The sequence below is a fragment of the Phocoena sinus genome, chromosome 1, assembly GCF_008692025.1.
Source record: "Phocoena sinus isolate mPhoSin1 chromosome 1, mPhoSin1.pri, whole genome shotgun sequence".
Lineage (NCBI taxonomy): Eukaryota > Metazoa > Chordata > Mammalia > Artiodactyla > Phocoenidae > Phocoena > Phocoena sinus.
In genome coordinates this window covers 138452735-138596913 of record NC_045763.1, presented here as the reverse complement: position 1 = coordinate 138596913, position 144179 = coordinate 138452735, and the positions used below count along the sequence as shown (strand labels likewise).

Below are 144179 nucleotides of genomic sequence, written 5' to 3'. Positions count from 1 at the left end.
TTTGCAAAAGACACATCTGGTAAAGGATTGTTTTCCAAAATATACAAAGAACTCTAAAACTCAAGGATAAGAAAACAAACAATTTAATTAAAAAATGGGGGCTTCCCTGGTGGTGCAGTGGTTAAGAATCCGCCTGCCAGTGCAGGGGACATGGGTTCAAGCCCTGGTCCTGGAAGATCCCACGTGCCGCGGAGCAACTAAGTCCGTGCGCCACAACTACTGAGCCTGCCCTCTAGAGCCCGCGAGCCACTACTACTGAGCCCGTGTGCCATAACTACTGAAGCCCACGAGCCTAGAGCCTGTACTCCACAAAAAGATGCTTACATCATATATCATCAGAGAAAGGTAAATTAAATACATCTATTAGAATCACCAAAATCTGGAACACTGAGAACACAAAAATTGCTGGCAGGGATGTGGAGCAACAAGAACTCTAATTCACTGCTGGTGGAAATGCCAAATGGTATAGCCGCTTTGGGAAACAGTCCATGGTTTCTTACAAAATTAAATGTACTCTTACCATATGATTCAGAAATCTTGCTCCTTGGTGTTTATCCAAAGGAGTCGAAAACTTATGTCCACCCAAAAATATGCACATGGATGTTTATAGCAGCTTTATTCATAATTGCCAAAACTTGCAACCAAGGTGTCCTTTGGTAGATGAGTGGATAAATTAACCGTGGTACTTCCGGACAATGGAATATTACTCAGCGCTAAAAAGAAGTGAGTTACCAGGCTATGAAGACATGGAGGAAGCTTAAAGTCGCATTATTTAGTAAAAGAAGTCAACTGAAAAAGCTACACACTTGGAATTATATAGTATGACTCCAACTATATGACATCCTGGAAAAGGCAAAACTATGAAAGCAATAAAAAGATCAGTGGTTGCCAGGGGTTGGAGGTGGGAGAGGAGAAATGAATAGGCAGAACGCAGAGGATTTTTAAGGCAGAGAAAATACTTTGTATGATACAGTAATGACGGATCCGTGTCATTATACATTTGTCCAAACCTATAGAAGGCGCAAAACCAAGGGTGAACTCTAATGTAAACTATGGACTTAGGGTGATTTATGATGTGTCAATGTAGGTTCATCAGTTGTAACAAACGTACTGCTCTGGTGAGGGATGTTGATGATGGGGGAGGCTATGCATAGGGGGTGTATGGGGAATATCTGTATTTTCCTCTCAATTTTGCTGTGAACCTAAAACTGCTCTAGAAAAAGAAAGTCTTTTTAAAAAAGTAAGTCAAGCCACTGAGATTCTCACTCAATGGTATTTAAATGCAGCCACTTGGAAAGCATTTGTTAGCTATTAGAGGAAGAAGCAGATGGGGCCAGATGAGTCATGTGAAAGGTGACTTTTCTATAAGAAGGCACTTGAGCTTCTGCTCCTGTAGTGTCTAGACCACATTAAGTTCAAACCCACTCTCTCACCATTTTTCTAGGAGGCCCAAGCCTATTATGGTTCCATCCCTTGGATATCCCTAGGAGTCTCCTTAGAAGCTCTGTACTAATCCTGTTTTACCTGAGCTAGCTTGAATGAGTTTCTGTTGTTTATTATCATAAAAACCAAACTGCAATGACGTGCATTCACATACTTGAAAACACCCATGCATCTCCTTGAGAGATCCCTCTTAAGCAAAACACCCCCAATTCAATCAGTTAATCTTCATCCCTTGTGTCTACTCCCTCTCTTGGTCCTTCCTCTCTGGACCATACAGTTGTAGCCTTTAAAAATGGACTATCATGAAGGCTGGAACTGGCAGCTACTTATATGGAGCAATTCGAAGGGAAAAAGTAGGTCCGCTAGCCTCCAAAGTTCTTCTTTAGCCCCTAGCAAGACTCTTCCCCAGAGCCTTAAAATTGGTTCTGTTTACAAGAGGGTCTTTAAAGGGGCTACAGTATAACTTGCTGAGAGTGAAGCCCTGTGCCAATGAGTAGGAGTAGGTCCTTTGAAGAAAAGCAGTGAAAATCAAGGGTGGGGAGAAGGGCCAGAGAGCAGTTTTTCCTAAGCCTGCTTTGGCTTGAAGGTATTTCAAAGGAGAAATCCTGGTGGAAGACTGTGTCCCCCAAACTCTGGGGAAGGAACAAGTGTGCAAACTGGCAGGTGACTGGTTTGCAGCAGTAGAGAGAAACTGTGGTCTCTTCCCCCTTGTGGTTGTTATGTTCAGGTCAGTACTAACTTTAGCCCTGCAGTCCTCAAATGGGGACAGTCCACTAGTGGATTAAATCCTCCTTAAATGACTGAGAAGCTTTCAGCCAGAGATCAGAAGTAAGAAAAGGAAATTATTTCATCTATTCTCTGCCTGGTGTGTGATGATTTCTGAGGAAGCCGGTTCTCCAGTGTTTTGCATAATAATACAACTTTCTATTCATGTAGCATTGATCTACCAGGAGCTTGAAGTCCTCCATGAGCATTTTATCAGCTACTCTCACGGGGGTACCTGGGAAGGGGGAGGAAGCAGGACCCTGGAAGGAGAGGGTGGGGGGGAAGCAAACCCAAGGACTTTTTCATTGTATAAATGGGCTCACAGTATTGCCCCTCTACTGGCTTCATGCTGGCTGGGTGTCCAGCACACTTAATAATTACGTACTACTGTGTAATTATCCTCATTCCATCACTTCTTTGCCTCATTTCAACGTGGGGTAAATATCCTCATTCTTGATCGGGGAAACCGACGCACAGAGAAGCCGTGCAGGATGATTGAGTTCTCATGCCAGGCCATTGACAATTCTGGAGCAAATGTTATCAGATGTTCAGCTCCTGACCTGTCTCTCCACCTTCTTCCTGCCTGTAGTGAGCAGGGGACGGTTCCAGAGCTGAGGTGGGCTGGTTTGTCCTGAAACAAGTCTGAGGAGAAAAGGCAAGTACCACTCGAGCTGGGAAGGCATGATCCCAAGGTGGTTGGCTGACCTTCAGACACGTGGTCCTTAGACCCACATCCAACACTGTTCTCATCAGATCAGGCTGCCTCTGTGGGGCTCGAACATTTCGAAAAAGATCTGAAGGGTGTTTCAAATGGTGCCGGGACATAAATAGCTATTGCAGAAGAATGTTGCCTCAGTGATAGGGTGACTGAATCAGCACCACGTTGAATTAGCAGCAATCTGGCTTTCAGGGTAATAGAGTGATGGTAAACGAACATTATTACATTTTTACCCTGTGAATGAGTCCTTAGGAAAAAGATAAATAGCTTCCAGGTGTCTTGCCACAAGATTTAAACAACCGAGTCACTCGAACTTGACGGGGGAACAAGTGGTAGCATAGAATCTCCTCATGATTCGGCGGCTGCCAACTTGGACTGTCCCCAGTTCCAACTTTAGCATCTCTCTTTAGTCACTCTGCCATACAGTCAGTTCCCTTCTGTAGATGCACAATAGGAGGAAATTCTAATGAAGGAGACGAGACAAAGCTGACATTGTCCCGTCTGACCAAACATCCCCCGAGACAACAGGCCACCCATGCCAGGAAAGGCAGTTCCTGAGAGGAGCCACCTGGGGATATTCTGTGTCAGGGCCTTGAATCATTGGTCATCCCTGAGCAGGCCTGATTGATGTGCCGCCTCCTCTGGTTGCCAAGGAAGCAAGGTAATCCCTCAAGAATGTCCAATCAGTGACTTCCCTGGCTGTCCAGTGATTAAGACTTTGACTTCTAGCGCAGGGGGTGCAGGTTCAATCCCTGGTCAAGGAGCTAAGATCCCACATGCCTTGCGGCCATAAAAACCAAAAAACATAACACAGAAGCAATATTGTAACAAATTCAATAAAGACTTTAAAAAAATGGTCCACATCAAAAAAAAAAAAATCTTTGAAAAAAAAAAAGGAAAGAGTGTCCGATCAGGTGGCTCAGCCCAGACTCTGTTGTGAGGGCAAGAGGTGGGACAGAATGGAGGGAGTATTGTCCTGGAAGTCTTGTCTCTATGTTAGCTAGACTTTAGCCTAACAGATGACATTAGGTGGGTTGGAACTCTCTGGGTCTTAGTTTTCTCATCTGTGGGGTTAATGACCTAGAACGGCTGGGCAGGAATTAGAGGACAAACTCACTTAAAAGCATGGACTATATGGCCTATTTCATTAGCATAAAGACATCCAGAGTGCATTTGTGTTGACTGATAAAACTGAGAGTCTACGAACTTATGGTTACTGGGTGGGGAGGGACAGATTGGGAGTTTGGAATTGACATGTACACACTTCTATATTTAAAACAGATAACCAACAAGAACCTACTGTATACCACAGGGAACTCTGCTCAATATTCTGTAATAACCTAAATGGGAAAAGAATTTGAAAAAGAATAGATAACATGTATATGTATCTTTGCAGTACACCTGAAACTAACACAACGTTGTTAATCGACTATACTCCAATATAAAATAAAAATTAAAAAAAACTGAGAATCTACATTTATTTACTGATGGTGGATTTCCAGGGGGCCATCAGTCCACAGAGAAGTTCCCAAAGAGATGAGTTTGGTGAAAGAACAGGATACTCCAAGGAAAAACTGTTACCTCTTGTGACTGAATTTTAAAAAATATACCTAGAAAACCTTTGGAAGCAATTAAGCCTAATATATAAAGAATGTTTTGCCAGTGGGCTTTGATTATAAAGAAAGAAAAATCCTCTGTAAAGTCAGTGGTCTGAAACTACTGTTGATGTCAAGATGGTAGTGTTACCATGACAAGTGCCAGAGAAGGGTGTTGGTCTTCACAGAGCTTAAAAATAGAAAATTTGGTAAGTGTCACTATGTCTTCTTTGTTGTCCAGGAAAGAGGGCAGGCCATTCTAGCTGACTGGTCCCAGTTCTTTAGACAGAGTGGAAAGGGGACAATTCATGAAGCTCGCTCTTATCGCCCAAGAAAAAGAGCCATTAAACATATTCCACATCCTCTGTTGTTATTCTACTTTCAGCAAACAATTGCGTGATCTGTAATTTGTTTATTAATCACTCTTAATGAGCACCTACTATATGCCTGGCCCTGCTTACTACATACATTTCATGTGCATTCTCATACATGGCTCCTCACAGCAACCTTTTAAGGTAAGTATTGAGAACCCCATTTTTAGACAAAGAAGCAGACTAAGGGTGGTTAAGTCACTTCCTCCGAGTTACTCATCAGCAGTGGTAGAGCTGTGATTTAATACTGCTTGGACTAACTTTCAATGCCTTCTTTCTTTCCTGCATGCTGCTGCCTATTGGAAGGAAACTCCGTGATGCTTCTGGTTTTCTAATCTTGTACCAGAGTTGTCTCCCTGGCTGGAAATGAAGGAGTGGCCACAGTTGGTGAGACTCAAGCCTCCCAAACTGGTTATTTGTGGGTGAACTTGTTATTGTGTTTGAATGGATAGGATGGAACCAGATCAGACCTTGAACTGCAGTATTCTCATGAAGATGGTGTCTCTGTGGCCCTGACAAAAATAGGCTGTCAGTTCTTCCCCTTATATTTTGGCACTGATACCCTCTGGAAGGACTTGTGAAGACGCAAAACATTCTCTGTGTGGCATCCTTAAATGGGAAGCATACCGAAATTTACTTTTTCTCCTCAGGAAAGCTCCAAATTAAATGGATACAAGTAGCTTGGTATTATTGCTTTTGTTTTCACAGCTGCTGAAATAGCTCTGGCTTTCCGGGTTTGATTCATGATAACTTTGGTTGAAATTACATGTGTCTAAAGATAGGACATTCAGGTCAGAGCTCCTGAATGGATATTGTCCTTTGTTTAAATGGGATCTGCTCATTTTAGCTCAAAGTAGTCCTTGACCCACAAATGAATATGAAAAGCCCATAGAAGTCCCTCAATATGGATAATTTTATCTGTATGGTCTCAGCAATTCATATATATGGTGTTTGCGTTTAAGAGGGTATTTCAGCAATGAACATGAGGCATGTCTGACCCCCTTTTCATTGGGAAGGTTCATAGGTGCCTATATTGCATATTTGTACTGACACACAGCAATGAATTGCTTCAATGGTGGGTGATCAGAAAGGTGAGGGTGGTGGGAGGTGGCAGCAGACAGGGGTCTAAAAACCACTCTGTAAGATGGCCTGGGGGGTTTTAGCTCAGGGAAGAATTCTGAAGGAGGCAAGCTGTCTTCAGATACTCAGGGGACTCACTTCCCTGGGCAGAAAGAAGTAGGCTTCCCCTCTTTTACCTTAGGGGGCAGAACTTGGACTAAAAGAAGGTAGATGAAGGAAGACAGTCATGTGGGGAAAATCTTTAAATCAGGATGCGTGGGGAGTTTACTATAAGGAACAATGCTTGGGCATTAAAGTTGTTTGGAATGATGGAGGGGGATACCTCCATACCTAATGATGTGCTCCCTATCACTGGGATGCATTCAAACCAGGGAAGCTATGGCTTGGATTCCAGCATTGGGTGAGAGGTTATACCCAATGACCTTAAGTTCCATTCCAATTCTAATTCACAGTTCGACTGAGACACTGATGTCAGTTACTCTTACGTGAATCACATATGAGAAATCATTTAACAGTGTACGTTGGAGAAGAGTGTATTTATGCACTAAAACTTCACTATTTTAAAATAATTGAAGGGGAAAGCCAGTTTGGTTGGTGAAGTTGATTATGAAATGCTTGTAAATAATAAAAGGCTATTTTACGACTTTCAGGTCCATGGATGTGTGGAATTATGTCTACCGAAGTTGCCTGATAAAGGTCCTGCTTTAATGCATAGAGAATGATTTGTAATCAACGTATCGGAGCACGAGACTTGCTGGCCTCTTCTTAGATGAGAATCAAATCATTTGTAATTCAGAATGTTTGGAAACAGTTGGTCTCTTAAGTAAATAAAGAGGCCCCTCAGATTTTCATTTCAAGTATTTATTTGCTGTCAGCTTTGCCTTTTTTTCTGTTGATAGTGCAAAGGGAAGCTTATATCAAAACGTCACAATTAAAAAACAAACAAAAAGTGCACTATGAATAAATGAGGTTTTTTGCTATATTTTTGCCAGACGAATTCTGTTTGTTAGGTTGGATAATAGATTGCTCAAAACTCATGGAAGGAAACTTTCTGAGGAGCTACTGATATCTAGAGGGTGTGGCAAAAATTGGATTTAACATTTTTTTAATTCACTCATCAAACTTTAATGTTCAAAAGATCACATATTATATGATTCTATTTACACGAAATGTCCAGAAATAGGCAAATACATAGAAACAGAAAGTAGATGAGTAGTGATTGGGGATGGAGTGTGGACTTTGAGGGGAGGAACAGAGTGACTTCTGATGGATATGGGGTTCCTTTTTGAGGGGATGAAAATGTTCTAAAATCCGTTGTGGTGATGGTCACACAACTCTGTGAATACCACTGAAAACCACTGAATTTTATACTTTACATAGGTGAATTGTATGGTATGTGAATTATATCTCAAAAATTATGGAGCTGTGTTATGAGTCAGAAACTGCTCTGGGCACTAGAAATAGAATGTTAAAAAGACTAAGTCCCTGCCCTCAGAGAGCTTATTACATTCCAAAGGGAGAATCAGGTAATAAATGTGTGAGCAAACCTGTAAAAACATAACTTTAGGAAGAGATAGCATGCTGAAGAAAACTAAAGCAGGATAAGGAAATAGAGAGTGATATGTGTGCATGCATCTGTGTATATGTGTTTGTGTGTGTGTGTCTGAGTGTATATAGCTATAGCATACCTGTCTGTATGTGTGCATGTGTGTATGCATGTGTATATGTGCACATTGTGTATATGTGTGTGTCTGTGTGTGCACACATGTTCTCTATTTTAGATAGGGTGAATAGGGAGGACCTCTCTGGATCCTCCGAGAATGAGCCGTCCAGGTGACTGGAGTAAGTACACCTCAGGCAGTGCACACCCTAAGGCAGGAATATTTTTGGCCTGTGCAGCCAAGAAGCGGAACAGGGCACTTGTGGGAAATAAAGTTGGAGAGGTTGGCAGGAGTCGGGTCATGCAGGGTAATAACCCTGATGATAATATCTGTGAATTATTTTAAGAGCTCAGTCTTAGCATTGATAATCACTACTAACTTTGCAAGCCTTTTTTGTAGTCCATAAAGTCCTTCTCACAACCATTATCTTGTCTTATGCTCACAACAAAAGAAGTTGCAATTAGTCTTCTCAGTCTAGAGATAAGGAAAATGTGAGAAATTGTCCACAATTCTTCCTGCTCCACGAGACTGTGACGCCACTTCAGAACATGACCCATGTCTGGGAATTCCTGTTTTCTCAGGCCCTACGTCAGCACTTGGTGCAAGACATAAGCCCAGTGAATGTTTATGGAATTGACTTCTCTGAGGTCACAAAGTGAGTGGACAACCAAGCCAAGACTGAAGTTCTGGTCATCTCATTCCACACCCTATTCTGTTTGCGCTGACTCATGCGACCATGTTACTTTTCCCATCGAATCACAGAATGATGAGGGTGACAGAGTCCTCAGGGGTTATCTTCCCCATAAGTTGATGTTTACATGTTCTGAGGCCTGTGGGAGTTTCGCAGTAGTTTCACAGGACTCTGCTAAAAGGGGTTGATCAGCCTCTCTTATAATCACACAATCCCACTTTAACTGAGGAGAAAGTTTTGATCAGTATATTCTATTAGGTGAATTTAGCATAATTAATTTTTATCCCTGACTTTTACAGTTTAGTAATTTTCATCCCTGCCTTACCATCCAGCCAGGCGCCCTCTTAGCAAATCCTACAGTCTCTCATCTCTTAGCTACATAACAAGGTGATGAAGGACATGAGTTCAAACACTGAATCGAGTTCAAATCCTAGCCTTGCTCTTAATAGATGTATGACATTTGACAATTAGTCATTCTGAGCTCCAGTTTCTCCATCAGTAAAATGGAGATAATGATATTATTGATCTCATAGGACCGTTTTGAAAGTTAAAGGTGCTCAGATCAGCACCTAGAACAGAGTAAACCTTCAGTAAACGTTAGCTATTGTTAGCTAGTATGCTTATCCACTTGCACCTCCCCCCCCCCCCCAGTACCACTCACCGTAGAGTTGTGGCTAAGGAGGCAAGACATGAGATAATTGCTTGTCAGTGCTTCTCAGTACGCAGAATTTAGGATGCTACCATGGAGGGACAATTAGGTGGTTCCAGTCCACTCAGCATGTGCACAGATGGAAACTAGGTTGATTAACTCCTGAGCATTCTACAGGGGGTTTAAGGGAGGGTGTGATTACTGAGTCTACCCAAGTACAATCTTCCATATGAATCTCTGCGGCTGTTATTAAACTCTCCAATTGGAGGCTATTTTTACCAGGTGATGATTGGGAGTTGGGGATTCAGGAGAACAGCATGGGCGGGGATAAAAAGCCATTGATAAAAAGAGCCATTTGCTTCCCTTCTCTTTTCCTCTTTTAGATTCTGGAAGGAGCTGCTCTTTCTGGTGTCCGCTGCTGTTTTGTCTCCTGTTCGAAGACTGTCTCTGTTGCCAGGTAACTGCTGGCTCCTGCAAAGGCTTCTGGGGGAGCGGCCAGCGCTTGGCTGCCCGATGGCTGGGTGACTGAGAGGGAGCTGTCAAGGCTGACAGGAAAGGAAAACCAGGGCTGCTGAGACGGTCTCTAGGCTTACGGAAGAAGGGGAGGCCTGAAAAACACGGAGATAACAAGGAAATCCTCAGCACCTCCTTTTTGCATGCATATTCATCTCTGGCACAAATAAAAAGCTAGTAAATATAAAATACTTTGGAAAAGGAATAAACAATTTGACTTATTCTTTCCTTTCTCCTTTAAAAATAAGTCCCCCCAAATTCCAGAAAACGTGTGTGTATGGATGTGACTGTTGGTGCTATCATACCCCCCGTCCAAAGCACATCAGTCCTCCATCTCAGTACTCAGGTCCGCTGTCCCAGTGACTCTTACCGTCAGCGTTAGGGGGAAGATGAATTGTCGTCCCAGACTCTGCAGAGCTCCTTGGAAAGCCATGTCTCAGAGTCTTTTCCTCTCACATATTAAGCACTGATTCTCTTCCTAAATGAGTAATAACTTACACCAGAAAAAGAGTAGAAAGTGAAGCAGAATAGCAGCTGACTGTCCCCAGCGTATTTCACTGTTCATCGGTAAGCCGAGCACACGTGTGAGGGAATAATCCATTTTCACATGGGCAGTGGCCATGAATGTCAGCTAGAAGGGACCTGGGAAATGATCCAGATGATTCCTTATTTCAGGGATGAGGAGAGAGCAGAGGTTAGGTGCTTATCGAGTTCAGGGATGAGACTCCAGATGAAACCTTCCATGAAAGAGAGAGGATGTCCATTTAGCTCTCTATCTTCCACATTTTTCAATGTCCCTTATCATTAACCTTCAGCCTCTTTCCCCACAGACTGCTTCTGAGACTATCTACCTGGCCCTCCAAGGCATGTTACAGCCTCTTCATTCTGACCCTGCCACCTAAATGGACCTGCCATCCATCTCTGAACAGTTTCCCAGACTTATACTTGGTTTCAAGGTCCTTTATTAGTTTTCTCTTGGTGAGTGATTGCATCATCTCTCTCTGTCAAGAAATGTTTCACTGACTCCAGCTAAAACAATTTGGTCTTGATTTCTTTATCGCTTCCATTTCCTGATTCCATATTTTATATTAATTATTTTTAATGTTTCAAACAGGATCAACCATAAAAAGGGTGCTCAGTAGTTGTGGCGCACGGGCTCAGGTGCTCTGCGGCATGTGGGATCCTCCCAGACCAGGAATCGAGCCCACGTCCCCCGCATCGGCAGGCGGATTCTTAACCACTGTGCCACCAGGGTAGTCCCAATATGTATTTTTTCTTAAGGCATATAAAAATAGTATAGGCTGCTATTTATTGAGCACTTACTATATGTCAAAGTATGATCCTAAAGTAGATGCTTTACATATGTCATGAAATATCAACAATACAATGAGGAAAGTATCATTAACTCCATCTAACACAAGTGGAAACAAAGTCTCAGAGACCTTGCTTAAGGTCATGCAGAAGGTGGGCTTTTTCCAACTCTGTAGCTTGTGGTCTTAAGTTGCCTCCATTAATAAGATAGTTTTGGCTTGATTGTCATCTTAGATAGATGTGAATACAATGTAATGAATTGGCATTTTACAAGCCATGAGCAAACCAACTGTTAGTTATCTGTTGCTGTATAACAATACCTGCAAACGTAGTTGGTTACAAAAGCCTTTATTATCTCACAATTTCTGTGAGTCAGGACTCTGGGCACAGCTTAGCTGGGTTCTCTGGCTCAGGGTCTCCACAGGCTGCATTCAGGGCTTCATCTGGGCTGCAGTCATCTCTAGGCTCGACTAGGGAAGAATCTGCTTCTGAGCTCACTCATGTGGTCATTGGCAGGACTGAGTTCTTCACTGGCTGCTGAACTGGCCTCTGTAGTGGGTGGAATGGTGGCCGCCAAAGATATCAGGTCTTAATCTCTGGAATATGTGCATGTTACCTTAAAATTAAAAAAAAATTAATTGTGGTAAAATACATGACATAAAATTTACCATATGGTAAAGTTTTTTAATGAATGAGATTAAGACTTTTGAGATGAGGAAATTTTCCTGGACTATCTGGGTGGGCCCTAAATGCCATCAGAAGTATCATTATAAGAGAGACGCAGAGGGATATTAGACACAGGAAAGGAGGGGGCAATGTGACCACGGAGACAGGAGTGATGCAGCCACAAGTCAAGGGATGCTGGCAGCCACCAGAAGCTGGAAGAACTAAGGGACAGATTCTCCCCTAGAGCCTCCAGAGGAAGCACAGCTACGCCGACCCCTTGATTACAGCCCAGTGAAACTGATTTCAGGCTTCTGGCCTCCAGAATGGAGTGAATACATTTCTGTCGTATTTAGCCACCAAGTTTGTGGTCATTTGTTACAGCAGCCATAGGAACTGATATAAGCGCCTCAGTCTCTTGCCACACGGACCTCTCTGTAGGGCATCTCACAAAATGATAGTTTGTTTCATCAGACTGAGTAAGCAGGAAGAACCAGAGAGAGAGCATTAGCAAGATGAAAGTCACAGTTGTAGAACCTAATCTCAGCTGTACCTCCCATTACTTTTGCTCTATTCTATAAGTTAGAAGCAAGTCGCTAGGTTCAGACCACACTGCAGGGGAGGGGATTACACAAGGGCATGAATACCAGGAGGCAGGCATCACTGGGCACCATCTTAGAAGCTTCCTACACAACAACCTACAATATTTGGTGTGAGATAAGGGGAAACCAGAAAGTATCTCAAATCGCAGATGGGTCCCTGTTGAGGTTTTTCTGTCTCTGGTTTCCTTCATTTGCCAAAGCAGGATTTACCTGGAGGGCTTTTGTTGGGAATGACCTTATTTCCTATAGGATCCATTCTGATTCATTACAGTTTGCGGGAAAAGTCCAAGCATATAATCTCTACCCCTCCTTTTTACACCGACCTTAAATCTCACATCTTTCATGTAAACTATCATGATCAAGTGGAAGTTTTATATAGATTCCCAATACCCTAAACATAATAAACACATGACCTTTATCTTTTCTGAAAGAGGGAAAATCCAAGACACCCACAGAGAGATTCCATCTAGGGCTGATATATATGATTTATTTATAACTATTGAAGTGCTTTTGTTGCTGGGTTTATACTGAAGGGAATAGATTTGTTGCATTAAGCTCTGGTCATATTGAAAGGGACCTTCCACAAAATAGGGAGTTGATGGAGCTGCTCTTCAGATCCCGCCCCTCTCCTCGTTCATCTGTTCTGTATTAGCGCCCTGCTGGTCCCCCAGGGTACTGTTGTCCATGACATAGCTTCACGTCTCTTACTGACTTGTAGTGCTGTGTCCCAGGATTTTTTGGGTGCTTTGCAGACCAACTAAATCCTAACCACCTGAAGAGTTTGATAAAAACGCCTATATCTACACCCAACCCAGTTCTGCTAAATCTACAAAATCTGATGTGGGACCCAGAAACCTATATTTTAAAGAAGCTTCCCAGGTGATTCTTAGGCACAATAAAGATGAGAATGCTAACATAAACAAAATTCCTTGCTCAAGCAGTTTTCCTAACTATTTATGAATGCTACATCTGCTGTATGATATTCATGTTTTTGCAGTCACCTTTTAAAGTATTTGGAAATACTTAACCCAGTATTTCCTAATAAGTGGTAATTTTACCACTGGTGGTAGGCATGATGATTTGGGGATGCTACATATGTGACCATTTAAAGTGTAACAGTGGTATTTGTTATCTTTAGAGTATTTATGGCCAATTTTCTAGGTTTTACTTCTTGGTAGTGATATAGAGTTTCTTTCCTTCATGAGATTATTTCTGTGAGAAAAAAAAGGAGTTGGTTTAAAAAAACCACGTTAAATAAATAATAGAACAGACGGTATCCAGACCTGGCAGAAACAATGACCAACCTAATCAAATGGTTGAAGTTTGGGAAACCCTCTCCTTACCCAAAGGAAGGCTCTCTGTGGATTTCAGGCATCACAGTGGGAAGTGGAAGAGGCATTTGGGGTCAGAAAGGGCCTTTGTAGGTCACTGCCCATACTTTTGTGTGGGGTGGGCCATGGTGATCTGCATCAGTCATGAAGCGAATCAGAATGAGTAGATGAGCTTCGCTTTCAGATGTGTCTCTTGTGAATAAAGAGAGCCAGAGCAATGAATAATTGCAAACTGGTGCAATAAAGCTGTGTAGAGCCATAAACTTCTTCAACATCAAAACTGGTTCTTGGCAAAATGCAGTGGAGATGAAGCCCCTCCCATGCCCCCCCCCAAGGTCCTTTCTTTGTCATTGTCAAAGCACCCACTGCTCCCTCCTTCCTTCTCTCCCACCCGGCCCCATCCATTTTGGCTCTCAAGGGTTTTCATTGTTTTCAGAGTTGTATATGACCCACAATATTCCAAACCATTGGTCTTCAAATTCTGTTGGATTGACACATTCTACCACAAAAATTAACTAATTAACAAAAAACCCTTTCTTTTTCTTTTTTTTAACAATAAAGCAGTGACTTTACTTACAGATAATTACAATACTCTCTAAACAATGTAATACAATATATGTTAAAACGATTTGATGTTTTTGAAAATTTGATTTGTCATATACATTCAATAAGTGTTTTTTTTCTTTTTGAATTTCGCTACCCATTTGAGGTCTTAGGACTCTGTTGCCCTTATGGTAGCCACTAGCCACATGGAGCTATTGAACACTTGACTTGGGGCTAGTCTGAACTGAGATGTGTTGTCAGCGCAAAATATACACTGAATTTCAACAACTTGGTGTAACAGAAGAGAATGTAAAATATACTATTAATAATTTAAAAATATTGAGTATATGTTGAAATGATAGTATTTTGGCTATATTTTGTTAAAATATACCATACAAATTAATCTCACTTCTTTTTTTTTAACCTGTTTTAATGTGGCTACTAGAAAATTTGAAATTACATATGTGGCTCATATTAGCATAATAGTGGTTCACATATTTCTATAGACAACATTGCCTTAGAAAATACCAAGTTCAACTTGCAATAAATCCTGACCTTTTATGGACTTGACACTAAGTAATCATAGGCTCTGAACCTCCTAACATCCTCTGAGTGCTGACAATACAAAATAAGCCTTTGTTTCCTAACTTGGATATTTAGGTCTATTCCCTTACCTCCTTAGTTAATATTAGTAGATTCTATTACAGAGAGATCATCTTGGTCAAGCCTAATTCTTACAAAACCATACCTTGTAATGAGATAATATTAAAATGCATGAAAAATTATTTGGATCAACCACAAAGTCAAAGAAGGATGTAGGAGTATCACGTTATTGAAAATATATTTGTAACAAGCCCAAGATTCCTTCAGTTATTTTTCCTGTGGCTTATTGATGAGAATCTTCCGATCTTTTTAACTGGCAATATCACCTCTTCTCAGGTGGGATGTTTGGGCCTCATAAAGCTCTTTTCTGCTGCATGTATCATAAATCAGGCATTAAAAATTATAATGATCATCATTATGATTGAATAGCTTCCAGTCAAATCAATACCTATCTATGAATGTAGAGAATCAGATTATATTGTGACTGACCTGTTTTTTGTTTACCTAAATCTGAAGCCAAAATAAATAATTTGGTATTCAGGCTGTGTCTTTTGTTCTAGTCACGCCATTAAACAGAATACTATTGGCTTTATGCATCTCTGTTCGTCTGTTGATGCTGTGACTGTATATACTCCTAATTTTATTGGACAGTGTAGATGAACACCTGGTACTGGAGGTAGATCTGACTTCATTACTCTCCGCCTTACCTTGAACCCTGGCTGACCCTTGACATCATCCTTAGCAATATCTGCTTTGCTTCCTTAATCTTCAAGCTGTCTCCAGCCTCCTGGTGCTGCATTGTGGCCTCAGCTTAGAGAAATGCGGAAGACTCACTCCAATGCATTGTCCCAGTCCTGTCCTGGCCCAAGCTTGCACCTGGGCCCAAATCCCAGTCCTAGCTTAGCTCCTATCTGCTGGCTATATTTGTCCTATCCTGCCAATATTCTTTACGCATTTGATACCTGAGGTCCTGTGTCAGCTAACAAGTTTAGGTAGTCAACAAAACCAATGAAAAAATAGCAAATGGATATTAAAATTCAGCATCATAACTCTACAGCCTTTAATGAATTCCCCCAGGTAATTAATTTCCTAGAATATTGAGCATGGCATATCATTTCTTACCCAACACATTTGGGACTCTCTGAAACACAGGACAAATAATCTTGCCACAAATTTGTATTGAGATTTAATTAACAGAAAGCACTATATAGCACATGGATCAGACACTATGAGGAGTCACTGCTTATAACCACAGCATTTAGATACTGAGCGTCCTCTGTTGTTAAATCCTTTTATAGAGCAGACTGTTGGAACCATGAGATGTACTTGCTTCGGAGTTCAGCTTTCCTGTAAGTCCCATATATTGGATATTTTAAATTCCCAGAGTGACCTTTCAGCTTGGTTATATTAAGCTGTTGATGGCTTCACTTTGTGATTTCTGGGAAGCCACAGTAACACTTGGCTGTCTAGCCAGGACTCTACCTGAGGCATGCAGCACAGGAAATCATCTTTGGAGTTGCCAGGGTAAGGAAACCTTGATTCTTTTTGCTATGGCTGCCATCTTGCTTTTGTCGTCAAAGGCTTTGGTCCAAGGATGTCTACTCAAGCAGCCTTTCTTTATTTCTCTTGTAGCACATCCATATTTGTCAATCTAACCAACATATAACATTGTTTCTAATAATAAAATTATTTCTAGCCCAGGTGCTTCACAATGAACATTATCACTTGCATGTTCTCTGCCATCTTGGTAAGTCTGAGAATACTTTTGCTGAAGCCATATCTTCTCCTGAGAGATTTTGGCCAAAGGATTTAAATTCCATTGTTGACATTTTAACATTAGCCATCAGAAGAAAGAATTTGGAATGAGTGGTATGAGTCCTTCCTAGACTCTTAAAATTCCACCACCTAGTTGTTGCCTTATTGTTTATTAATTCAAAAAATAGTTATTTAGGGCCTGCCACTGGACAGGTTCTGACTGAGGCATGGGGAATGTAGCATCCTACAAGAAAACTCAGAGCACTAGGACAGCCTAAGTACTGCTATAGGGTTGAGTGTGTTTATGTGTGTGTGTGTGTGTGTGTGTGTGTGTGTGTGAAAGAGAGAAGAGAGAGAGCATGAACTACAACAGACTTTTACTTCTAATTTCATAGGGGTTAGGAGTTGTAGAGCCAGCAAATATTACTCTGGAATAAGATTTATCTGGATTTCTTTGCTTACCTTACAGCAAAATTTCCCAAATGTCTTCAAAGATGGAATCATATTTTTAGCATTTGATGAAGTAATTTAACTGATTTGTTGTTTGGCTAGTTTCATGTGTAATTAGTGCTTTCATGGAATAAAAAATTCCACCAATAAAAAAAAAAAAGATGGAATCATAGTTTTCACAAAACACCAGTTAACATCCTGGGAGTATAGCTGGGGAAAACATCCACGTCAGTCACAAATGTCGATTCTTCCTAAATTAGTCTTCCGGAGCTAGCCCTTTTCATTCCACTGCTGGTAATCTAGTCCCATCCCTTATCTGCTCACAACGAGGCCATTGCAATAATTTTCCAACTCATCTTCCAGACTTCAGTGTCTCCCAATGCAGTACATCCTCTGTACTGTACTAATATTGGCAGCCTTTTATTGAGCAATCTACTTTAGTTGGAAGCGAGGCTCAGAGAGATTAGGTACCACAAACAAGGTGACGTAGGCAACAAGTGGCAGAGATAAGAATTCTTTCTCTTAAACTGTGATCTGTAGAGCCCTGGGAGTCTAAAGACATTCTCAAGTAACTTTCAGAGGATTTAGAAATTATATGTTTTCCTTTAAATGGCAATCTGTTAATCATGAGAATATGCTAGACCACCCGAGTGACTGTCTCATAACTGAGGACTGGGACACAGTTTCAGTATGCCTGTGTTTGTGCTCATTGTAATGCTGAGAACAAGGAGTGCTACTTTAACTGGGATGGATTTGGGGGAAAAAAAGCAGATTGAGGGGTATTTTTTCAGCAGTAATTTCAAGAGTCTCCATCTGGAAGAAAACTTTTCCATCTTTTCTAGTTCTAAGGTAATGGTTTAACTATAGTTGGTGGTTTACCCTCTTTCTTTGAGGTAGGTTGGGCACAGATGGGTGACACAAGGCTTGGGGAATAAGCAAAAGGGAATGATTTTATAGTATCTGGTAAACAAGAAATAGGTTGGAACCCAACTACCAATCAGTCAACCAAGGAAAAACAAATTGGAGAAATTAAAAATACTAGTGTGGCGCTATGTCTCTTAGATGAAGGATTATTGGGTTAGCTCCTATCTAGATCTCCAGAGGCTACAGGTGTCTCTGAGCGTGTGGGAAGGAGCTGCCAGTTTGCAAGAGGATTAGTGCCTGTGATGGGGAATGAAAGGACAATTAAGGATCCTTGAGAATTTTTCAAAACAAGTCATGGGTGAGGACAGGAAGATAGAATGCAAGACAGAGAAATTCTTCAGAAAACCTTCCCTGGTGGATTTTCCTGCAGCAGAGGGAAATGAAGGTTTCTCTAACCCCTTTGTCTTTTAGTGCAATGCAGTGATTTTCTTTCTTTCTTTTTTTTAAAAACATCTTTATTGTATTATAATTGCTTTATAATGGTGTGCTAGTTTCTGCTTTATAACAAAGTGAATCAGTTATACATATACATATGTTCCCATATCTCTTCCCTCTTGTGTCTCCCTCCCTCCCGCCCTCCCTATTCCACCCCTCTAGGTGGTCACAAAGCACCGAGCTGATCTCCCTGTGCTATGTGGCTGCTTCCCACTAGCTATCTATTTTACATTTGGTAGTGTATATATGTCCATGCCACTCTCTCACTTCGTCCCAGCTTCCCCTTCCCCTTCCCCGTGTCCTCAAGTCCATTCTCTACATCTGCATCTTTATTCCTGTCCTGCCTCTAGGTTCTTTAGAACAATTTTTTTTTTAAGATTCCATATATATATGTGTTAGCATACGGTATTTGTTTTTCTCTTTCTGACTTACTTCGCTCTGTATGACAGACTCTAGGTCCATCCACCTCACTACAAATAACTCAATTTCGTTTCTTTTTATGGCTGAGTAATATTCCATTGTATATATGTGCCACATCTTCTTTATCCATTCATCTGTCGATGGACACTTAGGTTGCTTCCATGTCCTGAATATTGTAAATAGAGCAATGCAGTGATTTTCAAATGTGGGTCAGGGGATGGGTTATGTCAGGCTTGCTTATAGTGCTGGGTAAACATGCAGCTTTCTGGGGCTGAATCAGAATTTCAGAATCTCAGGGAATGGGGCTGGTCGGTTGTAGCATTCCAGAAAGTTTTAAAGCATGTGAAAAATTTAAGATCTTCTGGCCTATGGACTTCCTTTGCAAGATAGGGAGCAAGTTGCTGGACGAACCCTAAAGTTTTCTTTTTTAAACCTGACCATACTCTTTGCAAGAAAAGGTGATTACTGATGGGGATGATAGGGTATACGTGTTTTCAACTTTACTACTACATTGTTTGGGCTTTTTAAAAATGTAAAGCCCACCTAAGAGGCGTAACCCATTTACTCCCTACACATTTGAGTGAATGAGTTTCTTATGGACAGCAAGAGGGACCTGGGTTCCATCATGAGTCAGGGTTGAAGATATTGGAGGACAGCTCATGTTAAGAAAAAGATATTAAAAGCAAGGGTAGGGAAATAATATTTCAATTTCTTGGGCTTGCCCATATTGTCCTACTTCTGAGGCCTTTGCTTATTGTCCTCACCATCTTTTCCAAACCTGACCCTTATATGCTGTTGCCTTTGCTTTCAAGATAGGGAAACTTTTTTTTTCTTCATCAGCTCTTTTTGGATGTGTTTGGAATTTTGCCTAAGCAAGGTCTGCCAAACCTGCGCCTATGTTATTTTTAGTATCTCCTTTGCAGACATGCCCTAAGGAAGTGAGATCCTCTGTGCATTCTTTCTTCTGATGAATATTTGATTGGCAACCTTAAAATTTTTCTTTGTGTATAAATTATAAACTCACTGCAAGCACAAGGCATCTTTCATAGTCTTTTAAACTACATGTCAATATGTGTTCTTGTAGAGCTATAATTACCTATTATTTAATAGCTTTCCAAATTAAATATTCATTAAACAAAAGCTGAAAATTGTGTTAAATCTATATAAAAATTTTTATGTGCAAAATTCACTGATCAGTATGTTAATGTAGCTTTATCAGGGTTTGACTTACGTGGCACGGAAGGACATTATATTTTTTAAGAATGCTTTGCTTTTTGAAGCCATTCACGTTTACAGACTACTGCACATTTTCATGGAATAATGAATTATTATGTGACTGAGGGAGTTACGAAATGTAAATGAGAAACAATTTCGCTGTACTGTCTTTGGAGACAGGATGTGATTTTTAAATATAAATGGAAGTTTCCCACTTTTGCCCATAATCAGAATTAACATAGCTAGTGAAAGGGAGCAGACTGGACGGTTGTGGCAAAAGAGCTGCCTTCTGATATGGAAGGAATCTCTGTCAGGACCTCACCCACCCAGACCACTTTTGTTCATCTCAAGGTATTCTGGGGTGAAGAGAGATGAAATTACAACAAGCCAAAATCTTTATCATCTGTGCAGACATAAATGTCCCAGGGGAAGAAAGTCTCTAGTACAATTAGCCATTTCATGTAAAATTTTTTATCCTGGTAATACGTGAACCTTGAGTTTCAAAGAATCGTGCAGAAAGCCTTATAAAAGAGGCCACGGTGTCTTGCCTCATCCCATTCCCACCTCCCAGAGGCAACCATCTTTAAGTGACTCTGTTTTTAGTGTTTTTGATAGTTACCTTTCTATTTCTAAATAATACACTTGCACGCTAATTTTTGATTGGTTATTTTAGGATATATCTATTGAGTACCCTCTATTAAAAAGGAATATTATACCATTCTCTTTTTCTTCTAATTTTAATGCAATTAGTGTTAGTTCTTCTGTTGGTTTCCTTTGTTGAATCTTTATAAAGATTATCCTTACATCTTTTCTGGTTCGGTCAACTTTAGACACTACCTCTTGATACCCTGCCATGTTAGATGAAGATTTTAGCACACTTACCCTTTTACTTTTTCTTCCTCTTTTTTAGCTCCATTAAGTTTCAGCTCTTGGATTTCACTGGTACTCTTTGTATTGCCCAGTGTTTACCCTTATGCCAAATATCTTTTACCTGTGCCCACTAGGGTGAGTATTCTTCAGGATCTAAAGAGAGTTCAAATGGAAATAATCTGGATCAGATTATTTATTTAATTAAATATCCTTTTTTTCTTGTGTACTCTGATGCTATCGTGAGCATTTTCCCATATCTTTAAGTTTTAAACTATCATCCTTCATGACTGAAGACTATTCTAATATATTAGAGGCACACTGAAGCCTTGGCTTTAGTATTTAACTAAACACGCTATTCACCTTTGGTTCAGGTTTAGTCTCTGAAGCTCTGATAGATGAATGTCGACTTCAATATCATTTGTGATGTCCCTGAGCTTGTGTGTGAGCAGTGGTTGTGTAATCACTTATTTACCATCATAAAATGTCAGCATACCAATATCTGTAAAATGAACACGTCCTATTTTTTGGATTTGTTGTTAATGTTGGAGTATCAAGATATTGGAACATTCAAATAAAGGTAAGTTTTATTCCAGATGTGACTTGGAGTAAAAAATCTCTTTATGTGCTTTATTCAGTTAAATCTCTCAGTCAAATGAAGTATAAACATATATTTATTTTTGCAAGAGTAAAATTCTGAAAAAACTAACATGACTGTGAGAACTATAATTTTATACATAAAAACAGCTACTTAGAAATTTCACATAGTGAAAGAATGCCAATATGTATAATAATGGGACATATTAGCTAAATTACTTTAGAGAAAACCATATGCTTTCAGAACCTACAAATATTTATAACATCAAATAAATTATAGGGCTTCCCTGGTGGCGCAGTGGTTGAGAGTCCGCCTGCCGATGCAGGGGACACGGGTTCGTGCCCCGGTACGGGAAGATCCCACGTGCCGCGGAGCGGCTGGGCCCGTGAGCCATGGCCGCTGAGCCTGCGCGTCCGGAGCCTGTGCTCCGCAACGGGCGAAGCCACAGCGGTGAGAGGCCTGTGTACCGCAAAAAAAAAAAAAAATTATAATACAAGGTAGAGAAATATAGAATAGATGATATCAGAATTCCAATTTTTTTTTTTTTTTTTCCGGTACGCGGGCCTCTCACTGTTGTGGCCTCTCCTGTTGCAGAGCACGGGCTCCGGACGCGCAGGCTCAGCGGCCATGGCTCACGGGCCCAGCCGCTCCGCGGCATGTGGGAATCTTCCCGTACCGGGGCACGAACCCGTGTCCCCTGCATCGGCAGGCGGACTCTCAACCACTGCGCCACCAGGGAAGCCCCCAGAATTCCAATTTTTATAGAATTATTTGGTGTTCTAAAATTTGTAACATTAAACAAAATAGCCTGTAAGAACTGTATTTATTATTTTTTAGTTGTTTAATTCCATTTAGGTCATGAGTCTCTCAAGTAAAGGTTGGAAGCTGTTCACATTTTATGAGAATGAATAAAAAGCAGAATGTCGATTTCACTGCCTTGAAATGTCATGAAGAGAAAAACTCCAAATCATAGAAACAAAATTCATCATAAACCATCTTCAGTCCAGAAATATTAATCCAATACTTAAATTGCACTGCTCTAATACTTTCTCTATATTAACTCACTTAATTCTCTCAATGGTCCTACGAAGTATGGGTATGTTTAGCCTGTTCTACAGATGAAGATGCTAAGGCTCCAAGAGAATAAGTCATTTATCTAAGGTGACACAGCTAGGAGGTGGCACAGCAGGACTTGAACTCAGACAGTTTGACTTGAATGCATGCTTTTAACCGAGGTGTCATTTCTTAAATGAGATATACCTGAAAATTACTTAGATGGGGTTCCTGGCACACGGAAAGCGTCCAGTAACAGTTAGCTCTTATCTTCAGTTGCTGGGATGGGGTGGGGGATGCTGGAATGAGAGAGAGGGAGGAACCGATGGGAGATTCACCTTTTACTGTTCCAGCTTCTAAAGGAAGGTACATGGTCTCAGGTAACCAAGAAGCCAGCTTCAGCCACGAATGTGCAAGATAACAAATGCCCCTATTAAAAGCCTCATGCTTGGCTGTAGGGCTCCTGGAGGTCAAGGACCTGCTGCAGTGCACAGGCTGCTATAGCTGGGTTCCTTCACCAGGTTCCTTCTCACTTTGGAAGAGTGACCATGAAAATGGCCGCAACATTAGAGTTTCTTTAACATTGAGTGCATTACCTTCTGGCTTTGTTGGGGCGGATTGTGATGGAATGGAAATTTCAGTGGAGTGACAAGTTAGCATTGGCCTTGGGGCGCTTCATAGACTTAGCTCTACCCTTAGATGAAAAGAGGGTTACTTAGGGTGGATACTTGTAAGCATTCTGCCGAGAAAGCAGAAAGCCATTTTCTTTAAAACAAAGGTTTAGAAACCTGAAGGTTTTTCTGGGATTGGCATTGCATAGGCATAAATGAAATTCTTTCCTAAGGGCAGTCACTGCCAGCTTACTGCAGTTAACAAAGAACTGCAAACTGCAAGCTACTGAGAAGCCACTGAGTAGGAGTCTCAGGCCCAGATGTGAAAGATCCCGAGGAAATTCAAGCAGTGCTAATAGCAGTTGTGGAAGCTGAGACAGCTGTTTAACTTGTACCTGTGTTCATAATTTATTAACTACCTTCTCTGTAGTGCAGCCTTTAAAACGTGTGCAAATGTTAGTTACTCATGAATTGTTAACATTAATGTTCTGTTACTTTAATGGGGTTATACGTTATTTATTTATTTATTTTATTTATTATTTTTTTTACGTTATTTATTTTTAAAGCTCAATTAATGTGTCTTTCTTTTGCGTGGGACTGGGGAAAGCCTGGCTGATTAAGGCACACGACCTTAACTTTGGGCATCGCTGTGTAGCTGAGCCCACCAGAGTTCTAGACATAGAATCTAGTTGAAAACACACTACTTCTAGAATACCAGCCATACAAACTCAACCCTGCAACATGGTGCCATATTTCAGCAAGTTTCATTTTTATGTCCTTCTCCCCACTCCTAGGGTTCAGGGGGGTCCCATAGCTACCCTAGCACCTCTTACTGCTCCCCCTCATATGAGGGGCTATTGGATCCCAGACCTATCACTCACGTGAATTCCTATCAGCATGTCCCTTCTTATGTGTTCTTTCTCGGGGCTTTGCTGGGTGACTAGCTGGTTTTCCTAGTTTTTTTTTTTTTTTTTTTTTTTTTTGCTGTACGCGGGCCTCTCACTGCTGTGGCCTCTCCCGTTGCGGAGCACAGGCTCTGGACGCTCAGGCTCAGCAGCCATGGCTCACGGGCCCAGCCGCTCCACTGCATGTGGGACCTTCCCGGACCGGGGCATGAACCCGTGCCCCCTGCATAGGCAGGCGGACCCTCAACCACTGCGCCACGAGGGAAGCCCCTGGTTTTCCTAGTTTTGAAGCTGTGGAAAGGTTCAGATATTCTTGGCCTAAGAAGTGTGCAAAGAAGTGTTAAGACACATCCAGTCTGGGTCTACAGAAGTTAGCAACAGCCCTGCAGGGAAGTATAGTGCACATCTGGTATATTTTGGGGTCTGTATTTGTAATTAACTTCATGACACACCTCCATAATATTTTAAAATTTAGAATCATCAATAATTCCAAATAAAATGCAAAATTAATCTGAAATTAAGGCACCCAAAGGAATAGTTTACATACATTTAAAAATCGTCTCATGATATATTGGGTTGCATTACTATTATGGCTGGCAGCCTCCAACATGGCCCCCAAGGATCCCAGCCTCCTGGTTTTCACACCCTTGTGTAGTCTCCTCCCACATTGGGTCAGAGGTGGTCTGTGGGGCCAGTAGCATCCAGCACAAGTCGTGGTGTGTCACTTTTGACATTAGGTTATAAAAGATTGCAGCTTCTGCCTTGGGCACTCTCTTACTCCTTTGCTCATATTCTCCCTGTCTTTCTGTCTCTGTCTCTCTCTCAATCTCTCTCGGATCACTACTTTGCGGGAAGCCAGCTTCCTTGTCATGAAAACACTCAGGCAGCCTATGAAACCAAGCCCATGGGGTGAAAAACTGAGGCCTGAGGACTGACAGCAGGACTGTAACTTTGTAAGACCTGAGTCAGAGCCATCCAGATAAACCACTCCTGGATTCCTGATCATCATGAAACCAGGATGTGAAATCACACATCTTGATCATTTTAAGATGCTAAGTTTTGGAGCATGTAATTGGTTGAATAGTGTTTCCCCCAAATCATGCCCACTCAGAACCTCAGATCGTGATCTTATTTGGAAATAGGCTCTTTGCAAATGTAATTAGTTAAGATGAGGTCATGCTAGGGTAGGATGAGTCCTTAATCCAGTGACTGGTGTCCTTATAAGTAGAGGAGAGGACACACAGAGACACAGGCAAGAAGGCCATATAACGATGGAGGCAGTGCAGGCATCCTGTTGGATATTGAGTTTCTGAGGGAGGGGGTGAGGATGGTGCTGAGAAGGCAGAGGGCAGGGCGAGCCCATCTCTGAGAGCTTTGAATGACCAGCTGAGGAACTTGGAATTTATTTGGTAGCTAGTGAGGAATCAATGGATGATTTTTGAGCAGAGAAATGAGATATTATCCCTTCCACGGATAGTTTCATTTTAAGAGAAAACCCAATGCTTAATAAGGATATACTCTTACATAATAGGAATTTAAGATCATAGAGCAGGTTAGTGAAGATATTTGTGAAAGAGCTTTCAACAGTCTCAAATTACACCATGTAGGCCCACTGCTGTCTTATGACTAGTCATTTTCCTGTGATAATCTGAGGTTAAATTCACTCATTTCTCAAAACCTATTCGCAACTTTTGGGACTCTGAAATAAAAATTGTGAAGGCCTGAAGGGAGAAAAAGGAAAGAAAAGCAAGAAAAGAAAGGCTTTTTTCTCTTCAGGTCTCCTTTATCTTTTGGAAAAATGTTAAATGATGAATAAAATAGGATAAGTTTTCAGCAATGATAAAACTATCAGATGATTTAAAAGAGAAACATCTGAAGAAGCAGAAATTGCGTGAATAGCACAGAAACTAAGACCAATTATGCCTACTCTGATTGGAGCCTGGGGTAAGTGAAATAAGTTAGACCAGAAAAAGTAGGGTGTGGTCAAATTAGACAGGGAGATTAGAGGGAAAAGCCAATTTTGTGAGCAATTCAATTAGAGTATGTAACATTTTATACCCTTCATTAACAACAGTGGCTATAAATTGTAGAAACATATCCTTTTAGTTTTGATTTCTCTGCAACATGTTTTTTCCTCTTTCCCCAATCTACATAAATGAAAAAAAGTTTTTTCCTTTGGATTTTGAAAATTTTCAGAAACTTTATATTTCTTGTCTCAAGGTATCCTGCTATTTCTCCTGCATCTATATCAATTTTCTTCTTCTTTTTGTGATATTGCTTGTAAAAATGCATTTCCTTTTAGTAAATGAATTATTAGAAAGAATCTGATTTTTTATTCTCTTCTCAGAGGAAATTGTTTCCTCTGGCTTTGATTTCTGTGGTAGAGGAAAAATGATCCTAAGTGTTAATACTCTTTTCCCAGGAGGAAGGCTACTTGGTGCTGCTCAGCTCCTGGCCTTGACGGTGGCGAGCAGGAAAGGATGGAGACAGAGAGAACAGAGGGCTGGGTATAATAATGGGACACCTGGGCCAGATGGGAAATGAAGAGGAAATGTTGAGAGCAGAGAGAACCTGGGTTGGTGGGACACATGGGAACATTTCAGTCACTGCCAGAGGAATCTGGAGTGGGGAAGAATGATTTTTCAAAAGCAATTTTAAGGAAGTTTTGATTTGGGATAAAAGGTGTCACACCTACCTCTGAATCCATTACACTTTCTCATAAAAACATCTTATTTCCATCCGATGCTTTTAAAGTCAGATTTGTGAATGTGCACCTGTTTTTCTAATTTGTCAATATGTGGAGATTGGATTCAAGGTGAGAGGAGGGTCCCTTAAGATGGCCCAGTTTTATCTGGGTCACTTTATTTTTATAAGTACACCATACTATGGCGATTAAAACTATAGAAAGAAGACTTTCTGTAAAAGAGAGCCATGACAACAGCTATAGAACAGTGTTTTTTAAAAATTTTATTGAAGTATAGTTGATTTACAATGTTGTGTTAATTTCTTCTGTACAGTGAAGTGACTCAGTTAATACACACACATATATATATATATATTCTTTTTCATATTCTTTCCCATTATGGTTTGTCACAGGATATTGAATATAGTTCCCTGTGCTATACCATAGGACTTTGTTGCTTATACATCCTGTATGTAATAGTTTGCATCTGCTGATCTCAAACTCCCATTCCTTCCCTCCCCTACCCCTCCTCCCCCTTGGCAACCACAAGTCTCTTCTCTATGTCTGTGAGTCTACTTCTGTTTTGTAGATATGTTCATTTGTGTCATATTTTAGATTCCACATATGAGTGATATCATATAATGTTTGTCTTTCTCTGTCGAACTTACTTCACTTAGTATGATAATCTCTAGGTCCATCCATGTTGCTGCAAATGGCATTATTTCATTCTTTTTGATGGCTAAGTAATATTCCATTACATATATATATCTCACATCCTGTTTATCCATTCACCTGTTGATGGACATTTAGGTTGTTTCCACGTCCTGGCTATTGTAAGTAGTGCTGCTGTGAACATAGGAGTGCATGTATCTTTCGAATTATAGTTTTGTCTGGGTATATGCCCAGGAGTGGGACTGCTGGCTCATATGGCAACTCTATTTTTAGTTTTTAGAGGAACTTCCACACTGTTTTCCAATGTGGCTGCACCAATTTACATTCCCACCAACAGTGTAAGAGGTAGAACAGTGTTTTTATTCTTTAGACCCTCTCATATTGTTCTGGGGTTCCAGATTCTGTGTTGTTTACCATGTACTCACAAACTAGTCCTCTCAGCTGTCATGCAGGATCCACTGGTTTTCTCCTTTTTAGTAAGTTTAGGTGATGTCTCTGGCCACTGAGGTATCACGGCCGCCATCATGTCAAGGATGTCTAACTCAAGGCTCCATTGCTGGTATCCCCCAAGGTGTGGCTGATTTGGAAAATGCGGCTAATGTCAAGTGAAGACTTTGCCCCTATTACCTTATGAAGATGTCTCTAATATCTCTGAAGGGACCATGGTGCTGCCTGTATTTGCTTATCTTATCTTTGGCATTTCCCATGACAGATGCAGTTGCTCATTGTGCACTGCACCAACTGTTGAATCCATTCTGTTCCCCTTTGGTTTTTACCTTAGTCCGTTCTCTCTAGGACACAGATATGGGACTATGACTGTAGGACACCCTGGAAAGCAGAACCTGGCCAGCCTCAGAAATTCTCCTTCAACACTGCTTTGTCCTGGGATCAACTCTGCCCTACCTTAAGACCTGTTCTGTCCCCAGAGGTGCTTTAGCCCCTCATGTGAGGCTTGTCACAGGCCTGGTCATGCTTAGACTTGTTCAAATCTCAATTTAGGCCCTCATCCCAGCTTCATGGATGACAATTTTCACAGTCCTTTCATTTCTACTCTCTCCTTTGTTGAAATGTTAATGAGTATACCATTAGGATAATAGGTTTTCTGTCTCACAGCTGATAGAATTTTCCAGTTTAGAAAGAGAGCTGAGCTTGTCTCTGTTATTTAAATACCCATTTATATTTAGTTATTTGTTCATTCAACACATATTTATTTATTTATTAATTAAACATCTTTATTGGAGTATAATTGCTTTACAATGGTGTGTTAGTTTCTGCTTTATAACAAAGTGAATCAGTTATACATATACATATATCCCCACATGCCCTCCCTCTTTCATCTCCCTCCCACCTCCCCTATCCCACCCCTCTAGGTGGTCACAAAGCACCGAGCTGATCTCTCTGTGCTACGTGGCTGCTTCCCACTAGCTATCTATTTTACATTTGGTAGTGTATATATGTCCATGCCACTCTCTCACTTCGTCCCAGCTTAACCTTCCCCCTCCCCGTGTCCTCAAGTCCATTCTCTGTGTCTGCGTCATTATTCCTGTCCTGCCCCTACATTCTTCAGAACTTTTTTTTTTTCTTAGATTCCATATATATGTGTTAGCATACGGTATTTGTTTTTCTCTTTCTGACTTACTTCACTCTGTATGACAGACTCTAGGTCCATCCACCTCATTACAAATAATTCAATTTCGTTTCTTTTTTATGGCTGAGTAATATTCTATTGTATATATGTGCCACATATTCTTTATCCATTCATCTGTTGATGGACACTTAGGTTGCTTCCATGTCCTGGCTATTGTAAATAGAGCTGCAATGAACATTTTGGTACATGACTCTTTTTGAATTCTGGTTTTCTCAGGGTATATGCCCAGTAGTGGGATTGCTGGGTCATATGGTAATTCTATTTTTAGTTTCTTAAGGAATCTCCATACTGTTCTCCATAGTGATTGTATCAATTTACATTCCCACCAACAGTGCGAGAGGGTTCCCTTTTCTCCACACCCTCTCCAGCATTTATTGTTTGTAGATTTTTTGATGATGGCCATTCTGACTGGTGCGAGGTGATACCTCATTGTAGTTTTGATTTGCATTTCTCTAATGATTAGTGATGTTGAGCATCCTTTCATGTGTTTGTTGGCAGTCTGTATATCTTCTTTGGAGAAATGTCTATTTAGGTCTTCTGCCCATTTTTGGATTGGGTTGTTTGTTTTTTTGATATTGAGCTGCATGAGCTGCTTGTAATTTTGAAGATTAATCCTTTGTCAGTTGCTTCATTTGAGTATTTTCTCCCATTCTTCGGGTTGTCTTTTCGTCTTGTTTATGGTTTCCTTTGCTGTGCAAAAGCTTTTAAGTTTCATTAGGTGCCATTTATTTATTTTTGTTTTTATTTCCATTTCTCTAGGAGGTGGGTCAAAAAGGATTTGTTTGCTGTGATTTATGTCATAGAGTCAGCACATATTTAATTAGCAGTCACTCTACATCTAGGGATTGAGGACCTACCAGTGATCAAGACACACAGAATTCCTCCCTTCTTGAAGCTTTCTGTCTCATGGGGGAGGCAGACAATAAACAAGTCAACCAACATTGTAATTTCAGATAGTGGTAAGTTCTTGGAAGAAAGTACAACAGGAAAGGGACTCAAGAGTAACAGTGGGTGGGGGGCACTGGTTGAGATAGGGTGGTCCGTCAGGGCAGGTCTCTCTCTCAGAGTTGCTGAAATACCAGACTTTTAGTGCTTTTAATGTCAGGAAACTCCCGTCTGGGGTGTTGTCAATGAAATGAGCTGGAGAGCTGACTCCACCTGTGTGCTGAGGTCAGAGGTATCGTTTTATTTCACCAATTTCAGTTCAGAGTCACTGACATGTAAAGGGAAGGAGACACTGTTGGTTTCAGGAAGGAAGATGGGCCTGACTCTTTTCCATAGGGAAGTTATTGATGTTTCCAGTAGCCTTTTCTGCACCCAACCATCCTCCCCCCAACCTCAGCCTCAGCTTTCTCCTTCAGTTGAGGGTGAATTTGAGCACGATTTTCACTTTCTTATACCAGTACATCATGTGGCCCTCATTTAACTATATACAACTATATATATTTAGTTATTCAAAGAAAAGAATGCACCAGGCATTTTCTCAGCACTTATACAGTCTTCCTAATTCTGCACAGATGAGTGTTCTGGATCACAGAGCTAGTAATAGTAAGGAGAGCTACTCAGACTGACTGCCTACTATGTGCCAGGGGCAGAGAAAGTATTTTACCAAATATTCACTCCAGTTTTCCTGGGGGGCAAGCATTAGTGTGCTCATTATATATTGCAGGAAGTTGACTTTGGAGAGATAAAAAGACTTAGCCGAGTCACTCAAGTACTAAGCTTAATCTTCTACCTGACCCCAAACCGCATTCATTTTCCATTAAACTATGATCATTTCTAAGGTGAAAGCAGATGGTGGCCTGGAATCTCTATTATCTGAGGAATGAAAGAGTAGCAGGGCCAGAATTCAAACTCAGGTCCCCAGGTTGCCTCGCATTTAAGTGCATTGGCCATGGGGGTCACACAGATTTGGGTTTAAACCCAGGCTGCAGAACTTTCTAGCAGTAGGACTATGGGCAATTTCTGCAGCCTTTCTGATTCTTGATTTTCTGGTCTATAAGTGGGCATGATAAATACCTACCTCAAAGGATTATTTGGGAGAGTTGTATAATGTATATTCCAGGTATAGAGCAATTTTGGTGCATATGAATACATTCTAGCTATTATTATTCTGTTTCACTATGGCAGACCCTAATATTGCCAGCGTACAGCTACTCTCCTCTTCCTTGCAAAGAAAACCATGATTCCTGTATAGCTCTCAGGCAACCAAGGTACCTGGTAGGCTTGTCCCCCTCACCATCCCTGGTAGGTAGTTCATAAGGTTCTCAGCCAGAGGTTTTCAGATGTGGTCCCAGTATGACCAGCATCAGCATCACCTGGGAACTTGTTATAAACACACAACTTCAGGCCCCACCCCAGATCTATTGAATCAAAAGCTCAGGGTAGAGCCCAGCAGTCTGTTTTTTTTTTGCAGTACACGGGCCTCTCACTGTTGTGGCCTCTCCCTTTGTGGAGCACAGGCTCCGGACGCGCAGGCTCAGCGGCCATGGCTCATGGGCCCACCCGCTCCGCGGCAAGTGGGATCTTCCCGGACCGGGGCATGAACCCGTGTCCCCTGCATGGGCAGGCAGACTCTCAACCACTGCGCCACCAGGGAAGCCCCAGCAGTCTGTTTTAACAAACCCTCTGGATGACTCCAATCTGGGCTAAAGCTTCAAAACCACTGATCTAAAACAATTGTGTTAATCTTATTCCCCTTTCCAATAATTTGAGTTAAGCATGGACATTTGACTCAGTCTTGATCTCTAGGGCTAGAGAAGTGACTTAGGGAGGGGAAGAGTGCTAAAGTTTTCTCTGCCAATTTAAAGAGGTGCATGGGAATAACTGCCTTCTTTGCAGGATGCTCTTTGTTGTGTCTGTGACACCTGGTCCTATTCCTGTTGCTTTGAAACTCTGGGAAGGTGTTTTCTAAGAAAGCCAGAGCAGAAAGGTAGAAAACACTGGGATCTTTGTTGATGCTGCTGAACTGCTGAATTCGCCAACCTCCAGACTTCCTCTTCTGTGCGGTACTGAAATTATTGTTATTTAAGTCATTTTCAGTTGGGTTTTCTCATTTGCAGCTGAAAGCAAACTCACTGATATTCCCACATAACAGTTGTCTCTTATGTAAACCAGTGCTCTTTGGAATGTAGAAAGATTATGGTGCACTGAAAATGTGGGCTTTAATCACGGAAATTATTTATTTTCATTTTCTCTAAAGCTATCTATGTTTATTTAGTTTTATTGGTGGTGGGAGGGCAAAGCATCTGTTTCTTGTTTCCTTTAGACTCTGAATGAGCCAAGAAGATGCCAAACACCTGGATGAAAGGGCACTAAATTTCTCATATGTGTGCAATGATCTGGATGTCTGGCTTCTGAAAGTGAAACATCTGGAGCACGAAGCAGTGTTTTCACTTTTCAGCAATATTTTGGTATTATGTGGAAACCATTATTAAGCAAAACCAGGAATAAAGGATTTACATAAGAAATAGGATCACCCAAGGGCATCACTGGCAAGCTGTCCTGCCCATATAGCAATTCATTCATTCGTTTTTTTTCATCATTCAAAAGAATTGAATATATGCCATGTTCAGGACATCGTGTGATAGGGATGTAATTATGACTTCATAGGTAAAAATGAAGTCGTGGACTTAAAGACAGTCTTTGTCTTCCAGGAGCATACAGTTAAGTGGTGAGTAACTGGTATAATAAAATATGTAAGTTGACGTGGTAGAGATTGGTAAGGTGTTAGCGTGGGTACGGAGAAGGGAGCTGCCATTCATTAGTTATTAAACACACATTCATTGTGTGTTTGATGACACTAGATGGTATTTCAGGTTTTGGGGTACAGCTATGGTCCCTACTTTCATGGAGTTATCAATCTAATGGGAAAGATGTGGATGTATAAACACACAAATAAATATACAATGATAAATTCAGGTACTGTGATGAAAGAAAAGGACCTTTCTGTGTTATCAGAGAGAGTAAGTGGGGTGATGAGTAAGTGGGGTGATGTAATTTATATACTTTGGGGGGGGGTCTGGAAAGGACTGTCTGAGATTATGACATTTAAACTGAGACCTGAAGAGTGAGTGGGAGAGAGCATGATTAAGTTTGGGAAGATGAGGGGGAGAAAAGGTTAGAAAAATCATCTTACAGGAAGTAACACTAGAGTTGAGTCTCAGAAGTCAAACTGGTGTGGTAGAAAGTGTCTGTATTTGTGCATATAAAGACTATAAGGAATATACTGAAAATGCTAACAGGATGTTATCTGTGGGCAATGAGATTATATATAGTTTTAGTTTCTTCTTTTCTTTACCATATTTTCTGTGTGCTTTTTTAAAAATAATAAAACATTACTTTAAAAAAGGAAGGAAGGAGGTTGTTTTCATAAATGGTTGTTTTCATACAGACAATGCTGGGTTGAGATTGGGGTGTATGTATGTGGCTGGGCAAGGTAGTATGGCCAGGCAACAGCCTGGAATATTTAAAGAATTGCTAGCCACCGATAGCTTCTTACAACCACAGCATGGCACTGGGGGTGGGTAGTGAGACATGGGACAGCAAAGTAGTCAGGAGGTCAGATCAGGAAGGACATTGTGTCATCAGGAAGAGTTGCAAGTCCATCCAGCTATCACTGGGGAGTAATGTGATCAGATCTGTAGTTTAGAGACACCCCCCCTGGTGACAGTGTGGAGATATGTAGGACGCCTGCAGCCATCAAGGTGAGCAATATCTGGCGGGGCAGGGAAATGTTGTCTTTTTAAAGCAACACATTCCGTGAAGTGACCTGAGGTTTATTCTCAGCTATTCTCCATGGCTTGCTGGTAAATCTGTCAGTTCTTGTCTGTACAGACCAATACGGCTGAGTTGACTGATTAACACATTAATTTCAAATGATTAATTTGACCAGTCTGATGCCAAATAACTGGGTGGCTGCAATTATTTCTTTCAGCTGTTTATTTCCCTGTAGTACAGACCCCGTCTCCCTTTATCACGGTCTTCACCACGGTTCCCTTGTGGATCTTGAGAGGACGGGAGTACCTGTCCTTTTCCTACCTTAGTGAGAGATCAGAATGAGGTAACGTCTGTGGAATGATTGATTTCCTCAGACACAAAAACTGCTGAAATATAAACTGTCATTATTATTTGCTCTGATACCAACTTTTTGTGCAGGTTTTAATTTTGTCTGTTCATTTTAACCAAATTTGAAGTCTCCATGACTACAATAGAAGAACAGAAGGAAAAGAATGCTTCTCTGTTGGAACATCCTAAATGATATCATTTATTGTAAAATGTGGATATTTTAAAGGATGCCCACAGTTTAGAAAGGTATAAATGCTGTTCATATGGTGTTCCAAGCCAGGAACATTTTTATGTTCTGGCTGTGGGTGATACGTGAAAACCTTGAAGAGATATATCAATAAGGACTCTAGAAACAGACTAAAAAGATAGCAGGATTTCATGGTAGAATTCAGATGAAACAAGATATGTTTATTTATTTAGCTTCTAGGGCAGGGTCTGACTCTCTGAGACCTGAGTAATAAGGTCAAGTGTGGCCATGAATTGACGTCCAAGTAGTTTACATTCTGAACACCTGAGTAGAACTTTTGGGAAAAACTGTCATGTTTTCTTCATGGATCCTTCATGGGTGTATGGTTAGCCTTTCCAGCATGATTAGGATATGATAATAAGTTAGCACCCTTTTTCAAGAGGCAATGAGTGTGTTTGAGGCTTTGCAGTTAGATTAGAATTCCAGCTCTGCCACTGACTATCCGTGTGACCTTGGACGAGTCCCTTAACATTTCAGACTCACCTGTTTAGTGGGAGTAACAAAGCCCACCTTGCAGCGTAATTGTAGGGGAGTAAAGAAGATAATATTCATAAAGCGCCTGGTATTTGATAAGCTCTTTAATTGTTACCCTTACTGTTGTTATTATGTGCACCTTTAAATAGCAGAGAGCTGTGCTTGCAGTTACTCAAGAGTTTTGATTTCTAAACATAAAACAAATGAGAATCACTAGGGTGATGCAAAGGAGGAAAATAGAGATTGGCATGGTGGAAAGCCTAAATTAGGATTTCTTGGCACTCAGGGAGCTGAGATCCCAGGTCCTGTGCAGCATCTGGGAATTTGGGGAATTTAGCCAACATCTGGGGCTAGCATATCCCCGGCTGTTGATGCCAATGCCAGGTGCTTGGCACACAGAGATTAGGGTGAAGCTAGGCTGAGGCCAAATCACTTAGCTAGGTGGTCCCAGAGCTCAAGCCAATGCTGGCTGACCCTGGTCCACTGAGTCGCTGTCTTGATATTTGTCACTGGTGTGTGTCCCCAGCCACTGCTCAGTCCTCCTTTCCTCCCTCCTGGGTCTTGTCCTAGTCAGGTGTTCTGCTTCCAGTCAGGTACCCAGACTGTGTCCTATTTTGGTTCTCAGCTTAAGGAGAGCAAAACTCCGCAAAGGTGAGGTATTTGCTAAAAAGGTGGGACCTGTGTTATTTTGCAAAAGACTCTCAGAAACTGAAAGGATGACATTTTAGTGGCAGAATGATAGGCAACAGGTGGATGTTTGGGGTCCGGGGCTCTGTCTGGCATTTGTGATCGGGATACGTCATCATGCGCTGGCTACACGTTCTGCTCAGAAGGCCAATCCTTGCCAAACGTAATGTTTTTAATAATGTTCCTCTTACTTGGAGGACATAAATGATCAGGGGAGTGGCTCAGTGCAGGGGCGGTATTGGTTCATCACCTGTTCCCTTCCCACCGGATGCAGTGGCATTACTTGCAGAGCAGGGTGATTGTATGATGCCCTACTGCCTTGTCCGTCTGCTCAATTCAGGAATCCCAGGCAAGGGGGTTTCTGCCAGTGTCTCTGCACTTCCTGCCTTGGGACCCACACCTGTGGTTGCCTTAACGATGCCTTGGCTTTTTGGGTGCCTGGTGCTCTGTACTGCCACGAGGTGCTGGGAATACGTCTGGAGAGGGGGGCAAAGAGTACTCCATAAACGTGGAAAATGCTACACTAGGAGGTTTATTTTCAGAGACTTCGTCGATTTCCATGACAATGTGGAAATAATGTTACTACTGCCTACATTTTCAGGATCACTTTCTGGTTTTCAGGCCCTGTGTTAAGCACTCTTCATGATGTACTGGGCACCTGTTGTTTTCGTTGGACCTGCATTCCTCCTAGTCTCTGGTAACAGCACTTGACTTTGCTCTTGGGAACCACCCAGCCCCTAGAACATGTAATCTTAGGGGCCTGTTTTATTTGCCTCCCCTTTACTCCATTGGTGAAGGAGGGATTCTCTCCAAAGCGTTATGGGGGTGGATGGACACATGACGCCTGACACTGGACAGATGAGATTGACAGAAGTTTATGAGTCACATGCTCTCGCAGGCTGGGGGAGGAGGACAGCACAGGCCTCACAGGGTCACATGGGGGCTGCATGTGGGAAGAAAGGGAACAAGCAGAGACTGTGGGAGGCAAACTTTGTAGTATCAAGGGTCTGGGGTGCCCCGTGGTTTCCACATGAGGATGTGATTGGGTTGTTTGAATAATTCCATGAGCTGGCAGGGAGCTGAAGCCAGCTACTCAGGGAGAGGCAGGACTTGCACTTGGTCTGTTTGATAAGGAGGGTCCTTTGACTAGGGGGCCCTACTTGCAGGAGCAGAGAGGGAGGAGAATTTGTGGTTAGGCCATTCGAGACCTTCCCAGTTTTCCCCAGATGTCAAGGCACACATGATACTGGGTCTGAATTTTAGGCTTTATACCACACCTGTAAATCCACATTCTGTGCCCTTCACTGGTAACGAGGATGGGTATATGACCCGTGCTAGACGAATCAGGCTCTCTCTTGGAAATACAAAACTTGAATTGAGTGAAACAAGGTGGGAACAATGAATGGAGCTGATGAATCCCAATAGGGCTGCCCTGAGGAAATTGTTCCTTTCTGTAACCTGGACTCGTGGTGTTTCACTGCCTTTTCCGGGACCTGACAATTCATTTTATTCTCTTGAGCCTAGGCACTATCTTGTTAGTTAACTTGTCCAGAGTTGGATTGTTGTAGATGTTTCCTATTGATTGGATACTATGACCCTAAGGGATACGTGATTTTTGGTATCCTTTTTTTTTTTTTCCTCTTTTTTTTTTTTTTGCGGTACGCAGGCCTGTCACTGCTGTGGTCTCTCCCATTGTGGAGCACAGGCTCTGGATGCGCAGGCTCAGCGGCCATGGCTCACGGGCCCAGCTGCTCCGCGGCATGTGGGATCTTCCTAGACCGGGGAACGAACCCACGTCCCCTGCACTGGCAGGCGGACCCTCAACAACTGCGTCACCAGGGAAGCCCTGGTATCCTTTTTTAAAGATGAGGAAACTGAGGCAAAAGGAATGTTAAGTTTGCCTGAGCTCGCAGAGCAAGTGAGATTTGGAAAAATAAGAATTAACTTGACAATAGTTTGCAACTCAGTATCTTTTTCTTTAAGACTGGGAATAGGTAGCTTGTCAGAATTTTAAATCCCAAGTAGGCAGGGGAGTGCCAGTGAGATACAGTGTTATCCAGTGCCAACACCTGGTCATCCCATGGTGTGTCATCCAGTCTTTGGCCCTATGGAGTAACTTACAGTTCACCAAGAGCTAAGGAAATGCAGTCCCTGGACTCTAAAGGGGATTAGGTGTCAGGTGCCACATTGACGTGGAGATTGTAATTAGAGAGAGAAAGGTCATCGTCTTCTACTGGCTTGGGTGGGTTTGAGCCAAGCATATATTCTGACCCAAGTGGGAAGGGTGTGCATGCGTGTGTGCGTGTACGTGTGCACATGCATGTGTGCATGCTTCATAGTTCAGATTCTTGAGTTTTTTTCCTCACTAAGCACTGAGGCCTGGCCTTTGGTGAGCAGAGAGAGCAGAGATGAGGAGAGCAAAATTGGTTAGAATGGAAATGATGAGAGCCTAGGTTTTCCCACTAAGATATAAGACCCATAAAATTAGGGAAGTGAGAGAAAACTGGACAATATCCTATAAAGGACAAAAACCCCTACACACACATAAAAGCACATCGGCAGAAGTAGGAGGAAAATCAGGAAAAAGAAGAGCCACTAAAACCAAAGAAAGAAAGGAGGAGAAGGAGCGCGGTTAGGACACTCCTTCTTTCTAGGTCAAAGGGTGCTGGCTGTCCCAGCGTTCCGCACAGGTGAGTCCTTCTTTCCCCTCTGCTCTGCCTGTGTAGAGCTGCTTAGGGGAGCTGTGTGTCAGCGAGCAGGTGCTGGGAGCAGCAGCGTCCCCTTGGATGTGCAGAGGCCGTCACTTCAGGACACACAGCTCTGGGACATGGGGAGAGAACCGGTGGTAGCCCTGAGCCTTGCCCTCCACTGGGGCCCCAACTGACTCCCCAGAGTTTGCAGTCTGTGGCTCTTAACTGGGTCTGAGGGCCTTGGTGCAGAAGGACACAATGGGCCTCTGTCTGGAGCCAGTCGGGTGGCAGGAGAGATGGAACTGTGCTAAGGCACGTGGAGCTAAAATTATCCTGTCCGTATTTCTGCAGCTGAAAGACACATACTGTGAAAGTCATGGGTATTATGCTGTCAATCCATGGATGGCTTCACACCCCTTGTCTGAGCCATGATTTCATCTCAGGGGTGGGGAAGCCCAGGCACGCCTCCTTGGAGACGGCTGCTCTTCAGTGCGGGGCTGACAGTGGCTGTGAAACGCGTCTGTCTCTCCTTCATGCATCTCCTTGAAGGATGACTTGGGGCCCAGGCCAGGGTTTCATTTCCAGTACCACCTGGGAGGTATATGGTCAGAAAGTCCTTTGTCAGGTCGCCTTGTGCAGAGAGGAGGCCAGAGTGGACGACACACAGAGTGCAAAGCTTTCGCAGTTGATCACGGCACTAACGAGTACTTCTTCCCGAGCGTTGCCGCTGCTAGAGTTAGACTGTCTTCGGTGAATCCCAGCTGCACTACTTACAAGCCCCATGACCTTGGCTTAACCTCTCAAGCCTTGCTTTTGTCATTGGACAATGAGAAACTTACTTCATAGGTGGTTGTGATGACTGAAAGAAATAATCCACGCAAAAAGCTTAGCACGATGCTGACAGAGAGAAAGTGTCTAATAATATACATGTTCCTTATTGATGATGATGTCGACCAGATAGTTGTCTCAGGTGCCTCAGCCCTTGGACTTTTCCTGGCCACAGCGTGGAGATCATCTGATCCCAAGTTAGGGGGGTTATAGGAATGATTATCCTGTGGTGATGGGGGTGGGGGAGGGGGAAGACAGGAAAAGGAATAAGGATGGTTGACAAATATTAAAATCAAGTTGTTGATGCTTCTGGGCACACCCTATCCTGCTTTGTTCAAAGCCAATCTCAGATGGCCAATGTTCTTAGAAAGCTGGTTCAAACCACAGTGGCTGCAGTTTCTCAGCGGGCAGGAGGCTGTGTTCCTCAGCTGGACCAGCTCTGAGCACCGCGAAGTAGAAGGTTGTCTTTGTCTCTCCAGCCTCCTTCCTTGGGGCACCTTTTTTACAACGGCAGTATCCTCCAAGCCACGTGGGGTTGTCCTGTTCTTTTCTTGTTCTTATCAATACCTGGTTTTAGAACAGGATCTGAAACAAATTCACACTGAGATGTAAACGATGGACAGTCTAAAGTGTTACCTCTTCAGGGGAATTTAGTTTTTTTTTTTTTTTTTTTTTTTTTTTTTTTTTTTTTGCGGTACGCGGGCCTCTCACTGTTGTGGCCTCTCCCGTTGCGGAGCACACGCTCCGGACGCGCAGGCTCAGCGGCCATGGCTCACGGGCCCAGCCGCTCCGTGGCATGTGGGATCTTCCCGGACCGGGGCACGAACCCGTGTCCCCTGCATCGGCAGGTGGACTCTTAACCACTGCGCCACCAGGGAAGCCCGGAATTTAGTTTTTGAAATAAAATATACTTAACTCCCACATTAATTTTAAGAGTGGGGAAGGCATTCTGGGGGTATCAGTTCTTCCTACTTAGGTGGTTAATTACTTGCTCAATCTCAGTGTTCAAATCTCCACCTGCTCAGTTTAGCAGGTGGCATGGTTTAGCACCAGTTTGTACCAGGGGAGTCAGTCTTTACAAGATGTATTTTTTTAAAAATAAATTTATTTATTGAATTTATTTTTGTTTGCGTTGGGCCTTCGTTGCTGCGCGCGGGCTTTCTCTAGTTGCAACGAGCGGGGGCTACTCTTCGTTGTGGTGCGCGGGCTTCTCATTGCAGTGGCTTCTCTTGTTGTGGAGCACAGCCTCTAGGTGCACAAGCTTCGGTAGTTGTGGCGTGTGGGCTCAGTAGTTGTGACTCGCGGGCTCTAGAGTGCAGGCTCAGTAGTTGTGGTGCATGGGCTTAGTTGCTCTGTGGCATGTGGGATCTTCCTGAACCAGGGCTCGAACCTGTGTCCCCTACGTTGGCAGGCAGATTCTTAACCACTGAGCCACCAGAGAAGCCCCTACAAGATGTATTTTTGAAAAGTTTCTCAGGGACACTGGAGCACTGAATCTCCTGCCCTCTCTCCCTCCCTTTCTCCCAAAACTCTTCGGTTATAGGAGAAACTATAAAGTAGGTGGCTGCTTTTCCCTTGCTGAGTGATGCTTTACAAGAGGCATTTCTGGGAACTTGAAACCCATGGCAAGAATTGGATGGGTCCGCCAGCTCCCCTATACACAGCCTTGTCTTGAGAGGAACTTCAGGGACCTCCCTGGTGGTGCAGCGGTTAAGACTCTGAGATCCCAATGCAGGGGTCTGGGTTCGATCCCTGGTCAGGGAACTAGATCTCACATGCATGCCGCAACTAAGAGTTTGCACGCCACAACTAAGGAGCCCACCTGCTGCAACTAAGGAGCCAGTGAGCTGCAATTAAGGGGCCTGCCTGCCGCAACTCAGACCCAGCACAACCAAATAAATAAATAAAATATTTTTTAAAAACGGAACTTACTCTGCCTTGTCCTTTATTTGTGTTGTCAATGCTTGTTCACGATGCAGATATTTACTCTTACCTTAGTACTGATTCTGTGAGTATTAGGGGGTCATTTCTAAGGCTTTTGCTTCATGCTCATCCACATCAATACTGAATGTTCTAGAGTAGTTTTTTTAAAAACTATGATACAGAGTAAGAATATACCTAATGTATGTGTCATTTCACATAACAATTCTTACTTTTACTATGTGTAAAATATGTTGTTTGACCTCTGAAACCAGTTCATCGATTCCCGAGGTCACCTGCAGTGAGGAGGCACCTACCTTGCACACATACAAGCGAGCCTGTGTGCTGAGTGCCTCTGACCTTGGTGCTGATAATGACCAGGTAAGCCGGCTGGAGGTGCCTTCTGAGAATGCTTCACTCATGGCTAACAGGAGGCCACCCTCTCTCCCACAACACACCCAGGACAGCTTGGGGCCCAGATGCTCTCCCAGCAGTGGGGGCAGTGAGGGTGTGTCTGGGATTCACACACTGCGAGTGATACACACATAATCCACCTTACCAATTCCTCTTGCCATCACGGAAATGGCAGTGAGGGAAGGCAGTGAGGGAAGGAATCTGTTTTAGTAGGAGAATCTGGGTGAAGGGTTAGTGTTATGGAGCCACACTTTTGTCCCACTTCACATGTGGGTCCAAGATGGCTCTTGTCTTCTCACCTGCTTTTCCAAGTTGACACACTGACTTGCATGGATGACTGAATGGGGGAAGGCTCCTGCCCTTTGAGGGGCAGTGTCACAGATTCCGGGCCTAGGGATGCAAACCAAAAGGAAGGCTGTGCGGGCTTGCCTGGAAGCGGCTGAACTGAGAGCATGTGACACACTGAGTGTTTGCTTCCTCAGTGGTTAATTTATCAGTAAACTCAGAAATGCTGTCTCAAGGGGAAACCTCTCCAACCCATTATCGTGAACGCTCGTGTACCCTGGGAAGTGATTCCTCTGCTATTTTCTACAAGCTGAGAAATGTGCATTTTATGCAAGCAGAGAAACACAGAAAATTGCAGTATGGTTCTTGGAGAAATCCTTATTTATCTGAGCCTTGTTCGATCAAAAGCCACCTAGGTTCTGTTGATATTTGTGTTAAAAACAGTGCTATTTAGGCTCATATTTAAAGCTGTAGTGAAATTTCAATTGTATAAACACCAAGTGTGTGTGTACACTTCCTGAGAAGATGGCAAACCTTAAAGGCAGACACTGTCTCTCATTCCTACTTTCTACCTCCTGCAAAACCAAGTGCCGTGCTGTACCATTTCTTGCCGTTCAACAAATATTTGTTAAATGAATGATGCAATTTGTGGCTTAACTCCTACAAATTTTAATCTCAGACCAGCTTTTCTCAACACTCAGCCCACTCCCTGCACCCCTCCCTGACTTCCCCATCAATGTGTGCTGAGGAAATGCAAACAAGACATAATTAGGAAGGTAAATGTACTTCGAAATGCACACATACAAACAAATGTAGGCCAAAGGCAAATTTAAATAGTTTTTCAGAATTGTCTGTGGTTATTATCCCTTACCCTCTGCTGGCCCAATTTTAACAGATAATCAGGTTAGAGCTGATATTGGTTCTGTATTTCCACTTTAGAACAGAGGGGAAAGGTAGAAGGATGCTGTGAGGATGGTTCAGGAGAAAATAAAGTTAGAAAACCCCCAGAGTTGTGTGGAGTTGAAGACTCAAAAACAAAAGGGATAGTATATTTATTTTATTTTATTTTATTTTTTAAATTAATTTATTTTTTTAACATCTTTATTAGAGTATAATTGCTTTACAATGGTGTGTTAGTTTCCACTTTATAACAAAGTGAATCAGCTATACATATACATATATCCCCATATCTCTTCCCTCTTGTGTCTCCCTCCCACCCTCCCAATCCCACCCTTCTAGGTGGTCACAAAGCACCGAGCTGATCTAAAAGGGATAGTATATTTCTTAGCTGAAGCCTATGTCAATTTATATTCAGGCTACCCCTCTGCAAGCTCTAATTCTATTTGTTCTCTCATCTATTGTTCATCTCATCTCTAAGGGCTGCAAGCAACTCTGCCTCCCAGGCAACTCTCCCAGAAATTTGGGTTGCAGGCGAAAATGCTCCTTCCCCTTCAGAGGGCAATTTGTAGAGGCTGAAGCCTGGAGGGCCAGGGATATTTGCAAAATTTAGGTCAGGGCTCTGGCTGGAAATTGTGTACTCAGTCTGGACCATTCGGAATCCCTCTATCTTGTCCAGCATTGCAGGGTGCACGGCACATAACAGATACTGAAAATGAATGAATGAATGGGTGAGTGCACGAATGAACTTGCTGAAAACAAAGTGCTCCTGCCTTTTTGTCATTGGTCTACACATTGCAATGACCCAGTGTACTCCCATTTAGTAGAGGTGACTGGCCATGTACTTGCAGTTAGTGGACTGTGATATATGTTAGGTGGATATATGGTGTAAATCAAGGGACAGAAGTTTTTAATCCCCTTCAAAATATTGGGTCATCTCCCAATGATCCATTCCTTCGACCCGGTCTGAAATTCCCATCATAATTATCACTTAGGGGTTAGATAACAGAGCTGAAGAATTGGATATGTTTAGGAAGTCACTGGAAAAGTGTAACATTGATCTATTTAAGAAGTCACAGATAATATAAATACTTTACTTAGGATTGGACTTTTAACCCTCTCTCAGGTTAGCTGGTTGATCCCTTTGTTAACAAGTGTATGAGAGGGACTTCCCTAGTGGTCCAGTGATAAAGAATCCGCCTTCCAATGCAGGGGGTGTAGGTTCGATCCCGGGTCAGGGAACTAAGATCCCACGTGCTGCGGGGCAACTGAGGCTTCGCACCACAATTATTGAGCTCTCGCGCCTCAACAAGAGAGCCTGCGTGCTGCAAACTGTGGAGCCCATGTGTCCCGGAGCCCACGCGCTACAACTAGAGAAGAGAAAACCCACATGCTGCAACTAGAGAGAAAACCCAAGCGCTGCAACAAAGAGCCTGCGTGCTGTAATGAAAAGATCCTGCATGCCTCAACAAAGATCCCGTGTGCCAAAAAAGTAAGGAAAATAAATAAATAAAATAAATAAATATTAAAAAAAACAAGTATATGAGTTATAAGGCAAGAGCTTTAAAAGCAGAGAATCCAGCAGTGATGAGGAAAGATCTAAGGGTGGACGACAGCTCAAGGTTTCAGCTCAAAGGTTGACTGGACTCCGACTCCGAAGGGGAGACTTTTGCCTCTGCCTCTTTAGATAGAGGGTTCTACTTTCCAATTTTATCCAGACCTTGCCCCATCCCCAGCTGGAAGTCAAGATCCTTTTTTTTTTTTTTTTGCGGTACGCGGGCCTTTCACTGTTGTGGCCTCTCCCTTTGCGGAACACAGGCTCTGGACGCGCAGGCTCAGCGGCCATGGCTCACGAGCCCAGCCCCTCCGCGGCATGTGGGATCTTCCCGGACTGGGGCACAAACCCGTGTCCCCTGCATCGGCAGGCGGACTCTCAACCACTGCGCCACCAGGGAAGCCCTGCAGGAACCTTCTTTATGGTACACTTGGAGAGGCAAAAAGTTGCATTTGTCCCAAGGGAAGATTGGAATATGGCACGAGAGAAATGGTAACTCGGATCTGCTTTTTCTTCTGAGTCTGACACCTTGCTGCTGGATGAAATTTCCTAAAATGCAGCTGTTATGATGTCATAATTCTGCTCAAAGACATCCAGTGGTTGTCTCAAACTCAACTCAAACTCCTACTATTCTACTCCATGACTCCAACTTCACTTTTTTGCCTTATTTGGGACAGAGCAACAGGTAGGGGAAGAAGAGGCCTAAATGTCATGTTGGACATACTTAACAGGGTTTCAAGAAAACATGACAGTATAACCGAATCACTTTGCTGTACACCTGAAAATGGCACAATGTTGTTAATCAACTGTGCTCCAATATAAAATTAAAAATTAAGAAAAAGAAAACATGACAACCACATTGAGTACATTTATATGACAAATTTCTTACAATGATTCACAATACATGTAATTTATTTATTAGAATTGGGAAGCTTGGAAAGAATATTTGACTGGGATTGGGAAAACTTGAATATGAATCCCAGCTCTACTATATTACTCACAATAAATCCTTAAATAATTTAGTTTCCTTCTGGTGTCCCAGTTCCCTCAAAGATACTTAGTCCACTGGGTCGTTGTGGTGATCAGAGTAGATAGCTGCAAAAGAGTCCTTTCAAATGCTAAATTTTCAATTCAAAGTTTTTTCAAACACAAAATTTCATCAATTAACAAAAATTAGAGATTTCATTAATTTTTAAGTAAAGTGTTATTCAGAGTTTTTTTGGTACTTAATAAAATGAGAAAGCTACTAAGAAGAATTTGGTCTTCCCGAGACACCTCTGAATCCAGGAACTCTATTTCATGGAGGCTATGGAAATTAGAGGGTGGAAGATACATCCTGCATCAACTGCAGGCAGAGTCCACCTGAGGTGGGACCTGGGGTCTTGGCTAGAATACCACCCTGGACTGGCACCTCTTTCTCTCGAAAGGGAAGCCAAGAAGAATGATGCTCTTGGTTATATTTTAGGGCAGGAATGCTAAGGGGTCAGAGATTGGTGTGCTTATTAAAATATACAGGGACATGGGCTTCCCTGGTGGCGCAGTGGTTGAGAGTCCGCCTGCCGATGCAGGGGACGTGGGTTCGTGCCCCGGTCCGGGAAGATCCCACATGCCGCGGAGGGGCTGGGCCCGTGAGCCATGGCCGCTGAGCCTGCGCGTCCGGAGCCTGTGCTCCACAACGGGAGAGGCCACAGCAGTGAGAGGCCTGCGTACCACAAAAACAACAACAAAAAAAAAACACACAGGGACAGAGTAACCTGATGATTTGTAGAGTATATGTAGGGGCGCTGTTTGGGGGGTCAGGTTGGGGTGAGCGGTTACATCTGCTTCCTTCCATTTTCCAGGGCAAATGGCTTCAGCTGCTGCCCAGCAACAGCCAGCTCATCAAAGCCTTTGAGAACAGCTTTGAAAATGTGTTAGCCAATAGCCGGGCAGGATTGGCCTGGCAGCTGAGGGACCCCCTCGCTGGAGCAGAGACTTCCGAAGGAACAGATGGAGGCCTTTCTCCCCCTGGCTGGCTCTCAGGGCTTGTAGGCACGCAGGACTCAGACGCTCAGACCAAAGCAGCTTCTTACCACGTTTTTGCCCTTGGCCCACGGCTCCGGAAGGAGTCTTATACACCACTCTGCTGTTTTCCTTTGTGGGGTGTGAGGTGCCGGATCTTATCCAGGGCAGTCACCCTGCAAAGGTTTGCTCTCCCATTAAATTTGCCTTGAGTCTTCTCATGTGTCATTAATCAAGCAGCTGAACCGAGCGGGCACTGCTGGAGCACAACATTCATTATAGTCCCCAAGGGGATTCCTTTCACTAGATTCCAGATCTTTTGGTTCTTGGAATAGAGATATCCATGCTGCCTGGAAGGCCCAAGCCTGCAGCACATTGCAGGCCACTCCAGGGACTTTCCCTGTGTCCTTGTCGCAATCTCCAGGGTTCTGTGAATCCCCATGGATTCTCAAGGTCCCTGCAGCAAGCAAGCTGACTTTGGGAAGCAGCAGCCCAGGGAGAAGAGCCTCCAGCAGGGCTCTATATGGGAGTTTCTGAGGACACAGCCATATGGCACGTATCTAGCCTGTTTTGTAAAATATTTTCCACTTCCCCTGTGGCAAGTGCTGGGGTGATTCTGCCCTTTTCTTCTTCAGGACTGGTGCAGTTTTGAACACTGGAAAAGGAATTTGCTCAGTTAGCAAGTTCACCCTCACTTAAGTAACATTGCTGATACTTTTTCATCTTCAAAAAGGAGAAATCTTGGGGAAAGGTAGATGTGGCTTTAATCTTAGAGGGAAAATAATTATGCATCAGGGAAGTACTTAGGTTTCTCCTAGGACTTTATGGAAATGTTTTTTGGCTTTCCAGAGAGAAGGGATCATTTGTTCTTCAAGGAAATTTCAAGGAGATAATAATAATAATTAATAAATAACTTTATTGAGCATTTCTGTCTGGCAGGCATTACCGTAAGTATACCTAGTTATGGTAACTTTTATGGGCATAAAAACTGAGGCACAGCAGGGTTAAGTCACCTGCCTAAAGTCACACAGCTTTTAAGTGGTAGAGCTGGGATTCAAACAAAAGCAGTCTGGCTCCAGAGTCTGCCCTGTAATGGACACAGTAAAACAAATAAACAAACAAAAACCAAACAAATAAACAAACAAAAACCAGACAAAGAAACCATGTAATGATTAGATGGTGCCAGCTCCTTATTCAAAGGTTATCCACTCATTTGTAGATTTTCATGGCTTTGGCTTCTTGATTTTGTATTTTTCTCCATTCTGTTGTCCAGCAGCCCCTGTGCCAGAGGGAAGCAGGGGAAGGGAGAGACAGGGAACTCAAATCCATCACTTTCAATCATCATGAGCCTTTCTAGTAAATGTCAAGCAAGGAAAACAATCGGTTAATTTGTGTCATCCTTTCCAGTAGTACCTCTAATTCCCTGAATTAGAGACGATGACACGTTGAAGTTTTTGGAAATCCTATCATTTCTGAGGCCTTACTTTTCTCTGACTTCATTTGTATCATTTTCATAAGCAATGAGGGGTGGTGACCCACAACAACGTTTTCTCAGTTGTAAGATTCCATCCCTCGATTGAAAGAGGAATTATGTTTTTAATATAGCTTTATTTTTTGAGGGGCATTGATGGGAGTGGCGGGGGGATTACCAGTCTTACCACATTATATGTACCTGCTGATTGTAAGACAACTGAGCTACAGAAATGTTAAAATGTGAGAAAAAATGTATTTTAGAATTGAGAAAATATATTCTATTCCTATCATTCAACAAGGAATAAGCCTTGTTAAGGTAGCATGTTGTAAAGATTCTTCTTAAGTGATCTGCCCTCTCTGGGTATCAGAATTTTGATTACAGTTGTCAGCTGGAGTTCAGCCTTGTTCAGATATCTATTTTTAGCAATAGCTGAAGGTTTTTTTTTTCATGACAAGAGGAGGATTACTTAAGAATAAGAGAACTGACTCATGGAAGGGGTCTGAGTTCCTTTCTTGTTAGGAAGGGGCTGGCTTCAGGGGTTGCCCCCCTACTGGGATAGGAATTGAGTATAGATTCTTATCTGAGGCAGAAGAGTTGGAAAAGTCGGAGAGGTGAGCCAGGTTTGAGATCAGGGAAAGCAGAGAGATTCAAACTCCAGAAATAAATTCAAGCACCAAGGCTGCAGTAGATTTGTCATAAAAATGACCCCATTCTTCTATCTTTCCCTATATTCGTGCCTTTATAATGTGACTTTGCAGCTCTTCTCATCAAGTGTGGCGTCTGTTTATCTAGCTCTTGAATCTCTGCTGGCCTTGTGACTTGGTTTGGCCAGTAAAGTATGACAGAGTAAGGTTGTGGCAGTACCAAGCCTGGGCTTCAAGAGGTCTTTGCACTTCTGGTCTTTTTTGGGGGGACCTTACCTCTGCCATAAAAAAGCTTGGCTAGCCAGATGGTTGATAAGGGACATGTGCCCTGTCACCCTAGCCAACAGACATTCAAGTGCCAGGCATGCTGGTGAGACCATCCTAGACCAGCCAGGCCCTGCTGACCCACCAGTTGACTTTGGATTCATGAGCCAGCCTAGTGGAGATCAGCCAAGCCTGGCTCAAATCAGCAGAACCAGCCAGATGACTCAGAGATACGTAATCAATAACAAATGGGGGTTATTTTAAGTCACTAAGATATTGAGTGGCTTGTTTCACAGCAATAACTAACTGACATAAAGACCAAATACCAGATTGAAATTAGGGCACCAGACCTAAGGGTTTAGAATAAGACAGAGACTAGGTTTGGAGCAACAGCTGTTCAAAAACAAAAGATGGGCTTAGAGGATCATTGTTGAGAATGGCCTTGGGATGTCTGTGACTTACCTTCCTGAGTAGCCGGTCGATTCTTAAATTAGATGTTTTTTTTAAAAAAATTTATTGTATTTATTTTTATTTTTGGCTGCACGTAGGCTTTCTCTAGTTGCGGCGAGCGGGGTCTACTTTTCGTTGCGGTGCGCGGGCTTCTCACTGCGGTAGCTTCTCTTGTTGCGGAGCACGGGCTCTAGGCATGTGGGCTTCAGTAGTTGTGGCATGCAGGCTCAGTAGTTGTGGCTCGCGGGCTCTAGAGCACAGGCTCAATAGCTGTGGTGCACGGGTTTAGTTGCTCTGCGGCATGTGGAATCTTCCCAGACCAGGGCTCGAACCCGTGTCGCCTGCATTGGCAGGCGGATTCTTTTTTTTTTTTTTTTTTTTTAACATCTTTATTGGGGTATAATTGCTTTACAATGGTGTGTTAGTTTCTGATTTATAACAAAGTGAATCAGCTATACATATACATGTGCTCCCATGTGTCTTCCCTCTTGCGTCTCCCTCCCTCCCACTCTCCCCCTCCCACCCCTCCAGGCTGTCCCAAAGCCCCGAGCTAATATCCCTGTGCCTTGCGGCTGCTTCCCCCTAGCTATCTACCTTACTACGTTTGTTAGTGTGTATATGTCCATGACTCTCTCTCGCCCTGTCAAAACTCACCCTTCCCCCTCCCCATATCCTTAAGTCCGTTCTCCAGTAGGTCTGCGCCTCTATTCCTGTCTTATCCCTAGGTTCTTCATGACATTTTTTCCCCTTAAATTCCATATATATGTGTTAGCATACGGTATTTGTCTTTGTCTTTCTGACTTACTTCACTCTGTATGACAGACTCTAGGTCTATCCATCTCATTACAAATATCTCAATTTCATTTCTTTTTAAGGCTGAGTAATATTCCATTGTGTATATGTGCCACATCTTCTTTATCCATTCGTCCAATGATGGGCGCTTAGGTTCTTTCCATCTCCGGGCTATTGTAAATAGAGCTGCAATGAACATTTTGGTACATGACTCTTTTGAATTTTGGTTTTCTCAGGGTATATGCCCAGTAGTGGGATTGCTGGGTCATATGGTAATTCTATTTGTAGTTTTTTAAGGAACCTCCATACTGTTCTCCATAGTGGCTGAACCAATTCACATTCCCACCAGCAGTGCAAGAGTGTCCCCTTTTCTCCACACCCTCTCCAGCATTTATTGTTTCTAGATTTTTTGATGATGGCCATTCTGACTGGTGTGAGATGATATCTCATTGTAGTTTTGATTTGCATTTCTCTAATGATTAATGATGTTGAGCATTCTTTCATGTGTTTGTTGGCATTCTGTATATCTTCTTTGGAGAAATGTCTGTTTAGGTCTTCTGCCCATTTTTGGATGGGGTTGTTTGTTTTTTTGATATTGAGCTGCATGAGCTGCTTGTAAATTTTGGAGATTAATCCTTTGTCAGTTGCTTCATTTGCAAATGTTTTCTCCTTTCTGAGGGTTGTCTTTTGGTCTTGATTATGGTTTCCTTTGCTGTGCAAAAGCTTTGAAGTTTCATTAGGTCCCATTTGTTTATTTTGTTTTTATTTCCATTACTCTAGGAGGTGGGTCAGAAAGGATCTTGCTGTGATTTATGTCATAGAGTGTTCTTCCTATGTTTTCCTCTAAGAGTTTGATAGTTTCTGGCCTTACATTTAGGTCTTTAATCCCATTTTGAGCTTATTTTTGTGTATGGTTGTTAGGGAGTGATCTAATCTCATACTTTTACATGTACCTGTCCAGTTTTCCCAGCACCATTTATTGAAGAGGCTGTCCTTTCTCCACTGTACATTCCTGCCTCCTTTATCAAAGATAAGGTGTCCATATGTGCGTGGGTTTATCTCTGGGCTTTCTATCCTGTTCCACTGATCTATCTTTCTGTTTTTGTGCCAGTACCATACTGTCTTGATTACTGTTGCTTTGTAGTATAGTCTGAAGTCAGGGAGCCTGATTCCTCCAGCTCCTTTTTTCGTTCTCAAGATTGCTTTGGCTATTCGGGGTCTTTTGTGTTTCCATACAAATTGCGAAATTTTTTGTTCTAGGTCTGTGAAAAATGCCAGTGGTAGTTTGATAGGGATTGCATTGAATCTGTAGATTGCTTTGGGTAGTAGAGTCATTTTCACAATGTTGATTCTTCCCATCCAAGAACATGGTATATCTCTCCATCTATTTGTATCATCGTTAATTTCTTTCATCAGTGTCTTATAATTTTCTGCATACAGGTCTTTCGTATCCTTAGGTAGGTTTATTCCTAGATATTTTATTCTTTTTGTTGCAATGGTAAATGGGAGTGTTTTCTTGATTTCACTTTCAGATTTTTCATCATTAGTATATAGGAATGCCAGAGATTTCTGTGCATTAATGGCAGGCGGATTCTTAACCACTGCGCCACCAGCGAAACCCTAATTAGATGGGTTTTGACACAGGGCAGAGGCAGAGTAGGGAGAATGAAAACTAGACAATAGAGCAAGATTGTTTTGTTTATAGAAGTATCCCAAGCATTGGTATCCTTAGCACAATGCCTGGCCCTAGGAGGTGATAAATAAATACAAGTTGATTAAATTAATAAGTAAATCTTCTCTCTCCTAGAAATTTCATTTGTTCATTCATTCATCCTTTCAACAGATTTTATACTGAGCACTATATATGGGTGTAGATGCTCATAAGTGGGCAGACATATGGGCATGATTCTGCACAGGTTTTGAAATTCCATATCTACCAGACACGGAGTGTATGTAAACAATGTACTAAACATTCATCTTAAGCATGTACATATGTACATCAAACTGCAGTGTATTCTGCTATTTACCTCCAAATCTCTCATATCTAAGGACTGGATGTGGACTAGGAAATGTCTCTTCTGTTCAGGCTAGAACTCTCTTATTCTTTCTTCGACTTCTGCAAAGTCTATTGACCACATCTGGGTCTCAGGACATTCATGTCAGATATTAGTCTGGGATGTAGGGAATGCTTTCTTAAATAGCTGTTTAAGAGTGATTGTAGGTAGTTCTGCAGTTGCACAAAATTCAAATAGGATTCCTGAGCTCCAAAAGCTGCACAGTTCTGAGTGTGCTGAAATGTAGGAAAGTTTGTTTGCCTTCAAATTGCTCCGTAAAATGTGAATTGTAGCTAGTTATTGCACGTCTATTTTTGTGGTGCTGCAGATGTGTCTCACTTGGATCTACTGCCAGTGATGGGAGGGGTCAGGACCTGCTCCAGGAAAGGTTTCCAGAGTCAATATGAAAAAGGGCTGATCCCTTTAGCAGAAGTAATGAATGCTGAGATATCTCCTAGGTGTTCTTATCAAACACCTTCTCTGATCATGGTCTTTTATTATTCTACTGAGTATTTGTTTCATGTGTGCAATGATGCAGGCCAGTGGTTCCCAAATCCAGTCCAACTATAGATCCCAGTCAAAGATAAAGTTATCTCTAACCACAAAAAATGAAAGAAAAAGCTAACATGATCCAGTGTGTATGTGTGCATGCGTACCTGTGCATAAACATGTGTATGTGTGTATATATTTCTTTGTATCAATTTCTAAGTACCTAAACGTGGATGCAAAGTTTCCAACTGGGCTTGCACGGGAAGAATTATCCTTCATTCTCAGATTATGTCCTTCATACTCTTCTTGGCATTAAGATTATTTTATAAAATAATGGCAACAGTAGATAACCATTTTGAATGTTTTTATTTGAAAACATAAAGATTGATGACCCTGTGGTTGCTGCCTGGGAATTTTATAAATTTACCAGGGCCATGATTTATAGGTCTGGAAATCACTGAAAGGCTGCACTAGGCACTGTGAAAGACAAAGAAGGATGACTTCTTGCTCTCCAAGAGTAAGCAATTCCTGTGGGACAATTAGACATTAGGACAAAACAGCTGGCAAAAAGTTATCTTACAAAGCTGTGTTCAATAAATGGACTGTGTCATGATAGGTGAGTAAATTAACATACCTATTATAGTCTAGAAAAAAATTAACCAATCTGAGGCAAAGAAGGGTTGACGAAGGTTTCAGAAGAAACAAACACAAATCAGCTTTCTCATAAAGCCTGGATTTTATTAGTTGTCAATGTCAATTTTACTCATTGATATTAGAAATGAAGTTGGGGTGGTGGATACATTTAAAATGGCTAGTGTGCAAGGAAAGGAGCTGGAAGTACCCAGAATGGGTTTGAAATCTGGGCTGTATGGGTTTGAAATCCAGGATGTATGAGTGAGCTTTTGCTGTGTAACAAAATATCCTAAAACCGAATGGCTTAAAACAACAACCATTTATTAGGTCATAATTATGTGAGTCAGTTGGGCAGTCCTTCTGATTTGTATTGGTTTAGCTAATCTTGTTTGGGCTTGCTCATGTGTCAGTAGACAGCTGGTGGGTTGGCTGGTGGCTGGATCATCCACTATGACCTCACTCACATGTCTGGCATTAACTGGCTATTGGCTGGTTGGCTGGTACAGTAGTAGTGACTGGGTCACATGTTGCTATTCATCCAGTAAGCTGGTTCAAGCTTCTTCACATGGAGAATGTAGGACTCCAAGAGCAACAAGATAGAACAAGCCCCAATTTACAAGTGCTTTCCAAGCCTCTACTTGCACCCTATTTATTTCTGTATCTCTACATTGTTTCATTCCTTAAGCCAAAGCTTCCCAACTTGTTTGCCTAGTGTATACTGCCATGTACTCAGATATTCCTTCCCTCAGCATTTGGGCAGAGTGGCAGAGCCATGGACCTCACTTACTCCAGTGCTCCATAAAATTTTTATTATTTTTATTTTTTAAAACAAAAACAAATATATGTTTTATTTCAAATAACTAGAGAAATTTACCAGTGTAACATAATCAAACCAGAAATAATCGCTTGCAGGTTGGAGATAGTATTGAAACTTTTCAGAAAGGAAATCCAAGAGAAAAGGGTTGTATTTTGAATGCAAATGTGATTCATTGTTCTCATAAATTGCTACTTAATCATGCAAAATCTGAGATTCAGAAGGAAAAAAGTCTTGGGAAGGTTATGAACTCTTTTAGTGATCTTTTTGTTAAATAGATCCATCTTTAAACATTTTTATTGCAGTATATCTGACATATAACATTAGTTTCAGGTGTACAAATAATGGTTCAACATTTGTATGTATTGTGAAGTGATCACAACAATAATAGTTTAAGCCCATTACCACAAATAGTTACAGTTTTTTTTTCTTGTGAGGAGAGAAATTTTAAGACTTCCCCTCTTAGCAACTTTCAAATATATAATATAGTATCATTAACTATAGTCACCATGCTGTACATTACATCACGTGACTCATTTATTTTACAACTAGAAGTTTGTGCCTTTTGACCCCCTTCACCCATTTCACTCAACCCCTACCTCCCACCTCTGGTAACCACCAATCTGTTCTCTGTATCTATGAGACTTTGTTTGATTAGATTCCACATACAAGTAAGATCATATGGTATTTATCTTTCTCTGTCTGATTTATTTCACGTAGCATAATGCCCTCAAGGTCCATCCATGTTGTTGCAAATGGCAAGGTTTCATTCTTTTTTAATGGCTGAATAGTATTCCATTGTGTGTGTGTATACACATTTCCATTCTATTATGTATATATATGTATATATATACCACATTTTATTTGTCCATCATCCATTGATGAACATTTGTTTCCATATCTTGGCTACTGGTGTTTTTTTAAAGTTTTTATTTTTTTTAAATTTTATTGAAGTATAGTTGATTTACAATGTTGTGTTAATTTCTGCTGTACAGCAAAGTGACTCCGTTATAGATATATATTCTTTTTAATATTCTTTCTATTATGGTTTATCACAAGATATTTAATATAATTCCCTGTGCTATACAGTAGGACTTTGTTGTTTATCCAACCTGTATATACTAGTTTGCATCGGCTAATCCCAAACTCCCAGTCCTTCCCTCCCCCATCCCCCATCACCCTTGGCAACCACAAGTCTGTTCTCTATGTCTGTGCACATCTTAGCTATTATAAATAGTGCTGCAATGAACATGGAGGTTCAGATATCTTTTCAAGTTATTGTTTTATTTCTTTCAGATAAATATCCAGAAGTTGAATTGCTGGATCTCATGGTAGTTCTATTTTGAATTTTTTTACGAACCTCCATAAATGTTTCCCATAGCAGCTGCACCAATTTACATTCCTACCAACAATGCAAAGGTTCCCTTTTCTCCTCATCCTCACCAACACTTGGTATTTCTTGTCTTTTTGATAATAGCCATTCTAACAAGCAAGAGGTGATATCTCACTGTGGTTTTGATTTGCATTTCCCTGATGATTAGTGATGTTGAGCACTTTCATGTACCTTTTGGGCATCTGTACATCTTCTTTGGAAAAATGTCTATTCAGATCCTCTGCCCATTTTCAAATTGGACTGTTTGGTTTTCTGACACTGAGTTATATGAGTTCTTTGTATAGTTTGGATATTAACCCCTTATATGATTTGCAACTATTTTCGCCCATTTGGTAGGTTGCCTTTTCACTCTGTTGATGGTTTCCTTTGCTGTCAAAAACTGTTTTCTGTGTTTGCCATGATGTGAAAATCTGGGCAGTAATACTCTAAGCCAGTAGTTGTCAGGTGTGGTCCTAGACATGCAACATCAGCACTGCTGGGAATTTGTTAGAAATGCAAATTCTCAGGACCCACCCTAGACTGAATGGGAAAATCTGGGGGTGGAGCCCGTAGTTTATTTTTTCAAGCCACTTTCTCAACGGTCACCAATTCAGCCCGAAATTCAAAGTCTGCCACCATCTTCATTTCCGTTATCGCTCACGTTGACTTCCCCAAGGTATTTGACACCTGCTTCTCAAAAGCTCATCTTTCCTGTCTTCTATTACATTTCATTCCTCTGGTTTCCTTATCACTCACTCTGATAATATCTGATTGACTCCTCTTTCTCTCCTCCTCTTTTAAATATAGTCACTTCTCAAGGTTCTGCCCTCAGCCCCTCTCTTGAGTGATTTCATCTACTCCCATCTCTTATCTTCAAGGAGAGAGCTCCCAGCTTTCCACACTTTTGCTAAGATCCAGCACTATATTTCCATCTCCTCTTCGTCTTCTTCCCTGGAATAGTAACAGGGCTCAAACAATCCCAAACCAAACACATTAGTTTTCCTGTTACCAGCCTACATCTGCTCTTTCTCTTGGGTCCCCTAGCTTTCAAAGCCTGTTTTTCAAATGTAAGATTATAGATCCCATCTCCCTCCCATCCTTCCCATTCTGAACTCTTCCATCCCTCACTTCAAATCAAGACCTGCTGATTCAACCTTCACAGACCTCTGTACTTTGTTCATCCTCTCTCACCCAGGGATTTACAATAACTTTGATTGGCTTCATTTTCCTCCAATCTCTCTCTACTCAGTATCTCCTTAAAACTCAGATCTGGAGATTGGTTCAAGATGGTGGAGTAGAAGGACGTGCACCCATCCCTCTTGCAACAGCACTGGAATCACAGCTAACTGCTGAACAATCGTTGACAGGAAGACACCGGAACTCACCAAAAAGATACCCCATGTCCAAAGACAAAGGAGAAGCCGCAATGAGATGGTAGGAGGGGTGCAATCACAATAAAATCAAATCCCATAGCCGCTGGGTGGGTAACTCACAAACTGCGGTAAACACTTATACCACAGAGGTCTGCCCACTGCAGTGAAGGTTCTGAGCCCCACATCAGGCTTCCCAACCTGGGAGTCCGGCAACAGGAGGAGGAATTCCCAGAGAGTCAGACTTTGAAGCCTAGTGGGATTTGATTGCAGGCCTTCGACAGGACTGGAGGAAACAGAGACTCCACTCTTGAAGGACACACACACGGTAGTGTGTGCATTGGGACCCAGGGGGAAGGAGCCGTGACCATATAGGAGAATAAGCCAGGCCTGCCTGCTGGTGTTGGAGGGTCTCCTGCAGAGGCGGGGGACAGCTGTGGCTCACTGCAGGGACAAGGACACTGGCAGTAGAAGTTCTGGGAAGTACTCCTTGGTGTGAGCCCTCCCGGAGTCCACGATTGCCCCCACCAAAGAACCTGCAGGCTCCAGTGCTGGGTCACCTCAGGCCAAACAACCAACAGGGAGGAAACTCAGCCCCACCCATCAGCAGACAAGTGGATTAAAGTTTTACTGAGCTCTGCCCACCAGAGCAACACCCACCTTTACCCACCACCAGTCCCTCCCATCAGGAAGCTTGCACAAGCCTCTTAGATAGCCTCATCCACCAGAAGGCAGACAGTAGAAGCAAGAAGAACTAAAGTCCTGCAGCCTGTGGAATGAAAACCACATTTCACAGATAGACAAAATGAAAAGACAGAGGACTATGTACCGGATGAAGGAACAAGATAAAACCCCAGAAAAACAGCTAAATGAAGTGGAGATAGGCAACCTTCCAGAATAATTCAGAATAATGATAGTGAAGATGATCCAGGACCTCAGAAAAAGAGTAGAGACAAAGATTGAGAAGATGCAAGAAATATTTAACAAAGACCTAGAAGAATTAAAGAACAAACACCTAGAAAAATTAAAGAACAAACAGAGGTGAACAATACAATAACTGAAATTAAAAATACACTAAAAGGAATCAATAGCAGAATAACTGAGGCAGAAGAATGGATAAGAGACCTGGAAGACAGAATGGTGTAATTCATTGCTGCAGAACAGAATAAAGAATAAAGAATGAAAAGAAATGAAGACAGCCTAAGAGACCTCTGGGACAACATTAAACACACCAACATTTTCATTACAGGGATCCCAGAAGGAGAAGAGAAAAAGGACCTGAGAAAATATTTGAAGAGATTATAGTTGAAAACTTCCCTAACACGGGAAAGGAAATAGCCACCCAAGTCCAGGAAGCACAGAGAGTCCCAGGCAGGATAAACCCAAGGAGGAACATGCTGAGACACATAGTAATCAAATGGATAAAAATTAAAGACAAAGAAAACTTATTAAAAGCAACAAGGGAAAAATGACAAATAACGTACAAGGGAACTCCCATAAGGTTAAAAGCTGATTTCTCAGCAGAAACTCTACAGGCCAGAAGAGAGTGGCATGATATATTTAAAGTGATGAAAGGGAAGAAACTACAACCAAGATTACTCTACCTGGCAATGATCTCATTCAGATTTGATGGAGAAATCAAAAGTTTACAGACAAGCAAAACCTAAGAGAATTCAGCACCACCAAACCAGCTTTAAAACAAATGCTAAAGGAACTTCTCTAAGTGGGAAACACAAGAGAAGATAAAGACCTACAAAAACAAACCCAAGACAATTAAGAAAATGGTAATAGGAACATACATATCGATAATTACCTTAAGTGTGAGTGGATTAAATGCTCCAACCAAAAGACACAGGCTTGCTGAATGGATACAAAAACAAGACCCATCTATATGCTGTCTACAAGAGACCCACTTCAGACCTACAGACTGAACGTGAGGGGATGGAAAAGGATATTCCATGCAAATGGAAATCAAAAGAAAGCTGGAGTAGCAATACTCATATCAGATAAAATAGACTTTAAAATAAAGAATGTTACAAGAGACAAGGAAGGACACTACATAATGATCAAGGGATCAATCCAAGAAGAAGATATAACAATTATAAATATATATGCACACAACACAGGAGCACCTCAATACATAATGCAAATGCTAACAGTTATAAAAAAGGAAATCAAAAGTAACACAATAATAGTGGGGAACTTTAGTCAGACTCCCTGACTTCAGACTATACTACAAAGCTACAGTAATCAAGACAATATGGTACTGGCACAAAAACAGAAATATAGATCAATGGAACAGGATAGAAAGCCCAGAGATAAACCCATGCACCTATGGTCAACTAATTTATGACAAAGGAGGCAAGGATATACAATGGAGAAAAGACAGCCTCTTCAATAAGTGGTGCTGGGAAAACTGGACAGCTACATGTAAAAGAATGAAATTAGAACACTCCCTAACACCATACACAAAAATAAACTCAAAATGGATTAAAGACCTAAATGTAAGACCAGACGCTATAAAAATCTTAGAGGAAAACATAGGAAGAACACTTTTTGACATAAATCACAGCAAGATCTTTTTTGACCCACCTCCTAGAGAAATGGAAATAAAAACAAAAATAAACAAATGGGACCTAATGAAACTTAAAAGCTTTTTTTTGCACAGTAAAGGAAACTACAAACAAGACAAAAAGACAACCCTCAGAATGGGAGAAAATATTTGCAAACGAATCAACAGACAAAGGATTAATCTCCAAAATATATAAACAGCTCATGCAGCTCAATATTAAAAAAGCAAACAACCCAATCCAAAAATGGGCAGAAGACCTAAATAGACATTTCTCTAAAGAAGACATACAGATGGCCAAGAGGAACATGAATAGCTGCTCAACATCACTAATTATTAGAGAAATGCAAATCAAAACTACAATGAGGTATCACCTCACACCGGTTAGAATGGGCATCATCAGAAAATCTAGAAACTACAAATGCTGGAGCAGGTGTGGAGAAAAGGGAACCCTCTTGCACTGTTGGTGGGAATGTAAATTGATACAGCCACTGTGGAGAACAGTATAGAGGTTGCTTAAAAAACTAAAAATAAAATTACCATACGACCCAGCAATCCTACTGCTGGACATATACCCATAGAAAACCACAATTCAAAAAGACACATGCACCCTAATGTTCATTGCAGCACTATTTACAATAGCCAGGTCATGGAAGCAACCTAAATGCCCATCGATAGACGAATGGATAAAGAAGATGTGGTACATATATACAATGGAATATTACTCAGCCATAAAAGGGAACGAAATTGGGTCATTTGTAGAGATGTGGATGGACCTAGATATAGACTGTCATACAGAGTGACGTAAGTTAGAAAGAGAAAAACAAATATCGCATATTAACGCATATATGTGGACTCTAGAAAAATGGTACAGATGAACCCATTTGCGAGGCGGAAGTAGAGACACAGATGCAGAGAACAAAAGTATGCACACCAAGGGGGGAAAGCGGGGTGGGGGGGTGGGATGAACTGGGAGATTGGGATTGACGTATATATACTGATATGTATAAAATAGATAACTAATAAGTACCTGCTGTATAAAAGATAACTACAATAAAATTCAAAAAACCCCCAAAACTCAGATCTGATAATGCAAATGATTTGACCAACACTCCTTTATTTAAAATTTTTTTTTTTTTTTACCATCTGGTTGCAATGTACCCATTAATGTACATCCTCCACTGTGGCCTCCTATCACACTTTACTTTCTTCTCCAGCCTCCCTAGGAAGAGCACTCACTGTTCCCCAAACACCTGGGGCACCTCTAGACTCTGTGCCTTCGCCCAGGCTGTTCCTCAGCCTTGAATTCTCCTCTCACTAAACTCCGCTGGTCAAAATCCACAGGTAACCTTCACCGTGCGGGCCAGATGAGGCTTCCTGTGAGAGGACAGCTCTGCTTTCTCACGTGGACCTGGTCTCTCCTCCCCCCAGTGTTTCTGTGTCACTCTTTGTGTCCTTAGTTCACTTATCTATACACTAGCATCACTTATTTAAATCTCTCTCTCCTTGGATCACCCGAGCCATGACAAGGATGTCTCAGTCATCTTTGCAACCCCACAGCACACAGTAGGCTCCAACGATTGTTTGAATTGCCCTGATTTTGTTGAATTGGGGCAGTGTTTGATGCTGCAGTGAAATGGTGATCGTGACCCTTTTCAGAGGCACTGTCCTAACTGGAGCAACCATCCCCTGAGGGTCATCCGGGGCAGCGCTCATCAGGGCATCTGAAGGCAGACCTAAAGGAAAAGAACTAGCTTGTAGCGGGGAGGACGATTCTCTGGAAGTCTGTCGCAGTTCTTGGCCCCTGCATCCCGCCCCTCCCTCCGGAGAAGGCCCTCATTTGTGAGCTGTTTCCCTTCATTAGCTGTGCTTGTTGAGTCTCTGCAGCTGCACTTCCTTTGGTCTTCTCTGGCTTCACTGTTTGCTTGTTTCCCAGTCAGCCTCTTTCTCTGGCTGTGGTTGTAAATAGAGCCGATGACTGTCAGTTCAGGGACCTGTGCAGTGAACCGGCCGCATGTGGGCGGCAGGTAGAGTAGACTGGAGAATCCAATGCGAAGGGTTACCCCTGACGCTCAGAAGCTGCTGCGGGTGCTGGCCCGAGCTGTCCAAAAGGTTTCGCTCTTCACCATCCAAATGGAACTTTACAGACAGAAGCATCCCGTGACACGCCCTCTCCATCCGCTCCTGGGCCTCCCTCTCGCTCCTGCTTTTGCCACCTCACACCCGTCACAGGTTGGGCCATGGTAAGAGGGGACACTCAGGCTCGCCTGTGGCGTGGAGTGAAAAATAACACGAAACACTTCATGCATTGTACTCTTCTAGGCCTGATTTTTGTCTCCTCGTCGAGAAGTTTGGAATTGTGCTTGGTCTACGTTGCCCAGCCATTCTGAATTCCTAAGCCAGAGTGGCCTGGCTTGTTGGCTGTGGCAGGAGAGGGACCACCTTGAAGCCAGAGCAGGAGCAGGGCCTTTGTCTCTCGTGTCCAACCTGGTCTGTTTTTGAGCCAAAGCAGGTTCTTCTGTCTCCCTGATGCCAGGTACCCTGCTTCACCCCCTTCCTCGGTGTGCAACCCAGGGGACCTCCTCCCTCCCCAACCTCCACCCTCAGACCCCTCTGGGCTCTGCCTCTCTCTGAATTCTGCAGAGTGTTGGCCCCTCCGAGGCAGCTGCCAGTGAACAAACTGTCAGCAGGAGAGCCACATAGGCAGTGCCACCCTGCTCGAGTCTGCGGTCCTCCCCCGACTCCGCGTGGCAGTGCGCATCATCTGTCAGAGTGCCCCCTCCCCTCCCGCCTCTTCCCCACCCCCTTCCCCTGGCGCTAGCTGCATTTGGTTCATGAGCTGCAAAGCCAGGCAGGAGAGGAGCTGAGCTAGTGGGAACCGCGTGTTGCAGCCGCGCTGCTAGGGGCCGAGGTGAGGTGAGCTGCCCCTCGGCCACCCTCTCCCATGTACCAGGAGGTGGCCGACTCTGTCACCCAGGGCTTCACTGAGCCATGCCCATCTGGGGCTCGCGCCAGCCACACCTTCCCAGCTGCACTGCCCACCGCCAGACAGGTAAGAGAGAGCGACTCTTCCAGCAGGGCCTGAGTGGGGCCCTGAACAGGTCGTCCCGAGCCACGAGTCTTGCTGGGAAGTGCAGAACAACCCAAGGCAGAAAAGGCGCTGTCCGCCAGTCATAATCCTCCTTCTTTCTCTAGTAGAGCTCCTCAGAATGGGTTAAGTCAGTCACCCTTGCCGGGAACAAGGGTGCAGGAATATGCCCATTCTTCCCAGTTAGTGGGCGCTAAGCTGTAAATGTCCTTTTTTTTGTTCTTCCTCCTCCTCGATCCCAACTCCCCAGGTCCCCTGAAACCTGCCTTCTGATCCAAAGGGATGCAGTATCTTCCCTCAGATCCCTTCGGGAACTCTGCGAATATGGTAGGTTGCTGTCTGGACCATGACGCTGTCTCTGTTAGTCTCATTCAGGTCTTTTTCTGCTGTTGTTTTAAGCGGATCACCTGCACAGCAGTCTGGCTGCCCACAGGATCTCTTCTGTTTCCAGACAGCACGCAGGTCTCCCGTGTTGCTGGTGACTAACACTGGTGACACATTCCGACGCAGGAGGACTCACAATCACAATGAGTTTGAGGGAGATCAAAATACACTGGAGGTCACCAATTTCTTTTTTTTTTCAGCTTTATTGAGATGTAATAACAAATAAAATTATAATAGGTTTAAAGTGCACAATGGGATGGTTTGATGCATCTATACATGGTGAAAGAATTCCCACCGTCGAGTTAATTAACACATCCACTGGCAGGTCACCAATTTCTAGTTTAAAAATATTATTCCACCTTTTTATTATTATACATAATGCTGAAATAACATCATAGTTAAAATTTTGTTCACATTCTGGATTGTTTTAGACATATTCTTAGAATGAGACTTGCTTGGACGATGTTTTTTTAGAATTGATACAAGTGACGTATAACATTATTTTGGTTTTCAGGTATACAACATAACGATTTGATATATGTATATATTGTGAAAAGATCACCACAATTAAGTCCAGTTAACATCCATCACCACACATAGCTGCAGTTTTTTTTTTGTTTTTTTTTTGGCAGGTCACCAATTTCTAAGCAGTGAGTCGAGGACACAGTTACCACCTACAGGAGGTGATGAATCTTTGGCATCAGCTAACTGGGTCCTTCTCAGAGCTGTCTAGGGGGGCCATGGAGGAGGAAGGTGGCTTTTCTCTGTGTTAGAGTCACTCGGTATCGGTCTATTGTTTCACTCCATACTCAAAACCTGCTTTTCAGGTCCTCATAGTCATTATCTTGGAAAGCATTCAATCTAATGAAATAGGAAGGAAAGCCTACCCCATCCTGCAACTTGGGTCATTTTTTTTTTTTTTTTGCGGTACGCGGGCCTTTCACTGTTGTGGCCTCTCCCGTTGCAGACGGAGCATAGGCTCTGGACGCGCAGGCTCAGCGGCCATGGCTCACGGGCCCAGCCGCTCCGCAGCATGTGGGATCCTCCTGGACCGGGGCACGAACTCGCGTCCCCTGCAACGGCAGGCGGATTCTCAACCACTGCGCCACCAGGGAAGCCCTGGCATTTTTAAAAAAAATTTCACACAGTGCCTTACACACGAAGGAATCTGAAAACTTCCTCGTATTCTTTGTCCAGTTGAATTAGACCTGCTAATGAAGCCAAGGTGTTTCCCCTATGAGTCAGTGAGCTCTGGCCTGAAGAGCATGGTTCTTCAGCCACAAGAGCCATTTCACAAATGCCAGGGACTCCCGGGAGATTGAACAAGAGTGTGGATGGACGGCACAAATCCATCGTATTTCCATTTAAAAAACCGTCCAAATGTGGGTCTCAGGGAGAGGTCAGCAGCAGCAGCATTGAAAATGATGTGACGTTGTATAGAGTAGAAGAAGCCCCGGCTGTCCTGGGTTCGAGTCTCCCTAGGGTCATTAATTGAATTACCCTGTGCCCTTCACTCAGGGCTCCTGAATAGTTTTCGTTTTGTAGTTTGTAAAATGGGCACAAAAACAAGTGCCCAACTTACCTCGAAAGGTTTTTGTGAGGATCAACTGAAAAAAATAATGATAGCTCCCAATTATCAAGACGTGCCGGGAAACTTTGCTAGGTACTTTCCTTACATGCTGCTGTTTAATCCTCCCGAGTTCCCCAAACTGAGTCTCAAGGAGCTTAAGAAACCTGATCAGCTAAAGAAGTGAAAGCAGTCTGTAGGCTGTGACAGTGCCATACAAATGTAAGTTTTGTTGTGTATCATGATTTCATGGCTTAGAATACTTGTCCTGTTAATCCTATCCCAGGCTGTCTGTTTTGTGCTTTCTCATTTCCCCTTTGTCCAAATACCTACAGCTCCAGAGTCACTAGAAATGCTCCTTGTGTCTCCTCTGTGCCTGGAGGATTAGAATATTTTTTGCTGTCCAAGAAGCATCAGAACATTTATCAGTGTTCTCTGTATGGAATTTCCACAAAGCTTTTGAATCCTTCAATAAAAGGTCCTAGAAAGAAGAGGGTCTCAGAGAAGCTGAATGGGTTAAGGTAGATTCCCACCAGGGCCTTGTCTTTCAAGAAGTGTCAGAATTTGCTCAGCGTCTTTGTGCATCAGAACACACCCACACAACCCTGGTCCCGCCTCCCGCCCCCAGTGCAGACATTAACGTGCACCCAGCACAGGCTCGAAAGCAAGGCATCTCATTTCCCAGAGAGCTCTGTGAAGGTAGTAGCAGATCCCAGCGGGAGAACTGTCCCCAGTCTCCACACCACTATTTCCTGCCGCTGTTGCGACCAGCCCCCATCCTTAGGTCTGATGGCTCGTGGAGTTTCCTTTTTGCACGACTCTAGGTGGCTGGCTGGAATGTAGCTGGCAGGGAGGACGTAAAAGCCATTGGCTGAAGTCATTAAAAATGGAGGATTAGAAAGAGCTTATTTTATATTCGGAGGAGGGGGAGAGTGCTGAAGCTGCTTTCTGCCCACAGCTGTAGACCCTGATGGCAAATGGTAAAGCATTTGGTACTGCCTACGAAGGTGAAGAGATTGATAACCAGCACCCTGGCACTGCGAGAAAGGAGGAGAGCCACATTTCAGTTGTGGCAGTGCCTCGTGCGCCGACATCTCAGCCCCAGGCCTTTGAAAGCTAGGTCCTGCTGCCCTTTCCTCCGCAGCCTCCCCTCCACCCCTATTTGGTGCTGGGCCTCTGTCTTCTATGACTCGGATGCTCTCCATGTTTTCATAAGGCTGAAGAATTTACAATCCATGTTTGCTTATATAACTATTGAATTTTTGCAGTAACACAGGAAGTTGGCGTTGCCTTAGTATTCTGATTTCAGAGATGGGAAAGCAAGGTCTTAAGCCAAGATGACCCAGCCATGAAGGGGTGGAGTTGGAGTTTGAGCCCTTGTTACCGGACGCGGGAGCCCATGCTGTTTCTGTGACTCCATGCTGCCTCTTCCAGCCAGCATCATGCTCCAGACATAGTTTCACTCACCCATCTGCTGGCTGGTTCAGTTAAGTTCAACAAACATTTACTGAGCATCTTCTTGGTGCCAAGCTCTGGGCTAGGTGTTGGTGATGTAGAGATGATGTGTAGTGTACATAGGTCATGTGATGGACCTATGCTGCCTGGTACATTGCGTGACACACAGGAGATACCTAAATGTTAGTTGAATGAATGAATGAAAGAACGAATGAGAGGATATACTTTCCTATCCTTGGTGAACTTGAGAGAGTCTGTTAGGAGAAGAGAGTTGCAGGCACTTAATCGTGCCAGGTGCTGAGGTTAGGGAAGAATGTCTCGGAGCACAGAGTAGGGCACTTGCGGAACCTGGCTGTACAGGGGAAGCTGCCTGGAGGAAGTGGTCCCGAAGTGCAGCTTGAAGGGTGAGTAGGCAGAGCGAATGGTAGAAACGAGGCCTAGAAACTTGGAGCTGTGGTGTGTGCTCAAGAGTGTGAACAGCGTGGAGTCACTGGAGCATGAAGCACAAGCCACGGGGGTGGTGGGTGACTCTCCAGGTAGGCAGGACCCAGCACTTGGGGAGTTTATGTGTCAGAATCTTTTTTTTTTTGGCTGCGTTGGGTCTTCGTTGCTGCGCGCAGGCTTTCTCTAGTTGCAGCGAGTGGGGGCTACTCTTAGTGGCGGTGCGCGGGCTTCTCCTTGCAGTAGCTTCTCTTGTTGTGGAGCACAGGCTCTAGAGCGCAGGCTCAGTAGTTGTGGCACGCGGGCTTAGCTGCTCCGCGGCATGTGGGATCTTCCCGGACCAGGGCTCGAACCCGTGTCGCCTGCATTGGCAGGCGGATTCTTAACCACTGCGCCACCAGGGAAGTCCTATGTGTCAGAATCTTTATTCAAGCTCAAACTTTATCCTTAGGCTAGCGGGGCTTATAGGTTGTAAGGGGAAGGGAACATAATCACATTTGTGATTTAAACAGGAGATTATGGCTGCAGAATGGAGTTGAATTTAAGGAGGAATCCTGGATCACAGATCACGAGGACAAGAACTAGGGACCACGAGCCAGCACGTGAACCAGAGCAGTGGTAGTAAGGATGGAGTGGAGGCAGGTGTAAAAACTATGAAGGAGATTTAATCAGTATGATTTGGTAACTGGTTGACTATGAGAGATGACAGAAAAGGTGTCATCTCTAATTACTTCCCTATTTTTGGCTTGAGTTACTCCGTGGATGGTGGTGCCAGAAACTGAAACCAGGGCTTCCAGAGGAAGCCAAGATTTGTATGTGTGTGGCAGGTAGGGTGGGGCATAAAATGGGTCAGGAAAAGAAAGGGATATGGTGCGCTCGATTTTTAGATACATTTGCATTTGTCGTACCTGGGGAATATCTGAGGGGTATGTTCAGCAACCCATGGGCTATAAGAATGTTTACACCTGGCAGGGGGCCCAGAATTAGAGGAAAGTATTTAGAGATGGTCAGTATAGCCGTGTAGTTAGGACTGTGGACAAGAATGAGATTGCCGAAGAAGCATTTAAGGAGAGAAGGGCAGGGAGCCAAGGTTAGAGGGCAGGAGAGTATCAACATTTATGGGGGAGGAGGAGGCAGCAAAGGAGACCAAGGGACAGGGCAGTTAGGAGAGTGTAAGGTCAGGGAGGTGAAGAGAGTAGAGATGCTAGAAGTGAACGGTCACCGTGGTGAATGCAGGAAGAGGTCCTTAAGGACAAGGGTCATTTGACCTCACAGGATGGGAGTTGCTCTTTCAAGGTAGTGGTAGGGATGGATGCCAATTGTGAAGGATTGAGGACGGGATAGGAAGCAGGGAAATGGGAAATTCTCTCAGACAGCTTTCCTGGCAAAGAGAGGAATACCCAAGAGAGAATGTTTTTTAAATGAAAGAGTAATTTTATTTGTAAGTATAATGGGAGAGAGAGAGAATAAAGATAGAGGCGAGAGTTGATAAAGCAAGGTAAGTGGGGAAGGAGGGGCTCGAAGCTAAGGAGGAAGAATTTGCCCTGAATAGACACATCTGAGAGGGGTGGATGTGTGTAAATGTGGACAGACTTGTAGGGGAGGAGATGGGGAAAGAGGCTGAGGTATTTCGTTCCTGAGGCCTGGATTATCTTGATGAAACAGGAGATGAGGCTGTGGGCGTGTGAAGGACTGTGTTACATGAGCCCTCTCTCTCTGTACTGTGGCTTCCTGCCCTTCAGCTGCCTTCACAGAAGTCAGCTGGCCACTGGGAAGCTGATTTGTAAAAACTGAGTTCGCTGTTTAAGGCTGAGGTCATAATAAGGACAGAGAATTGTTGGGGAGGTAAGCGAACAGATCATCCTTTGCATCCTCAGCCGAGACTGACTTACTGCCCTCCTGGATTCTGGGTGTGTAGGTGGGCAGGTCAACAGCAGGAAGAAAGGAGGTAGCTGGATTCTGCCCCAGCAGCTCTGGGCTTGAGTCCTGGCTATGACTCTAAGAAACGTGACTTTGGGCAAAGCCTTTAAAATTTAGTTTCTGTAGGTGATATCTAAGAGTTATACCCACTCTAGCCTCTATGAATTTTGGCACCTACTTCCTAGGAGTCAAATAATAGTTGTTTTTGAAAATTGATTTATTTATGGGGAAGAAAGTTTACAATGGAAAATATACAGGAAATCAATTCCCATTCAAATTGCACTTTTCTTCTGTATTTTGATTTCCTTGCACTAATAGTTTACACATGGTATGCTCATTTTACTACAGCACATATTGTTACTGGTCACACTACTTAAAAATTTTTTTATGCATAATATCAAATATACACGAGTCAAGAAAATAGGACAATGATCCCCTCTGTACCTTCCACTCAGCTTCGACCCCCTTGCCGTCCCCACCCTAGATGATTCTGAAGCAGTTCCCAGATAGCATATCATTTCAATGCTAAATATCTCCAAGTGTATTTCTAAAGAAGAAGGTTGCTTAAGGAAAAAATGTCTCAATATCAATATCACACTAATGACAATATCTAATCAGTGCTCACATTTCCATACTTGTCTCATAATATTTTTATGGTTTTAATATGAATCAGGATGCAAATTAAATTCCATATACTACATTAGGTTGATGTGCTTCTTAAGTTTTTTTTTTTAACCACCGATGACCATTGTCTGAGAGATAGCCCTGTTATCCTACAACATCTCCTGATTTCATGTAATTTCCCCCAGTGTTGGTCTGCCATTTAATTTTAGATCCAAGGCACAATTGCAGTTTAGACACCAAAGCCTCCAAAGTTTCATTGTAAAATTCCTCTAGACACACTTAGAAGGAGAAGTATAAAAATAATCAATAAAGAAAAGAGGCTAGAAAGAAGAAAAGGTGCAGGGAGTGGTAAGGAGACACATGAAGGCTCAAGAGGAACAGAAGAAAAGGAAAAAAGTAATAGAGACTTATGTAACCCACTATCCACCAAGGTTGAAAATCCTTACAGATGTGTTTCATACACTTTTTGCTGTCACCTAGATTAGCGGGTGGCAAACGTTAATCTTTAAATAATAACATCTATTTATTTAGTGTGTTTTCCCAAACAGCTTATCAAATAGCTGAGCAGGTATCGTCGAAGTAATCCTCTATGTAAAGTAGGGAAGCAGTAGGAATTCTAATTCCCATTTTACAGATGATGAGACAGTTGATACGGCTAATAATAGTGGCTCACAGTCATTTGCCATTTGTCAAACATTGTGCTAAACTCGATGACATTATCTAATTTAATACTTATAACAAGCTGATGACATTGGTATAAGGATCATTATAATCCTTATAACAAGCCGATGACATTGGTATAAGGATCGTTACAATCCTTATAACAAGCCGATGACATGATGAAAATAACATTCAAGAGAGGGAGAGTAACTTGCCCAAAACCCACTCTTCTTTCTTTCCAGGTCAGTCTACTAAGTCATCAATCTTGTTTTGCATGCACTTGCTCACTGGCAAAATTCCATTTAAAGAGAAGCTCAGAACATCACGAAATATAATAACAGGGTACAGTGTGCTGGAATTTGCAGAGCATTTTCCTTCCCACAGACTGTCTCATTTCTTTCTTTTAACCACCTTGAAAAATAGGGCAGGTGTGTTCATTTGTGTTTTACAGATGAGGAAATGGAAATGCAAAGCTTTTGATTATGTTAGTAACCAGGCAGCTAGTAAGGGCAGTTAGCGTCACGGAGCTAGTTAATGGCAGAGTTAGGACCGGAGGCCCTTTCTCCTGACTCCACATCCCGTGCTTCTCGGGTCCTCTTTGCAAATCTCATGGGCCTACACCTTTAGCTGCTACTTTTTTCCATGTCCCCTCTGATGTTCCTTGTGCGAAGTCAAGCAGGCTTATTACAAATTAAATATCTGGATGCTTGAACTGATGAACAGGAAATGAGGCTGCTAATACTCAGAGGAATGGAATCGAGATGCATTTTTTTAGCAGAATTTTGGGCCAAGTGGCCTCTTTCTGTCCTTCCTTTCCCTGTGTCCTTCCAGTCTCCATGGAAACCCCAAATCAATGTGGCGTATGTTGATTCATGTTTCTACTGTTACTAGGAAGCTACAAACTGGAAATTGCTTTTAAAAGATTTGTGGAAAAGCTTTAGCATGCTCACCGGAATTCAAATCTAATATCAAAATGACTTTTTTAAAAAGCTTTTAATGTGGTCCTATCCTAGGTGGTATGTTGATTAAATAAGCACACAGGGGGCATTTGGCAATAAACCTCCTCTTCCACTATCGTGGCTTTTAAAAATATTATATTGCAGGCCATAATTCCCTTTATCTTCAATGTAATTACATTTCTGTGGCCTGTGTGACAATGGCAGGTGTCCTTTTACTCTTGATTAATTCCACTCTGCCCTGACCAGGCTGTTGGGGACAATAGTTTGCAGATGCTGTAGGTACCTGTGCTGCTGCCCCTGGGTGTCATTAGCATTAGACTGACTTCCGTCTTGACCTGGAGACTGCAGAAGTCTGGTGTGTTTCTGCCATAAGGAATCCTTGGTGATTTTCCACATTTTCTCATGCACTCAAAATCAAATACAGCTGACATTTATTAAACACCTGCTCCATACAAGGCAATGAGAATTTATAGCAAAGGGAGTAAGTCAGAGAGTGTGTCTGTGCAGAGCACACAGTCATTTGGGAGCATCTGGAAACATAAATCACAAGGATAAACTACAGGCTGTGATGCAGGCTGTCGGAGAATCACACAGCACAGTGGTGGTGTTGGGATGGGGGGATTCCTCCTGATTGAGGAGGTTCTGGAAAAGCTTTGGAAAGGAGAAATTTTAGCTTGGAGGTATTGGGTTTCGAGAAGGAGCTAGGAGTTAAGAGGCAGACCCAGGGTGGGGACATTCGGGGCAGAGAGACCAGCAGAGGAATCAGGTGTGTGCTTGAGTGCATGCGTATGTCTCTCTGTGTGTGTGGGTGCATGCACACGTGTGTGTGTACAATGGAATATGAGACTGGATAGGTAAATGGGACCAAATTATTGGACTATCAGGCAGGACAGAGAGCTACAACGGAGCCCATCAAAGACTGTTATACTGATGATCTGCTTTATGGTATCTACTCAGTGGGTAACTCTCGTGGAAGTGGAGTGTACCAGGACGTTTGTGGGGAATGGGGGTGATGAAACGGGGGCAGGAAGATCAGTTAGTGAGGAGTGGGTGGAAGGGCATGCATTGTACTGGGTGCTGATAACCTCTGACATGGCAGTGTCAACGGATGCGAGAGGATGAAACTGAGAAATATATCAGAAATACAATGACAAGGTTTAAAAACCGATTCAGGTCTTCCCTGGTGGCGCAGTGGTTGAGAGTCCGCCTGCCGATGCAGGGGACGCGGGTTCGTGCCCCAGTCTGGGAAGATCCCACCTGTCGCGGAGCGGCTGGGCCCGTGAGCCATGGCCGCTGAGCCTGCGCGATCAGAGCCTGTGCTCTGCAGCGGGAGAGGCCACAACAGTGAGAGGCCCGTTGTACCGCAAAAAAAAAAAAAAATTAAGCAAGGGGAATGGAGGAAAAAACCCCAAAATACCTGCACTTGTTACCTTGAGGGGCTAGAACAGAGTGACATCATGAACACTTGGAGGGGAAGGTGGTTGTCTTGGGGGCAGTCGAGTCTGTGGGGTCTGAGAGGGCTGGGGCTGTCTAGAAGACCTCCGGAAAAGCAGCGTGCAGCTCAAGAGAGGCAGGACCATAGCACTGATTCTGGAGAGTGCCAGAGAGGACTGGGTGTCCCAGAGCAAAAGCAGAGGGGGATAAGCAACAAGGTACAGGGCAGCCCGTGTTGCCAGAGCAGGGCTTATCATGACTGTTTTCCTGGGGAAAACCATGTGTCTCGAACAGCAGCAGTGTTCTGTGCCCAGTCTTCAGCCAGCAACTCAGGAGCAGTAACCAGAGAAGGATCCAGAGCTCTGCATCCCTGGACCAGAGTCCAAATAGCGAGTGCCTTTCTCATTAGCCCTCCAACCTGCTTGCCTTTTCCTGTCTCTCTCCTTCAGGAAAGAAGACCATGCCAGGATGCTTACCCCTTTTTGGTTCCGCTTAATACCACGCCCCTCCCCAACCCCAGGTGTTCTTTATGTACCTGCCTCTATAGGAAGGAAGATTAAGTTAGAGTCCTCCCTTGAGAGGGGCCTGTACTAGGTCTGTGCTGCTCAAACTGGGTGCTGTGTGCTTACACCTTGGTGTTTAGGGGAGTTTAGGTAAAAAAAAGAAAAAAAGTTTGGAATGCTTTTAATTTTCTTTTTACTCATGCTAGAGGCATGTCCACACACTCTCAACCCTCTGCTCTTTATATTCCTGTTCTTTCTTTCTTTTTTTTTTTTTTTTTTTTTTTTTTGCGGTACGCGGGCCTCTCACTGTTGTGGCCTCTCCCGTTGCGGAGCACAGGCTCCGGACACGCAGGCTCAGCGGCCATGGCTCACGGGCCCAGCGGCTCCGCGGCATGTGGGATCTTCCCGGATCGGGGCACGAATCCAGGTCCCCTGCATTGGCAGGCGGACTCTCAACCACTGCGCCACCAGGGAAGACCTGTTCTTTCTTTTAAAGCTTTATTCATGATGATATCTTTCCTTAAACATCTGGGTTGGCTTATCGACTTCCTGGTTAATATTGAGCAGCTTCCACTTGAGACTTGGGCCCATCTGCAGCCCTGCCCTGTCTCCTTGGTGCCTTTAAAATCCTGGATACAGGACTGGGCAGCTTAAGACCTGCAGGAGTCCCTCATCTTACCGTTTTAGTGCTGGTACAGGTCCCACGATGACGCTGCCTTTGTGTTAAGGTGAGAGGCAGAACAGAGGCTGGAGGTATGGAGTTTGGTATCGGACACCAGCTCTGCCACTTATAAACGACTTGTCTCTGTTTTCCCATCTGTAAGGTAGGGATGATAAAGATGCTGGCCTCGTAGGTTTGTTGTGCGAGTTAAATAAGATAATGAAGTGCGATGTTTAGCACAGTGTCTGGCACATACTAAGTGCTCATTAAACATTGGCCCTGGGCAGGGAATCCAGGGGGGACCCACCTTATAATATAAGCTTATCTTGGATTAGCGAAGCGGTTACCAGTGGGCTTTTATTCTCCAGTTTATCTGTGTACCTCTTACTTATGGTGCAGTACACCAGGAAAATGCCCAGAAGTGAAGGATTCTCTTTATGCTTTAATTCTAAACCCCAGCTAACCTCAGCGTTCAAGACAGGAATTCTGAGGAATGGAAAACATTTCTTTCGCATCTCCTTTTATAACGCTAAGCTCCTTTTGCCTAACAGAGGGGCACTGTGGACATTTTCAGAGAGAGACAATGAGTGACTGTAGAGGCAGCATCAGAATTTTTATTTCATCCTGTCTTCAGGCAATGTGTGGTTGCTGCAGAATCAGTGCACTGTGAGAGTACAGGTTAGGCACCAATAGATCTGCCAGGAAAGACTGGGTCCAGGTGTGACATAGTAGAAAAAGCTCTGCTCTAAGAGTCACAAGAAAACAAATTCTGGTCCTTGAGCTGCCTCTGACGTGTTGTGTCACTTTGAAAAAGGCAGGTCACCTTTTCTACCCTCAGTTCTCTGATCTGTGACACAGGGATAATAATACTCTCTCTGACTATGGCATGGGGCTGTCCAGTGACAATACATGACAATGCTTTCTACATTGTAAAAGGTTCAACAAATGGAATCTAGTATCTTTATTAGAAAAGCATCACTTTCCATAGAGATGTCTGCTGCCTCTAGCAAATGCTGCCTTCTGGGTTTCAGAAATGATTTGCCGCAAAGTCTAGGTACATTTGGAGCTAGGTCCTGGGCGGGAGCAAGAAGCTGTGTCTTAGAGACCTACAGCGGAATGGGGAGAAGGTAGGTAAGCTTTATCGCAGGGCAGTGGTTTGTAAACTTTAGCATGCATTGGGATCACCCGGAAGGCTGGACCCATCCCCAGAGTTTCCAATTCTGTAGGTCTGGGGGTGGGGCCTGAGACTTTACATTTCTAACACATTCCCGGGTGATGCTGACGCTGCCGGTCCAGGGACCACACTTGGAGAACCACTGTACTAGGGCAAGCAGGAAGAGAGAGTCCTCCTTCTGGAACTGAACTGGGCAGTGTGAAGATCCATGTGGGTAAGGTGATTTGGAAGAAAAAAATGCAGAAGACAGAAAAATAGAGATAACACGCAGATTGGGCAGAACAAAGGGAAAAGTCTCATTCCGTAACAAATGCAGGTAGGGGGAAGTTGCTAGGTGATGGATGAGGGAGAGAGGTGAATTTCCAATGTAGGGAAACCCAGGTGAGAGGCAGGAGCATCGATGTGGAAATACATGTGTCTGGGGAGGTGGAGATTTCTCATTAAGAAGTGAGGAGTGGTGTGGTGGGTGCTAGGGAGCGGGCCGGGCTGGGAGAGGAGTGCCACTGCAGAGTAAGAGGGACAGCTGAGGTGTGGCAGAGCGGGGTAATTTCAGGGCTGTGTGGTCTGGCTCGGTAGCGCAGCACAATGGACATTGGGAGAAAGGGGGTGGAATTTGTATTGTGTGACCTGCCCCGTGGCTTTCTTGCTGTCTGCATTTATCACATCACGTCACACCCAACAAGACAGCCCCCTCCTCCTGGTTCATTAGGAGATTTGATTCGGCTTGGCTTCTGCTGTCAGCAGCTGTCTGAGGCAAGATCTTTATCCTCCCTGCTCCCTAAGCAGCAACCAGCCTTCAACCAGCAGCAGAGCTTATTAGAAGAGGCCCCCTGGACCCTTGATTTTCAGCGCACTGGTGGCGGGAAAGAGTTAACACCTCTGGCTTCTTTGCCCCCTGGGCAGCCTCTGGGTGCAGAGGAGGGCAGCTCTGGGCTGTGGGGACTTCCCCCTGAGCTGCTGAGCTACAGCCAGAGGAGCAGAGAAGCACTTAGTGAGGCTGAAGACGAAAGTGCGGGAGGAGTGCCAGGCGAGCTCTGCTCAGGGGCACCTCCTGTATCCTGCCAATGAGGATGGGCGTGCAGACTGTGCCTGGGAGCTGAGCCGCCGCCCGCTGGGTGTAGGCTGCTTCAGTATTTACCGAATGTGACAAGCAGAGAGAAGAGCTTTCGGTGGGGCCGCTTGCTGCCCGGCTCAAGTGGTGGGAGGTGTGTTATGCACGTATGCAATGTGAATATGTGTGTTTGTGTGCGTGTGCGTGTGCGTGTGCAAATGTGCCTCTGTGTTCATGCACACATGCCCTTCACCCGCCAAGGATTTGATTGCTAAGAGAAAGATCTACTCTTTCCCCAGAGCGCCTTACCCGCAACCTTTCTGACTATCCCGCTGGCAAAGACCCGCAGGCCACGAGGACTGGTCAAAGACGGTGAGTATTGCTTTGGCTTCTCTCTTTCCTCTCCGGGTGCCCGTGTGGGCTGATTGCATTATCCATATTTAATTAACCTGTCTCTCCATGCATATTGATTGCTTTCTTCCCGCTGAGGCTCTTAGTTTCTCTTCCCCTCTTTATAAATCTTTGCTCTTTGCTTTTAACCATTTTTTTCCCTTGAGTATCCTCGCTTTCCAATATGTCCCATCCTGTCTGCCCCAGAGTCACCTGTAACTTGATGCCCACTTATTAGGGCACATGTAGCATGGTGCCAGCATACCCTCTGCCTTCCTGGGTTCTGAGTAACCCCAAACTCTGTCCCCTAGAAGTCGAGGGCCAAATGGGATAAGAGCCCCCAGGTGCTGGGATGAATGAGAAAGGTGGGGTCAGAGTATCCTGCAAATTCTTACTTAATCGACTCTAAGTTAATATAAGGGGTGGTGGAAGGGCTGAGGGGCATTGATGGCCAGTGCTGGGTTTGGAAGAGGGAGAGGCAGACATCTCAGCAGCTCTGGGAAGCCAGCGTGGACTAGCAGTGGAATGGGAAAAGCAACAAGGCAGTGACAGGAGACCAGGTGATAACTGCCCCAGGTGACCTTGCCTGCTGTGAATGTGGGTGGTAGCCCCTGGTTCTGCTGAGCCCCAAGGTAATAGAGGAGGCTTCCCCCTCCTCTGGGGCTATATCCCACAGGTCAGAGAAAACGAGGCTAAGGTACCCCAAACAATGATTTCTAGAGACCCTTACAGCTGTAAAGGGCTTTGATTTCCCGACTTCTGGGCAAGCAGGTGTATGCACGGTTAGGACGAAGATTGAGGAAATGTCCTTGCTGTCAGGTAACACAGCCCTTGCTCGGTCTCCCAGAGATGAGCCTTTACATGAAGTCTAACTCAATCTTTTTCCCAGTTTTAACAAAGCAATCTTTTGATTGATTATAGTATTATTAGAGGAGGTTTTTTTCAAAAGTATTTGTGAAATGTTCTAGGTAATATCAAAATAATGTCACCTGCATAGATCATGTGGGAACCTTATCTATCTAAATTAAGTTTCTTTTAAAATAGATTCTATGTTTGGTGCCACGATTCCCCAGGGGAACCCTTTATTGATGGGCTGCTCTCCTCATGTGTTTCTTCCTATCAGTTTCTTCTGTGGGAACAAAGGGTTTGATGCTCTGAGAATGGGACCCTCAGGAGAGACAGATTATTGGTCTATCAGGCCTCCACCTCAAGACCCCCTTTCCCTGATGCCCTTCCTGCTTCGGGTCGGGAGCAGGCCAGTCTGCAGAATGTGGAAGGTCAGGCAGCCTCCATATGGGCAGGAAAGAGTGACTTGCATATTCATTTCTTCAGCCTGTGCCTGTGATCCCCGCAAAGGAGCAAACCTGAGTGGTGACAGTGCGTGACAAGCCACCCTTGGAGTTCTTCCAACCTTCCTCCCGCTCACGCCCTCCCCAGGCACCGGCACTCCCACCTCTGGGACACGTTCCCTTGGAGGGAGGTGAGAAGCAGCCAATCAAAGGATTCTGGAGCAAGTGCTGACCACTCCTCCCCCACCCAGGGCTGGCTGGTCACTTGGGTCCCACTCGAGTAAGACACAGAGAACTGTAATTTTTGGCTTGCCACGCCTGTGCTTTCCTCCCCGGGGGCTCGTGTCCCACTTTACGCTGATGGCCAGTGGCTGGGGAAGCAGGACCTCCTGACCAACAGGCAGCAATGTGAAGCCACCCAACAACTGGTCCTCGTTCACCCCCGGTTGGTCACCCTTGCTCAGGACCAGCAGACATTCGTGGGGAACGGGGGTGTGTGTGTGTGGGCGGGGGAGGTATTCCGTTGGCAGAAAGTCACCTGCGAGGACTTGTAGTGCAGTCAGATAAGAGAGGGGGCCCGCTCTTACAGCAGATTCTTTGATTTTAGGTGAGAGGACGTGAAAGGGTGAATCCCTGTGTCCCGCAGTCTCATCTCCCGCCCTGACGTCCCTGCACACCAGCCAGAGGGTTAACCGTAAGCGGGTGCCTGTATGGCCGCTTTACTGATGCCACGCAGGTAACTGATGCTAACCTCTCTTCTCGTCTCTGCCACTTTCCTCTTCCTCCGCCTTCCCACCTCCCCTGCTGTCTGAGCCTGCTCCAAGCCTCCTAATGCCGTGGGTGGGCCACTGGCGTCCGTCCCCCAGGCCTCCTGTGTGGACGGCGCTGTCCTTCCTCGGGTGCTCCTTGCAAAGTTGGGGCCTTGCAAGCAGCATCTGCAAGGCCCTCCGTACTCTGCCGGGACGTATGGGGTGGGGCTGTGCATTGAGTGTGCATTGAGCCATTTAGGGGTCTCTGAGTTTCCGGGGTAGAGAAGAAAGATGAGGGCAAGTCTAGTCTTTTTCTTAAGTGACCTTAACCTTTGACTCTTGCTTCTGCTCCTATTATTTCAGTCCTATCTAAAAGGTTAAGTCTCAGACAAGATGGAAAATAGAACTATTTTGCCCCAAAGAATATTTTGTGGAAGAATTTTGCAAACTATTTGGGAGACTTACTGCTGTCTTGGTAACAAGTAGCACACTTTACCCTGATGCCTGCTAAACCTTGTTAAATGGGCTTGCATGGATGTGCTGTTTTTTGAAATCCTCTTAATTGACCTTTAGGGGCATCGACCTGACTCTTCAATGATTGATGTTTCTGAGGCACCAAGGGATGAACTGACTCACTCTAAGTCGGTTCTGGCCTGTGGTGCAGCCTGGGCAGGACCTGCACTTGAATTCGTGGAATGTGATGACTCAAGGGCCCTTAATCAGTTGCTGCAATAGCCTAGTACTGGGGCCCCCCGTGATTTGTAACAGTGAGTGGACGTGAGATGCTCACTGTCAAGGAAGGGAGAATGGCTGTAGCCAATATTTTGAAATGCCAGGAAGTCGATGGCTTCACAAAGCACCTGGCTGAGATGAGCGGTAGGGGCACAGACTGTGCAGAAGAGGAGATATTTCTGAACACTTGAATGTTCTGGCCTTAAAAGACTCCTCAGAGATGGACTGTGGAGTCCAAGTGTCGTCCATCCCCGCCAAATGTAATACCATCCCCGTAGACATTTGTTGGATAAGATTTCTGTGAACAATTACCAGGGTCAGGGATGAAAACCCATTTGAAGTAAAAGAAAGAGCTTGACTTGGATCTAACATCTCTGCTCAGGTCCAGGATTTGAGAAAATGAGGAAGGGAAAGCCAGGCTGGAAGAACTTCCTTTCAACAAAGAGAATGACATCTTCTAGGACAATTTCCATGGCAAACTGTTACCAGCGTGCATGTGGCAGTCCCCTGTTATCAGTCACTCTTAAGTCCTGATCATCCCAGACCCCTCCCTCTTAGCTTTACCCTCCATCCGAGGAGTTGCCGTGGTTAAAGGCCAGGGGTCAGTAAACTTATTCTGTCAAGAGCCAGGGAGTAAATATTTTTGACTTCATGGGCCGTACAGTTGTGTTGCAACCACCCAACTCTGCCCTTGTGTTCAAAAACAGCTTTAGACAATATATAAACAAATGGGGTGTTGCATTCCAATAAAACTTTATTTACACAAACATGTATCTTGCAGGGCTGTAGTTTGCCAATCTCGGTGAAAGGTAAAAGTGGCCTAATATTGAGAGTCAGAAAGAGACATTAGCATAATTTCTCATTGGCTCTGCCACAACAAATAACTACTAAGTGTCTGGTCCTTAGGAAAATAAAAAATATGAGAAATTTAAGCACGCATGTTACAATTTTAAATATGTTGATTGAGATAAACCAAAATATAAGTAGGTGTATGAGAGCTCAGTTAAGTGAAAGTGCTGACAAAGGGCACCCTGGTTCTTACTTGCTGATTGTACCCACAGCTTCTCCCCACCTATAGGCATCAGTCCTCACTGGTCTGTAGCCATTCCTGTATATCCTCAGGTTTGTGGGATCCGTGGGAAGGACCTGAGGTAGAACTGACCTGCCCTGAAGCCCCATACTTTGTCTGTGCTCTGAGATTCTATGACATGCATCCCTGTATCATGCAATCATCCCTCTGCTCTCCATATGGGTACCACTGGGGCTCTGTAATCAGGATTTACTGCTGCTGCTACTGCTACTTTGCCCTCCTAGTGGGAGAGCAAAATGTGGATTGTTATTATGTCATCACTGTATTTCCTTTCCCCACAGAGAATCCTAATTTAGAAATTCTTCCAAGCTAACGACCTTCATTGACTTACCATCAACTTGCATGTCAGCTTTAAAAAGCATTAAGCCTCCAGGGGTAGGGGACCTATTACTATTCCGGTAGTCAAGATGGGGAGTGAGTATTGCCCTTGATCCTCTAGGTGTTTCTCCTCTTGTTTATGAGATCTTCAGGGGCCACCTGGGGAAGGAGGGGAGGGGGCGGTGCTGGCTCCTGCCACGGCAACTCCAGGGGCGCTTTATGGGGCTGACAGTTATTATTATGACAGTTCCCCATCCTTCTGCCCCTGTGCTTGTTGCAGGAACAAAGGGATGAGGACTCGACTGGGATGCCTGTCTCACAAGTCCGACTCATGTAGTGATTTCACAGCTATTCTTCCCGACAAACCCAACCGTGCTCTAAAGTGAGTAATATGGCCACACAGCATTCCCGGGGTGCCGACCATGGGATGCCCACTGGGGGACTATACAGCCTCGTCTTCTCTGGTAGATGGCTGAACCGATGAGTCCCAGTGACAAGAATTTCCTGCCTCTTGGCAGCTCCTTTTATATCTCTGAACATGAATGAAAAAATGTTATATTCCTTTTCGAAGTGTATGACTTAACGATCTCAGAATAGGGACCCTCCTTTTTCTCCTAAGAAAACCATACCATGCACCTCCCTTATAAAGATGCAGTGTAGGATACTTCTTGGTTCTATTTAGTTGTCAATCTGAGTTTCTCAGCTTGGAAACAAATTACTCAAATCTACTCTAAAATTCTGCTTAGGTTCAGAGAATCTGGATTCAGTGCCTATACTGTGTTAAATGATGTCACAGATGGTACCTCATTTAACCCTCCCGGGGCTCTGTGATGGGTGCCGTTATTCCCATTACAGATGTGAGGAAACTAAGGTGACAGTAAGAGACGGAGTCAGGAGCTCAGCCTAACTTTTTCTAAGTCCAGTTTCTTTCCATTGTTACTGTGACATGTTAATTAATTCATTAATTAACTAGAAGTATAGTTGGTTTACAGTGACATCTTTATTTTTATTTTTTTAGATTTTTTTTTTTTGGCTTGTGGGATCTTAGATCCCCGACCAGGAATTGAACCTGGGCCCCCAGCAGTGAAAGTGCAGAGTCTCAGCCACCGGACTGCCAGGGAATTCCCCATACAGTGACATCTTTAAATGATGCACTTTCTTAGTTTTGCTTTTTAGACTGAAAGCCAACATATTAAACTTACAGAATTCCAATCCTGAGATTTTTCCATCAGCTGCTTAAGAACATATACATTTATAGCGACAGAATTGTAGGAATCCAGGTATGATCTTCATTTGCCCTCCATTGTTTTGATTTATTCTCCTGAGCAAATCTCAGTGGTGGCTGAAGGAGAGGAGGTCGTTCCAGAAATATTCAAGGCAGACGTTTCTTCTTTCCTAGGAGACTATCCACGGAAGAAGCTACGAGGTGGGCAGATTCCTTTGATGTGCTTCTCTCCCATAAGTGTAAGTAGAATTCAGGTTTCATCATGTCTCGGCAAATCATTCATTTTGTAAAAGATGCACCAAATACCTGCCATGATCCAGGTACTGTGCCTGGTGTCCAAGACAGCTCCAGTCTCTGACCTCACAGAGCCTCCTGGCTAGAGGGCCCATAGACAAGAAAACATAATTTAAATGCAGTGGGAAGAGGGCCCTTATTTTGTTTTCTGAGCTGAAAGGATGGTCCCAAGGAGCCTTTATATTCTCAGCAACTTTAACAAGAAAGAATTTGGCTTAGGGGGTTGCAGTGATGTGCTCAATGGGAATGACAGTCTAGATTCCATCCAAAGCTTGTTTTATAAACTGAGATGACCTCCCCTCAAGTCACTGGAGAGCCTCAGGTTACTCATCAGTCAAATGAATATTCTGTGCATTTTGTTATTGACTTGAGTTGGCAGAGTTTTGAGTTTTCTTGTCCCTCCTTATTTGGGGGGATTTACTACCTCAGCTGTACTATACCCCTCAACTTCCGACCGGGTACGAGTTTTATTGTACACACTTCTGCTATCCCTCCTCTTCCATTTTCCCCTTTCCTCACCATGTATGCCTTCTGTTTCCCACAAAGGCAAAAAGAGTTGTGCATTTTGCAGCGCGGGAAGGGCATTTTGATGGCGGCCAGACTTTTCAGCTCTTGCTGTTTTCTTATCATAAGCAAGTCCGAGTTCATTGGGCTTTACATCCTAGCGGCATGAAACACATGGGAGTGGGAGAATAGGAGTGAGGAAGTGCCTTTTGAAGAGAAAAGAAGGTTTTACACAGACATTCAGTGTTCCCCATAAATTCATCTTGCTAATATTAGAAGTCCTGATTGATCTGGGAGCAGAAGGGCTTCTTTTAGTTTAGAGCATTGTTTCCACTTACTTGGGGGACATCATTTTGATACAACAAAGTGAAGGGCATTGGCTGGTACTCACGCTTGTGTTCTCGATTTTGACCCAGCTCGGCTACCAGATAGTTGATGACCTTGATGGAGTCCCTCAGTCTTCAGAAAATGTCTTCAGAAGTGATTTTGCTTTCATCTGGATGAGCAGTTCCCTCTTACTATGCCCCTCATCCTAGTACTAATTAACGAATGCTTTTGACTAGATTTTAAAACGAAATGCAAAATTTAAGAATAAACACGTATTGTAGCAAGTGATTTTGTGAGACAAATAGTCATTTTCGTGTTCTATGGATTACACTTAGGAAAGAAAATAAAGCAGAAGAGATACAGCACATATAACATATGGCTATACCCCCAAACAGCAAACTTCTGAGGTGAATCTGCCGAGGTAATGGAATATGTACGATAGTACTTAGGATTTGATAGTTGTTTTTTATGCAGCGATTCTGACTTATTTTCTGGAATCACATTAGGCTAAATAAGCGTCACTATCAAGTTACACCTTCTTTTCTGGCTGGATTTGATTCAAGGTCATCTTGAGGTTTGATTTCTATTTCAGCCTCATGATTGACTCAGTTTAAGTCACTGAGGCCGTTTCCTCATTCTTAAATGGGGATGGAAATACCTGTGTGCTACCTGTCACCTGGGTGTGAGAATCTTCATGAGAGGACAACTTTAGATGATTCTGGGTTCTCTATGCAAAGGTGTTTTGTAAGAATATGGTGGAATTTTTCAAAAATGATGCTTGTATTTCTCAAATGAAAAATAACTGTGGCTTGAGAATAAAATTGCAAGTTTTGCTGCCAACGATTAACGTGAAGCCTCTATAGACAGAGTTTATGATGGTAAAATTAGCGGATGGAAGCCTACGGTATGTTTGGATTGCCGCAGTGGCAAGACCCGGTGATTTAGAGGTTTAACTGTATTTGTTTGACTCAATGACTTTTAGAGCTAAAGACACTTGGTTCTGCTTCTATCAGGGGTGCTTTGGGTTTCCAGGAATGCAATCACAATTTTCTGAGTTGGGGATTCCACTAAGGGGTGTTACAAGCCAACACCAGATTGCTTTGCTTCTTTGTAAAAAAAAAAAAAAAAAACAGTACAGAAATAAGCTTTTTGAACTTTGAAGTTCTGTGCTCCTTCTTGGAGTCTGATGCTCGTTTTTATTTCTGTTTAGTACGGAAATAAAAAGCCAACAGAGTGAATGTCTTTGAGAAGCAAGGGGCTTTTATTCAGGGGCCTCTGGCAGAATTGCAAGGTTCCCGTGAAGCTGTGGAGGGCCAGAGCCCAGCCTACCTCCAAGGGTGTTGACAACTTTCTGCAAGTCTAATTAATTTGGGTTAGTACTGTGACTCAGTTGGGGCTGATTAAGCTTTTCCAAAGGGATTACATGTGTGCTGGTCTCTTACGAGGGACAGCAGTATCAGAGATGTGCAGGGCTTTCAATGAAAACAACAAAGTGTCCTAAAAGAAAGGAGAATGACCGAACGACTGGGCTATGGAAAAACGTGTTAGTCTAGAGCCCACTCGCTGGTAATTCTCCAGGCAGCTGTCCTCCCTGAGTTTTCTATTTTGGAAAATTCAGATAATTGTTCTTGTTCCCATTCTCAGTTTACAGAGCATCTCTGCCATCCTGCTCTGCTTGGATGTTTAGGGCACTTATTTACTCTAAAAAAGGTGTCCTGAGTCTTCATTACGGACAAAATCTATGCTAAGCAGCTGATGGGAGAGGGGCCCCAAGATGAACCAGACAGTCCTTCCCTGGTGGAGAATGCAGGTTTCTGAGAAAACAGACATAGACACAGATAACACAAGAAATAAGGCCACGTGCTAAGACTAGGGGGCCTCAAGATTTCAAATAGAATCCTGACATTCAGTGTTCCTCTTAAATGCCACCTTGTCGACGTTAGAAGTCCTCACCGATCCTGAGCAGAAGGGCTGCTTTTGGTTTAGAGCATTGTTCCATTTAATCAGGGAGTGTACTTCTGCAGAATTAAGAATGCTGACTGGTAGTCAGACCTCTTGATTTTGACCCAGCTCTGCTGCTAAATAGCTGGGCAGCCCTGATGGAATCCTTCAGTGTCTTGGAAAATCTGTTTCCTCATCTCTACAGTGAAGGATCTGGATCCAAGGGGGCTGGATTGAGTTCTGCCCTATTGTTCTAGGATGCTATCTGTAGCAACCACCAGGATTGGCAGTCACTAGTCACCTACGGCAGGTGGTTTGAGTCCATGCTGCCTGCAGGGTTATGTAAAACTGCTTGAGAGCTGAAATGGCTTGAGCAACCAGATGAGAGGCGAAGGTACCTGTGTCATGAAGCTTTCTCTTCTCCTTGGCAGGATCCCACTGGGCAGGGATGCACCTCGCGGGTTCAAATCTCAGGAAAAAAAGAAAACAACTTTTACTATTTTTTAGAATAAAAAAATCTGGAACGTAAATATTTGGGGAGGAATTTTATTTCCAATTACACTTGCTTACAAGTGCAGTGCAGAGCTAAAGACGCACCCGTGGAGGTCTGGGAGATAACCACTTGCTAAGTGCTCTTTTTTTTTCCTTTTTTTTTTTAACTAACAAATGAAAAATGAAATTGAAAGTGCTGATGGCTTCATTAGACAGGGAGGGATTTCTAATGTGTTAATTTGGCATCTTTCTCCTGTTCATCCAGTGACAGTTATAGACTTGCTGTCTGTGTGTGTGCACCTAGTCTGTCCCCAAGGGCATGTGTGCGTGCGCCCACCTCTGCAGTTCATACTCGGGAGAATGAAGGCTCCCAGCTTGTGGGAAATCTTTTCTGACAGGTTGCTGGAGAGCATAAAATTTTGCGTCTTCTGCTTTTATGCCTCATGAGGTTCAGGCATATGCTTGTTATTTGTCCAGCTTTTAGTAGGACGTTCAGTCCTTAAGTCTGAATCAATTCTCCCTCCTTCCCTCTGCCCCTCCCTCCTTTTTTTTTTTTGACGTAAAAGTTGAAATTCATTCCAGTTTTCAGGTGAAGGTGTAGACAGGGTTTCTTCCCTCTTTCTTTCAGCCTGATCCCCCACTGGGATGACAGAGCCCTTCACCATGGGCCTCCATGTGGTCCTTAACTTTGTTTCATTGTTTGCAGCGCATGGAGGGTCCAGGCTGACCTGTCCCCGCCAGGCCAAGGGAAGGCTAGGTTTATGGAATCGTGTAATTGAAAGCTGTTTTACATTTGCAGAGTTAGTATTCATCTCTGAGCAAAGGAGAGCAGTAAAGAAGCTTTTAGTTAAAAAAAAATTAGCCCCTTTGGGATAATGATTGAGCTATAGAAAAATAGAATGAAGTGACCTGGTCACATAGCAACCAAGCAGAAAACCCCACACAAGCAAACACTAAAATTATCAGCTCATGAAATTCCTTACTCGTTCATGCAAATGGTCTTTAGCTTGAGAATGTACCGTTTAATAAACAGATTTCCACCTGTCACACAGCTCTCCTCACATCCCTCTGCAAGCCAAAAGGTTCTAGAACAGTGTTACTCAAAGTGGGATCCAAAGAAGGCAGCACCAGGAGCTGATGAGCCGATGGGAGCCTGTGAGAAATGGAAATTCTTGGGTCCCATCTCGTACCTACTGAATCAGAATCTCTGGGAGTGGGGACCAGCAGTCTGTTTTTGCTCAAGCCCCCCAGTAATGTTGACAGGCACTGAAGCTTGAGAAACACTGCTCTAAAACACAAGTATGGGAAACTATGAACCTGGAGCCTCCTGGCAGGGCAGGTGGTCTGTGTTTTCGAAGAAACACACTCAAGACTGTTCTGCCATTCTCCAGAGTTCTCAGGCAATGCATCCCTTTAACGGGACATCGTCCAGATATTGCAGAGTCCACACATGTAGCAGGCGTGGTGGAGAGTGTTCACAGTAATTAAACAAATATGGCAGGTGTGCTTTCCGGATAAAGTGAGGATAAAAGTTAGAAAGAGATACTCAAATTAGAGATGGATAGAAAAGAAACTTCCCCTCCTTGCCACCCTCTCTATATTGCTATAATTTTTATTTGCACCCAGGAACATGGATGCATTTAGCCTTTATAGAAGGAGTGCCAAGAATATGTAAGGCAGCTATTAAAAGCTTGTTGAAGGGCTTCCCTGGTGGCGCAGTGGTTGAGAGTCCGCCTGCCGATGCAGGGGGTGCAGGTTTGTGTCCCGGTCCGGGAAGATCCCACATGCCGCGGAGCGGCTGGGCCCGTGAGCCATGGCCGCTGAGCCTGCGCGTCCAGAGCCTGTGCTCCGCAACGGGAGAGGCCACAACAGTGAGAGGCCCGCGTACCGCAAAAAAAAAAAAAAAAAGCTTGTTGAAGAAGGTTTGAATGAAAGCATTTGGACACGCATTCTCTTGCTTACCAGCTGTGGCCTTTGGTAAATTATGTAAACTCTATAAACCTCACATTCCTCATCTGTAAAAGGGAATGCTTAGACTTACCTTGTAGATTTGTTGTGAGGATTAAATGTGACTACGGTTGTGAAATGCTAGGCATGGTGACTGGTACATGGTGTGGGGCTCCATGAAGGATAAATATTCTTATTATTTTTATTATAACCCAACATTAAATTCATTGAGAACACATGCATTTCATGACTCCTATATGCTAGAGATGGTGTCAGCTTCTTGAGCCCATAGGCAGCTTGAGGTTGAACTCTGGGGGTAGGGTGGGGTTCACGTTAGCATCACCAGTGGGCTTATTCCAATTTCATAATACCTCACCCCCTTTGCCACATGAGGTTTTGGCATCCTTTCTTCATACTGTCCCAACTTCCCCTCAATGTATGTGAGAGCATCCATCTGGGATGTAGTTTTTAAAAGCCCAGTAGGTGAATCTGGTATGTTTCCTCTTTGAGAGTCCCTGCAGTGTTGTTATATGAAACCAACCAGAAAAACATTACTAAACACTTAATTTTTGAAATCTTTTAGACTCTGCACTGGTGTACATGGGATTTGATAATACTTCTCTTGTTTTAAAGGAGTCATTTGTGAATGCTAAACTTTCACCCTGTTTGGGGCATGTCTCCTTTGTCACCCCTTTAATAAAAAAACCCTTGCCAATTTCTTATAATAGTTGCAGATACAGGCTCTACCACGTTTTTTCTGTTACTTGACTCAGTTTCTGCTTGATAAAATAAGAAGGAACATTGGACTAGGAGTTGTAAGACCCAGGCTCTCCTTCCTCTTCTGTGACCACGTCCTAGGAATAACAAGCCATGCAACCCCAGGGCCTCATCATTTCCTTGTGTTCCATGTAGGCCTGGATCATAGGATGTCCCATGTGTTTTCTGACTCAAAGAGTCTAGCAACCAAGTCCTACTACTATCATAATCTATCATCTTGCTATATATACACTAACAAAGTAGAGATCATTGAAGAAAATTACGCGAATCACAAGACTGAAGTACAATTAGCATACTAATTGCTTGCCAGTAAATGTCAGTAACTGGAAATAGTTTGTTCTCTAAATAATCTTCCTACCTAAATCTTCTTAGCCCCAGTTATTTGCTTAAAAACCTTCATTTTATAGATAACATAAAAGAAAGGCTTTGATCCTGGTGCTATTCTCATCACAAATTTCAAATTAGTGAGCTTAGTTTTGAATCAAAGAGGTTTTGACTTCGTCATTAGTATATGTATCCTAGATTTTATGAATGTATTTTCCTCTCCTCTCCTTTGTCTGACCTTGGATCCATTAACCAGCTTATTTTTTCCCAATTGATCAGGGACGCAACAAGAGGACTGTGGTCTTTGGGACTACACTTTCGCAAACAGAAAGCTAAAAAAAAATATATATTATATATATATATATATATATATATATATATATATATATATATATCATTCTTGTGATCTTTTCTTTTTTTCCAAGCCTGGGAACTGAACTAGGCTCAAGCCCACCCCCAGTGCCAGCTAAATCAGGGCTCCTGGACCTTGAACTGTTACCTAAGCCACCCTCCCTGCTGCACCAGCTGCACTGCTCATTCATAGTGACCCAGTTCCTTTTCTTATGTAAGCACCCTGCATCAAAGAACTAGAGGGAGGATGCCGGCAGCAGGCAGCGTGTGCGGCCACGGGAGTGTTCTTGCAGATGCAGTGCATGCTCGGGAGGATGCCAAAGTTCTGTCCAGTGTTCCAGGAATTCTGGACACCATCCTTTCCTTTCCTGCAACTCAATAGACACTAATCTCAAAAATGTCTGATGTCCTTAGTGTCTTGACTTAGAAGGTCACGCAGAGAAAGCCAAAGTGAAATAAAAATGAAATGGAAAAAAAAAAAAAAAAGGCAGATCCTCCTGTTTCTCTCTCATTCTCCTGAACTGTTTCTCACCCATCATCTTTAAGTTACCAGGGTCGTGTTTTGGTATTAGGCAGGTTATTTCTGTCCAATGATTCCTTAAGCCAGCAACGTACAGGAATGATTATCACAAACACATGTGGAGCAATCACCGTCTTAGCGTCAGGCTCTACATGCTGTTTACGTGTATTAACTCACCTCATCCCCACGGCCCCATGGGGGAAGTACTGTTAGCATCTGCATTCCACAGAGGAGAGAACTGAGGCACAGAGAGCTTAAGCATCTTGCTCAAGGTCACACAGAGCCAGGACACAGTCCCAGGCAGAATAGTTTCAGGGGTCAGAGAGAAATCACTCTCCAGCAGCCTGGAATCTGTCGGGGTGGTGGAGGGGGGACTCTACTTCTCTGAGTATTGGGGAGGGATCTGAGTCTGGGATACCCCAGGGGGGTGAGTGGGTAAGGGGGGCGGTGGATGGTGCCTGGCAGGTGTGGGCAAAGGAAGCACAGCTAACAAAGCAGCTCACTCTGAGAGATGCCAGTAGATGCTCATGAGCCTTTCAGAGATGAACCGGCATCCTGCATTTTAACCAACTACAGTTTATGGACAAGCAGAAGGGAAGGAGAGGGTCCTGGTGGAGAGAAGGGGAAACATGGAAGGAGGAGTGAAAAGGGACGGAGGACAGAAGAAAAGGGAGAAGAGCGGGGAAAGATGCTGAGGAGTTTAGGGAGAGGACCAGACAAAAGGCTTGCTGGGAGGAGGTGGGAGGCGATAGAAGGGGGAGGAAAAGATGTAGATGGGAAGAAGGAATCCTGCTGTAGCCTCATACAATTCCTTTGCTAGGTCACATGAGCAGGAAAGTTGGGCCAGGTTGGGGACAAGTGGTCTGTACACAGAGGCCCGCTGCGGCCATCTGCTCTGGGGCAGGGGAGGGGCTCCTGCAGCCATGGGGCAGTGGAGGGGGGCTCCCACCCCATCTCACTTCCATTGTTCCGGGATGAAGTTTTCTTTGCACAGTGACCCTCCACCCTGCGTTGCTCAGAGCCGGCCCTGGGAATATGAAAGGATGGGGGGAGGGGCTGAGAGGGGAGGGCAAGCAGAGGAGGAGGGCTGTGATCCCCACGGTCTGCGCAGGCCTCCATGAGGTTTTCAGTGCGTCTTTGCTGCGATGCTGCTTCTCGGGTCCAGACCCTCCTAGGCCTTTCTCCCCTCCTTCCTCGTCTCTCCTCAAGCTCTTCCCTTGAAATCCTGGTAAATTTCAAGTCCTACATTTTGCTTTGTTTGCCCTCCCACTCCCTCTGAAACCTGCCCTGGAAATGCAGGCAAACACAGTTTGGATCAAGGCTGCCGGTGATCGGATGCACCTTTACAAGGTCACTCAGCTGTGCTTTGAGTGTCCCCGGGCCAGGGTTGGGGAGTATGCCTGCCTGCTCTCTGAGGTGCCCCTGCATCCTAGGAGGGACACGTAGGGTGGGTATCAGAGCTGCGGGAAAAGAAGAGAGTTTAGACAGATTCCAGGTTATGAGTGGTACCTAATGGCCTCCATTGTCGCCACAGAGGAGGTGATGGCAGGTGTCGTCCTGCCGGAGAATCTCCAGCTCTGTGAGCCAAATGGTGTGTTTGCCCTGCTGTGGCGTAATTTCAGCATACTGTCTGATTTGGGATTATTGCCCACCCCTCCTTTAGAGGAAGCGATAACATGGGGTCTGCCAATGGTCACCAGAGGAGAGACAGGCGGAGTGGGCTCTGAAGTCGCGTAGATGTGTGTGTAAATCCACCTCCCACCCCTTACTGTCTAAGGGACCACAGACGTTTCACTTAAACTCTCCAAGGTGAGAAAGCCTCGGGCTTTGAGATGTTAAGGTGTTTTCCCCAGGTCACACAGGATTCAAACGCAGGCCGTCTGACTCCAGAGCCTCTGCCTTGATAATAGGGTTGGTGTAAGGGTTACGTGAGTTGATATGTAGATTGGATAGAACTTGGCCTGGGGTAAGTCCATGATGTATAATGTGAGGAAGAGGATGGAAAACCATCGTCTGAGAGCTGTGTGTGACGCAGACACATCAAGGTTGTGATGGGGGCACAGAGCAGAGCGCTAACCCTACCTGGGAGAGTTCATGAGATCCACCACCCTCACTTTCCAGATGACGATGCTGAGACTCAGTGAGGTTGAATGTGCTAATTATGGGCAGCCTGCCTGTGATCAGAACTGGTGCTTCTGGGTGAGACAGTGGTGCTCCTGTCCCAGGCGGGATGGGCAGGGTCAGTAGGCTGCCTCAACGGAGCTGCCAGACAAATGCAATCTGAGTATGAGCTCACCACACATTTTACTCCAAATCTCCATCCCCACTGAGTCAGTCTGAACTGCTGTAATTCAGTTGGGTGCTACTGCCCATGCCCATTCTTCTATGTTGTTCTACTCTCCGATACTCCTCTGCCTCCCTCGGTGACTTTTTTCATTTCCTCCCCAACTCATCTGTCGCCCTCATTCCTGGAAATGTCGTCACTCTTGTGTTGTTGCTTGAGGCCTCCTTGTCTTGTGCTGCGCAATGGCTCTCCCTCCCCGGCTCTCCAGTCATCACCGGCGCAGGCGTCCCTCGGGCCCCACTGTTGTGCAGAGCTGGAGAGTGGACCACTGTCTCACATAAGAATGCTGGCTCTAATCCCACTACTGGGCATGTACCCTGAGAAAACCATAATTCAAACAGTCATGTACCAAAATGTTCATTGCAGCTCTATTTACAATAGCCCGGAGATGGAAACAACTTAAGTGTCCGTCATCGGATGAATGGATAAAGAAGATGTGGCACATATATACAATGGAATATTACTCAGCCATAAAAAGAAACGAAATTGAGTTATTTGTAATGAGGTGGATAAGACCTAGAGTCTGTCATACAGAGTGAAGTAAGTCAGAAAGAGAAAGACAAATACCGTATGCTAACACATATATGTGGAATTTAAGAAAAAAAAATGTCCTGAAGAACCTAGGGGTAAGACAGGAATAAAGACACAGACCTACTAGAGGATGGACTTGAGGATATGGGGAGGGGGAAGGGTAAGCTGTGACAAAGCGAGAGAGAGGCATGGACATATATACACTACCAAACGTAAAATAGATAGCTAGTGGGAAGCAGCCGCATAGCACAGGGAGATCAGCTCCGTGCTTTGTGACCACCTAGAGGGGTAGGATAGGGAGGGTAGGAGGGAGATGCAAGAGGGAGGGGATATGGGAATATATGTATATGCATAACTGATTCACTTTGTTATAAAGCAGAAGCTAACACACCATTGTAAAGCAATTATACTCCAATAAAGATGTAAAAAGAAAAAAAGAATGCTGGCTCTGCAGCTTGGCATCCTTGCTACTTGCTAACTGTGTGACCATTGGCAAGCTATTTAACTTCTCTAAGTTTCATTTTTCTCTACTGCGAAATGGTGAAACTATCAGGACCTATGCTGTAGATTTGCCACGAGGTTCACAATGCATTTGGTGCTGCACCTGGCCCCAAGTGAGTGCTCAATACCTATATGCAGTGGTTATTTTAAAAATGCCTTCTCTAACTTCAACTTTTCTTTACCTCCAGCTTGGCCTCTTCCTTTTTTAGTGTCCCAACTGCTGGTGCCTTCCTGCTCTCCAGGTTCCATTTGCCAGCCTGGAGCTGATGCTCCTGTCTTTTTTTTTTTTTAATTTATTTATTTTTGGCTGTATTGGGTCTTCATTGCTGCGCATGGGCTTTCTCTAGTTGTGGTGAGCGGGGGCTACTCTTCCTTGCACTGCCTGGGCGTCTCATTGCAGTGGCTTCTCTTGTTTTGGAACACAGCCTCTAGGTGCACGGGCTTCAGTAGTTGTGGCACGTGGGCTCAGTAGTTGTGGCTCGCGGGCTCTAGAGTGCAGGCTCAATAGTTGTGGCACATGGGCTTAGTTGCTCCGTGGCATGTGGGATCTTCCTGGACCGGGCATTGAACCCGTGTCACCTGCATTGGCAGGCAGATTCTTAACCACTGTGCCAGCAGGGAAGTCCCTATGCTCCTGTCTTTGAATGACGGGCACACCCCAAAGCTAAAAGGTCTTGCTCCTTTCCTGGTGCATCGTAACACTCTCCAGGAACCGAAATCTAGGTCTTCATAATGGTTTGCCTATTTCCTACCAGGGTCCTATTCTTTTTTCCAGAGTATCTGTTCCCAGACTCTTTTCACTGTCATAGGTGTCCCCACCACAGTACATACTACATTTGTAATTATTCAATTAATTATTTTAAATGATTGCTTAATGTTTGTTACACTAGACTAGCTTGCAAGTTCTGTGAGGTGGTGACTTTATATGATTTGATTCTACTGTATCTCCAACATCTGGCACGTGGAGGCAGACTACCTGCAGGGCCTTCATCCCAAATTAATAAAGAAGATCAAAGCTGTTCAACTGTGATGCATCTCAAATATGTCCCTTCCTGGACCATTTCTCTCTATCTCCATCCGTCCCCCTCTCTTTCTCTACTTTTTTTTTTTTTTTTTTTTTGCGGTACGCGGGCCTCTCACTGTTGTGGCCTTTCCTGTTGTGGAGCACAGGCTCCGGACATGCAGGCTCAGCGGCCATGGCTCACGGGCCCAGCCTCTCCGCGGCATGTGGGATCCTCCTGGACCGGGGCATGAACCCGTGTCCCCTGCATCGGCAGGCGGACTGTCAACCACTGCACCACCAGGGAAGCCCTCTTTCTCTACTTCTGACTTTCAGGAAGTCAAGTTCATCCACTTCTTCTTGAACCCTTTCCTTCTTTAGAATCTACCTTTAACAGATACTATTCTTTTGCCCCTTTAATTGCTCTCTTCCCTTGCTCTTTCCCTTCTGCTTGCAAACACACCTGGAAAGATCTTGCTTCAGAGTCATATGGACAGTAGGGAAACTTGGCTGTTCTTGCCAGCTGTGGACTGGAAAATTTATCTGACTTCGTAAGTTTTAGTTTCTTCCTGTGGAAAATGAGAGTGGATCATTTGTGCTATCTATGGATCAGAGTTGCTGTGAAAATAAATTGAGCTGCTGTTTGTAAAATCTCCAGCAAAAATCATGGCATATAGTAAATAAATCAAACTCCCTGCCCCAGATCCTAAACAAATAAATAAAAACTGTATCATTTCCATTTCCTACCACTTTCTCCAGCTAATATCAGATGGGAACTCCTTCAACATCCTGCACCCACACTAGAAACTTTCCTGCATCTACACGCAGCCTTTCCTCTTTTTCTCCATCACAACGCTGTTCTCAGGCCTATTTCTCCTACCTTCCTGGAGGCAACATATTATCAATGAAACTTTCTTTTCGTTAACTTCAACTCCTCCAGCTCAACAAGTCTTTTCTGGCCAGATCAACGTTTAATCATACCCAAGGCTATCTTACAAAAACCCCACGACACACACACACACACACACACACACATACACACACACACACACACCCCAGACCACTTTCCTGACTTCTTGTTTCCCTCCAGCTGTGCTGTCTGATCTCTCTACTCCCCTTCTTGCAAGAGGCATCTGAATTCATTGTTTCAACATCTTCCCCCCTCATTCCCCACTATACTTACCACAATATGACTAGGGATCTCATCACACCACGAAGACTATTCTTGCCAGTGGTTGCGGAACCTTGTCGCCGAGTCTAAAGACCACCGCTTCTCAGACCGTATCTATCTTGTGACCTCTGGGTAGCGCTGGACACAGTGGCCACTTCCTACCTGAAATGTTCCGTTCCCTGGCCTTTTGGAATGCTGTGTTATCCCTCTGTCTCTGGCTCTTTCACAGGCCTCTTGGTGTATGTCTATCCTACAGGTAGGCTCAATAATTTTAGCATTATTGTTATTATTATTAAACACTAGTCTTACTAAACTATTTCTGGTTACTCAAATAAACCTTTCTTAATTGTAGGCCTCCGTGCCTGTGGTTCCCCCTTTCTGCAAGTCTCTTCTTCCTCTTTCCCTTCCTTTTTCACTTAGCTTCCTTCTCCTCAGCTTCACATCTCAGCCTAGAAGCTTCTTCCTCCTATAAGACTTACCTCTCCTCCTCAGCTCTGGCTCAGGCGCCCCCCACCCCGGGTACTTTCACAGCCACCTACGCTTTCCCTAGCATATCACTTATCATCTATACCATAATTACCGTAATTATGTTATCTTGGCTCAAATTGCTCTTTTACTGAAAGTTCTGTGAGCACTTAGTTGTGCCTGTGCTTTGTGCCCAGGCTCCTAGCAGAATGCCTGGGTCACATAATGGGTGAATGAATGAATGAATGAGTGGAGATGGCCTTACTGCTGTGTTGGATTGGTAGTTAGGCTATCTTTTGGTTTTTTGTTTGTTTGTTTGTTTTTTGCGGTACGCGGGCCTCTCTCTGTTGTGGCTTCTCCCGTTGCGGAGCACAGGCTCCGGACGCGCAGGCTCAGCGGCCATGGCTCACGGGCCCAGCTGCTCCGCGGCATGTGGGATCTTCCCGCACCGGGGCACGAACCCGTGTCCCCTGCATCGGCAGGCGGACTCTCAACCACTGTGCCACCAGGGAAGCCCTATCTTACGTTTTTAAATGCTGCATATTATTACTTGTGTGAACTCAGCCAATCCACTTCTCTAAGCATGTTTTCCTCATCTATAAAGTGGGAAGAAGTAAAGCAACGTTCCTGAGGATACTCTGCAGGTGTTATCTCCTTTAATCCACACAAAGACCCAGCAAAGCTGAGATCTGCTGCAAGGAGATAATGTCTGTACCTTGGGTAGGGTGAGGCCACACACTTTCCCTAGCAGGGTGATCCTCAGTAATAGCATCGAGGAAGGCAGAGAGGTAATTTTCTCCATCTCAGCTTGCTCACAAGCACCCATTTTTGCCTGATGGAAAGCACAACACAATCTAACACAAACAGCAAACAAAGTTTTCAATTCAGGTTTAAAAACAACAGGCTCTTCAGAGTCACTCTTCTGAGTCACTTTACATTTGCCCCTTTAGATAAACGCATAGTGTTTTAGGGTTCCCCCAGCCCCGTGCCTTTTTCTTCCCACACCCTGAGTGCAGTGGGAAGGCAGCAGGGGAGGGCCTCTGGCCCGTGTCCTCCCTGTGTCATGGATCGTGTCCCTGGCTCTTGTCACCTGTGGATCGGTCATTGCTCCGAGGCCACCTTGCGGAAGCAGCCCCGCCCACGCCCCTTGGCTCTCCCGGGCACTGAGTCTCCTCAGAGGCTTCCGCAGCTGCAGGTGGTTTTCCCTCCCACCTCTGCCTGTAGCCTCTGACGGGCATGCTAGCTCTCAAACCCCCGTTCTTTTAGAGCCTGAGGAAACTTCTAGAGCTCCTCTATGAGAACTTGGAGGAGACAAGACATGGCAAAAAGAGCACCCACGAGGGATTTTATGGACAGCGATTTTATGATTTGTTCTCTGATGTATCCTAAGATTTTGAACAGTACTTTGTTTATGAGTAGTTTGTTCTTTTTTAATTGTTGAATTGAATGAATGCTTTTCAGAACATCTCTCTGCCTAATTAGTACCACGCCACTGCTTCACACTCACTTTGATTCTTAATTTATCTTGGATTTCTGTGCCCTCCTCTCAGTGTTTTGAACCCAGTGCAGGAAGGAGGGGCAGTGGGGCACTGAGCAGACCTTTCGTAAGAGTCTAAACTGTGTTACTCTCCTCCTGCCTGGCACAGGGACGGTTTTATTTCCAACCTGCCTGATGGGAAACAACCTTATATCATATTCTGCTTTCTCCTGACTCCTTGTCTTACTGTTAAGGTGACCAAGTGTCCTGGGTTTTGCCTATGGTGGTCATGGTTTATGCCTGTTGTCCCTGTGTAATTAACAGAAGTGGCCCCCTTGACTCCCAGAAATGTCCTGGCTGGGGTGACAAATTTCATGGCCACCCCTACTTTTGTTAAACACTTTAAGCTCAGGCCTCCAAACTTAGATTTCTTTGTGATTTAAGGTTTAGCTTTGGGATTTTCATCAACACCCTTTTCTCTCCCAAGTTCCTGGCTCTTACAATTAAAAGTCTTGACTTTTATAACTATGGTTCTAGTGTGGGCATTACGATGTCTATTTTGAAAGATAAACAATGAATTTTTAATTAGGAGAAATAAAAATGTTTCAGAAAAGTAAAAACAAACAGTTAAATATGTCAACCACATGGCGCCATCAGTCCATGGAATGATGGTGGACAGTGCCCGGGCCTAGCACCTATGGATGGAACTTCGATGCTCAGGGGAGTCCATCACCCAGAATAAAGAACTGTTAACATATTGTCCTTCTAGTAAATTTTAGAAAAGAAATAAAACATTATAGCCAGAGTCTTTTTTTAAAATTAATTAATTTTATTTATTTATTATTTTTGGCTGTGTTGGGTCTTCGTTGCCGCACATGGGCTTCTCATTGTCGTGGCTTCTCTTGTTGCGGAGCACGGGCTCTAGGCACGCGGGCTTCAGTAGTTGTGGCATGTGGGCTCAGTAGTTGTGGCTCGTGGGCTCTAGAGTGCAGGCTGAGTAGTTATGGTGCACCAGCTTAGTTGCTCCACGGCATGTGGGATCTTCCTGGACCAGAGCTCGAACCCGTGTCCCCTGCATTGGCAGGTGGATTTTAAACTACTGCACCACCAGGGAAGCCCCCAGCCAGAGTCATTTTTAACCAATGCAGTCACTCCTTTATTTTAGGCTGTATCTGTCCTTCCTCTGAGGACAGTTGCTAGAAAGCTAGAGCTCTTATTTGATTTGAGGAGCATGCGTTAAAGGTTAAGATAATTTATCAAGACTATTTTAATATAAAAAACATCAGCTGAATACATAGGCTATCAATGAATGCTGTTTCCCTTTCCAAATCTATGTGATAACACTACTCATCTTATTCCGATCGGAAGCTCTGTTTGGCAGTATGCGTGACATTGATTAAGAAAAATGCAAGGCTATGTTTATCGTTAACTCGTTTAGTAGAAAAATTATAATTCATCTTAATTAAAATGTATAATTTGATAGGCAAGATCTTTTAAAACAAGGCATCCATGGAATTAATCATTAAACTATGGGGCCTCAAAAGTTTTTTAAAAGAGGCTGAGAACCCCTTCCATATAACAGAATGGTTTTACAGACTGCATTTCAGTGGGTGTTTACTTTCAGACATTTTTCTGATAATAGTGAAGGATTTGCCCTGAGGCATTCACTCCCCCCCCCCCACACCCCCCCATCAGTTTGTCTTGTGACAGATTGTTTTTTCAGGTTGGTTGACTTGGATTGGTGCAGGGAATGGATTACGTATATTACTTTGGCCTCATTAGAAACACAGGCTCACCAGTAGACCCAGGGGACAGCCAACTCTGCATTAGGGGACAGGCAGTCACCACCCAGGGCTGATTAGAAGCGACCAGGCCTTCCCATAGTCATTATTCCTATGGCTTCCTAAACATTTCTCCAGAATATCACTATGATCCTTGAATGAAAAGCATGGCTTGCCTCTGACGGTACCTGTGTGTTTAAGAGAATGGAGTCTTCAAGAGGATGTGGAGGAGAGCAGTGAGGGCTGGACAATCAGGGCCACTCTTGTGTTACGACTTCCTTTCTTTCTTCTACAGTTCTTGGACTTAAGCCTCTTCCTATTTCCCTTCCTTTCCACTTCCCTCCACGTCCACAGATGGGGTGGCTGCGTTCCGCGCCTTCCTGAAGACGGAGTTCAGTGAAGAGAACCTGGAGTTCTGGTTGGCCTGTGAGGAGTTCAAGAAGACCAGGTCAACTGCAAAACTGGTCTCCAAGGCCCATAGGATCTTTGAAGAGTTTGTGGATGTGCAGGCTCCGCGGGAGGTGTGTTGGCAGTGGGGTCTTGTCAGACCCCCATCCATTGCTCTCTCTCCTTGCTGGGGTTTGAGCCAGGTTTGATGGGGACTTTCTTCTGATATGAACCTCACTGCTCTGATGGCTCTGGATACAAAAGGGATCCCTTTTAAGGTGCAGAGCCCAAGGATTCTATAAAAAGGAACTCTATTGGGAGTATTTTAGCTGTCTGTCAGTTAAACATGTCCAGCAGGAACCGTGTCTCTAATAGGGATTCTGCAAGACAGACGCCAGTAAATCCATGTTAGTTTTCCTAGTGGAACGCAGCATGGAATGGGCATGTACTTTGGAATCTTGTTCCAATATCAGCTCCACTACTTACTCGTTGTATGATCTTGGTCAAGTTACCTGGTCTCTCTGTATCACATTTTCCCCAATGTAAAAGGCTATAATATCACCTTTCAAGACCACTCTGAGTATTAGGAGTCAAACACCTATTCAATATTTGTCACTGCTTATTAATGAGTAATTATAGTCATTTATATTATTTTAGGATCATTTATTATAATTACTTATAATAATAATATGAATTTCTATGTACTGCTATTCTGAGTTATAAAACAGAGTTTTACCTGGGAGAGTTTTATAGGAGACAAATATTTGTTGTCTATGAGTTTAGGTGCATTCTATACCTAAAACTCTTCAATTATGCTTTGACTTGGGATGTAGGAGGTCTTTGGCCAGTGGCCAGAAAGCTGCAGGCTCCTTATACACACGGTTGGAACAGAGATGTACATTCTAAACATAGCCTTTCTCCCTGGGGTATTTGTTTCCTTAGCAGCTGAGAAAGGACAAAAGAGCAAGCTTACTTTAGGGAACCCACATTCATGCTTGTCTCTGGTTTAACTTTGCCTGACATTGCAAAGACCCATGGATTAAGAGTTGAGTAATTTGGGGTCTTGCCTTGGCTGTTACTAACTTTCCAGAGTAAATTAGACCAGCTTTTTCATACCCCTTTTCTTCAGTATCTTTATCTATAAATTGGGACGAAGAATATCTGGTCTTCAGACCTCACAGGATTCATCCTGGGATCAAAAGGGATGACCTTCAGGAAAGCAGTTTATTAATAATTATTAATATAATAATTGGCCCTTGAGGGCCTGTGACCGTGCTCTCTGTTTGTGTCTCCAGGTAAACATAGACTTCCAGACCCGAGAAGCCACAAGGAAGAACATGCAGGAACCATCCCTGACTTGCTTTGACCAAGCCCAGGGAAAAGTACACAGTCTCATGGAGAAAGACTCTTACCCCCGGTTCCTGAGGTCCAAAATGTACTTAGATTTGCTGTCCCAGAGCCAGAGGCGGCTCAGTTAGACCTCAGATGGGGACTCTTGGAGATCACCGGCTTTCCCCTCCCCTTGCTGCCAAGACCATATTCTAATGTGAAATGTCATAGGTGTTCAAAAGCAGTGGCATTTAGGTTGGGAGCCCGGGAGTGAGGAAGGGATGAAGGGCCATTCCAAAGTATGATCCAGCCACCAGAGCTCGGACTCTATTCCATTAACCCATGTTTGTGTTTTGGTTAGTGGTAGCACTTTGTCGCTGTCACCCTTCTCTGGGTCGTCGGCAACTTGCCCTCCATAATGCCTTGGGTCATCTCCACTGAGAAGGCAGATATGCCATGCTGGGCTAATCTGTAAATAATGCAAATGCAATTTCCACCACTTCCACACCCTCCTCAGTTAGGACTCTTGACTCTCTAACTTGTCCTATACTCTTGGGAGGAAGAGCTAGAAGACTCTGGCTCACGTTTGTGATTTGCCATCACAATGTAATAGCCGGTCCCGCGTGCTGGGACCTCACGGTTTAGGAGAGAGGTCTCGGTGGAATCCCAGGTTTCTAGCACTGTCACTGATAGGTGGCCTCTGAGAGAAGGGGCACACTCCATGGAGTTGGAGATTCACAAGACTCCCATACCCTTGCAATTCCAGAAAGGGTCTTCTTGGGAGATGTCCTTCACCACTTCTGATGTGGAACTGCTATTGAGAAAGAGACAGCTTGCAAATCTTCCTCAGTTCTACCAAGAAGTTTTCCCGAAGTTGAATGAGCAGGGAATGTAGCACCAGTAGATTTTTGTGCAGTGGGCCACCATATAACCTCTCTGTTGCTTAATGTATTCTCTGCCCTCACCTCCCTGTGGTATCACACATCACTGATCTCTTAGAACGATGGATGGCTTGGTAAAGGGAGGTGAATTCCCTTAGCATGGACAGCTCTCACAGTGCCTAATACTTTTCCTGTCTCTCCCTCTTCCCCCCTTCATGCAGGTCATGTAATTCCAATGGGGGAGAATGGGAACTTAGGCTGTAATTCTCTTTCCAGCTTGCTTCCTGGGAGCATGCTTTTTTAGAAAGTTTCCTCTCGTGAGGGCCATCTTGATCAACAGCTTCCTTCTTGACTTTTTGGGATTGAACGTGGAACAGGAGGTGAGGCTAAGAAGATCACTGTGAACATCTGGTTGTAGAGAACCTTCCTAAGACATCTTCATGGTATCCCGGTGCTGCTTTTGGAAATACATCAGGAAACTTTTCCCTGGAGGATGAGCAAGACACAGGAAACTTACTCCAGCTGCCCGGGAAAAAGCTGACTTTGGCCCAGGACTGCAGTGCTGAGGAGATGAATCCTCAGCAGAGAGACCAGAATGTGGAAGAGGAGCCTGGGAGAGGCTGGTCCCTGGGTGGACTGAATCACAGAGAACGTGCTTGAGGTACTATTGGGGTAACTCACAGCCGATGGATTTGGATTCACTGCAGATCTCCGAAACTTTCAGCTTGACTAAACGAAACAGTACACGATTAGGTGTAAGCTCTGGAATGCAGGTGATTGAAAATTGGGCTGAAGCAGTCTCCCCGTGTAGCGGGGATGAGCCTTTTCAGATGTGCGGGTGTTCCAGGGCTTGCATTTCTGTCCAGTAACTTTATGAATCTCTTCCTTCCTTGGCTGCAGCTAGACAAAGCCAAGAAGGCTCTTGAGTCCCACGGGCTGTTAGGGTCCGCTGCCCCGCCGTGTATCTGTGAGTATCTGTTAGTGAGAGCTGACGTGTCTGTACGAACCATCGAGGAGAGAGAGAACACAGGCCTCCTGAAGAGACCTGCGGAATTTCAAGTTCAAGAACTCTGCAGCCTCATGTGGGTGTTCCTAGTTAGGTCAGGTAGTATTCCCCCGCCCCCACTGGTGAAAAACCATCCTTAGTTTAAGCTGCTAGCATTACTTTAATGATCAAATTCCGGAACAGGGTATTTTCAATGTTGTTTACATATGAAATGTACGTCTGCTGCCAACTCTACTGTCCACTAGGAGGTGCCTATAAATGGGAACAGCACAGAGTTATGGAGACCTGAAACGTCCTAAGAGGGGCCTTTTTACCACTTCCACTGTCCCCAGGAGAAAAGTCTGAACAAGAGTGTTTTGCGGTCGCCTCCTCTGAGGCCTAGAGTTCTTGCCAACTATTGGTGGAACGAAGGATGCAGATGGTAGTGTCATGGCACCTGGTGACTTCCTCCCACGATGGGGAGGTGTGAAGGACCCAGCTTGGGTATCGCGAGATTTGCCGCTAAGTGAGCGTCTGTGGGCGTATGTTCGTGTGTAGAGGAACGTGATAGTTATGTTTATGGTACTCCCGTGGAGTGTGTGTGTGTGTGTGTGTGTGAGAGAGACAGAAAGAATTATGAGCACTAGACTAATACACCACAGAGATGGTCTTCCCATGGGTGGAGCTTTCCTCACACCCTTTATGTCCTGCTTCCACCAGGAGGCACAGAGCTCTCTGCTCTGATGCTACTTTCAGGCACTTTGGTCATGCCAACCGAGACTTTGGTCTGTGACGAAACAAACAGATATGTTTACAACATCTAGAGCAATATCTAAGCATACCTCATCCCTGACCTTCCACATCGCCCTGCCCCGCCCTCTCCCTCAGCCTCTCCACAAGCTGTACTCCGCCTCGTTTGGTGGGCACCCACAGTGGCCGCTTCTCCACGTCTTCCTGGGTTCCTCACGCTGGGCTTGTGCTCTGGACTGCCTTCAGAGCACAAGGCTTGCTCTGTGCTTGGGACCTTTAAAGGCTCAAGGCAAGCCATGCAGTAGGCCGGGCAGAGCTGTGACTTTTAGGATTGCTCTCCATCCCTGAGTGGCCTTTCAGCCCCACATGAGTATTAACCCATTTGGGGGCTGGTGTGAGATTTCCTGTTGCCCTCGGCAAACCAAATAGAACACAATCAGTAAGGACCCTTCATAGCCCTGGGCACTTCTGGGGTGAGGAATGTTCCCTGAGCAGCGTTTATTATGAAAGTTGAGGATGTGCAGGGATCACCCGGAAAGCCTGTTATAAGTGCTAATTCCCAGGTTCCACACCCAGAGATGCTGATCTAATATATCTGGGGTGGGATGCAGAAGTCTGCATTTTTAATAAGCTTCCAGGTGTGTAGTGGCCCGTGGACCAGACTTTGAAAAAAGATGGTCTAAGACAGTGGTCTAAGACAGAGGCTCTCACCCTTGGTTGTTCAATGGAATCACCTGGGGAGTTAAAGAAACCCGAATGTCTGGGTCCCGCCCCAGAACATCTTGGGGTTGGAACTCAAGGCATCAGTTTTTTAACTACTCCACAGGTGGGTCCAATGTATAGATGAGGTTGGGATGCTGGGCCTGAGGAGTGAGGAACACAGCTAAGGGTAAAACACAGCTGTGTGAGCTGAGAGGGCTGGAGCACACCCAGACACAAACAAGCACAATAACCAGGAACCTGCCAGCCCTGAATTTGACTCTTAGGGTGGTTGCCTCTATGCCCTCTCTGACTTTTGAGATAAAAATGTTTCTGCCCCAGCTGAATGCGTTGTCAGGCAGTGGGTACGCCAACAGTGGGGGCTGAAGGGGTCCTTGGGGCTTTCCTCGCCCGCCGGGTCTTGTTCACAGGGCTTCCTCCAATCTCTCCTCCTAGGCTGCTTCGCTGTTTGTTTTCATGTGCTCTCGTGCTTGGTCATTTCGTGTTAGGCCGTGCCTCTGTACCCAAGGCCACGCGACATGGTAGTTGGACTCAGGTAGTGGGTGAGGGGTGTGTAGTAGTAATAATAGCAGTAGCACAACAACTTCAAATTTCTCAAGGGAGGGTGTTTTACCCTCAGAATAGCAAGCTCTTTGAGGCTTTCTTTTCCAGGGCCACCACGGGGTTTTGGGTGCTGCCCTAAGCCCTCACCATTCCCTTTGGTCTCAGGCTGGATGGGCAGCTAGAAGGTTCCTAGTTGATTTTACGCGCTGGTGCTCTCCCCAGAACTGGCTGCTCTGGATTAACCAAAGCTGTGAAATGGCTCTCTGCCCAGGCTGCAGGCCCAGCCTCTGGGCGCAGGCCCTGGGCGCCTGTCCTCAGCAGGGCCGGGTGTCCGGCCGGGCTGGGAATGGGGAAGACTGAAGAGGAAGGAGCAGGGGGGAAAGGCACGCAGCTCACGTGGCATCTGCTTCTCCATAAACCAGAAGGGAGAGGTGATGAGTGGTGAGTTCAGAGGCAGGATCGTCTCCCATCAACAAGAGCACCCAGAGCTCTCCTGACCCTGTCAGTGCCCACTTCCAAGCAAGGCAGACGAATTACAATTTTCCATCCGAGGCTGTCCTTCAGTCTGCCAAGTGTCAGCCCTCTTCAAGTCGGCATCCTCCGTTTTAGAAGCAAAGGAGGTGGCAAAGTCACCCCTGGCGTGGGGAGCCTGTGCCACTTGGCATGAGACTGTGAAGGAAGAAGCCAAGAGCAGAGATGTCTTCCTGTCCCTGTGACCTCTTGGGATTCACAAGATGCTGTGGACCAAGATGAGAGATGGCAGGATGGGGCCGCTGGCCTTCCCTGGTGTGGGGTCCTGGTCTTCTCAATAAACCGTTCTCTTCTTGATTCTTCCTCCCTTCTGCCCCTCTGCTTCCTCCCCTCTGCCAGGTACAGAGAAGGTGGCTGGGCTGATGTGCCCTCCAGGCGTGGTAGCACTCACGGAGTCACACGTGGCGGCACAGATCTGTAGCAGCTCATCTGCTGTAGAAACCGCTTGGCTGATGGAGTCCTCATTGAGTTGTTTCATTACCATGCAAAGTGGAATAATGTCACTCACCTCTACTATAAACAAGGCTGTGAGGACATAATAAACAGAACCTGAACACGCTGCCCTTTGCTCTCTGCCCACATTTCTGGCCGGCTGACTCTTTATGAGGAAACACTTCCCATAGCACGTGGACTCCCCGGGAGGGGGCACGCGGCCTCTCCCTTGCAGAGAATGGCACGGGGCTGGCCATCAAGAAAAGCAGCAGTGTGGGTGGAAACGGGATGGGAATGACTTGGGATGAGTTTGGGGGTGGAAAGTGACTTTGGGATGTGAGAGTGGCTTTGAAACTGTAACGTGCTATACAAACACGAGGTGGTATTTTTATTGGTGCCACCTACTGTGTGAAAACGCAGGGAGAGAAAAGGCTGAGGGATGGTTTATGTATTTGTTCAGCTGGAGAAATCTGAAGATGGAGTGGGTTGACCTTGCTTACGCCCCTACCTCCCTTTGTACAATCAGCGTGCCCCTGAAAGGACTGCGTGAGTCATCGAATCTTCCAGAGTCTCTGGTGATGGGCCCCGTGGAGGGGACCACAGGAGGATGAGCTGGAGAGCCTGCTCACAAAAGCTCAGTTTTCAGTTGTGGTGATGAGACAGAGATATACAAAATATCATTCATCCAAAACAATTAAAATGTACCAGAGAAGGTCTCTCTTTAAAGGAAAGCTGATGTTTCTTCAAAGGTGAATGCTTTGGGTTAAATGAAGAAGGCTTTGCCATGCAAATGAACACCCCTCCCCAATCCCGGTTTTGTGTACTGGTCATGGCAGGCTGCTGCAGACAGGAGGCCCGCCCCTGGGGAGGGGATGGCACTGGCTCCTCTCTTTCCAGCTTTGTCCTTCTACTCCTTCCTACCCCAATTGCCACCTGGACTTTCTGACCCCGCCTCCAGGCCTGAGGAGAGCAGGGGAGGAGGTGAGGTGAGGGCTCAAGGGGCTCAGACCTGGGGCTCATGCCTCCTGGGATAGGCCTCTGGCTCTCTCTGAAGCTGGGAGGACCCTGGTGGGTCGTTCCCGGGCTCATGGGAGACCCTGTCTCTGGGGGATTCCTTCCTCCCTCCAGCTCTGTCAACCAGGGCGAATGCTTTCCACCTCTGGCTGGTGGCTTGCTTCTTCCTGGGAGGTGCCCCGGCGTCTCTCTGCTGCAGTCTTGTTTGTCCCTCCGGGACGCCCTCTTGGACAGCTGCTTGGATGACCCTTTGCTAGTCTCTTTCTCTCAGAGACCCATGACTGGCCCATCCATTGGAAGCACTGGGGCCTCATTTGGCCCTAGAATTACCAGGCAGCAGCTGCTCTGCCTTTGCTCTGCAGCCAGAGCCTCCAGCCAGCCCACTGCTCATCTTTTCAGTTTTCCAGGCTGGAGTCAGATCCCCAGGCATCAGGAGGCGCATGTCAGGCTCTCCAAGGGACCCACCGCCCCTGCTGTCCCTGGGGGCAAGGTGAGAGGCAGGCATTCAGCCCCACGTGCGTGGGGTGGGACTCACAGTCCTCTAACATCTCTCTCCAAAAACTTTCACAAATTCTCTAGTCCTGAGCTTTTTCCCTTGGAGACAGGCTTTGAGTGCCCGTCCCTGGTTCTCCACTCCCTGCAGTGTTTGCTTAATCTGGAATCCTTCAGATCTCCTATCCATCTCCTAGGCCTTGACAGAAGCCTCTTACACAGACTTAACACTATGAGGGGCATCTCATTAACATGCAGGAAATGTGGAAGAAAACAAGCAAAGTCCCTTCTGGTCCTGTTGTTTACATCAACAAAGTGAGATCCACAGCCAGAGGGAGACAAAGCAGGGGACATTGAGATAACGCCCTCTCGTGGATACACTTCTTGGTTGGGGTCTGTCTTGGTCCCCTGCCCAGGAGCTGTGGGACAAAGCCCTCCTGAAGGCAGGAGGGAAAGAGTGGGGATCCATCATGGGAGTGCTTCCCCCTGTTCAGGCCTCATTCTACAGCATAGAGGGGAGTCCAGGTCCACCAGCCCCTGGCACAGCGGCTCGTGCCCAGCCAGGGAAACAAAGTCACAAGCTTGGGAGAACTGTCTTTGATCAGGGTTTCATCACACACTCCTCCTCATATTTGGGGCTCTGATGCAGATTCTGAGTTTGAATCCCAGCTTTAACTCTTAGAAGTTGTGTGAGCCTAAGAAAGTTACTTCGCTCTGCCTCAGTTTTCTCATCTGCAAAACGAAAACAACAGAGCCAACTGCTTGGGGCTGTTGTGAACATTATATAAGTTAACATAGAAGAGTGTTTATTATGATGCCTGGCGCATAGTAGGCGCACAGTGCGTGCTAATTGGCATCTTCTCTCACACTGGGATCACCAGGGCTCAAGCCAGCACCCCCTTCTTGATTGAAAAAGGAAACCACTCAAAGCAGATGATATGACAGGTTCAATGTCTCTTCCTTCCCTGCTAAACCATAAACTCCCTGAGGGCAGAGACTGTTTGCTTTGTTCCCTGCTCTAGTCCCTGAATCTTTATTGAAAGAATATTGTACCTACAAATGTTTCTTGAGCACCTCTTATAAGTTAGGCACTGGGATTGTTTGGAAGTGAAGGCAAGAAATCCACAACCTGGGCCCTCAAAGAGCTTATTTCACTGTTACAGGAGCTTAACCCTTCCCAAGGCCTGGGAGACAGATCTCAGATACCAAAGAACTTAACAAATGAGTGGTAAAGGAAGTCAAGTGGCTACACAGTCACAGCGGCAATACTTATAGAAAACACCTCGGGGCCTAGAACTTCGCAGAGCAATGTAGATGCCTCCTCTAGTTGAATCTGCATAAGAGTTCTATGAGGTAGTGTGTTGGTTTGCTGGGGCTGCCATAACAAGGTACCACAGGCTGGTGGTTTATAACAACAGAAATTTATTTCTCATGATTCTGGAGGCTGGAAGTCCAAGATCAAGGTGTAGTCAGGATTAATGTCTTCCAGGGCCTCTTTCCTTGGCTGGTAGATGGGACCTTCGCACTGTGTCCTCACGTGGTCTTTCCTCGGTGCTTACACCATTGGTGTCCCTTTCTCTTCTTATAAGGACACTAGTCAGCTTGGATTAGGTCCCACCCTAACAGCCTCGTTTTGAGTTAATCACCCCTCTAACCACCTATCTCAAAATATAGTCACATTCCAAGGTACTAGGGGGTAAGGCTTTAACATACGAATATATGAGGGGGCGGGGTATAATTCATCCCATAACAGGTAGACACTGTTACCTGTTATTATCCCCATTTACAGATGAGGAAAGAGAGCTTAAGTGACACACCAAAGGTCACACAACCTGCGGGTGGCAGAATAGGGATTTAGGGTCCTGTAAATTCAGAACTGATGCTCTTAACCTCTGCTGTGCCAGCGGACCAGAAGGGAATGTGGGGCTGGGGGCATAGGGGTGGAGTGGGGACCTGAGGAGGTATGGGGGAGGGGAGGGAAGGCTGGAACTAAATGCTCATGGACTGGGAAGGATGCATAGGCACACCAATGCAGGTGAGGTCGGGGTGAGGGTATGGGTGGAAATCTGGGCTCCTGGAGGCCTGGTGGAAAATGATGGTGTCTGAAAGACACACTGCAGAGCCTGCTGGAAATTGGATTAGTCAATTATCTGCCTGAGCTGTCCCCTGGCCGTGCGTTCAGGCGCAGTTATTCGGGTTTGTTTTGTTGCTGCCCTGACCTTTGTACTTTCTCTCCATTCGTGCGATAAGTCTGCTGCTGTCTCACAGCGCCACTCGGCCGTCACCCCTGAGCCCACCACTCTTCTGGGGGAGGATGAGTCACGGCCCCACCCACCGCCTGCAGAAAACCTTTGGCTCCGTCTCCTGCATCTGCCATGGGGTGAGCACATTTCTCCCAAGGAGGGAGAAATAGCCCCATCTTCTCAGGCACTGAGACCTACCTTGCAGGCACCAAAAGGGACAGGGGGCTCTTCTCCCAGCCACAGGGTGGGAAAGAATAAGAGATGTGGATGAACTAGCCCGAGAATGAATCCTGACACTGTTGCTTATTCTGTGTGTGTGACTCTGGGGAACTTAGCCTCTCCTAGCCTCTGTTTTCTTATTAGCAAAAGTGGGGCTAATAATGCCTACATTTCCAGGCAGGGTGGCTGTGAGGGTTAGAGGTGATAGGTGCAAAGCACCTGAGGCAGGAGCTGGTACAGATAGGGACTCAAACAATGGCAGCTCTAAGTATTAGAGATCCAGGCCCAAGGTTGCAGACATCCTGGCGCTAGGTCTCTAACTTTTTCTGGGGGCCAGAACTTGTCATGGAGCCGTTGGCAGTGGAAAGTCTATCGGGTCGAATATAAGTTGTACTTGCAGGAAAACAGGTTATCTGTCAGCTAGAAACAAAACAAGGTGGCTTTCATTCAAGAGGGCCCTCTGCCCTGGCCAAGATATTAGGACCGATCCACGGGTGCCCTGTGAGCTAAATGTAATAGGCCTCACTCCTCACACAGGCTTTTCAAAGGGCACTCAAAAGGCAACAAACTAATTGGACTTTGAACTGGCAGAGTTAAAAAAAAACAACCCTGTGTCTTTCAAAACCAATTTAACTGATCAGGTGCCTCCAGTACACCGTTGTCTAATTAACCCCAGGAACAGAATTATACTTTTGACTTGTAGCTTTTGCAGAAACTCAGGAAAGGAAACTGATGTGGATAATCTCATTCAAGGTGCAGAGTATGTAAGTGGCTCTGGAGTAGATTAAAATGGAGCCTGCCTCGACTACAGAATAGCTGTGTGGAGGTTTGCTGGGATATTAAGGGAAATCATTTCAATCATGTATTTTAAAAGTGAAATCGTCAGGGTTTTCCAGTAAGCGCTTCATCAGGTCAGTTGTAACCAATAGCAAGGATGATGTCAGTCTACAAGCCGGCAAGGCCTAGATTGGCAGCAAGTCCCAGGAAATGGCAAGGAAGGGGTGAGGAGCTAGGAAGGGGGCTTCTAGAACCTAAAGCATCAGAGTCACATTCAAATCACAGAAACCCTGGGTTTTCAGTAGCACGCTGGGTCGAGGCCAACTTCCTCTCCCTGCATCACGGGGGTGGGGGGGGGGAAGGGAATTGACTCCTGGGGAGATGAATAGGGGGCAATTACCCAAAAGTAATATCAGTCCTCACTGTGGCCTGGTCTTGGGGAAGACTGAACCCAGGCCAGAGGGCAAATAGGTTTCCTTTCCTGACTCGGGGCGGGTAAGGCAGTTGCTAAGATACGGGGACTTTGCAAGAGAAGAGGGGAGCTAGTGCTTGTGGGCAGCCAGGGGAGTCGTGGGGCTCTGGCCCCTTTCACTGGCCAATGGCTCTTGGCAGGCAGCTCTGCGGAGGACTTGTCTCGGCCAGGAGGAAACATTCTCATGCAGAGGGGTGGCATCTGGGCCCGCTCTGCAGCCACAGAGACAGTCTTGCTCTGTGGAAGGAGCAGCTGTCGGCCACCTGCTCAGCAGCCTGAGTTAAGTCCTCTTTTGAGCAGGAGCGAAGGAGGCTGGCCTCCAGAATAAAGGGTGCGTTCAGTGCTGCCTGCCCCGGCCATTAGCTTCGGGAGGTGAGCCGTGAGTGGGGCACGTGGCCTATGGCTCCACCTAAGGTCCCACACAGGGCCCCCTCTGGATGCTGGCAGCTGTCCCGTCTGCGGGCCTTTTTGTCTCAGTGCCATGTGCCCCTGCTCCTCTGTCCCTGTCCCAGAGGAGGTGTCTGTCCCAGAGCCAGACAGGCTGGCAGCCGGCTGGGCAGAGAGATTCGGGGGTGCCAGCCCTTCCACTAGAATAAGTGCAGCCCCAGAGCAGGGCCAACCGATCACCTATGGGGTGTCTAAGCTTATGTAGGGAGGAGGTTTTGGAGGGTAGAGGAGCAGGGACATGTTCTATAAAGCTGTAGAAGAAAATGCCATGTGTACATATTCACCACCAATCAAGAAAGAAAGAAACAGACCCAGAGGTGAGGAAGTAACATATCCTGTAATCCTAGAGTTTGAGCAGAGAACTAGATGTAGAAATCGTCTCTCTTCACGAAGCACTTACTATATGCCTTACAAACACGGTTTAATCCTCCCGGCAGCCCTAGGAAGCAGGCATCATCCTCCTGGTTTCTTTTGGTTTTTTTTTTTTTTTTTTTGCCATACGCGGGCCTCTCACTGCTGTGGCCTCTCCTGTTGTGGAGCACAGGCTCCGGACGCGCAGGCTCAGCGGCCATGGCTCACGGACCCAGCCGCTCCGCGGCATGCGGGATCTTCCTGGACCGGGGCACGAACCCGTGTCCCTTGCATCGGCAGGCGGACTCTCAACCACCGCACCACCAGGGAAGCCCCATCCTCCTGTTTTATAGAGAGGGGCACGAGGCTCCGAAGGGCTGGCAGGAGGGCACTGCAGACTCTGGCCCTGTGCTCTTAGTCCTGGCCTTTCGCAGCCTCCTGTGTCTGTGCTCTGCCTTCCGAGAGGCAAAACCTCTTTAGACACCTCTCCTAGGAGAGACCTAAGCCATTTATTTAACTTTTCATCCGTGGTTCATTTTCTCTCTTTTTATCCAGAATATAAGCTTTCCAAGGGCAAGAGCCAAATCTGATACTTCTTGGCAGGCAGCTCCTCTGCCCAGGGCACTTGGATGCTACACATTGAGTGCCCAGATGCTCTCTGATGATCCAAGATCACACTGGCTGTCCTTCCCGCGTGAGATGATCGCCCTGACCCTCTCTCTGGAGGGCTTCAGTATGAGATAGTTTTCCCAGTTGGGTCCCACACTCTTTCTCCTAATCACCTTCAGCAAATTCCATTATAAGGTGAAGGTCTGAGTGAGGACAGGTCTGCAGCCTTGGGAAAGAATGAGGCCTTGGTCCAGAGGAACAGGATCTGTGCCTGGGGGCCCTGTGAGGAGGGTTTTTTTTTTTTTTTTAACATCTTTATTGGAGTATAATTGCTTTACAATGGTGTGTTAGTTTCTGCTTTACAACAAAGTGAATCAGTTATACATATACGTATGTTCCCATAGCTCTTCCCTCTTGCGTCTCCCTCCCTCCCACCCTCCCTACCCCACCCCTCCAGGCGGTCACAAAGCACCGAGCTGATCTCCCTGTGCTATGCGGCTGCTTCCCACTAGCTATCTACCTTACGTTTGGTAGTGTATATATGTCCATGCCACTCTCTCACTTTGTCACAGCTTACCCTTCCCCCTCCCCATATCCTCAAGTCCATTCTCTAGAAAACCATAATTCAAAAAGAGTCATGTACCAAAATGTTCATTGCAGCTCTGTTTACAATAGCCAGGAGATGGAAGCAGCCTAAGTGTCCATCATCGGATGAATGGATAAAGAAGATGTGGCACATATACACAATGGAATATTACTCAGCCATAAAAAGAAACGAAATTGAGCTATTTGTAGTGAGGTGGATGGACCTAGAGTCTGTCATACAGAGTGAAGTAAGTCAGAAAGAGAAAGACAAACACCGTATGCTAACACATATATATGGAATTTAAGGAAAAAAATGTCATGAAGAACCTAGGCGTAAGACAGGAATAAAGACACAGACCTACTACAGAATGAAGAGGGGTTTTATGGGCCCTGCCATTACTTAAACATACACAGATCTGTGAATCCTGTAAGCCTGGAGCCAGCGAACAGCTGGCCTGCCGAGGGCATATTTGCCTGGTAATTCTAATTTTTATTTGAATGCCCATCTGCCCAATCGCTGACATCACAGGGCAGCTGCAGGTCTTGTTTTCCCTTCCTGTTGTCTGCGCCTGTGATGTGGCCTTGATCTGGGGATGATTAAATGGCTCTGTGGGTGGCCTCACCCCATAGTGTGTGAGCATGGGGTAGGGGTGGGAGAATACTCCTCATAACTCCTTTCCCCTACTTTTTCCTCACCTTCTGCTCTTCATGACAGTCCTGGATTCAGATCCCGGACCTGGTTATTTGCTAGTTGTGTGATCTTGAACAGTTTCCTTAAGCTTGCTAAGCCTCAGATTCCTTATCTGTAAAGTGGGCCCAGCATTTCCACCCCTAGACATATAAATCTCAGAGACAGTCTTATCCGAGGACACCAGTAGACACGAGAGTGTTCTTAGCAGCGCTGTTTGCAATAGCCAGAGGCTGGATGCCACACACCAGGCCTTAGAAAGAAGAATGAATCAACTGTGGCATGGTCACGCAGTGGAATACCATCTAGCTGTGAAAGTGAACAGACGGCAGTGATATCGTAGTAACCGTATGGGTGAATTCAGCAAAACAACGTTGAGCTAAAAAAGAAGGTCCTTTTATTAAAATGTGAATATAACCAAAATAAACAGTGTATTCTGAGATTTCCGTATATACGTAATAAAGCTAAAAACGAGCAAGGGAATGATAGGCGAGGTGGTTGACTTAGGTAAGGGGAGGTCGGAGAGGAACGGGAAGGAGCACATGAGTAAACGCAAGTTAGCATCAGTGTCTTAATTCTCGGCTTGGATGTGAGTTCAAGGGTGCGCATCACATCACTAAAATTAGTGATTGAAAGAATTAGAAATTAAATAAGTAGGGAACAAGCATGGATCCATAAGGATAGTATGAAATGAATCCAAAAATTGTAAAGATTAATTCAATTTGGCACACTGATTCCATTAAAAAATATGATTGCAGGATTCCATTAAATGAGATAATATTCATAACAACCACTATCTGGCAGCCAGTAGGTACTCAAGAAATTAAGTTAAGCCCTCAATTCTCCCAGCCACCCAGGGATCTTATCTTGTTCCCCGTAAGTAAGGATTCTCAGTGCTTTGATCCTTTATGGCTGAATCCTACATCACTCACTAATTTTCTTCTACTTCCTTCCTCCCTCCCCCTACTCTCCTCTCCCTCCCCAGAGCAAATAAAGCTTATTTATCCTATGTCACAGGGTTATGGGGATACTATATAAGAGAAGGCTTTGAGATTGTTAAGTGCCCCCTGTAAACTGTCACTTTCCTATGTGCCCTGCATTCTATCAGTGAGAGAAAACAAGACAGAACTCTTGAGCTGGGCAGCTTCTGTAAGTGAAACGGACCCGTGGCCATGCAGTTGATGTTTGGGGAGGAGAGAGACTGATGTGATCTCTAATATTCTAGGGGGATGCTGCAGGAGGTGGCCAGGCGTTGTCCCTGTAATGGCATCTGTGATTGAATGGAAAGAACCCTGGACTTGGACTTGGAGCTATAAAACCTAGGTTAGAATCCTGACCTTCCCACTCATTGGCTGTAGGTAGGCGAGTTACTCAGTATCACTGAGTCCTGCTTCCCTTATCTGTACAATGCACGTTGAATGTAAATTAAACGGACACACACACAGAATCAGTACAATGCTTGCCTGACACATAGCGGACATTCAAAAACTACTTGCTGAATCTGAATCCCATATCCTCTCCAGAGCCCAAGTTTCCTGCTGGGGCACTGGGATGCTCACTTCAGCCCGAGTGAAAATGGCTTAATCCAGATCTGACAAGAAAGCATCATTTTGAGATTCAATGCTGATGAATTGGTGGGATAGATAGGTGACATTTATCATGGGGTTGGAAGCAGTTCCTTGACCCCCTTCCTTACTTCCTGAGCCCTAACCGTTGGTGCAGGATGACTGGAAAAGATAAATCACATGTACCGGTGGCTCTTTTCTCAACTTTTCTGTCAGATGGAACCAAGGGAAGGAGACAACCAGAGCAGTCCTAGGAGGGAAAATAAGTTGTTGGATATCAATTCTGGAGAGCCCTAATAGAGGTGGAAGTCGGGAGGAAGGTTTAAGGGTACAGGTAATTTACATCCTATAGGCCTTTTAAAAATTGTTAAGCTTGGCCTGAGAAAGCTATCTCCTTTTTCCTCAAAAAAAAATGACTTAGCCCAGCCCAGCCCATGATTAGTTCTAGGTCTGTGAAATAGACGGGAAGCCTGGGGTGAACTCTGAAACTTACTTTCAAAACAGAGATCATTGAACACCTATTATGTGCTAGCACTGTGCAAAGCTTTTTATGTACTTCAAAATGCAATCTTTACGGTATCTAGCCAATATGTCTCTAAATCTTCATTTTCTAGACTTGAGATGACTTCTTAGATTAGATGGGGTTACCCAGAGATAAGTAGTGAAAATGTGAGGGCAGAAACCAGGCGTCAGGGTGGAGATGGCTGCCACAGACAGGAAGTGAGGGCATCCTGTATCTTAGGTCACAGCTGCCCGTCTACCTCAGAGACAGGGGTGATGTCTGCGGATTCTGACCAGAGCACAGTTGTGAGACTTGGGAGGGAGGCCCTGGGGGCTCCTAGCTTCCCAGCTGGAACTATCTCCTGGCAATACTGACCTTTCCACACAGCCCATCTTGCCACACCATGTGGAGACAGGAGATGAGTAACATTGGCCTGTCACCCCAGCAGAATCTGCATTTAACTGGGATGAAAGACTTAGCCTGAAGGGATAGAGCTTGGTGAGATTCTGAGCATCGGTAGGAATTTGGGGGGAGGGAGGGTTTTAAAAGGACCCCTTGGATGCCCTTCCCTTTACTCCAAAGGGCAGAATTTTGTCCTATTTGGAAATGTGGCCAGTCTCCTCACTCCCCCCACCCTCCCATAGATTTGAAACTCTGGGGTATTTGCTTGTCTTTGTGAGTAGGGACAGGCTTTTACATTTAGGAACATTTTTGGGGGGAGATAAGGTATATGAAAGGGTTTTATAAATAGTAAAAGGTTACATAAGCGTAAGGTGATGCTTTTCTTACTGCTTCCTATGGAGACTGATGCAAGCAGAGGTCTCTGATCTCACTCCCACTGGGAGCCTTTCTCCCTTCCTTGGAGCCTGACCCAGATTTGAAGCCCAGGAATACATCTTATGTAAGACTTGGCTAAAGTGATAGAGCCCCTCTTCCCAGTTCAAATTTCGTTAGATTTATATCAATTAAAGTTTTTAAATTAAGCGTTTACATTGTGCCCAGGCACTGTGCATAGCTGAAAACATTAAGAATAATGTATGCATGATTCCTGTATTCAAGGAACTTATAGTTCAGGACTGGCTAAATAAAGGGAAGGGGGCATGGAATCTTATTGTTAAATGAAATTTTAATTAAAAACCTCAATATGTAACATGAAGAGGGGCTGGGCTGCATTGATTGAGGTGGAGATAGAGGAAGGGAGGGGTGAAAGAGGTAGAAGGTCAGAGGTCATGTTGGCCGGACCTTACCATGTCCCCTGAGGCCCTTCTAGGGTTTTTCAGAGGCCAGTTCAAAAGGCAATCATTTCTATAAGGCTTCTAGAAGAAAACAGAACACTTTTCTGGCTTGGAGATAGACGCAAAAGCCCTAAGTATAAAAGGAAAAAATGATAAATTAGAGAATATCGAAGTTTAAAACTTCTGCTCATGAAATGACAATCGCTAAAATAAATAGGGAAACCAGAGTGGGAGACCATATTTGAAATACTTATATCGGACAGTAAATTTGTATCCAGAAAATGTGAAGAACTCCCACAACTCAATAAAAAACAAATAAAAAACAATATAAAACATTGGTCCAAAGACTTACACATACACTTCACAAATGAATAGTACATTACTGGCCGGTAAACCAAATTTAAAAACTAGTTAATCATTCGGGGAGTATAAATCAGTAGCTTGACAACAGTTTGCTTTTAAATAGCAGTGCCACCATTTGAAATGGCTTTGTGTGTGTCCTTAACAGTTCCACGGATTCCCAAGTGCTTTTTCTTATTTTAGTTATAAAACTTTTTCTCATATCCCTTCTCTGCCTCCAAATTATTTTTATCCATAGCACTAAAGTCATGAAGACACAGCTAGATGATCCATAGATGTCAACGGTTTTGTAATCCTTCATTAATGGCCTCCGAGGCCTCTTTTCTAAGTTCAGAAATGACATATTAATATTTCTGTTTGCCAGGGAGCGATCTCCCAGTGTGCTGCAGTCACCATCCTCTGTAAACATGCAAACTCGCGTTACTGCTAGTATAGCACCTTAACGATTTTCTCTTGCCCGTAAACAGCTACACTTGTGAAGTACAAGTGACACCCAGAAAGAGTGCTAAGAGACTCCTGTCCAGGGCTCTAAGAGGCTCTTCCAGGGACTAGGGAACACTTGGAAAAATTATGGCAAAACCCACAGTGATATACGCCCACCAGACATGTAAAATGAAAATCTTGGTCACACAAGGGTTCGCAAGGATGTGGAATAACTGGAATTCTTATAAAGTGCTGGTGTGAATGCAAAATGGTACAAGGCGCTTCAGAAAGCAGTTTGTCAGTTTCTTATAAAGCTAACATATGTAACAGATATATAAGTTATATATAACATAACTTTCTTATAAAGCTAACCCTATGGCCCAGCTACCCTACTCAAGGAGTTTTCATATCTGAAAACATATGTCCACAAAAAGACGTGCACACAAATGTACATAGCAGCTGTATTCACAATAGGCAAAAACTCGAAACAACCCAAATAAGCAGGACAATGCAGGATAAGCAAACCGTGGTGTAGTCATACATGGAAAATACTACTCAACAGTCAAAAGGAATGTACCATTGATACATGTAACAACACGGATGACTCAAAAACATACTGAGCTAAGGAAGGCAGACACACAGTACTCTATCCTGTGTGATTCTGTTTATGTGAAATTCTACAACGGGCAAACTAATCTATGGTTTTTAAAAAATCAAAAAAAATAAGAGCCTGGTTGGGGATGGATGGAGTGGGATGCTAGCAGGAAATTGGGAAGGGCCATGAGGGAACTATCTGGGGTGATGGGAATGTTCTAGATCTTAATAGCGATGTGGGTAACATTGGTGAGTGCATTTGTCAAGACTCCTTGAACTAAAACAGTTAAGATCTGTGTATTGGGTTGGCCAAGAAGTTTGTTCGTCCTTTTCCGTACCATCTTATGGAAAACCCAAACAAACTTTTTGGTCATCCCAAAATTTTGCTGTGTGTAAATTACATCTCAATAAAAATGCGAGGCAAAGAAAGCACTACTTTCTAATTTCGATAAGGCAGAGTAAAGACCTTTTTGTACCCCTCTTCTCTCAGAAACAACTCACAGCTAGGAAAACAGCAAACAGCAAAATAAACTGAGGCTCAGTGAAACTAGGTAGCATCTGTAACCCACAATAATACACAGAGAGCAGAGGGGGGGATGACAAGTGATTTAGCAGAGAGGATAGAAGCCAGATCTGAGCCCTGAGGGGTAGGGGTGAAGAGCGGGATGTTTGTTGATTGACAAGGGTCAAGTTCAGTGGTCTGCAGAAATCCAGAAAGGCTCTGGTGCTAGAGGAATCAGCAGGGGTGTGTGGAATGGGGACGCTGGAGCAGGACTGTTTGAGAGACTGGTGAGAAGTGTTTGCTACAGCCTCCCCACTACTTCCCTAGGACACCATCGCTATGAACCCACAAACTCCTCCTTTTACTTCTCGGCAATCCTGAACCCTTCTCAAGGTTTAGGGTCTGGGAAATCCAAAGCTAGGAAGATCAACGGTCTATTTCTATTTTCTTGCTCTGTACAACCCTCCTCTGACAAAAGAAGGTACAAAGTAGCTTATTTGCTTGAAGAGAGGAAGCGAAAGAGGACATTTTTATTTATTTTTTGTCTTCTTTTTTTATTTTTTTATTTTTTATTTTTATTTATTTTTTAATAGGTAAGAAGTGGATTTATTTAGAGAGAAACACACTCCACAGAGTATGGGCCATCTCAGAAGGTGACAAAGGCCGAAAGAGGAAATTTTAGGTAGGGGAAGAAAACCCCAGATTAATATTGCAAGTATCCTTTAGCTACTTATACATGCGCTTGCACTCCCTGTTTTCGATTACTATAACTTATATTGTATTTCCTCTATAAGGGAATCTGTGAGGTAGTGAAGACACTAGTATTCCCCATCTAACTGATAAGGGAAACTGAGGCACAGAAGAGTTACATGAGCCGTCCAAGGTCACATGACCTGTTACTGTCTACTCAGAACAATGGCCCTGGTCCCTTGGCTCCAAAATGATTATTCTCTCACTATTCAATGATGACTGTGTGCTACTCTTCAAAAATACAGGCAAACAGGCAAAAGAAGAGAATATACTGTGATTCCCTTTATATAGAATTCTAGAAAATATAAACTAATCCATAGAGCCAGAGGGCAGCTCAGTGGTTACCTGGGGAATGAGAGGGCAGTACAAAGTGAGAAGCAGAGATTCCAAGGAGATGAGAGAGACTTTGGGGGGTAATGGATGTGCTCACTGTTTGACTGTGATGATTGCACTGGGTTTACATACGTCAAAACATCAGATTTTACACTTTAAATATGTACACTTTATTGTGTGTTGGTTACTCCTTAGTAGAGCTGTTTACAAAAATATGGGCAGAAATGAATCAGTTGCTGGGAGGCCCTGCAATTACCATCTCTACTTTTCAAACCTCTATAAAGCATCCAGGTCTGCCGGTGCCTTGAATTTGGACTTCCCAGCCTCCAGAACTGTGAGAAATACACATCTGTTGTTTAAGTCACCTAGTGTATGATATCTTTGTTATAGCAGCCCAAACTGACTAAGACAAAATCTAACATGTGATCTGTAAAAATTTTCACTAAACCCTGTGTGATGGCTATTACCATCATATCCATCTTACTGGTAAGAAGTTCTCAACGCAGCAACAGTTGGGGTTTGGGGGAGCCAATAACTAACACCCCCTTTTCCCACTCGCTTCCTGAGTTCTGAACCCTTTGTCTAACTCAGGAGTCAGACACACAATGACGAAAATATCAACTTCATTACGGATAAAAGCTGGTTTGGAAGGCTTGGCTGAGAAGTGCTGCTAAATGGTTCTGCTAATAGGTTCTTCTGACCTGACCCGAACTCTCAAATTTCAGGCTTTCCCTCAGGCCCCACTAAACTTAGCAAAGAGTAGGGATTTCAGGCTTCCTGGGGACAGGCCACTTCAGAAGCTGCTGCTTCCATGGGTAGGACTGAGTCAGGTTGGGGAGAGAGGCCACAAGTATAACTTTGAGGGAGTCCCTTAACATGAAAACACAAGGAATCAGAAATAAGTATTCCCCCCAACAGTCAGGTGGAATTCAGACACAGGTCCGCATGCCAAAGCATTTACTACATCAGTGGGCCTCATTCTAAGAGTTGTGTGCAAAAATCATTTCTGTGCACCGAGTCCTGTGTTAAAAGGACTAAGGGACCTTTGATTTAAAGAAACCCAGGGGTAAACTTTTCATTAATTGGATAACTTTCTATATTCTTCCACTCACTTAAATACTTTCTGTGCACTTAGTCTGTAGGCCTTTGAGCCCATGACTAGGCAGGCTGAGATAGATGTCATGGTCCCTGTCCTCAGGGAGCTCAAAGATTGACCAGCCATTCCTAAGTTATAGCTCCTGCCTCAACTTTCCTTTTCAGTATATCTTCCATTGATCGATTTTGCGCCTCCTGTTAAAAACAAATAGGATTTCTACTTGCGGCTCCTATAGACGCACTCCATACCCTTCCCCATCTCTTGCCTTTACTTATGTTATTCCTTTGGCCTGGAATCCAATTCAATTAAGCATAAAAATTGAACATCTGCTCTTTTAGGACTGTGGGAGCTGGAGCTACAAAGAGAGGAACACTATCTGGCTACTGGACATTGTAAAGCTTGGCCTTTAAATGTCTAAATCCTATCCACCCTTTAAGGTCCACTTCTTCTATGAAGCCTTCCCAGGTTTCCCAACGAGCCGTGCTCTCTGATCTTTGCCTCCTTGGAAGTTTTTGAATTGTAGCTTTGAATGGTGCGTCTACCTGCCGATTGGTGACTCTTCAGCCACACTTACCTAGGGGAACACAATGGAAACACCCCATAACTGCATGATTCCTCTCCATAGCAGAGTCCCCGAAAAGCTGGTATTTCATTCTCTTGTCCCCAAAAGTTGCTGCCTAGCATACAATGGGCAGGAAAGGACATAGTCAGTGATGGCAAAGGCTACTACTGGTTGGCCTACCCCTGCATCTAGCGTGACCCACCTTTGCTTTGTGGCTACTGCCCCTCCTTCTTCACCTGGCTGTTGCCACGGCTGTCGGGTGTCCCTGCCTTCCCCTCACATCCTCCCACTGAAGCCTCTGCACTTCAAGTTTGAATAAACGCAGCCGCAGATGCCCTCACCTTCCTCCAGAGCCCAGGACTTCAGCCTTTTCTGTCCATCCTGAAGTCCAAGTCCTTCCCAGGAAGCCAGAGCTGCTCTGTCTTGGGCCCAGAGCCAGATTACATCTCAATGCAACCCTAGGGACTCCTTTGGGTTTTTCCAAGTTTAGACTCACCCAGTGTCTCACCAGACCAGGGAATATGATCAGATTTTCCTCTTTTTCCTGCTGTGTATACAGGAGCAAGGAAGACGGGAGGGCCGCCTCTATTACAAAAGAAATTTTGGTTGGCAACATAAATTCAACTCAAACCAGCATGAATAAAAGGGGGACTTGGCCAGAGTATGGGGCATCCCATGGAATCTAGACAGGGATGCAGCCCAGCTGGCATCAGAAACAGTGAGCAGAGCTGTAGGGAAACCGGAAGCCCTGTTTCTCCTCCCCTCTGTTTCTCTCCGTGCACCTGCCGCACCCTTTTCTCTTCTTGCAGACTGTTTTCCTCTGTTTCCCAGTTCACATGGCAAAAAATGGCTGGTAGCTCCCATGTTTACATATCAGTCCTAACACAAAGACATGGAGAGGAGCCCATTCTGTCTCTCAGTCTCAGGTCAAAAAACCCCCAGACTGACTGGCCCAAATTGATTTGGATGTGCTCCCCTGGGCCAAGGGGGCAAGCTCGCTTTATCAGAACACAGCTTCTGCTGCAACTGTGTGGAAGCAGGAGGGGACAGGGAAATTTTTAGAGAAGGGGGTACTGGGGCCACAATCCAGAAGTTGTCCCCCAGACCCTCTCATGGAGCACGTACTGACAGGTTCTCCCTCTAGGAAACTAGTCCCCTCCAATTCCGCATCCAGCCACCTGGACACTGGTGCTGGTAATATGCTTAGTTATGGGTGCATCTTCTGGCCCACTCCCTACCCCCTCCTTAAGCTCCTGGAGGGCAGGGACAGGCTTAGTGGCAGCCCCCCCGCCCCACTGCCTATCCAGTGCCTGCACTTGGCAGATGTCCCTAGTGGTTGCTGAGAGAATATAATACTTACACGTACCAAGAATTGTTCTGAGCCCTGTACACATTAACTTATTTAATCCTTGAAATAACCCTACCAGGTAGGAACATTTGAGGAGACCGAGGGGGTAAGTTGCATGTCCAAAATGACATAGTCGGTGGCTGAGTCAGGATTCAAACCCAGTTAGAGTGACGCTCAGGTTCGGGATCGTAACCAGCAGATCCTACCAACCTCTTCATGAGTGTTTGGTGAGTTTCTGCTTTGCTTCTCAGGCTTCTCAAGTGAGCCACATCTGAATACACACACTGGCAGCAGTGACCCCGGGTAAGGGGGGCAGGGAGGTAGAAGCCAGGAATTTCTTGGCCCTCCCTTCTCAGGTAGAATTGGCTACTCTCTTTTATGCCCATGTCTTACCTGTACACATGTAGCACCTGTAACTCTTCCTTGTACTGATCTGTTTATGTGTCTGTTTCACATATATGACCAGTGGGGCACATTTTTAATATTCGCTTAACATACTTTTATTTTAAATAAAAATATTGCTGGGAAATGAGTTGTAAGTTATAGATGTAGAAAAAACACAATAGGGAATTCCCTGGCGGTCCAGGGGTTAGGACTCCGTGCTCTCACTGTCAAGGGCCTGGGTTCACTCCCTGATCAGGGAACTATAGGATCCCACAAGCCATGTGACATGGCCAAAAATAAATAAATAAATGAATAAGTAAATACACAAATAAATAAGTAAATAAGCAAACATCATTATTAAAAAAAAAAAGAAAAAACACACAAAAAAACTGTCTCTTATTCCCCTCCCCTCTGCCCCAGCTCCCTTCCCACAGAGAAAACCACTGTCAATGCAGCGTTAAGTCCTTTATCTGGTGATTTCCCGTATACTTCTAACTCACGGCACTCCCTCTTGATTCATCAATTTTAGACCTCAGTTCTAGACTTCTCATTATGGTAGTGAGGCTTCTAAACTCATGTACTTTCCCCTCTTGTCTTCTTCTAGGTCTCCCCAGTTTCTGGTTAACAATGCTTTTGTTATCATGATTGTACAGATATTGTTTACTGTTAAGCCAATTAATATATTTTAATTACATATCCATTACTGCACAATTTTTCCCCCTGAGATTAATAATTGCCTCCAATTTTCATCTGTTTAGTGTTCTATCAACACCTGGTTACATCTTCCCACGTGCTCCCACAGCTGTAAAACACTGCCCAATGACACCTCCACATTGTCCAGTCTGTCAGACAATCCCCACACCCCACTTCACCACCCCAGCTGTCTCTCCTGGAGTCCTCTGACCCCCTTATTAGGGATCGGTTGCTGTCTCAGTCTGCCGTTTAGATGTTGTGGCCCTTTCCTTTGCTGACTTCCTGGGAATTCCTTTCACCTCTCTTGTCTCCTAATTCCCGTCTCCCAGCCCATCCTCTCTCTTCTTATTTTCTTATTTTTGTTTCAATAGAACACACTTTCCGGTAGTAGCTTTCTAAGAAAGGGTGCATGGGAGATAATTTTTGGAAACTTTTTTTACTAAAAATCTCATCTCTGCTCACCTTTGATTTGAGTGGTACAGAATTCCAGGTTGAAAGTTGTTTTCACTTAGAACTTTGGAGGCACTACTCTTGTTTTCTGTTTTCAATGTTGCCGTTAAGAAGAAGGATTATTTTGATTCCCGTGTATCATTTGTGGTCTCCCTCCCTCTGGTTTCTCAACTTATAGGATCTTTTTTGTTTGTTTCAGCGTTCTGAATTTACAATGATGTGGGGCTTTTTCCATTCATGTGAGCATGTAGTAGGCCTTGCCAATTTGGAGAAGACTCATGCTTCACTTTGGGGATGGTTTGCTTATATTATTTCTTTGATGATTTCTTCCCCATTGTTTTCTCTGTTTATTTGTTTTTTTCTGGCACTCCTATTAGTTAGAAATGACACTCCTTGGCTTTATCCCCTAATGGTCTTATTCACTTTTTTTTTATTGTCCTTTGCTTTATCTTTTTTTCTACTTTCTGGGAGATTTCCTCAGCATTGCCTTTGGACACTTCTGTTGGTTGTTTTTGTTTGTTTGTTTTGCTATTGTAGTTTTGATTGCCAAGAGCTTGTGTTTTTTTCTCTGATTAGTCCTCAGAAAGAAAAATTCTGTTCTTATTTCCTGATGCAATATTTTCTCCTACTTGTCTGAGGATATTAATGATGAGTTTTGTTTTGTTTACTTTTTCTTCCATTCCCTGCATTGTTTCTGTTTCTCCCAGGATCCATGTTATTATTTGTTTTAGTCTCTCTCTTTCATGTTTGAGACTTTGCTCTAAGGTCTGGTGATCCTTGGTTTTTCCCTCACATTTAAGAATGAAGCACTAAGAATGTGACTAAAAGCTCTGTGTGCGTAAGTGGGGCTTTTTCTGTGGGAAACCCCAAATGTCAGCATCTGTAAGTCTCCTCTCTGGAGCAGTTTGACCTCTCCATTGGAAAGTGATTCCCCTGGGGCTGGGCCAGGAAGGAATAAACAGCTGCTGGGTCATCAAAGCAGAGGAGACCTGGGACCTGTCCTCCAGGGGTGTCCCCAGGGAGGCGGCAAGACCCTGAGAGTCATGGCCGGGAGGGAAAGGGGTCCACAGACAGTACTTCCAAAGGTTGCTGTTCAGCAAGAGAAGTTACGAAGCAGCAGCTGCTGCTGGACCTGACTGTGGATGGGGATTGTGGCTGTCTGAGCAAAAACCTGAGCGGACAGAGGACCAAGGACAAAAGAGGGTCACTCACTCCCACTACCTGATGCCTCAGTGTTGTATGAAGCCTTATCACCCTGGTAACATTTCATGGAGAGGTACCTCAGGTAGGTCTGATTCCTTGTTTTGTTTTTGCCTCTCTAGCAGTTTGCAGAACGGGTGCTTAAATTGAGAAATTAGGTTAACCTATAGGAAATAAAGAAAATAGTAAAAAAAAAAAAAAAAAAAGAAAGAAAAAGAAAATAGTAGGTTGAGGACTGGAATTCACAGCTGGTATGTGTACATTTGCAGATAAATCAACACGAATTGTACCACATAATGATGACATAAAATAAATTCCTAGACCCCAAATGCAGGAGCTCTGGATAGGCTTCCGCTGGCTCCCTGGCATCCCTCAGCCTCTCATTGTAAGTCTAACCTGAAACCATCATCGGAGGAAGCTAAAGAATGATTCTACCCTGTACCATCCCACTCATATATCATCAGGGAATCACCAACCCTCCAATGGGAAAGTCAGATCAATGCAGCTGAAACTGCTGACATATTTGGAGAGAATTTCAGTCCTTTAGCTTAGGAATCACACACGTGTGTGCACACATACACACATGCATACACATATGGACTGGGTTCCTAACTCCAGGGATCGGGGGAGAGATGAGGGAACCATGGGGCTCATTTCCAGTCCAATTCCTGCCCAGAACTCTCCAGACAGAGCCTCAGTGCCTCTGGCGATGTAATCGCAGTCCCAAACAGGTGTCAGGTGCAGCTGGGGGCCAGCCCGACTTCTTAGAGTCTGACAGTTCCAGAAAGACAGGGTGGAGAAGAGAGACGGTGGCAGGGCATGGAGGCACACAAGAGGGCGGTGGTGGGGACTGGACTGGTGAGAAACAACCCTCCCTCCCTCCCCTCCCCCACTTCCCTGAGAGCCCCAGGGCTGAGGCAACGTGTCACCGTATTTTCAGTTATTTTGCTAAGTTGTGTCTCGGGGAAGTGAAAGACAAATCTCCAGAGGTTTGCGAGTTTGATTCACACCTAACACGGCTGCTGTCTACTGCCAGGGGAAGTACTGCTGTGCAGATTTCTAGCAGCAGACTGAGACTGAGTCTTCAACTCTATAGCTGTTTTGCCTGTCTTATTGTTGGGCCTTGCGGAAGAGTGTCGATGATGCAATGCCAGCCCTCCTTGCTAGGGATGACTCAGCACTTTGGGAAAATAGAGACCCAGGGGAGAGCACTTAGCTAAGAGTGGCAGCAACCTGTTCATCATACCCAGAGGTGAGATGCTGCTCTCTTAGATGTATGCAGTTGCATTCGAATAATACTTTGTGCTCATCCCAAAGGGCCTTAACCAGAGAGCGTCATTAAAATCTCATGAGAGCCTCATGAGATATACAAAAACTCCGTGCTCTGTATTTCAAAGAGAGAAACTGAGTCCTGAATGGCCAGCTGGGTGGCCCATGAGTAATCAGTAACAAAAAGAGCAAGAAATTCATTTCACTCTCATTGCCTCTCTCTTTCTCTCTCCAGATTAATTAATTTAACCAAATTACCCATTTTAAAAGTACTGATTTATTACTACACCTCTAAGTATATACATGCAATCTGATGAATAAAAACCAAGAAGAAAAAATCCAGTTCACAATACGAATGTCTTCGGGGATGATCTTTCTTATTACAAAGCATTTTTTTTTCACTTTATAAGATGATTTCCCTTGGGAGTCCATTCATGGTGAGCTTCGCTGGTACACTTATTTCTTTATTTTTATTATTAATATTTTTTAACATCTTTATTGGACTATAGTTGCTTTACAATGTTGTGTCAGTTTCTGCTGTATAACAAAGTGAATCAGCTATACATACACATATATCCCCATATCCCCTTCCTCTTGCGTCTCCCTCCCACCCTTGATATCCCACCCCTCTAGGTGGTCACAAAACACTGAGCTGATCTCCCTGGGCTATATGGCTGCTTCCCACTAGCTATTTTACATTTGGTAGTGTATATATGTCCATGCCACTCTCTCACTTCGTCCCACCTTAACATTCCCCCTCCCCGTGTCCTCAAGTCCATTGTATACGTCTGCATCTTTATTCCTGTCCTGCCCCTAGGTTCTTCAGAACTTTTTTTTTTTTTTTTAGGTTCCATATATATGTGTTAGCATACAGTATTTGTTTTTCCCTTTCTGAATTACTTCACTCTGTAGGACAGACTCTAGGTCCATCCACCTCACTACAAATAACTCAATTTCGTTTCTTTTTATGGCTGAGTAATATTCCATTGTATATATGTGACACATCTTCTTTATCCATTCATCTGTTGATGGACACTTAGCTTGCTTCCATGTCCTGGCTATTGTAAATAGAGCTGCAATGAACATTTTGGTACATGACTCTTTTTGAACTACGGTTTTCTCAGGGTATATGCCCAGTAGTGGGATTGCTGGATCATATGGTAGTTCTATTTTTAGTTCTTAAGGAACCTCCATACTGTTCTCCATAGTGGCTGTACCAATTTACATTCCCACCAACAGTGCAAGAGGGTTCCCTTTTCTCCACACCCTCTCCAGCATTTATTATTTGTAGACTTTTTGATGATGGCCATTCTGACTGGTGTGAAGTGATACCTCATTGTAGTTTTTTTTTTTTTTTTTGTCGTACGTGGTCCTCTCACTGCCGTGGCCTCTCCCGTTGCGGAGCACAGGCTCCGGACGCGCAGGCCCAGCGGCCATGGCTCACGGGCCCAGCCACTCTGCAGCACGTGGGATCCTCCCGGACCGGGGCACGAACCCGTGTCCCCTGCATCGGCAGGCGGACTCTCAACCACTGCACCACCAGGGAAGCCCCCTCATTGTAGTTTTGATTTGCATTTCTCTAATGTTTGGTGTTGTTGAGCATCCCCTCATATGTTTGTTGCCAATCTGTACATATTCTTTAGAGAAATGTCTGTTTAGGTCTTCTGCCCATTTTTGGATTGGGTTGTTTGTTTTTTTGGATATTGAGCTGCATGAGCTGCTTGTAAATTTTGGAGATTAATCCTTTGTCAGTTGCTTCATTTGCAAATATTTTCTCCCATTCTGAGGGTTGTCTTTTGGTCTTGTTTATGGTTTCATTTGCTGTACAAAAGCTTTTAAGTTTCATTAGGTCCCATTTGTTTATTTTTGTTTTTATTTCCAATTTTTCTAGGAGGTGGGTCAAAAAGGATCTTGCTGTGATTTATGTCATAGAGTGTTCTGCCTATATTTTTCTCTGTGAGTTTGATAGTGTCTGGCCTTACATTTAGGTCTTTAATCCATTTTGAGTTTATTTTTGTGTATGGCGTTAGGGAATGTTCTAATTTCATTCTTTTACATGTAGCTGTCCAGTTTTCCCAGCACCACTTATTGAAGAGGCTGTCTTTTCTCCATTGTATATTCTTGCCTCCTTTATCAAAGATAAGGTGACCGTATGTGCATGGGTTTACCTCTGGGCTTTCTATCCTGTTCCATTGATCTATATTTCTGTTTTTGTTCCAGTACCATGTTGTCTTGATTACAGTAGCTTTGTAGTATAGTCTGAAGTCAGGGAGCCTGATTCCTCCAACTCTGTTTTTCTTTTTTAAGATTGCTTTGGCTCTTTGGGGTCTTTTGTGTTTCCATACAAATTGTGAAATATTTTGTTCTAGTTCTGTGAAAAATTCCAGTGGTAATTTGATAGGGATTGCATTGAATCTGTAGATTGTTTTGGGTAGTATAGTCATTTTCACAATGTTGATTCTTCCAATCCAAGAACATGGTATTTCTCTCCATCTGTTTGTATCATCTTTAATTTCTTTTGTCAGTGTCTTATAGTTTTCTGCATATGGGTCTTTTGTCTCCTTAAGTACGTTTGTTCCTCGGTATTTTATTCTTTTTGTTGCAGTGGTAAATGGGAGTGTTTCTTTAATATCTTTTTCAGATTTTTCATCATTAGTGTATAGGAATGCAAGAGATTTCTGTGCATTAATTTTGTATCCTGATACTTTACCAAATTCATTGATTAACTCTAGTAGTTTTCTGGTAGCAAATTTAGGATTCTCTATGTATAGTATCATGTCATCTGCAAGCAGTGACAGTTTTACTTCTTCTTTTCCAATTTGGATTCCTTTTATTTCTTTTTCTCTGATTGCTGTGGCTAAAACTTCCAAAACTGTGTTGAATAATAGTAGTGAGAGTGGACACCCTTGTCTTGTTCCTGATCTTAGTGGAACTGGTTGCAGCTTTTCACCATTGAGAATGATGTTGGCTGTGGGTTTGTCATATATGGCCTTTATTATGTTGAGGAAAGTTCCGTGTATGCCTACTTTCTGGAGAGTTTTTATCATAAATAGGTGTTGTATTTTGTCAAAAGCTTTTTCTGCATCTATTGAGATGATCATATGGTTTTTCTCCTTCAATTTGTTAATATGGTGTATCACATTGATTGATTTGCATATATTGAAGAATCCTTGCATTCCTGGGATAAACCCCACTTGATCATGGTGGATGATCCTTTTAATGTGCTGTTGGATTCTGTTTGCTAGTATTTTCTTGAGGATTTTTGCACCTATGTTCATCAGTGATACTGGCCTGTAGATTTCTTCTTTTGTGACATCTTTGTCTGGTTTTGGTATCAGGGTGATGGTGGCCTCATAGAATGAGTTCGGGAGTGTTCTTCCCTCTGCTATATTTTGGAAGAGTTTGAGAAGGATAGGTGTTAGCTCTTCTTTAAATGTTTGATAGAATTTGCCTGTGAAGCCATCTGGTCCTGGGCATTTGTTTGAAGATTTATAATCACAGTTCCAACTTCAGTGCTTGTGATTGGTCTGTTTATATTTTCTATTTCTTCCTGGTTCAGTCTTGGAAGTTTGTGCTTTTCTAACAATTTGTCCCATTTCTTCCAGGTTGTCCATTTTATTGGCATATAGTTTGTAGTAATATAGCTTGTAGTAATCTCTCATGATCCTTTGTATTTCTGCAGTGTCAGTTGTTACTTTGCCTTTTTCATTTCTAATTCTGTTGATTTGAGTCTTCTCCCTTTTTTTTTCTTGATGAGTCTGGCTAATGGTTAATCAATTTTGTTTATTTTCTCAAAGAAGAAGCTTTTAGTTTTATTGATCTTTGTTATTGTTTCCTTCATTTCTTTTTCATTTATTTCTGATCTGATTTTTATGATTTCTTTCCTTCTACTAACTTTGGTTTTTTTTGTTCTTCTTTCTCTAATTGCTTTAGATGTAAGGTTAGGTTATTTGAGATTTTTCTTTTTTCTTGAAGTAGGATTGTATTGCTATAAACTTTCCTCTTAGAACTGCTTTTTCTGCATCCCTTAGGTTTTGGGTCATAGTGTTTTCATTGTCATTTGTTTCTAGGTAATTTTTATTTCCCCTTTGATTTCTTCAGTGATCTCTTGGTTATTTAGTAGTGTACTGTTTAACCTCCATGTGTTTGTATCTTTTACAGTTTTTTTCCTGTAATTGATATCTAGTCTCATAACGTTGTGGTCGGAAAAGATACTTGATACGATTCCAATTTTCTTAAATTTACCAAGGCTTGATTTGTGACCCAAGATATGATCTATCCTGGAGAATGTTCCATGAGCACTTGAGAAGAAAGTGTATTCTGTTATTTTTGGATGGAATGTCCTATAAATATCAATTAAGCCCATCTTGTTTAATGTGTCATTTAAAGCTTGTGTTTCCTTATTTATTTTCATTTTGGATGATCTGTCCATTGGTGAAAGTGGGGTGTTAAAGTCCCCTATGGTTATTGTGTTACTGTCGATTTCCCCTTTTATGGCTGTTAGCATTCGCCTTATGTATTGAGGTGCTCCTATGTTGGGTGCATAAATATTTACAATTGTTATCTCTTCTTCTTGGATTGATCCCTTGATCATTATGTAGTGTCCTTCTTTGTCTTTTGTAATAGTCTTTATTTTAAAGTCTATTTTTTCTGATATGTGTATTGCTACTCCAGCTTTCTTTTGATTTCCATTTGCATGGAATATCTTTTTCCATCCCCTCACTTTCAGTCTGTATGTGTCCCTAGGTCTGAAGTGGGTCTCTTGTAGACTGAAGTGGGTCTCTTGTAGACTGCATATATATGGGTCTCGTTTTTATATCCATTCATCCAGTCTATGTCTTTTGGTTGGAGCATTTAATCCATTTACATTTAAGGTCATTATCAATATGTTTGTTCCTATTCCCATTTTCTTAATTGTTTTGGGTTTGCTATTGTAGCTCTTTTCCTTGTCTTGTGTTTCCTGCCTAGAGAAGTTCCTTTAGCATTTGTTGTAAAGCTGGTTTGGTGGTGCTGAATTCTCTTAGCTTTTGCTTGTTGTAAAGCTTTTAATTTCTCCATCGAATCTGAATGAGATCCTTGCTGGGTAGAGTAAACTTGGTTGTAGATTTTTCTCTTCCAAGACTTTAAATATGTCCTGCCACTCCCTTCTGGCTTGCAGAGTTTCTGCTTAAAGATCAGCTGTTAACCTTATGGGGATTCCCTTATATGTTATTTGTTGCTTTTCCCTTGCTGCTTTTAATATTTTTTCTTTGTATTTAATTTTGATAGTTCGATTAATATGTGTCTTGGCGTGTTTCTCCTTGGATTTATCCTGTATGGGACTCTCTACGCTTCCTGGACTTGATTGACTATTTCCTTTCCTATTTTAGGGAAGTTTTCAACTATAATCTCTTCAAATATTTTCCCAGTCCCTTTCTTTTTCTCTTCTTCTTCTGGGACCCCTATAGTTTGAATGTTGGTGCGTTTAATGTTGTCCCAGAGGTCTCTGAGACTGTCCTCAATTCTTTTCATTCTCTTTTCTTTATTTTGCTCTGCGGTAGTTATTTCCACTATTGTATCTTCCAGGTCACTTATCCGTTCTTTTGCCTCAGTTATTCTGCTATTGATTCCTTCTAGAGAATTTTTAATTGCATTTATTTTGTTGTTCATCATTGTTTGTTTGCTCTTTAGTTCTTCTAGGTCCTTGTGAAACATTTCTTGTGAAACGTATTTTCTCCATTCTATTTCCAAAATTTTGGATCATCTTTACTATCATTACTCTGAATTCTTTTTCAGGTAGACTGCCTATTTCCTCTTCATTTGTTTGGTCTGGTGGATTTTTACTTTGCTCCTTCATCTGCTGCGTATTTCTCTGTCTTCTCATTTTGCTAAACTTCCTGTGTTTGGGGTCTCTTTTTCTCATGCTGCATGTTCGTAGTTCCCATTGTTTTTGGTGTCTGCCCCCAGTGGGTAAGGTTAGTTCAGTAGGTTGTGTAGGCTTCCTGGCGGAGGGGACTGGTGCCTGTGGTCTGGTGGATGAGGCTGGATCTTGCCTTTCTGGTGGGCAGGACCATGTCAGGTGGTCTGTTTTGGGGTGTCTGTGAACTTATTATGATTTTCGGCAGCCTCTCTGCTAATGGATGGGGTTGTGTTCCTGTCTTGCTCGTTGTTTGGCATGGGGTGTCCAGCACTGGAGCTTGCTGGTCATTGAGTGGAGCTGGGTCTTAGCATTGAGACGGAGATCTCTGGGAGAGCTCTCACTGACTGATATCAGGACATTGGACCAAGAGAGACCTCCTGGGGCCAGGAGGTCCTTCTTGGTCCAATGTCCTGAACTCGGCTCTCCCACCTCAGAGGCTCAGGCCTGACACCAGGCTGGAACACCAAGACCCTGTCAGCCACATGGCTTCTAGTGTTGGAGGGTGTACTGCAGAGGCAGGGGGTGGCTTTGGCTCACTGCGCGTACGAGGACCCCGGCAGCAGAAGTTCTGGGAAGTACTCCCCTGGTATATTTAAATGTTGGCTCATAGATCTTTGCTTGCCAAGAAAAGTATGAAGGCAGGGGGCAATGAAACTTTAAGCTGAAATACCCAGTTGTCAGTGCGTGCTGAGGAGCAGTTGGAAATTAACAATGATTTCTGAAATGATGGTGTAAGCCAATGAGTATATAGAATCAATTCACAAAAATGCAACTCACATGCAGCTTTGGGGTCATATGTGTTTTATGAAAGTAAGCCCTGCCCATAGCAGTGTAAACCCAGAGGTACAGAACCCCAGAGAAGATTTATGGAGGCCTGGTGGGCTAAGGCTCAGCGGGATGGAGAGGTCTGCCTTGACAAAGAAGAAACCATAGATCCCTGCCAAATGGCCTCACAGAGCTTGGCTACGTGGGAGGCTGGGACAGCTGCAGTCCTGGGGTATCAAGAAGAGACATAGGTGGTTAGCAGGTAAAGAGCTGGAGAGCCTCGGTCCTAAATCCAGATGGAGTTTACTGTCCCCTCCCCCCATGGATCATGGCTGAGATTCAGCAGCAGGGATCTCTTTTGTGCCAAAATTTTGCCTGAATTTCAACCCCCCTAGGAGACTGCGTGTGTTCCTGTGAGCATAACAGATCTGTGTTCAAATCTGGGCTCAGCCATGTTCCAGACAAGATTCCTAATCTCTCTGAGCCTTAGATTCTGCATCCAAAAATGGAGAGAGTGAGTAGCTACCTCGCAAAGACGTAGTAAGCATGAGAGATGATGTCCGTAAAGGATTTGCATATAATAGGTGCTCCAAATTAGTAGCTATTATTTTTAGTGGAAGAGAGGCTGAAATCCCATCAAGGGGAAAGAGAAAGGCTGCCATCAGCCAAAGTGTGTTTGGAGGGGAGCAGACTTCAATAAAGAGTGGATGGGTAGTCAGCCCTAAGCTCCGGTCTGCATACTCAGCAGCAATTGGACCGGTGCCAGAAGCTGCCTGTATCTGCCCAGCACAGCTTGGAAATTTGCATCAGAAGCAGCAGGGTGCCGGTTAGGTACCCTCATCTGGGACTCTTGAGTCAGGAGCTGGTGATGCAAAGAAATGGGGTGGGGGAGACTCCACTTTGAGGTTAGTGGTGGCTGTGGCATCTGTTTTCCAGGGGCAGCGGAGCCAGCGGGGGGGGGTTGTGGTTTCTGGGGAGTTCCAGCGCTGGCTGTGGAGCGGGCTGAGACATCTAGCCTTCAGCTGTGGCACCTTGCTGGTGCTCATCAGAGTGGTTCTGTGGAGGGATTTGTGGCTACCGAGCCTCCCTTTGTTCTTGTCTGTGTTCGGAGACTCCCCGAAAATTCTGTAGGCTACCCCAAACTCCCTTCAATAATTTTTTTCTCTTTAAGTCAGAGACAGTCCATTTCCATCCTTAGCAACAGAAACTTGACCAGGACATCTTTCCGACCACCTTACTTAAAGTAGGTCCCCCTTTGCTCTCTGTTTCCTTTATTGCTTTCGTCACTGTTCATCATTATTTTACCAATTTGATGCTTGTTCCTTATTTCTCTTCCCCTTCCGGATGTAAGCTGCCTGAGGGCTTCATCTGCCATCCTCTGGGGTCCATCCACAGCCAGGGCTCCTGGAAGCTGCTTGGCACAGCATCCTGGCTATGCCCACAGATGCCGGGGCCAGCCTGCCTGGGTCTGAACCATGGCACTGCCACTGTGAGATTTCAGACCTCCATGTGTCTTGGCTTCCCTAACAGTAAAGCAGGGATAATAACAGTTCCTGTGTAAAGTTGTTGTGAGGATTAAATGAGGGCACATATGAGAAGAGTACCCGGCACACAGTGTTTGTGGAAGAACTTAGAAGAAATCCGAATAAGAAGGCAGCTGCTTTTCAGGATTTAATGATCTTCGTCCCATTGCTTTAACCTTCACTCTCAGTGGAGAACCCCTTTCCTAGGGTTAGGCTGAGTTTATCAGATTGAAACTTGGGGTCCAGATCCAAGGGCCCAGTCTTCGACGTGCTTTCATCTTTTGAATATTTCATGCTGCCCCTGTTTTGTTACATAAGCATCCCAAACCTGGGTGCTCAGAGCCTGGGAAGCCAAGCTTCTCTGAACCACTGAGTCATGGCCCGCCGTCTCCTTCCTCAGAGGCCTCTCACTGTCTTTCCCCAGCCTGCTGGGGCTAGTGGGACGGCCACTGCTTCTAGGAAGAGCTGCTCCTTCTGGGATCCCCAGGCCTTGGATGATACAGGAACATCAGGGCAGAGCCTTTCACCCAGACAGGCTGTGGCAGGGCAGCCAACTAAAACATCACATTCCTGGATGACTGCTTTTCTCCAGAACCAGTGCGTTATTACTTTTTCCATGGTCTTGGCTTTTCCGGCGCAGAGGGCTGGATGTCACGTTAGCCATCCATTTCTCGGTGTCTGCTGCCAAAGTCCACCGATGGTGCAACCGAGCCTGGGGCTATGAGCCCAGATATTTGCTGCTCTATTTTAAGATTCCTAGTTCTGTCTGTTTCCCAGAAGTTGTCAATTGGTCAGAGGAAAGGGAAAGCAGGGGTGGGAGAAGATGAGGCCCAAGCCACAGTGGCTCATTCCTTCCAGCTGGGTGGAAATTCCCATCCTTCAATGAAGCGAAGCACCGCCCTCCAGCCCCAGACAGAGTGACTCAGAATTCTTCACTGGTCCTGGCCACGACGAAAAAGTCTTGTTCATTTTAATAACAGAAATGAGGAGAGTACCGCATTATTTGTGTAAATCTTAGACTTCTCAGAGCACAGTCACACATTTTCCCAAACAGAGGCACAGAGAGGTTGGTCATTGCCCACGGTCACACAGCTGGTTAGTCACGGAACTGGTCACAGAGGCTAGATCTCCTGAGTTTTAAACTGTTTTCTGCCATTCAATAAACAGCCATTTATTATCTTTCCCCATGCCAAGGCGCCTTCCCAGGCTTGTCAGCATCCATGTGATAGAGAACGTAGCCTGGGGGCTGGTCTATGGTAATTCCCAAGACTTCCTGTTCCTATGGCTTATTGCTTCTCAAGCTCACAGGAGAGGACATTCAGTCATGCAAATGAACAGTTATTGGGTGCCTGCTGTGTACAACTACTGTGCTTTTGCAGGCTCACAATTTGCAGAAGAGAAAGTTGCTAAATGCAAAATTACAATAAAATGTAGTAAAGTGCTGTGTTGTTGGCAAACGCAGAATGTTTAGGGAGCACAATGAAAGAGGTAATTCACTTTGTTGGGGGGAATTCCCTGGCATCCCAGTGGCTAGGACTCCACGCTTTCACTGCCGAGGGCGAGGGTTTAATCCCTGTTCGGGGAACTAAGATCCCAGAAGCCGCGCAGCCAATAAACAAAAAAACAAACAAACTCTTTGTTGGGGGCAATGAGGACAAATCACAGATGAGGTGGATTTTCCCCCTAACTTAAAAAAATTTTTTATTGAAGTATAGTTGATTTACAATGTTGTGTTAGTTTCAGGTGTACAGCAAAGTGATTCAGTTATATATACATAAAGAATATATATACATTCTTTTTCAGATTTTTTACCATGATAGGTTATTACAAGATATTGACTATAGCTGCCTGTGCTATACAGTAGGCCCTTGTCTCCCAACTTTTAATTGTGAAAATTTTCAAGCATATAGAAGAACTGAAAGATGATTATAACCACCACCTAGGTTCAACCATTGCTATCATTTGCCATATTATCTTTCTCTCTCTTGATATATAGACAGGTGGATATAGATAACTAGATACGCAGATATATACACATTTATGTAGGCATATAGTTGAATCATTTTGAAGTCAGTGAGGGATGTCATGACACTCGCTCCTAAACATCTCAGCATGCGTCTTTGAAGAATAAAGACATTTGGAGAGGTGCATTTTGAGTTGGGTCTTGTCAGATGAATAGGAGTTTATCAGACAAAAGGGGAAGGTCATTTCAAGTAATGGCAATGACAATGTACGTGAAAGCAAGTAAACGGTGTGGAGCGTTTGGGGGAAAGGTTATGGAGCGTGACCAGAGCTGAAGGGGTTGGGGAGCAGGTAGAAGAGGAGCCTGCAGCAATGGATTGGAACCAGACTGTGGAGGAACGGGAATGTCCTGCTAAGGGTTTCAGTGTGGCCCTGGGGGAGGTGGGAGATACTGGAGGCTTGAAGAGGGTAAGGACACGCTCCAATTTTTCTTTATCTGGCACCACAGTAGGTAGGATGGGTAGGATGTGAGAAGATGGCTTAGGATGCAAGAAGGTGGACAGTGGTTGTGAGGATGGAGAAGGGAGAGTCCAGAGATTAGATGAGAGTAGACAGGACTTACAGGCTGATTGGAAACAGGAGGGATGAAAGTGAGGGATCATTGATGGTGAGTGAGATTTCTCTCAAGAGCAACTGAATGGATGCTTTACTGCCATTCACCAATGCCATTCATCTAGTCACATGATGGTATGTACACCATATTGAATGAGTTTTGGACAAGTTAAGTATGAAGACACCTAATAAGCAGGTGGAAATATGGGTCTTGAACGCTAGAAGGGGTCAGAGAGATGGGTTTGGGAAGGCAGCAGTGTATAGAGAGTGGTTGAAGCAAAAACAACTTACTCAGCTAGAGGCTGAAGTACAAGGAGAGAGGCTGGCCAGGGCACAACCTTGGACGGCACCTATATGGAAGGACAGATAGAAGACAAGAGGGGCAGCCTCGGAGGTGGGAGACCAGCTAGAGGGAGGCCTGCCCACCCGCCAGGTTCCCAGTGAGCATTAAATGAGCTCATGTGAGTGAGATTCCAAACTCCAGGCTAGGACTGGGTAGGTGTTGGATAAGTGAAAATACCATTCTTTTTTTTTTTTTTTAAATGGACCATTTTTAAAGTCTTTATTGAATTTGTTACAATATTGCTTCTGTTTTATGTTTTGGTTTTTTGGCTGCAAGGCATGTGGGATCTTAGCTCTCCCACCAGGGATTGAACCCTCCTGCATTGGAAGGTGAAGTCTTGGCCACTGGACGGCCAGGGAAGTCCCGAAAGTACCATTCTTAGAGTGGATGGATGTTGTAGGTGATGAGTGTGGCTCCAGGGTCAAAAGCTGCCGGGATTGAAGGGCTGGCTTGTCCTGAACTGAGCCTTGGAACCTGAAAGCCCTGTTCCTGTTCCCAAGAAAGGAAGACCCGACTGAATTAAAAGAGAAGGAAGGTAAACCTTCATCTCTCGAATCCTCTTAGAGCTGCGGACGTGAGTGTTTGGAACCCAGGGCAGGAAAGAGCTTTCTGCAACTCTGGAGGGGGCGAGGAGGGGGCTGTCTACACAGTGAGTGGCTCACTGCGTGGGTGCTGGCGTCAGACGACCCGGTATCAAACCAGGGCTCTGGCCTCTTGTCCCTTCTTCAAGTAGCCTCTCTATGCCTCGGTTTCCCCATCTGTAAAACCACAAGAGTAGGCATACCTTCCGCAGAGGTTAGCGTGAGGATGAGATGAGATGAGAAGAACCATAAATGTGGAGCACAGAGAATGCTCGCTTCATGTAGCAATTGTCCTCACCATTGCTGCCCCCCGGGGGTTCGGGAAGCCTGGGGATTTGGATCCAACAGGTTCTCCTGTAGCCCACACCGGAGCAGCACAGCCACGTGGAGAGGGAGTGGCTCGCCGGGGCTCAGCCACACAGCCCAGCGCGTGTCTCCCCTGTGCAGATGTCCGGGGCCCATTAGGCAGAGCTCATTTCTTTCTCGTCCAAACATCACGCAGCCTCCCGCTGCGCTCTTCCCTCTGTCCACCTGGGCCTGTTTCTAGGACATCTGCTATGTCAGGAGCTGATGGCCGGGGAGCTTGTGAAAGGATCACCTGTTCCCATGGCTCCCCCCCGCCCCCTTCCCTCCCACCCCATCTCTGCCGGCCCCAGCCTCCCGTGGCTCAGACAGCTGGCCACGTTCCTCCCTTCACTCGGGGAGCTGCCGGCACAATGTAAGGAGGCACGTTTCCTCCCAACTTGTTACGGAGGAACAGCTAGGGTTGATGCTTTGTCAAGCCTCCTGCTTTCCTACAAGATTGTTTTTCCTCTGTGCCCCTCCTTCAACCCTCCCCACCGGCCCCTATTCTCTCCCTATTGAAATGGGGGTTCATGCACTGTGACTCAAAAGAGGGCAGGTCCCAAACTCCCAGGAGATGGCAAACCACTCCTGTAGCTCCGACCTGACATCTCTGCACGTGTGTGAGACATTCACATGCCGGGGCTTGCTGTGTGAGCAGTCCTCGTGTGTCATCTGTGGCCTGTGTAAGCACCTACATATCCCTATCTAGGGCAGCGTGGAGAAATGGCCTGAAGTAGCAGCCAGGGGCCAGGGGGAATGCTGCTCAGAGGCAAGAGGACGGAGCAATGAGTAGCCCTGCGTCCGGATCTGCTGGACAGAACTGGGTTTCAATGCTGGCACCTCTGTTCACTGGGTGGGTCACTGTGGGTAGATTACTTACCCACGCTGTTGGTTTCTCCATCTGGAAGGCACTGAGCTCAGTGTTGGGTCATGGGGGCCCTGCAAATGGCATGTCTGTTCCTCCAAGACAAGGTCTAGAGCAGGGCCAGGTGTTAGCCAGCTGCAAGCAGCTGAAATCTGTTCTTACTACAAAACACAGCATCTCCCTAGCACCTGCCTCTCTGGAATACCTAGGAGAGGGGGAAAGGCGCTGAGGTGTGCCAGGAGCTCTCCTTACTGAAGACCTTCAGAGAGACGGGACGAAGTGGCGCAGCTCCGTGTGTGTTTGGTGCCCTGTTTCCAACTCGAGCTGGGCTCTGGAATGACGGATGTGTGTCAGACTTTCCCTGGCTTTGTGCTGGTTTCCCTGCATTGGGGGACTCCACCAGCCCCAGTGGGGGCCATGTGAGGGAAGTGCATAATAATAAATTTCATTGCGTAAGGCAGACTGTCTGTGACCCAATTCCAGAAAGTCATCAGCTTGAAGTTCAGCCAAGAGTGTCTGCGATCCCAAGGAGCCTGGAGAGGCTGAGCTGACAATGGCTCTCCAATGACATCCACCGTGTCCAGCGGGACGCACTCCTTCTTTCCTCATCCAATATTTCACGACTATCTATATTATGCCCGACACTGAGCTAGGTACAAATTCCAGGTTCCAGGCCACCCTGAGGCCATTTCAGACCCGCCCAGGTGAACACCTACATCTCAAAGGCAGCTTTCCAACTGAGGAGAGCACACGAAGTGTCTCTAGAACCAGGGATGGACTGGTGTGCTGAGCTTCCCTAAGAAATGAAGGTGGGTGGGCTGGGACTTAAAGTGCTGCTTGCAGAGGTTTCCATCTCTGAGGGTCTTTCAGTCCCCCGTCCGCCACCCCCCCTCCCCCCCCCACGTGGTTTGAGAGTAAAACAATGTTTCAGTTAGGCCATTTGCTTCCCAGAGAGCAGGGGGCCTTCTCCTTGCCCAGAGCATCGCCTATCAGTGCTGGTGGCTGACCCGGCCGGTGAATATGGTAGAGGGAGTTAGTTGGTCAGAAGCCCCCTCTCCTCCCCAATCAGGGGGTGGCATCTGTTAGATTCCCCCGGTGCTTGTTTCCTGCCTGGAGTGAGACACAAGCCGGCAGACAATACCTGCCTCACGTCCCAGATCTGGAATCCCAAAGTCTTCATTCCTCAGTCCAGGAAAGAACAGGGAATTGGACATGTAAATTTCACCTTTCAGTCATTTGCAAATCCCAGGCCTCACTTTTTTGCCCCCTCTAATCTGTCACTCTACGTGGCTTCTCAGGGCCTTGGAAGATTATTAAATGAGAACAATCTAGATTTTTATAAACTTTGTTTCCAAGACTCAGTGAGTAGAAGTGAGATGCTCTCAGAAAAATGACATTCGTGACAAAAGTGAAAAAGGCGATGGGGAGGGAGGGTGAAAAAGAGGAAGACAGAAACCCAGGGCGCTTAGGTAACCCTCCTCTTTTGGAATTGGCAGTATTAGGGTGAGGGGGGTGCTCATTTATTGCCACTGATTTCGTTGATACTTTTAGGGAATGAATCAATATGCGAGCACATGCAAGTGAAAGCTGAGGCGCAGGGGGACCCCGGACACCGGGAGAATTCAGGATTCAAGGCAGGCAGACAGTCTGGTTGGGCTGTGGGGTAAAGCAGACCATCACAGCCAGACAGGCAAGCCCACCTGCATGGGGGAGACCACAAAACACCAAGGACAGGGCCTGTGAAGGGCCACGGCCCGCATGCAGCGGAGAAAGCATTAACCCCAGAGGCTCCATCTACCAGAAGAGGATGAACAAAGGTTTCCAGGGCCCACACATCCCAAAGGCTTTGGGAACTGGAGCTCTGCCTCCCTTGAAAGCTGCCCCTGGGCTCTTTCCAAGGTGGGAACCAGGATCCTCTATGAGCAAAGAGGGCTTGGGAAGCACAGCTGGGAAAGGAGGTACAGCAAAGCAGATGAATTGAGTTTTCCTGAAAAGATGATAAAAGCCCAGATGTTAACCAAGGGATTTTAGCAGAGAAAGGAGCTCTCGGCAGCCATGTGTGGGAATTGCATACACAAGAGACAGAAGAAGCAGACAGGTCCAGAGCCAGTGATGACACACAGCTGAAGGCAAAGACAGAAAGTGGGAAACGTGAATGGCCGCAGAGGGATGGGGTGAGCAAAGAAGAGGGGTCGGGGTCGGGGGGATACAGGAAAGAAAACCACAGAAAACAGAGGATGAGGTGTAACATCCTTCCCAAGCTTATGCTTCGTTCTTCTCATAGTGAGCAAACTCTGAGTTCTAGAAAACACCATACAGCAGACCGGCATGGTGTATGTTAGCAACACAGGCTCTGGAATTGGACTGAGATCAAAACCCAGCTTGACCACTCACTAGCTGTGTGATCACAGGCAAGTTACTTAACCAGCCTCTGCCAGAGTTCACTCAAATGTAAAATGAGGACAAGACAGAACCCGGCTTATGGGGTAATTGTGAGAACTGAAAGATAATTCAGGGGAAACAGCACACAGAACAGAGCCTGGCACACAGAGTTCATAGCTATTAAGATTTGTGTTGAAACAGAAGCCAGCCTGCCAGCCAACATTTACAGAATACACACCAAACTGGGCGTGGTGCTAGGGGCTGAAGATAAAAAGAGGACCAAGGTTTGGGCTTCCCTGGTGGCGCAGTGGTTGAGTGTCCGCCTGCCGATGCAGGGGACACGGGTTTGTGTCCCGGTCTGGGAGGATCCCACATGCCGCGGAGCAGCTGGGCCCGTGAGCCATGGCCGCTGAGCCTGCGCATCCGGAGCCTGTGCTCCGCAGCGGGAGAGGCCACAACAGTGAGAGGCCCGCGTACCGCAAAAAAAAAAAAAAAAAAAATGAGGACCAAAGCAATGGTTCCCTGCCCTGCAGGAGCTCACAGAGCAAACAGATTGGGAATCAATTCTGAGTTCAGGGTAACATAGGCAGGAACAAGTTCCAGGGATGAGAGAGCACTTGTGCCAGGCCTCAAAAATATGTAGAAAACAAACTCAGGATTCAATGTGAGTCCTATGGTTCTAGGACTCAGACTAGTGGCTGCCTCTGATGGGGGGTGGGGGGGAGGCTGGCTGGAAGGAGCATGAAGTTTTCTCGGGTGACAGAAGTATTCGTAGCTTGATTGGCTCTTGACTGAAATGCCACCCAGCAAGCTGGCATGGTGTATGCCATGGTTACATGGATGTCTACGTTTGTCAAAACTCATCGAGCTGTATACTAAGATCTGTGCATTCATTATATGCAAACTATATCTCAATATATATAACTTAGTTTATTGAAAATATCTTTTAAAATGAGTAGAACTGGGATTGGAGGGTCCTTCAGGCCTAGAGGACCTCATGTTCAGGGCTTGTTGGTGCAGGCAGCATGGTGCCTGGGGTAACCCGCAGCTGCTGAGGTTGGCTGGGTGTTAGGGTGTGAGGTGAAGGATGTGAGATCAGTTGATTAGAGCCTTAGGTGCCATGTAGAGGAGACTAGACATGATCCTACTAGCCACAGGTGCTGCTGAAGAGTTTCAGCCTCTCCCAAGTGGCTGGGACTGCCCTCCTTGGAGGCTAGGGGTCCATTGGTCCAGTTGGGTAGAGAGAAGCAGGCCTCCCATCCCCTCAAAACTCTGCTCAGAGGGAAGGAGGGGAGGGAAGAGGAGAAATCAGAGCTGAGTAATACAGCCATCAAAGTGAGCTACACCTAATGCCCTAAAGGATGATCAGGGGAAAGCAGTCGTTTCTTGCACCCGGGCTGAACTCTGTCAACTTCCCCTGCCCAGGAAGGGAGAATACCCACAGTTCTTGTCATGATGCAGCAGGGAACTGACCCCCAGAGACTGTCTATTTCATGGCTGCTGGAGGCGATCTCTCCCTTCTCATGCAGACGTCTTAGGATGTGTGCTGCCCCTGCTGTTTTTTGTGCTTCTAAACCTAAAAGCGGCGTCCAAGTGTGCACACTGCAGCTTAAGCGCCTCTGCCTGTATGTAAGGAATTCCTAAATCTTTGTGCATCTTTGCTGTACCCCCAAACTACAACAGGCATTTCCTAGTTGTTTGTCCCACCGAGGCATGCGTCCTCCCACATGCCCTGCATATTCTGACCTTCCATGGTGCTCAAACCTCTCTCACTCCTGTTTTTTTTTTTAAACACTGCCAACGCTCTCTGATCTCTCCCTTTCCTGGACACTTGTTGCAACACCAGGCAATCATTTCCTATCACCTCTCCCTCTCCCCTCTGGTAGTTCTGTTTCCTCAGCTGGAAGGAAATATAAGGCCACTACAGTCAGAGAAGAGCCTTAAAAGCTGTTGTTTCCCCATCAACTTGGGAACATAGTACATTCTTTTTTGTTTTTTAATTCTCTTTTTTGGGGTCATGTTTCTTTTATTTATTTATTTATTTATGTTTGCGTTGCTGCACGTGGGCTTTCTCTAGTGACAAGAGGGGGGCTACTCTTGGTTGCGGTGCGCGGGCTTCTTATTGCGGTAGTTTCTCTTGTTGCAGAGCACAGGCTCTAGGTGTGCAGGCTTCAGTAGTTGTGGCACGCGGGCTTCAGTAGTTGTGGCACGCGGGCTTCAGTAGTTGTGGCACGCGGGCTTCAGTAGTTGTGGCTCGCGGGCTCCAGAGCGCAGGCTCAGTAGCTGTGGCGCATGGGCTTACTTGCTCCGTGGCATGTGGGATCTTCCCGGACCAGAGATCGAACCTGTGTCCCCTGCATTGGCAGGTGGATTCTTAACCACTGCACCACCAGGGGAGGCCCATAGTAAATTCTTAATAAATATTTATTAGTAGATTGATGACTGACTTTGGAAGGTCCAGACCACTGTGGGGATCGTCTGTGCCAAAGTCAAGTAAGTATTTTCATTTCCTCTAACTGTTTTCAGCAGACAAAGGTCCTGTCTAGACCTCAGTCTCTGTGGAAAGAGTGGTCCTGGGGGGTCAGAGGGGCTGAAGGAGATGGTAGGCAATGTGGCTGGGATATTGTGGGATGTTGAATCCTGACCCCAGATGACCCAGGCTGCAGAGCTGTGTCCCCATACTCTCCACTAAAGAGAGCACAGCTGCACTGGGAGCACTGGGCAAAAATGAGGTCAGGTTCTGTCAAAGCCAGTACGATTCACAGGCGAGCTCAGCTTGCTGGATTGACAGCAACTGTTGAGTCATTACTGCAACTGTAGACATGAACCGCTTTACCTGCTGGGAAGAGAATTTAGGATAAACCGTGAACTTCAAAAAGTTTCTGCCTGGAAACTGAAGAGGTAACCATGGCAACCGGGAGGCAGGTTGAACTCGGAGAGGGCTCTTCGTCTTGAGCAGGGAGCTTTGTGCTCTTGGCTTTGCCCATCTGTGCACCATGCATCAATTCCTTCGTCTCTTTCGCTTTCTTTGTCAAATGAAAAAGTACTAGCTCGGGAATCTGGAGATTCGGCCCAGGGTTCAGCTGTTTTCAGCTCCATTGCATTTAACTAAGGGCCTTTAGCACTGCCGTTTTGTTGTCTGCAGAATGGAAATTTAAAAGCTCCTCTGGCCTATTCACAGGGAATGCAGAAAGGACAGGAAGGTTTGGGGAGGTTTTCTGCCTAATCACTATTATTGTTGTCATGTGGCCACGTCCAGGCTGATTCCAACGTGGTACTACTGAGGGTAAGACCGGGGGTTCAACCCGTCCATAAACTTGCTTTTATTGCTTGGAGAAAAGCTGTCTCAGACACCACCCACGTCCCCATTCGGCAGCTGCATAATAAAAGCATATGCACTGGGGCAGAAGCAGCAGCAGGTGAGAAAACAACCCTCATCCCAGCTGACGAACTCCTCCAGCAGAAGGGCCTGCCAATGCTGCCGGGTGGGCTGCGTCATCGTGTGGACCAAGGGCTGTGCGGAGAAGCAAACGTTCAAAAAGGCATCCTTCCGTTGCCCCCCTCCCAACTCTTGCCCATCGCCCTGCCCCACACCAATCCAGCCCTGGACTTGTGAGAAAAGTAGAACAAGAGCCCAGGTGGGCCAGACGGGGTGCAGGTGGGAAGCGGCATCTAAGATGGTGCTACCAATGCGTGAGCTGCTGCCTCGCCTGTCCCTGTGTTCCACTAACCACCGGGAGGCTGGGGAGGGTTCGGCTCTGGCTTCAGAGAGCATTGGGTTTTGACTAACTGGATCACCTTCTGCAGGCCCTGGCTTAACAAGGGAATCTGCTCTGACAAAAGACCCCCCATATTTTTCTGATTTGGGCCTCTTTTCCTATAGCGGTCCCTCGGCGGCTCTCTCACAGGCCTTCCTCTCCTCTTCCCCTCTGTGGTTTTCCCCTTTCCTTCCCTG

At 44.8% G+C, this 144179-nt stretch overlaps 2 protein-coding genes across 2 annotated transcripts in view; both read left to right on the top strand.

Moving 5' to 3' along the window:
• The first annotated feature begins 40979 nt into the window (after nucleotides 1-40979).
• On the top strand, nucleotides 40980-99091 carry LOC116761298 (regulator of G-protein signaling 8). Its single transcript, XM_032647104.1, has 7 exons — nucleotides 40980-41069; nucleotides 74986-75058; nucleotides 76973-77101; nucleotides 79535-79636; nucleotides 80654-80718; nucleotides 97581-97747; nucleotides 98909-99091. The coding sequence occupies exons 3-7, from the start codon at nucleotides 77076-77078 to the stop codon at nucleotides 99089-99091; spliced, it is 543 nt and encodes a 180-aa protein (XP_032502995.1). The 5' UTR covers nucleotides 40980-41069; nucleotides 74986-75058; nucleotides 76973-77075.
• A 36377-nt stretch (nucleotides 99092-135468) lies between these two features.
• The window catches only part of RGS16 (regulator of G protein signaling 16), a 16493-nt gene continuing 7782 nt past the window's right edge, over nucleotides 135469-144179 (top strand). The window contains exon 1 of the mRNA XM_032603626.1: nucleotides 135469-135564. Coding sequence (XP_032459517.1) covers nucleotides 135469-135564 — 96 coding nt within the window. The remainder of the gene's footprint in view (nucleotides 135565-144179) is intronic.

What these genes read in the sequence shown, in the direction of transcription:
- LOC116761298 (XM_032647104.1), top strand. Translation starts at nt 77,076, where the DNA reads ATGGCCGCTTTACTGATGCCACGCAG. An exon ending in GCTTTACTGATGCCACGCAG is followed by an intron (nt 77,102 to 79,534) that starts GTAACTGATGCT and finishes TGCTTGTTGCAG; the next exon opens with GAACAAAGGGATGAGGACTC. An exon ending in TGTGCTTCTCTCCCATAAGT is followed by an intron (nt 80,719 to 97,580) that starts GTAAGTAGAATT and finishes CCACGTCCACAG; the next exon opens with ATGGGGTGGCTGCGTTCCGC.